Source organism: Phyllopteryx taeniolatus, chromosome 6 (genome assembly GCF_024500385.1).
Source record: "Phyllopteryx taeniolatus isolate TA_2022b chromosome 6, UOR_Ptae_1.2, whole genome shotgun sequence".
NCBI classification, from domain to species: Eukaryota; Metazoa; Chordata; class Actinopteri; order Syngnathiformes; family Syngnathidae; genus Phyllopteryx; species Phyllopteryx taeniolatus.
This window is the reverse complement of record NC_084507.1, coordinates 6,792,556-6,936,734: the sequence shown is the minus strand read 5'-3', so window position 1 is coordinate 6,936,734 and position 144,179 is coordinate 6,792,556. Positions and strand designations below refer to the sequence as shown.

At 40.6% G+C, this 144,179-nt stretch overlaps 1 protein-coding gene and 2 long non-coding RNA genes across 7 annotated transcripts in view; 1 reads left to right on the top strand and 2 right to left on the bottom strand.

Moving 5' to 3' along the window:
* Positions 1–5,735, bottom strand: part of LOC133480078 (uncharacterized) — a 25,200-nt gene extending 19,465 nt beyond the window's left edge. For all 3 annotated transcript variants that reach the window (XR_009789173.1, XR_009789175.1, XR_009789174.1), the window contains exon 1: positions 5,512–5,735. This is a non-coding gene — a long non-coding RNA (uncharacterized LOC133480078). The remainder of the gene's footprint in view (positions 1–5,511) is intronic.
* A 23,503-nt stretch (positions 5,736–29,238) lies between these two features.
* On the bottom strand, positions 29,239–136,632 carry LOC133479998 (uncharacterized). 3 transcript variants are annotated; one of them, XR_009789138.1, is made up of 13 exons: positions 136,537–136,632; positions 136,358–136,437; positions 122,170–122,311; positions 99,173–99,364; positions 96,072–96,157; positions 95,814–95,990; positions 62,385–62,434; positions 51,153–51,202; positions 49,784–49,857; positions 44,425–44,503; positions 35,984–36,083; positions 34,317–35,903; positions 29,239–33,091 (listed from the first exon to the last, which is right to left on the bottom strand). It is a non-coding gene; the product is annotated as an uncharacterized LOC133479998 (long non-coding RNA). The 3 variants fall into 3 exon arrangements; XR_009789136.1 differs by lacking the exon at positions 62,385–62,434 and having other exon boundaries at positions 136,358–136,560; XR_009789137.1 differs by lacking the exons at positions 44,425–44,503; positions 62,385–62,434 and having other exon boundaries at positions 136,358–136,560.
* Positions 136,633–139,235: 2,603 nt separating this feature from the next.
* Positions 139,236–144,179, top strand: part of sall3a (spalt-like transcription factor 3a) — a 12,524-nt gene continuing 7,580 nt past the window's right edge. The window contains exon 1 of the mRNA XM_061777543.1: positions 139,236–139,510. Within this exon, the coding sequence (XP_061633527.1) occupies positions 139,309–139,510 (202 nt within the window). The 5' untranslated portion in view covers positions 139,236–139,308. The remainder of the gene's footprint in view (positions 139,511–144,179) is intronic.

Genomic DNA, 144,179 nt, shown 5'->3' with positions numbered 1-144,179 from the left:
ACCTTTGTAGGACCCTATCAATTTGGCGTCAGGTTGTTGGGCCCCCTCTGACGTGCTCCACCTATTGCATCTGCAGTGCAATGCTATAATATCTCCCTCTTGCCTGTGGACCTATTTGTATGCATCTGTGTTTCCTCTCCACACAGAAGCATGGTCGGACGCTCTATTAATCTTTGTATATGAACAGTTACTGGCAGTGATGAAATTGGGCCCAATGAGGCGAGCCTCTAGTGGCCAGGATAGGCCCCATTCATCTTGATTTGATTCGCATGCTGACACAGGAGCACTCTGATGACAGAGGTTAAGTCAGTGAGTGGCCGTCGCCTTCTTGTTTGCTCTTTCAACTGGCCACCTTTAACCGCCCGCTGCCCTGTATCACTGAGAGGTGGGACAAACTGAACGTGTCTCATGTCAATTTTATGGGGGCACAAACTCGAACATCCGATAACTCCTACATGGCTAATTTCACCCCTTGTCACCAGCCCGCACATCTCCGACAAATATATAAACACAGCAGCAGATCTCCTTGAACGCGTGTGACTAGGACAGATCGCACAGAGACGGGAATAGAATCAATTGCCTGACAAGGGGCACCTTCTCCCATCCACAAATTTCACGTCATTTTGGGATTATTTCATTACTCGCCATGGTCCATGACAGAAACTCATTTTGGCCCTGAGTGCTTTGAGAAAGTGTGTGGCATGCAGCTGCGATGAACTGTGGGAAGGTAGCACGAAGCAGAAAAAGAAGGGTGGGAGGAAGAACCTATTTCTATTGAGCAATTTGAATAATTAAATCTAAACTTCTGGACGTATTCAAAGGAAAACTTTTAGCACTCACTATATACTCTGTGCCAGAGGCGGGTAGGAACGCACTACATTTACTCCGTTACATCACATTTTGGATAGATTGTACTTGTCAGAGTATTTTTAATGAAGCATACTTTTTTCTTTTACTCAAGTATTTATTTCAAGAAGAAATGGTACTTTTACTCTGTTACACTGATTAACACTATTTTCATTTATTAATAATTGCGTAATCTATTTTTGGACTTTCGTTCCGCATCGGGTGCCAATCAAACGACAAGAAAGTCACGTCCACACACCAAGTCTTCTGTTGGGCTTCGTGGGCCAATCAAAGTGAGTCGTGACAGCTGCACGCGACTTGTGTTACATTACAGACTATGAAAAACAACAGCTAGAACAGGCAGCGTAGTTTTGTCACTGTCCGAACTTGTATATCATGTACAATAAATTATGTTATTATACAATATACTGTATTATATATATTAAAATATATTATATATCAGCTCACTTCTAATTTGAGAAAACACCTTGTGGTAAAGTTGCAGATGTTTTTGCTGATGTTTTGGCTGTGCATATGGCAACATTAGCACAAGTAACTGTAAAACATGCATCTTGTTCTCCCTCTCTCTCTCTCTCTCTCTCTCCCTCTCACACACACACACACTTTATCAATAAGTCTAAAAAAAATGTTTCTGTAAGGCCCTATGCATGTGTTGTTGTTTTTTTCCCACCTAAAAATTGAAATGGTGACCGATGTGTGTGAACTCCCATTGAACATGAGTTTGAATGTGATCTGTTACTTCGAAACACATGCCAGTTATAAGAGGGAGTACATCCTTTTGCAACCAGATTTATTTGTATTTATTTTGTTTAAACTTTATTTACCAGGTAAAAGATTCAGTTAAAACAGAATATCTATTTTGCAATGGTGACCTGGCAGCAATTTAAACGTCATGTCCAAGTCAATCACATTCAAGTTTATTTCAGTTTTTTATTTTCACCTCCCCTCTCAAAAAGATAAAAAAATAAATCAGTCGAGCTGCACAAATTCAAGGTCATATTAATGGTGGACAAAAGGTTTAAAATGGTTTATCTTGGACAAAATTATTTTCCAACTACAAAACCTGCCATTTGCAAAGGGGTGTGTATACATTTTATATCCACAGCAGCCTTGTTCCTGTGTTTCTAATCTGCCTGGTGAGCCTACGGTATTGTGCTGTTGAACAAGTAGAAGCCATATACACTGTACAGTGCCGTGTATTGGCCCCCTTCTCAAATTCTTGAATTTTTGCATAGTTTCCCCACTTTAATGTTTAAGATCATCAAACAAATGTATATATCAGACAAATATAACCAAAGTGAACTTAAAATTATGTTTTTAATTTGTGATTTCATTTATTAAGGGGAAAAAAAGTTATCTGGCCCTGTGTGAAAAAGTAATTAACCCCTCTTGTTAAATCATGAATTAATTGTGGGTAATCATAATTTTTGGTTAATTCTCACTGATCACACCCAAGCCTGATTACATCCAGACCTGTTCAATCAAGAAATCACTTTAACAGAATCTGTCCTGACAATATCAATTTGGACAAAAGATCTAAAAAAGCTGCAACAAAGTGACACGATCCAAAAACATTCCAGAACAGTCGAGCAATAAAGTAATTGACATCTGTCAGTCTGGAACAGGTTACAAAAGCCATTTCTAAAGCTTTAGGATTCTTGCAAACCATAGGGAGAGCCATTATCCTCACATGGAGAAATTATGGAACAGCGATGAACCTTCCCAGGAGTGGCCAGCCTAAAAAGATTACCCCAGCAATGACTCATCCAGGAGGCCACAAAAGAACTCAGGACAACTTTTAAGGACTGCAGGCCTCCCTTGCCTCAGTTAAGGTCAGTGTTCATGACACAACAATAAGGAAGAGACTGGGCAAAAATGGGATCCATGGCTGTGTTTCAAGTTGAAAACCACTGTTGACCAAAAAGAACATTAAGGCTTGTCTTACTTTTACAAAAACACATCTGAATGATTCTCAAGACTTTTGAGAGAATATTATATAGACTGACAAGATGAAAGTTGAGCTTTTGGGAAGTTGTGTGTGTCTTTACATCTGGTGTAAATGTAGCACAGCATCTCAGAAAAAAAAATGTCATACCAAAAGTCAAACATGGTGGTGGTCATGGGCTGCTTAGCTTCTTCAGGACCTGGACATCTTGCTGTGATTGATGGAACTATGAATTCTGCTTTTTAACAGAAATCCCGGAAGGAGAATTTTCAGCCATCAATTTGTGACCTCAAGATGGGTTCTGCAGCAGGATAACGATGCAAAACACATCAGTAAGTCAACTTCTGAATGGCTTAAAAAAACAAAATGAAAGTTTTGGACTGGCCTAGTCAAAGACCAGACTTCAATTCGCTTTATTTCAGTTGTAGCTGCTGAGGATGGCCCAACCAATTTTTTTTCCTTAATAAATGAAATCACCATTTAAAAAACAGCATTTTAAGTTCATTTGGGTTATAGTTGTCTGATATTTACATTTGTTTGATGATCTTAAAAATTAAAGTGGAGAAACTATGCAAAAATATAAACATTTGAGAAAGGGGCCAATACTTTTTCACGGCATTGTAGTTTAAGACCGTTTCTTGGAGCTAAATTTGCCTCAATTTGTATTTTGCAAGTATTTGATAAAGATTTTATGAATTATGTGTTAGATTTAGTGATATTATTCAGCAATAGGCGGGAGATAGCTGGTATAGGCTCCATCACGCCCGTGACCCTAGTGAGGATAAGTGGTACAGAAAATGGACAGATGGATGAATTTTTATTTTATTTGACATTCATGCTCTTACTTGAGTTCAATATTTGGGTACTGTATCCTGCTCTTTGCACAAAGATGCTTGCTTAATACCTCCACCAAGGAAGTTATGTTTACACTGATATGGGTTTTTTGTTTTTGTTTCTGTATGCGTGCAGGAAGTGATGCTTTGCTGTTAGTACGCCAGTAAAATGATGCATAAGTCTGGATATTGGCTGCATCTCACTTTAAGGGTGTCCAGTACTCACAAGGCCGAGAGGCCATTGGCGCGTCCCATGCTCCAGCACGGTTACCCCTCCCTCAAATTACCCCCCGAAGCACATAATCATCCATGCCCAAGCACATTTACATATATTATCACGATGTCTTCAAACTGTTTCAGGAGAAGGGAAGTGCAAGTGCTGACACTAGTCAAACAATTCACATTTTAGGTGTCAAATGTGCTTGAGCAAGGTTAAAAAGCCTAGTGGGAGTTGGCTGTGATATTTTCCCTGAGCAGGCATATGTTATAGAAAATGTATGTAGGCTACATTTTTTAAATTTGCTCTGCACAAGCATTATTTCTTCTTAACGTAATAAATGGCAGACGTTTGTGCGCTTAGACTTCTCGCTTTTTTTAAACTGTAATGTATTTCTAAGTAATTCAAATTATATCTCAAGCCAGGTAATGTAAGCAAATTGTCGTAGTCCATGCTTGAACAGACCTAGACCGTCCACTCAGCCAGACCTATGATGTCAGAAAGATCAGTTCCAAAATCCTAAGGGTGTGTGTAACACTTTAGTTTGGCAGGTTCATCTCAGGTTACTGAAGGATTCCAGGCAGAGGATCCTAGACAGGAAGTGTTGCTACATTAGCCCCATTAGATTAATTAAGAATGTTTGATTTCTAAAATGGAGCATGAAATGGAGACATGACTCACAGTCCCGTTGCTGTGAGTGAGTGTTAATAAAAACACTTAATGGTTCGCATGTAGAGTGGGCACATTTGCTTCTCAATGCATTCTACTTAATGACACTTTATATGAAATTAGAAAGTAGCTGCTCATTTCGTGGAAAAAATAATAATACTGTATATGATGTGTTGTGATAGTAACACATTTAAAATGGGTTGTCCAGATGTTTTTTGGAAACAAAATCTTCAAGACCTGTTTGTCAGATTGTAAAATACTTCAACACTAAAACTATTTGATTGTTTGGAATTACCTGGATATCGGCATAAATTGGTAATAACATTTGATGTGAACGAGTATTGTATCGTCCGTGAACATTTTGTTCAAAAGGACAAATCTTTTTAGTGAACATATTGAACTGAATCAGTTTATGAAATGATTTGTTCTTTGAGCTTGGTCGCTGCTGTGAACGAGTCGGCTGGGAGCGGAAACAGAACTGCTGCGGCGTTTTGTCACTCACGTCTGAATCTTCGGCGAGGAGCCAGCGTGTAGGGAGCACCGTGCAGGCGGGGGAGGGACTGACCTGAACTGAAGTGAACTGAACTGAACTGAATGTACTGTCAGCCAAGTATAATTTGTTCGTTGAACTTCTTCGTCCATTAAAGAGCAACGTACTAGTGCATATGCAGTGAACTGTTCTGCAATGAGTGACTTATGCGGAGGTTTACTGCGAATTCGTACGGTGAGTGATAGGTTCGCGCAAAGAATGACGCACTATGCAGTTCTTATGAGTGATTGTAACTGTTCGCCCTGACGTCCTCGCGGGAATTGCTTTCACTGGCATCTGTTTCTTCAAGCTAACGGCGAATGTTGAGTCAGTCAAGCACATGAAAACAAGCACACACACGGGGGGTGAGTTGGACGGTGTCTCAATAATCTTAACAGACTACACATTATGTAATGAGAGGACAGGAGACCGACATGCGAATTAGACTCACCAGTGCAAGGCAAGCTGAAGTAGCAGCAGCTCCAGGGAGTTAAGGGGGAGACTTATTTGAATGGATTAATAAGAAATTTAAAATAACACGTCTATATTTACACGAATGTCACCGGGTCAATCTGCGTGTTTAATGAAGTTTATATATAATTGCACAAAATCTGTTACTGCCTGACAAGAAAATGCCTCCCGATCCAGTGTAAACTGTGCGTATGTAGCTCGGTGCTCCTCCTCCTGTAATTTCTTCTTCTGTGCTCCCCACTATATAGTTTTTCTGCGGCCCCGCCTCTGCCCTTTTGTAAAATCTTCCTGTGGGAGAACTTGGGTGACCATATTTCTTTCAGTTGGTAATCCTGAACCATCCTAATGTTTCGCTTGGTTTATTATGCACCTTTAGTCTCAATGTTATTGTTATGTCTTTTCTTGTCGCATAATGGGTACATCTCAGCGGGGTTACATGTAAAAATAGTATTTTTAACAGTTGAAGACCGCTGGTTTAACGCTGTGACAAACCGAACTGACTTCCGGGTTGCCGATGTCGTCATCTATATTTTCTTTGTGTAGGAGCTCGAGTGGACAGTCGAATTTATACGGAGGCTCTGCTGTTGTTTATTCTGTCAGGTATGTTTTGTTGAATTTGTGGTTTATTATGTATAAAGATTTTATCGCGTAGTCGCGGGCCCTTACAATCTTCCTGTGGGAGAGGAGCTCGAGTGGACAGTCGAATTTATACGGAGGTTCTGTTGTTGTTTATTCTGTCAGAATAAAAGGAGATTGTCTCCAAAAAGGTCCCGGTGTCACAGCATTGTACAAACCGACACAACGCAGAAGATCACCAGTCACACAAACATATTATCCTCTCTGTCAAGAGCACTTAGTATTGTTTAGTACTGTCAATCAATGTAATACTGATTTGCAATTAAATTAAATCAAAACATACACACACACACACACACATGCACACACACACCTACTTCTACTACAGTGTACTGTCACTCATTCTGAATTTCCAGGAAATGACCAATGAGCAGCCAGTGTCAGGCAGCGCCGTGCAGGTGGGTGAGGGACTGTAGTGAACTGAACTGAATGTACTCTCAGCCATGAGTGATTCATTCACTGAACTTCTTCATTCGCGATCTGCCAAGGAGAGACGTACTAGTATGTACGAAGGAACTGCCCTGCCATGAGGGACTCATGCAGAAGTTCACTGCGAACTAGTACGATGAGTTATTCGTTCGCGCAAGGAACGACGTACTACGCAGTCAGCATACTCATGAGTGATTTTAACCATTCGTCCTGACGTCCTTGTGGGAATAGATTTCACTGGCATCCGTTTCTCCAAGCAAACGGCTAATGTTGAGTCAGTCATGAAAACAAAATGTAAATTAATAATAAATGTATCTACAGTATGCGTGTAGTGCGATTATTCAATCTTTTTGCTTAATAATAATAATATTAATAATAATACATTAGACTTATGTAGCGCTTCTCAAAGACGCTCAAAGACACCCATCAGATGACAATAACAGTAAGGCGGGTGACCAGGAAGCATGGGTGCTGGTGTCAACTACGTTGTCCACCGCTGTTGAATGCAGACAAGTCTCACCGGCTGGCGGGAGCCTGGGTGCATGTAGAGGGGACGTGGAAAGATGTACGTTGGCTGAGCTTGCCACGCGGATGTTCAAAAGTCACAACTGAAGCCGAGTGTTCGGAGCTTGCTGCGAGAGAGAGAGATAAGTAGGTGAAAACTTAAATAGCTAAAGGTTTTTTTTATTTTTTTTAAATCTCCCTGCTTTTCCAGGTTTATTATACACGACAACAACAACGCATCGTCCTTTGGTGAATCTGTTGAGTGAACGTGAACCTCAGGGCTTGATCATGAACTGAATGAGGAAGCACTTGGATGATTCTGCGAAAAAGAAGTGAACGATTCGGTGAAGTAATCTTTTGAACAAATCTCTTCAACAAACTGATTCCATTGATTCAGTACAATCAAAAGAACTGCCGTGCCCATCAGTAATATTGTGAGCATCATTTAAGTAATAATAAACCAACACAGTCTACTTAATCTAAATGAACCACATAAATAATTATGTTTCCATTTATGTATTAGACATCCACCAAGTAAGACACAACTCCCAAATTGTTGTGTTGTTGTCAACTAACAAAGCCACGGGAGTAGGGGGGTGACAACAAACAATATATAAATATAAAAGTGGGTACATCTACTGTACAGAGAGGCAATGTATAGAATTGTAAGCAGTCAGATCAGGAGATTCTACCCGAGGTGCTAGATCATTATAACCCTGAACAGAGATCCGTCCACTACAATGAGCCATCAGGTTTGCAAGACTCTTAACAGATCATTTTGCCAGTGCCAATAAAAGTTTTGTGAATCAGAATTTGGTCCTTTATTCATATGTTTTTGTCCTCTTCTGTATTTGTTGAGATGTTTTTACCATCTGGTCACCATGTTTACAAGTAGAGCCAAAGCCAAAAAACAGAACACAATGCAGAGGGTGGTGCTTCTAGGAAGGCCAAGTGCAAATTGCACAGTGAGAGAGGTTATGATCATTGTGTAGCTCAGTCTGTCATCAGGGTCATGTAAAAAAAAAAAAAAAAAGCTATGACCCTTAACATAACACACTGTAGTTATGCTACTAAAATGTCAATGGTATCTTAAATTCAGAAAATAAGGCATTTGTCCTGCCAATATTTTACTCATTTTATTGCATTGCAATTCTATGGCCATCCTTCCTTTTTTAATAATTAGAAAAAATCTAATTTATGTTTCCAAACTATTTATCCCCAGACCTCTATTGTTGTTTAACTGGATTGACAAGGGAATTAGTCATAAAGTATTATTTTATAATGTGTCACCAAAGTGTTTGATTTGGGTTTAGGACACCACATGGCTTGTGTTAAATTAGTTGTGAAATGAGTGAACTTGAATACCCTGGCTCCCTTACCAAATTCACCCAGTTCATATGTTACTATTGTTTAAACAGGAGTTGTATGAGTCAATATTACAAGGGAGCCCAGTTGACTTTTCATTGGCATGAAGCAGCATAACGTAGTATATAGTGATGCAGATGAGCCAGAGAGTATAGTGTGTTTGGCAGCTCGGTACACATATAAATTGTGTTTTCACATAAAGTCCTTTTTTTAACTGTGGCATGTGGTCCAAAAAGATTCTCTGAAAAATGACTGTTCGTGTTCTATTTGGTGACATTAAAATAGACCAAGAAATTGCACATTGCTCATTCCAAAAAGAACCCAGTTATCTTGGTATCGACCATTGGGACATTCATTTCAGAATATGCTTTTTATTCATTCCTAAATGTTGTTTGATTATGCTAGTGGAGATTTATGCAAGGGCATGTTGGATCTGTGAGGCAATTATTTGTGTGTTGGTGAAATGCATGAGTGTTTTGTGATGTGACATCTGGGCCAGAAAAGGAGTGAATGCTGGCCCTTTGAGGTTTTGCTGTTCTGACTGCACTGGGCCAGATGGGGATAATGGAATGTCATTCTGTCAGCTCCTCGGCTGATTAGGGAGTGTTTGTTATTTATTGATTGTCTTTCATGGCAAATTATCTATGCACAGGTCAGCACTAGCGTTTTATTCTCACAGCTCTGATTCCCGTCCACACACAAAATCAATGAGTACAAATAAAATGGAATTTAAAAAAAAAATACAAGGGGAATTAGCAAACATCCCAGCATGGCTGCTGTCATGCATATGTTAGTGGTGATCCCATGCTGTCTGACACCAGGTCTTTGGTTTCCACCAAAGTATACGCTCTCATCAAGTATGTAATTATAACAGCAGTAATGTCTCATTCTTTTTGTTTTGCACATCCAGTTGTTGTGCAAACTTTTATCACACAACTTTATCATGTCGAAGATTAATTACAACAGTCAGACTTGGATCCTCTAGCATTACTTATTTTGCCCTGGTGTAAAAGCTCAAAAAGGACCCCATCAGAGTTCATAAACAGTTTGTTGACCTCAGTGAATGGCTTCTAGTTCTTATTTGATTCATTTCTCATTGACATAGTACAGTGACAGTACATTTTTGGTGCTGGAGTCAACAATTGTCACACCTATGTCCCCTATCCAAATACCCTCTTCTTTTTTTCTCTTCCGTCTTGTGTTGTTGCTAATGTTTGTGCACTTGACGTGGATTCAGTCCTTTTTATTAGATAGCATCAGTCTTTTGTCAGGCCACTCGAATCGCACATTGGTGGCTGTCTGCACCACTGCCGTGGATTTCTCTTCAGCCCCTGAGGCAGATTGCTCAGAGGCTTTTTGTTTAACCTGGCGGCCATGTGATGGACCCACTTGGCTTCGTCATCCCAAACATAAAAGATGTCGGTGCAGCCCCTTCTCCTCTAACCGAACGGCTGTCCGAGCCTCATTGACTTTCTGTCTGTGTCTCCATGTGTATTGTTTGTGAGTTTGATTAAAATAAAAAAAATAAAAAGGAAGGCAAGTTGGAGGAAACTGAATGCAGACCTCATAGAGATAATCACAGACTAATGTGACATTCCTCCAGCACCACAGCAACCAGAGAACAGCCTATAAGCAGCACAAAGGTAGTGCTGGGTGGCGGTGGCTGTGGTTTGTTGATGCACAAACTCACATTCTGGGTGAAGTGGTTTTGCATGTCCTTCGCTGTTGCAGAGGTGTAATGGCTTGTAATGAACAAATGGATCTTTATGAAGCATCACAGTTACATCTGTTTCATTTTGCATCTATTAAGTTGAAGCTACAACATTGTGCCGCCACATCTGGATGTTAAGAAGTGTTTCGACTTCATGACTGGAGATGCAGTAAAATCAGAATCATAAATTTTGCTTGTCAGCATGTGCATGAACTTGAACAGTAAAAATGGGTAGGGCAATTAAGGCAAAAAAAAAGAAACACGTGTCTCTTACTCATACACATACTCTCTCTTAATCTGGTGACTGTGTGTGGTATATCGGTGCATGGTGGATCTCTTAATTTCGGCAGAGTAAACGGCTTCCAGATGTAAGTTTCCTGCTGGCCCCGCCCCATCCAGATGCCCAGGCTGCCAGCAGATCTGCCTCAAATTGGGCACGTTTAAGCAATCATTTATTTCCTATCTTCCTGAAGGGCAACTTTTATTAATAAAGCCTTTTCATCTCTCCATGTTTGATTAGTGTGAAGGGTGCTGGGGTTTGGATAGAAATGGATAATGGTTCAACACTGCAGGAGGGAGGGGTCACTGAGGGGGGTGTGATTTTATAATGTGTGCTATACTGTAGTGGAAGGAAACTGATGATAAGAAAGAAACAGGACATCCTCTGTTGTAAGTGGTTCCAGGTTATCCAGCCCACATATTTACTCAAGCATGTTGCCCACAGCCACAAACTCAAGGAACTCCTATGACCACTGCCTCTTACCATAGGCTGAGGCTTTCAGATTTGCTGTCTTAAAAAAAAATGTCAATCAAAACTGAGCATTATAATCATCGTCCTTTGATACAGCTTTATTGGAGCTCAGTTCATTTCAGAAGTTAAAGCTGGATATATGAGCAGGTTGGCCACAGTTAGTGTTGTGGTCAATGATTCCGATTCCAACATTCCTGTCCTCCTCCAACTTTGCAATTAGCTATCACTTTCCATTTTGACCTTCATATGGAGTATGATAATGATTGTATTATTTTCCCACATTGCTACAGTATTTGTGCCACGCATGATTGAGGTTGTCACAGTGGAGCCCCTCCCCGAGTGTACCCACTCATTTCCTGTCAACTTGCTCGCTGTGCAACTGGGCAGCAGTAGCTCAACTGTAAATACCTGGGCTTTGGAGCCAGAGGGACACGGGTTCTACTTGCATTGTGGGCAAAAATGCAAACATGGTGACTAGTTGTTGGAGAGATGCTAATCTGTTTGTTGGCTACTGTCGAGGTATCTTTGAGAGAGGCACCCTCTTTATAGCTCAAGTGGTGCCGTACTGTTTTGATGCCTCTTTCACTCTAAATTTGTCCTTGCATGCCTGCATGTGTTTGGTCTGGTTCTCCTTGTGGTGTGCAACACAAAATCTCTGTCAGAGTGTAAAATGAATTTCCCTTCAGGAGTTAGAATGAGCATTAGCAGTGCTGGCCTAGATGGCGCCACCCCCAGGTCTATCGTCAACGGGGAAGGAGAGGGGGTGGTGCTGATGGAAAATGTTTGCCAATCAAAACCGTTACAAAAACAACAGGAGGGGGGCATCTTTATATTCAAAATCCATTCGTCATCGGGGGAAAGGGGTGGTGTGGCGCCACCCCTTGGAGAATTCCACTGATGGGTATATTGAATACAAAAATGATTCAAATGTGTCCCTGCAATTGGTGCAATTTGCTTTGAGCCTACTGTATGAACTTTTTATATTCAGCTAATGGAATATGTTGTGCAACTGCAGACTGCACTGCCTTTTGTAGAGCTGGTGAAAGCAATGCTGACTATAACGCTGCCACTGTAAATCAAACTGATTACATTTCAATTTCCTTTTGAGGGGTTATTAATAAATAATTAAAATGATATGTGTATGACTTACAAAGGTCATAATTACTCTGCTCCAGGGAAAGAGGCTTTACACAGATTACATCCATCATGTTTTGTTTTTCCCCTTGCAGGCCACAGCATGGCAGAGGGGGAACATTGATTAAGATGTGCTTAGTGGATTATAAGATGCTGTTCCTTAGGCAAGTCATAAAGAATAAAAACAATCTTTGACCTTTCTTCTAAAGCCTCCTACAATTTAGAAATCTTGAGATTCATAAACAGGGCAATGAATCTTGACTCAGATTTGGCATTAAATTAATTCAGCAAATATAAAATATGATTCAATACGGTTGCTATCATACCCTTTGAATTAATAGAGTCGATTCCTCCAATAATTCTCATTTAGTGAAACCTTAATAAACAGATGGCATTGTGCCACACAGCACATATTGCAACGTTATTTTTGACCAAAATGAGCTGCTTCCCTGTTTTATTTATTTATTTATTTATTTATTTCGCTTAACAGAAGGCAAATTTAAGAAGTACTGTGAACTTCTTTCATGGTAAGTTGACAAGGGGAAAGCAAATCAGGAGTTACCAGTCAAACAGAAAATGGGAAGTGTCAAGCAGTACACCAAATCAAGACAGATCCTGCAGCGAAATGTGTTTGGGCATTATACCGATTTCACTTTACCCGTCTCGCTTCTTTTCCTGCTCCCTGGGCCAGGAAGGGAGGAATTAGCCATTATGATGGCTCCAGTTTGCCATGTCCACTGATGGGCAGGGAAGTCTGGCCTTGTTTTCGTCACCTGTCTCAGCTTCTGGGATTTAACACGGCTTGGTGTCTGGCAGCAAACAAGGCAAGGCGGAGGACATGTTCAAGGGGGAGAAAAAACAAACAAACTAATAAAACAAATTCAACATGCTTGTGAACAAAAGAATGAGATGTATAGGTATGGTGAAATTGCTTTGCTCTCTGGGACACATTTTGACAAGCAGCATTTTGCTTTGTATATATTTATATATGTAAGCACAGGCTGCCTGTATAAGCAGTGGAACTTCTGTATGCTTGTTGTAGTGCAGCAGAATTAATGTTCAGAGGAATGAGAATTGACTCCCACCCCCATCACTATTCAGCATGTAACGGTCACTTTGATCAATTCTGCATAACTGGGACTGTATAAGGATCGTATTGAGTCATATTACAATCTAATGATGAAATATTAAATATTAGTGGGCTAAGACTGCAGTCATCAGTAAGCTCTTTCATGTAAAACTATTAAATTATTTGAACCTGACCCGTGGTCCAATACTTTGGAGTGTGCTAACTAAAAAGCACTCTCTGAAGAAACCGCAAGCTCTTAGCCAATTGGATCCACTTACTTAACAGACACCTTGCTTTGTTAATGGACAGGAGATAATACTATTTGCACATTAGTAAATAATATACCTCTAATAATAGGATACTGGTAACCCCAAAGGTAAATGTTGATTATGATGAATTCTATCCTGTGTTGTTGTTTTTGTCTTTAACACAGATTAAAGACAACAGGCATTAAAGGTATACATTAAGCAGAGTTATACATTTAGCTGTAGTTCTACAGTATCAGCCTTATTCACTTTTTTACACTGTCACCCATAAGGGATATGTTTGGTACTTCAGTGAGAAGCCAAACCAGTTCATCATAAAACCATAAAATGGCATACTTAAATCGAACCTGACTCCATATTTCCAACAGACTCTCATTTAGGCTATATCGTCTCTTCATTATTAGCCATGATGGGACATAAAGACAATACATGAGACTGAGAGTACTTCAGAGCAAAGGGAGGACAGTAGGACGACTAAAAGCACTTTAACGACATGGCTGGACTCGTGTTTCCTAATGATGCACACATGATTAATTAGGTTCTTCGTATGGGTCATAATTATACGAGCACTGATCCTCTCCACCGGCTATGGTCAAGCACTCTCCATTCATGCCTTGAGTTTCAGATAATCTAGCCGTGCATTAACATATTCCTTACATTATCTCTGTTATATATATATATATATCATGGTTATGCATTCATATATTTGACATAAAAGGAGAAAGGTGATATTAGATACTGTAGAGCATTACATTAACATCACTCACTGTGATGACTCAAGAAATTGAAACACTTTCGTTCGCTGGCGCTCAGATGTCATTATGTTTGCTTCCCCTAAATGTCAGTTAAGGTAACATTGAGTGCATAAAAGAGTTACAAACCAGCTACAAAATAATGTGGATTGTACCCTAGCTTGCAATGACGGAACTATATCTCTGTCATTACCATAGTAAACCTGGATTATCTTTAGAGGGTCTTATTTGAGAGGACCAACCTCAAATTTTACTTGCAAGCACTATACAGTATGCATGTCAATATATTATACTATAATGCAGACACATTGTGTTAGTGTTTAGCACGTTTATTGGCTTGGCATTCAGCTTGAATTTGTTGTTGGGTTGTCACAAACAGACCTCTGCAAAATAATGATTATTTCATGTTTTTTTAAGTAACAATTGTCTAGATGAGATTCTGGCGAGTGCCATGAGTGTCATGCAAAGCAATGTCATAAGACGGGCTTTTTTAGTTGCAAATATTAATTATCGAATGCAGAATGAAAACGTGTAATGATATACATTACACGTTTTCATTCAGGGATGGGCAACTGGCGGCCCGTGGGCCACAATCGGAGTGGTCCCTTGATTAGTTTTGGAACATTATAAAAAGGCTTCCTCCACCATACTTAATCAGTTTTAATTCGTAGTTATAGTTCACCATTTGATGACAGACAACACTTACTAGTGCTTCCAAAGGTTATTCTTCTTTAGAGAAGAAGAATATAGATACAGTGTCAGCCATGACTGATTTTTTGGGACTGGTGGGTTGCTCAAGGAAGCGGAGACCTGTCGGACATGGAAAGAAGGAGGCTTTGTCCCGTCATTACTAGGAAGAACATGGTAGCATATCCTGATGTGACGTCAAATCATGCTATCCTTTGCTTGAGAGTGGACAGAACTGACCGGGGGATGTTACGATATCACACAGAAGTCATGGTCATGGTTTCATGTTAGACACATACAAAAATTTAAGATGACATTTAATTAAGAGACACATTCAGTGAACTAAGGTTAATTGGAGACTCTAAATTGGCCATAGGTGTGAATGTGAGTGCGAATGGTTGTTTGTCTATATGTGCCCTGCGATTGGCTGGCGACCAGTTCAGGGTGTACCCCACCTCTCGCCAGATTCAACTGGGATAAGCCCTCGACCCTAGTGAGGAAAAGCGCTACAGAAAATGGATGGATGGATGGATTTAGTGAACAAAGGTTAACATAAACACACTTAAACGATAATGATTAACATCCTTATTACGGAAAAAAAAGTTCAGCATTGTATGCTGGGAACCGAAGAGTAGCCTATCCATTGGCTGATCTCAAAAGTACACAAGCAACTGCGATTTTTTTTTTCTTTTCTTTACATGAACAGTTGACAGTTTGTTTGAAGTGCATGAGGAGTTGTGGCCTTTGTCCAAGAACATGGACGTATTTAACACCGTTAGTAGCGTTGCAAACGCATATGGTGGATAAGCGGCTGTTGTGACAGATGGCGGACTCACCTATCACATATTTTGTCAATTTTTAAAGTGGCATTTTTGTCATACATCTGGTTAGGAAGGGTACAGTCCTACAGTGACCCTCTGGTAGTACTGACGAAAAATTGCGGCCGTCCTCCATCATTTAAGTTGCCCATCCCAGCTTACTGACTCCATACTGTATCATTTTTGTTTGCACCATATACATTAAGGCCATTATTCAATTATTTTTATAAAACCTAACATATGTTAACAGTGAAGTAATGGACATGATAAGCACATGAAAGCAGCAGAAAGTGTTAATAATTTAACATTTTCTACCATGCTCTCACACATTGTATTGCAACCTAAGAATGGCCTTGTGGATTGTATATGTTGCCTTACAATCATAAATGCAACGTGTACAATTATAGCAGATACATTTGGATTTCTTTATTAATTCTATCAGTCACATCCAATGTAAATTGTCTTGTAACAGTCATAACACTGATACAGAGTGCTTTTGATGAAGAAGTGATCTTTATATTTAAGCAGGGACTTAAGAGGATGTAGCGAGGACAGGAGGTAATTTTCTCTGAGGTAAGTAGAGACAGTACTTGATTTAATAAACCTCTATGAGATGCTCCCATCTAGGATCCTGTGATAACAGAGCAGGGGTTTTTGAGGATGCGGTTGATGAGTGTGTGTGTGTGTGTGTGGAAAAGGATGACGGTTTAACTGGGACGTCTTAATACCTTGACATCAACATACACACAGATTAATGAAGCCTTGGGAGATTGCGGGGAAAGGGATGAGATTGCTTATCGATCCATATCAAAATTTTCATGCTAATCCCTGCCAGGAGACAGCATGTCTTGTATCAGAGTTAATAATCTGATTTCTAGGCTGTCCAGGACAATTCCAGCCAACGTGAGGCCCTAATCACAGCGCCGTCTTCCCATTTGAAAGCGCCTGCCTTGGTCCTGCAGTACGCCCCCTTGCTTATACGTCCCACCATCCCACCCGCTTGGCCCTCTGGCCCCTGCCACCGACTCGGACAGTGATGGAGCATATGATAGAAACATGTTGACAAATTAAATTTTTGAAATTTCAGAGGAGATTTGCAGCTGTGAGAGTGGTTGGGGATGGCGGTTATTAGGGAGGTGCTGATATAGGCATTGCTGACCTTCGTCCGGGAGTTTTCTCTACGTTTCCGCCCTCTGGTATTTGAGCTTCAGAGCTGTTGTTCGTAGCAAACTGCAACGTATTTTCATGCATTACATCTCCTTTTACTTTGGAAAACAATTATCAACCTTTGTACCTATTTTCTGACATTAAGGACCAAACCATCATAATCAATCAAATCAGATCAATTTAAAACAATGTCGTGTTTTTGGAAAAAGTAATGGAAAGTTTTTTTTTTTAAAATCACATTATAAAAATGTTTAAATCACACGGTGAACGACTGGTTAGCACATCTGCCTCGCAGTTCTGAGGTACGGGGTTCAAATCCGGCTTTGCCTGTGTGGAGTTTGCATTTTCTCCCCGTGCCTGCGTGGGTTTTCTCTGGGTACTGCGGTTTCCTCCCACATCCCCAAAACATGCATGGTAGGACTCTAAATTGCCTGTAGATGTGAATGTGAGTGTGAATGTTTTTTTTGTTGAAATGTGCCCTGGGATTGGCTGGCGAACAGTTCAGGGTGTACTCCGCCTCTCGCCCAGAGTCAGCTCCAGCACGCCTGCGACCCAGGTGAGGATAAGCGGTACGGAAAATAATAAAATAATAATTACATGCTGCTCTAACTACCTTTGTATCCAAATGTGTGTGTGTATTTTTTCAGTCTCAGTAACATTGGAAACAAGAACAGTTCTGATTGAAAAAGCTAATTATCATAATAATTATAGACATGTTCGCCATTCACATGCAGATAAGTATTGAAAAGATGATATATGTGCAATCATACCTGCTTGATTAGCATTTCAGTTGTTTCGCATTGGTCTTAATTGTCTCCTGCTGCAATAGGGGATGTGAGGAGACAGGGTGGAGCACCCTGAGGAGCGCTCCCTGATGTATCTCAGTTAGGCTAATATCCTTGTCGCGCATTTTTCTCTATTAAATCTTAATCACAGACTCGTCGAGTGTCACTTGACATTTGCATTTTGCAGAGCAGAGTCGTGAGCACAGCTTCCTTCCACGAGGTGCTTTTTTTCAAGCACCAGCTCTCCTCCTCACAGGGTTGTGGTGAAACACTGGGAATCATAAAAATGTTTCTACTGTTTTTCATTAAAATTCAGCATAAACATGGCGAAACCTCTGTAAGGTGGTAAACTCCAGCAAATGAAAATGTGAGCTGTCATGGTCTGTGTTTTTGTGTTGTTTCATGTTTTCCTGTGTCCCATGTTTTTCCTGTCTTGTGTGCTCATTTAGTTATTGTGTCCACCTGTTCTCGTCAACCTTCTACCTTGTGTCGACCAATCAGCTCCCTCCAGCCACTCGTGTCTTGTCCAGGTGTTCCTCGTTGTCTCGTCAAACTTTGTATTTAGTTCGCTCGTTTCTTTCAGTCCTTGTCGGTTCATTGTCCTTGTCGTATGTCAGCAGTTGTCATAGCCTATGTTTCCTTATCCTGTCATGTTTCTTTGTTACTTTTTATTTAGATGTTTGGTCTTTTGTTGCTTTAGTGCACCATCCTTAGTCTTTGTTTGGAAAATGAAAACATTTTTTGATATTCCTGCACTCCTAGGTTGCCTCCCTGCTTCCCTGCACTTGGGTCCTCCACGTTTTGCCTTGCCTTCCTTGCCCTCAAAAACCCTGACCGTGACAGTGAGGACTATTAAGATAAGCAAGACAAAGATCTGTATAGAACCAGTCAACACTGTTTGAACTTTTCTCAATAATCAGTTTCCTTGTCTTGATGTTAACAACAAAAAAAGCGTTGATAAGTAACGCGAGCGAAGTGATTGGCTTTGATTTCTACCTACAGGCCAAATCAGACATGATTGTCTATTGAGGATGATCTCCTCTTCGATATGACATTGATGACAGGTAAAATTACAAGGGCTGTCCACACTGATCAAACAGTCAAAGGTATTGCTTTTGTGAAGTCAAACACTTTTGTACTGGAAACCCGCACACAAAAAAAACGGACAAAAGATTATAATTGTCGAGCATGCGTTTCAAAATATTTCTTTAGCATTTTACCTGATTAGAATCTCTACCCAACAAAATCTAAATGTATCAAGACATATTTGATGAAATAATTAATCAGAAGATGTGTTACAGCCCTTAGTTTAATCCTCTGCAAACACATTATGGGCCAATCCAAACTTTTTTTTTCTTTTTTTTGGCTGTCCCCTTGTGCAAAAATAAAAGTTCATAAAAGCATTTCTGGGTGAGTTTGGAGTGGAAGTGCTTCAGAGTTCTATTCTTCACTTCCTGTAGACCATTTACTGTAGTGTATGTCCATCAACTGCAATTTTGGTCAAAAGGCTGGATTAAAACCCTGCGACCATTAGAGGGAATATTACTGTGACTGCACTTTCTCACAGCCGACACAGAATCAGCAGTCAAGGCTTTCAGATACAGTAATAAGATTCATAACTACTGCAGCGCCAGTGTCTGACGTGACGTATGAACTACTTCAGGACAGGATGGGAGAAGTGAGTGTCAGGTGTAAAACTTCGCACCCCGAATCTGGGTTTCTCATTGTCCATTTTACATGGATGCTGCCTCTATTAAGCATCCACCTCCAAAGATGGAAAATTGACAGGTTGCTTTCGTACCCCCATTCCATGTCGGTACCTTTATCACAGACCAGTGAGATGTTCAAAAAGCTTTGGCGGGCAATGTGAAAGGGAAAATATGCTATATAATCAGCTACAATAAGTAAGACGACTAAATGTTGAAAACATTATTAGGCATACAAAAAGAATTATTATACTGGATAATATTAGTCTATCTTTAAATGGCTAATTTTGTACCAACAATGCTGTCAGTTGTGATGTTTCAAAAACCTAAAAGGTGAAATCAATAACACAATTTGTGGCACGGTTGTGGTGTTATTATGTAGATGAGCTTTTTGCATTGATGGGTTTCTCCAGATGTTTGTGTATTGTTCTGTGGGTGTTGAGCCCCATGAGTGCGTGTCTGCATATCTGTGTGACTATGCAATGTATTTGTGTGTAAATAGCTTCCCTGCAGTGGCTGCCAGTATGAGCAATAATTTGACAGTAATGTTGCCAATAAACAAACAAAACCCAGCCTCACTTATAATCTGTATCTGTTTGGGAAAGCATAATGATGTGTTAGCTTGGCCTGGTTTTTGTATTGTGCTACGGCCTTGTCATGGTGGCTCAGGGGAAGACTTATCCATATGAGGCTTAGTGAAGCCTGTTCAGATCCGCCAGGATTAGGCCCAGGCTAATACACTGGGTCAACAGCATGTTTCTCCTAATGAAACAGGTGTACAGTACTTATAACTGTCCCTCCACATAGAGGAGGCTCAAACAAAAGCTGATATCATCCCTCTCGGCTTACACCGACTCATATGATATCCCACAGTAGTAAATTCAGAGGCTGTATCAACCTTCGTGCAGACATTCATTACGCTCAGAGGTGTTCTGGGCTGCGCAGTAAAAAACGGGGATAGGACATAAAAGACAGGAAGAGAAGCATTTAGCCTTTGTCTCTTTCAAAGCCAGCTATGCATTAGCACACCATTACATCCTCAACAGGGTAGAACTATAGTGTCTGCTACCTAAGCCAAAATGAATGTATTTCACAACAAATCCACTTCCACCCATAAACGTATGTCCGCTTTAAGACGATTTTGACTTCTTAATGTGATGTGAATGACAATGTGAATGCCAATGGTTTAATATAATCTAAAATAATATAATATCATGTAATATATAATATAATGTAATATAGCCTTATAAACTATTTTTTCATATGGTGATGTTGGAAATTCAAAATGAGACGCTGCTGCTGTTGAGGGTCAAATTGAAGTGTTCACACAAAAGTAAACCAGATTATTTTAATTGAATATCAAACTTTATGGGGCAGCATAATCCACTTTTGACTGGTTGTGTTTTATTCTGGACTTTGGGACAACAATGAGTTTAAAAGCAAGAAACAAGAAATAAAGCACCGACCCCCTCTTCAGAAGTTTCTTGTCATCCTGGCATGAAGCGAGCGTTAGACAATCACATCTTCCCAAATCTGTAGTGGCATTCATTTTAAGAAGAAGAGATTCGATACCAGTGAGACGTGTCACCTACTTTTCATTTCCTCACCCTTTCTTCTTTAACCAATGCCACCCTCATCTCCACTCCTCTGTCTGCATGTCAAAACATTTGCAAAATCCTATTTTCCTTTAATAAAGTATTGTTGTGTCCTCCAGACAAATGTTTGGATAACATGTCATACTCTGTCCTTGTTGAGGATGGCGTTGCGCTGATGTTTTTAGGCAGTAGGAAAATTGCCTTATTGAAACATGTTGCTCGAAGTGAATATAATGCCATGCTGAGGGCCGGCATTATGCACATGACATATGCAGGACCTTGCAGTGGAAAAACTATGAATATAAAGTAATCACTGAAGGCACCTACATGTTCCCAGCCATGATAGGTTTGCTTTTCCTCTAACCCTTGTCAAAAATGATGATTTCATGATTTCAAACAAAGCAAGCTGTCTACCCTTATGCACACACACAAACCACACAAAACTGCTTCAAAGCAACATCATTGGATACGTTTAAATGAGTCTAATCCTAATTATTCTAAACAGACAATTTTCCAAAAATGATATTTTCTACATGTGTTTCTGCTGATAATGTCGCTATATCCCACTCAGTCCAAGCACTTTGAGTTTAATGGGCCAGGCAGTGTGTGTGCTTGTATGTGTTTCACCGCGCATGTGTGGAAGAGAGCAAATGTTCTGGGGAGCTGTGTAAACAGAAAGTACTAAGCTACCCCAAGAGCCTACTTTCTCTGCAAGTTAAGAGTGAGTGCACATGTTTATTACAATTTCAAACAAAATGCAAATGCCATAAAACAAATGGGCTTGTGGTAAATTACCCTGGAATTTAATATTCGCCAAGTCTATGATATAGGACATGTTACGAGACAGTGAGCTGAAGTATCCATCATGAGCTGAGCCTTTCATCCAGCCTGCTCTCTGGAGGATATTTGTAATTAGCATCATTTGCCTAATACTTCGGGTTAATTAGAATATTTAATTGAATAGCTCTAATCTTCGGAGATGACTATATTATAATCAAATTAGCACCACCACTAGGCTGGCTATTGAACGTGGCAGACTGCCTGGCTCCTGCTCTCTTATCTGCTCCATCTCCATAGAGCGTTCTCACATACTTAATGGTCCATTTGAACCATGCTATCAACATTTGATTATTCCTGAACAACAAAGCCAGCCACAACCAGTAGGCATAAAAGGAAGGATGATAAAGAAACGCGCTATGGCTCCCATATGGCAGGCTGGGGAGCGCTCGCTCTGTGTGAAGCAGCAGCCGAGCCAGGCGGCAAGGCCTGCGAGGCCATCAGGGAAGGGAGTCGAGTCAACTCTTACTTCCCTCCATCCGCCCCTCATCTACTGTGCCAAGTGTTTTCCAAGATAAGCAGATGAGGAGACATATGCTTGAGAGGCTTCTTGAGAACTATTGAGAGACTTTTAGTAGTTAAACCAGATGAAAGGCGATCTGGAAGCCTGTGCTTTTCATGCTACTGCGTACAGTAACTGTGCATTTCTGGCATAGATTGTGCTTGAATTCCAACCTATGGAACCAGAAATGACTTTTTTAATGTATCCAAAACAAACTGCACTAACAGCTGTTATAAGCTCAGTGCAAGTGATGATTGTAAATCAGTCATCCACATTTTTCTTCAAACTCAAAGCAGCCGGCTTGCACACAACGATCGCTCTCACTGAGTGAAAAACAAACTAATGAAAAGCTAAATATTACAGTGTGTTCAATTGCAATAAACAGATGGCAGCTAAATTAAAAGAAATTACATATACATTATCCTCTTTTTATTGCTTTGCTCTAATTGAGACGATTATAACTCCTACCTTTCTACTCTATAATGAAGTTAATTAATTCATTTCGGGTGGAACGTGTTGAAAATGTACTTGCCAGTGTTTTGTATCGAGTGTCTAAAGTGATCATTTTTGACAGTGCCATATGCTCCATTGGCAATATTTCTTATTGGTTGAGTTTTATTACATAATTTTATTTGTCCCTGTGCTGATTTCTTTATATATCTGCAAATGAAGTCTTGTTGCAAATAGGTTGCCATATGCCATGAAGATACAGAGAAGATGATAAAAAATATTCCTTAGGCCTACTGCTAATTTGTTTTTTTTTTGTTGTTGTTGTTTTTTTTTTTTTTTTGTCTCGCTGTATTACCTCTGAATCTGCATGTTGGCTATATAAAATGATAATGAATAGATTCATCATTAATTCACCCCACCTTCAGTAGAGTCACTGAACAATTGCCACAAGGAGGAATGAAAACATATCTGTGTACCAAGTCCTTTCACACACTGTTGGATTCAGGTGACAAAAAAAAAAAAATGTCACACCTTTTTATAGGGCATAAGTTTTTATTTATTTTCTACAATTACTTCTCGAGTTGTATCTCATTTTCACCCCTATTGTACAGCTCGCGTGTAGTCATCAGACATAACATTTGGAGCTCCGACTCTTTTCTTTTTAAACACAATTGCAACTCAAGTCATGCCATTCTGAACAATTAAGTGTGGCTAAGCATCTCATGGCTTTAGAAAACTATACTTTAAGATGTAATTAATTGAAGTTATATGAATTCATTTACATCAGATGAAAACAAAAGTTCACCATGGTATATAAGAGAAGGGCTAAGAAGAGCATGTCAGAATATGACTGAATGTATTTATAAAAAGATTTACCAACCTCTTTTATCAGGTTTTAAAAAATATGACTACAACTTAAGTCGTATAATTCTGCATTTGACTGAAAAAGGCAAAGTGTAAAGTCTGGAGTATTAAATGTTCGAACTGCTGTCATGCATGATGTCACACGAGGCTTCAGCCGATCTCATTGAGCAGCTGAATGATTCATGATCATACAACCATTAATTGAACTTAAGTTAATAAAGGTTTTTTAATAGTGGCAGTTTAACCCTGAAATGGATTAATTATATTTATATAATATTATATAAGACACTTGAATTCTAAATTTGAACAAAGATGAGATTGAACAGCATGTGTTTGTTCTCAGATGTTCCTCAAAATGTTGAGGTCGGCAAGTGCTTCTTTCTCCACCTCCCGCGTTTACGTCTATCGATGAAATGACCAACAATATGGCACACATATCCATCATGACAAATACTTTTTGCCTTTGAAACACTTTCCAATTTGTTTGCTGGATGTAGGCAATTAACTGGCTCATATTTGGAAGTGATTGTCCTGGCGACAAATGGGGAAAAGACAAACATTATATGGATATCGTGTTGCTGACACCACAACTGGTGGATCTTCTTGGAAATGGTTCATGTCATCATTTGCAGAGCACCGTCACTGCCACAGTTGTTAATGTGTTAATATTTTATCAGTTGCACTTATTCCATCCCATCCAATACTATTGTATTGTATCTATTGTTTTATTTCAGGTAACAATGGTACATAGACTGGCAAAACTACCCATCATGCAAAGGACAGTGGACCTGCTGCTTAGCTCTCCATTAAAGGACAAAGGTAACTGAGTTATTTATTTAAGTACTATTAAACATGGTTATGTAATATGATTTTTTATCATCTAAATTGGGTATATTTCTCTTCAAGAATGTTGATTAAAGGCGGCTGATGGCTGAAAGCACATCTTGACTGCAAAGTCTTCCTGACCATTTTTCCTGTTGACATTATAAACCCTCTCATTCTCACACCTTTTATATTCTTGCCTCCGGGTGGAAATGACTAAAACATACACATGAGCTTAGTGGGCTTCCTTAATTATTCTGCATAATTACAATGTTGCTTACAGACTGGTGATACTTTCCACAAAAATGCCATGTTCTCACATACATTTCAATTTTACAAGATGATTAAAGCCAGCACCAATATTTAACTACCTACAATTTTATATGGAAATATGGTATTTTAAGTTGAGAGGTTGAGATCAAAAGCTGATGAAGCCAAGCGAGCCTTGATGCCACATGTTTTTATATTAAACACTAAATGGCGTGGCAACCCACCTCCAGCTCCAAGACCGCCATTATGGAGACCTTGAACTATTACATAAAAATCAAGAAGAGCAAAGAAGAGTTGTTGGAAGTCAACGTTTCAAGTCTACTTTAAAGTGTGCATGGTTCAATGTGCATAATTTCAAACAAATAACGCAGGATGACTTTAAAAGTGAGTCGAGAACTGTTCTTCCAAGGAGAGCTGTGAAACAGAGCCCTTTGTCGTTCTTTCCTACTATTGTTTAAAAAAAAAAAACAACACAAAAATGCCAGCACTAGTCTCCTTTGTGATGTCCGAAACAGTCAAACCCCAGTGTATGGTCAGAGGCGCTTTGATGCTGGGTTTGATGGAGTATGTCAGTCCAATCAGCCCAGCTTCCAGAGTCTGATTGGGTCTGCCAACCACAGAGGGGGCCTTGATATTAGCTTTACAGCCAGCTGACAGCCAGCATAGAGCGCAGCGATACGGCGCACAACAAAAAAGCCGACACACTGAGGGAATGCGCTTTGTCTGGGCCAGTGTAAAAGATAGAAGATTTAAAAATAGGAGAAAGTGGTTTTCAGAAGCTGAATGTAAGCTGGAGTGAAATGGGGAAAAAAAACAACACAATTTGCCTCTTTGTCCATCCTCTGTACTTTCAATATGCTCTGCTACAGCTTCAATTTACTACCACAATAAAACACATTATACAGTTACATGCATATCATAAACTGTGTGGGGTTAATGTGTTGCAACACCATTACCAGTCTGCCTGTAGGACTGAAACAGAAGTTTTGTTTCAGTTTTTTTTTTTTTTTTTTTTTTTTTTTTTTTAGAGCCTCTCTCTTGTGGTAGGTGGAGATTTGGAGGCTTGGAAAAGTTCTGGGGGAAATTTTCTCCAAGGTTTATGAGCCATAGCTGATGAGTAGATGACCCAAGTTAATTATTATTGAATTTGTTTTCCCTGCTTCACTGATACTTACCTATACTTGAGTGCTCTCATTAAAGAAAAGAATGTGGCTTTTATTGGGAGAAAAGCTTTATTTATGTTCATGGAAACATTTTATTCAAAACAAATCTTCAGCTATTTTATCGTTTTATATTAAAACATGCCTATCCTGTATTGGTTAACATTTCATGGCCTTTGAAAACTACACTTAAAGATGTAATTAATTGAAGCTGTGTAGAAATCAACTGTCATGCTCTCAGACACCGTAGGAATGAATATGAAACTATACCATGATTTACTCCTTGGAAGCTCATGGCAGAATATGACAATATATTTGTTAAGTGTTTTACAATTATAAAAGACCACCGGTCAAAAACAAAAAGAGATCTGTCCAGCAACATAAAGTCTTTTAATGGCAACTCTTTCAATTTTAGTGAGCTCTTGACATTTTACTAATTGAACAGAAAAGCAGAATTTCAACCTGAATCTACCTTTGGATACCCACACTTTAGTTAATTTGGTTAAAAAGCTTCTACACACTCATTAATTAACCATTACATAAATATAGTGAAATAACAGTGATTTGGATAATTAAAATTAAAAACGCCGTGGCTGACTCACGGTCTAATACGTCTGTTACACATACACTGTATGAACTAATTAATATAATTTGGACATGACTGAACAAATTAGGCTCTGCACTCATGCACAGTTTTATGTAAGTATTGGAGGTCATTCGCTGCCATTATAAAGCAGTGTGTTTTTTAAGTCAGGAAACCTAAACAAATAAATGGAATGTTGTGGTTTCCTGCCAAAAATCATTTAATGTTTAATAAGTTTTATGTCATGAATATTCACTGTTGTTGCTTGTGAAGAAAACATACAGTAGAAATCCTGACATCGGTAGGCCGAAAATACAGACATCAAAGCAGTTGACGGAGAGATTCATTTTACTGTCACTGTACCTACGAGAAAGTTACTGAACCCTCACATGAATGATTGATTCAGTGAGTGACGTTACGACCAGTCAGCGGTGCTGCACATGATAATTGACGTGGACTGTAGGCCGCCCAACGAGTTGCACGAACAATGACTGAAAACCGTAAAGACTCTCCGCAGTCAGACCGTGTAACAAGCAGAATTTACAGAGTCAGAGTGCAATGTAAGAATCCCAACTGAGAAAATGAAATCCTGGATGATTTTTTAAAATTCCAGTCGTGTACTTTCTGTGGGTCTCAAAAGGTGGACTTGGACATGGTTGTCACGAACCGTCCATCCATTCATTTTCCGTACCGCTTACCCTCACAAGGGTCGCGGGCGTGCTGGAGCCTATCCCAGCTATCGTCGGGCGAGAGGCGGGGTACACCCTGAACTGGTCGCCAGCCAATCGCAGGGCAGATATAAAAAAACAACCATTCGCACTCACATTTAGAGTCTTCAATTAACCTACCATGCATGTTTTTGGGATGTGGGAGGAAACTGGAGTACCTGGAGAAAACCCACGCAGGTTCGGGGAGAACATGCAAAGTCCACACAGGCGAGGCCGGGATTTGAACCCCGGTCCTCAGAACTATGAGGCAGATGTGCTAACCAGTTGTTCACCGTGCCCATCAAAGCTTGATAATTGATGCGACCTTTTACCTGAGCTACCGTCAACATCTTGGGTCAGATATTTTACAAAGTCAACACTTGTCATCCATGAAGTTTTCGGTGATAGTCCCAACACAGGATTTATGTGGATTTTATTCATTTTGTTATATAGCCATCATAATTTTTTTCCCCTGAGAAATAAGATCAATACTCTCTGAACAGTCCCTGAAAGTTTGGCTAAGAACCACACACTGATGAGTGCGCAACAGAAACCTCCTGCAGACATAGGACGAATTATATGTATTCCCATAGTAGAACTCTATGGGGAATCTAGAAGAATATAAAAGTAAAAAAAAAAAAACAGTCAACTGTGGGGAACCAATCACAGTACATGATTTCATTAGTTATTTTTGCAAAAAAAAAAAAAAAACAACCCTCTAATGCCTCTGTATGATCTGCGAAGCAATAAGGAAAACTTTAATAGTTTTGTTGACAGACTGGTTTGGACTTCACACCCACCTGGCCATGCTCGTGTCATACTTATTGAACAGACCAATTGTAGGGCATTATTCTGTCTTCAAAAAAAGAGAAGTGGGTTTTCCACTCTTCTCTCCACCTGCTTCCATGTGTCTTCCAAACGTCTTGGCCCATGTTTTTCTCACATCGAAACATCATTCCTGTGTATTCCGCCTTTGCTCTGAGACAATATGTGGGTGCGTTTGTCACGGGTTATCAGGAGGATGATGTATAGTCTAGCCTGCAGAGAAACATGTGTTGCGCTTTAATCTCGAGTGCATAGGCCGGTATTCATGGCCAGCAGCTGGAGAAAATCACAGGAGACGAAGAGTCCGTCGTAGAGAGAAGAGACATACTGCCTGCCTGTCTGGCAGATGCTGGTCCTTGTTATCAGCCCTCCCGATGCCTTATTTATGTGGCACTTAGAACCATACACCCCCCCCCCCCCCCCCCCCCACCACCACCATCACCACCAGCCACACACACACACACACCACTCATTTCCCCACACAGACACATTTTCATATGAGTAGATACACAGTTTGTCGCTCAGGGTCAAATGTTACTTTAATAATACTTCATAAAATTATATGTGGTTGCAAACCCTGTTTACTTTAATTGAGGTTAAATATTCATAGCTATAGTTGCTCAAATCGTCCAAATCAGTTCCACTGCCCTTTGTTTGGTTTATGGACAGCAATACAATTAACAGAATACATTGTCAATCTATCTAAAGGGTTTGGACTGATACATAAATTGGAGGCCCACTAATTCTGATAGTGTCATTTCAAAAATATACATCACAATTAAAAAAATGTCTTAGCATTTTTGAGTCATGTAGTAATTGTGATATTATTGTTTACTTGATTAATTAACAGGCACCAACCTATTTCTACATATGGTATATTTGTGCCCAAGATAATCTGAATGACGCCAGGGGACAGCGATTTCTATTTGTTTATAAGCATGTAACTATGTTATATGTTAAATATAGTACGCACACAATGAAAATGTTTGATTAGCTTGTTTAAATCAAAAGCATGCAAACCATAATTAGCCTGAACTCTAACTTCTTGGTGAGTTGTTATTCAGTGGTATTTCTGTTACATACCAGGTGTTTAACAAAACAAATTACTTGATAACAGTACACCGTAAAAAGTCCAGAAATTTAACTGATTATTTTCATGAACGACATAAATAAAACAGAATCACCAGCTACAACACAAAACAAGGAAAATCATCATTCAAGCAAAGATATGAATGCTCAGTTATGATTGACAAACTCAGGGAGATATTCATTTACATGCGGTCGAGCTTTAATATCTACATAGTATGTTAAAAGATCATGGGGCTTACATGTATTGGCATTCAATCACATTACACTGATGTCACAACGCAACTCGCATGCGATTATATTCTGCAACATGGTGATCAGCAGTACTCAATTGTCCTTAACTTGTTTCTTCTGATCATTTCTCTTTAAGGGAATGGCATTTGTTTGACATTATGCTTATTATTGTGTTTTTAACACGGACAGTGGTGCACCATAATGAAAGGAGTTGGTAATGGTTTGCCTCTTTTACAGGCACGTGCACAGATGGACCCCTTGTGGTGCTCTAACCAGCCCCCTTTGCCCTGGATGAGAAAAGTTGCCTTGAACCCATTTTTTTCTTCTTCTTCAATATTTAAATAAATATATAAATACTCTCTCTGTCATCAATTCCCCCCCAAAGGTGTTTTGATATTAGATGGATATTTATTTTAGTTCTTGTAAGAATTGTGCCCCTCGCTAATCCGCAGTGCACACAAGCCGCCACCATTTGATCAGGGGTGTGTAGAGTTTTTATTTCCACTGTAGCTTCCCTTCATCTCGTTTGTAAGGTTTATTGACTGTGTTGATGGTGTTCACTGAAATTAATACATAAGTTAAATACATCTGCTTGTTTTTCTTAATTGTGTGAATAATTTTGGCAATGGGTGCCCCTTTTTTGGGCGGGTTTAAGCGCCCAAAAACACCCTTTTATGTGTTTTTGAATACAACTCTCTCATTGGATCTCATTATGCAGATAAGGAAGTGAATAGACTGTAAGAATATCTTTGGGATAGTTGTAAACTGTATTTTGGAGTTCAGGGAAGACATTTACCAATCTGTTTAACAATATTGTCCATCTATATTCTCCAGTGGCTCATTGTCACTGAAGGAGGAAAACATCTGCTCTCGTCTCAGCCTGACCCATACACACGTTTTACACCCTTGTTTTACGCAGGCGCTATCTTATTGACAAGCCCCTACTGTGATATTTATGTCACATATTTAATATGGACATGGGAATGATTATCAAATCCATACTTGCCAAGAGAGTCCAATCGTCCTTAAATAATGGATGAGCAAAGATGCGACTCAATTTGTGAGACTGCACAGAAAGACAGGGCAAGCACAGGCATCGACCCCCTCACCTACCCCATCACTTTCTGTCTCTCCGGAACGTCATTATCCTGGTCGATTTCTTTCGCCCCTCGCTTGACATTATTCAATGTAATCATCCTTCAATAAAAAAAATAAAAAAAAATGCTTGTAATAAAAGGAACAACCCAAGTCAATACACCAAATATGGAGAAGGATGACCCTGTGCTCGGAGACAGTGTATAAATGGACCTCTTCATCAAAGCGGATAGCCACCCTATGCTTTAACAGGAGTTCGACCATGGCTAGAGTTATCATTACTGTTACCTTTTGTATCATCGGTGTTTGTGCTGTGTGAATATGAGGAAGAATGATGGCTACATTAATGAATCAATGGGCTAATGAAGCAGCCATTGTGTTAGTTTATTGAAATACACTGACGTAAATTGAAGACTTCTGCAAGCATTTCTGTGATGCCTTGGGTGACTGCTCACATACCACCACAATCCCCAAGATAGTACAAAATAACATTCTTTGTAAACTAAGTAACTTGGATAAACAGTGCTATATTGTGGTTGACCAATTGGGGATTCAGTGCATTGTGGATTTAATTTTTTCATATTCATATCACGCATAATTCGCTGTATCATGGGATTTTGAGTGCATACTGTAATTTTACTTTGTGGTAAAATAAACACTTCCGAGCATAAAACATTACAACTGTAAAAATAAAAACAAAAAAATGAAAACATATTATAAGGACGAAGTACTACTGTACATTACTGTACGTTTAAGAGTTTAAAAGGTATTTAAGAGTATAGGAAGTGTTGATAGGGGAAAGATGAATAAGAGCCTGGGGAGGTTCATACAGCTTTCAAATGTCTGTAAATGTTCAGAAAAATATGTCAGCCACTTCGCGGATTTCACCTATTGCGGGTGAATCGATGTGATGAATGAGGGATTACTGTCCTGTATGACAGCTGAAAAAAGTTATAGTTATATTTTAGTATTATGTACAGTATGTGTATGCAGTGTGGGTGATAACAAGGAAGGATCAAAACACAGTGTCGCTTCTTGAGCGACATACAAACTCATCTAAAGTAGCTATGTGTGGACTAAGGGTGGGGCGAGGGTCAAATAAACTGTCAGGGTAATTTTGTAAGGACGACATGCTGAGCTGCTGATTATCCCTGAGCTGGCATCATTTTTGTTTATCAAAAAATGTTAATTGCCTGTTTTTACGAGTGGGAAGATTAAAAGTTAATAGAAGAGACTAAATAAACACAATGCAATTGCACAAGGCGGTAGAAGATGGTAATTAATTTGTGGCCACCCCTGAGCTAATTAGCTAATATAAAGCAGGAAAAAAGAAGTTAATGAGGCTTAATGTAACTGATACTCTGAAAAGTTTAGACTAATGGAATTATGAATGCATGAGAAATCAACTGCAGGCTCGTGCCAACTTTCATGTTGTGCGGCCCTGGTCTGTGATGGGAATCGTTGTTGGGGTTCTTCAACTTGATCACCTTGAATGTGCAAGTTTAAGAGCACTTTTTAAAATGTCATAGCTCTGTTTGATTCAGAAGCACTGCTTCCATGCCGAGTCAGAGATGGTGGACCATAGGAGGGCTCCTACGCTTCCAGCAGTGAGTTGTTTTTAAAAATCTTTAGGGTATAGCTGTTTTGAGGCTACAGCAGGAGTGTGTAGATTGGAAGGTCCAAGGAGGTCAGCCTGCCTCAGATATGAGGAGTATGGAAAATAATCTTCTGCTTGGCTCATGTGGGGGTACTTATGGTGAAGATGGTCCAGTGGGGCTGTCAGGAGCATAAATGAGCTTTATAGCTTTCACAGTCCATGTCGGCTCGGTGGCACGTGTCTTCTTACATGTTTCATCTCCATTACTTCATTCTATTCACATGTGAAGTTGGTTTTAAGAGACACTTTATTATTTCACTTATTACTGTGACAACATAGATGACATTACTTACACTCAATCGAATCACAATGACATTTACTGTTGACACTACGGGTTTAAGGTTCATGGGTAATTTGAATAAAATTATAGGGGTGTGATGAATCCTGTGGGAGCTGAAGTGCTGAGATAATCAGGTAATTGCAGCTTTCATAAATGTAATTTATCAGGAGGGCAAAGACTAGCGTCGGCACGCTCTCTGCCTCCTAAGACTGACCTGCAAAGCTTTCACCTTGTGACACATGACTTTTATGAGCTCTGGGGAGGAATGAGGGATGATAAGGCAGAAATGTTTCTGTCAAAATTAGTGTCATATTACATAAATCAGTACCAAATCATTATTCGAAATCATTTACTTTCTTGTTCATGGTATACAGATAATTTATCACCGTTGGTATTAATGACTATAAATTTACTTCTATGTCACAGGCTATATTGTGGTGTTGCAAATTGAGATCTGATGGATGATTGACTATGTTATGTAATCATGTTATGTTATGTAAAAGCACATTGTTGGCAGACAGTTAATGGTGCTTTACAGTGTTGGTATACTGAAATGTGACGAGCAACACAGAAGGTTTAGTCCAGGTTTTAAATACTGAAATTAATTTAAGCAAAAACATTTAATAAATACATTGGAATGATACATGTGATTGCATTACATTGTCTTAAATCCTGGTCAGCTGCCCACGTTGTCCATGTTTAAGTGTGCCTGGAGACAAGGAACAGGTGGGAGGGACTGGAGCCATGATCAGAAGCTGATTGGTGGGCAGTGTTTTTTTGTGAAAAGGGGAGTGTTCCAGGATTAATGGAAAACTAAAAGGACAAGATACATAGAAGGACAGATATGAATCATGAATGAAGAAAAATGAGATGAAAACTGAATGTCTGCACCTGGTCAGAAAAAAACTAGCAAGGTTTTTAGTTGATTTTGTTCTCTAAAAAATATTGTTTCTCAGCCAAATGAACTCAGTTTCACATTGCATTAAAAAGTAATTACTTGATTTGGAAGTTATAAAAAACAATATTGAAAGATCATCAATATAAACATACTTCGTCTTTCGACCTCACATTATTATTCTTGTAATGGTTAGAATTTCCATTTGGTTACGTTTATCCTCATTAGGGTCACGGGTGAGCTGGAGCTGACTTTGGTTGAAAGGCAGGTTACACCCTGGACTGGTCGGCACCCGTTTGCACATACGTATATAAACAAACAACACACTCACCTTCACACTTAAGGACAATTTAGAGTCTTCAATGAGCCAAACATGTTCTTTTTTTTGTGCATGCAAACTTCACACTCGAAGGACAAGGCCATGATTCGAACCCAAAACCTCTGAACTGTGAGACAGATGTGTTAACCACTTCATTACCGTGCCACAAAGCATATCCCTCCCCTATTTTCTGACCTAATCTTAGAAGCAGATCTTTAAACTGCAGCTTTGGTCTTCCTTTATAAATTAGATCTCATTTTCATAATTTTTCATTGTTAGATATGCCATCTTGTTACTGTTCTGTCTTGTTGAATCTTACCATGTTTGGCATTCATTTGGAGCAACATTTTAGAATGAACAGACAGCAGCTTCTCACATGATTTTGGTTATCACACATTTAACAACAAAGGTTATTTTTCAGTCAGATGGCATCCCAGTTGCTTGTAACATACTGTATTGCGGAACCTATCCCAGCTAACTACCTTTATTGACAAAAAATAAAAATAAAATAGTTACATTACAATAAAACTATTTTGAAATAAATGTGGCAGCATGGTGGACAACTGGTTAGCACATCTGCCTCACAGTTCTGAGGACCCGGGTTCAAATCCGGCCTTGCCTATGTGGAGTTTGGATGTTCCCCCGTGCCTTCGTGGGTTTTCTCCGTGTACTCCGATTTCCTTCCACATTCCACGCAACCCTAGTGGGCCGCGGTTATGCTGGAGCCTATCCCAGCTAACTGCGGGTGAGAGGCGGGCTGATTGGCTGAACTGATTGCCAGCCAATCACAGGGCATATGTAAACAAAAAAACATTCGCACTCACATTCATATTTACGGACGGTCCAGTCGATGGCGGGGTTGTGCTTCATGAGCCAGGGGATTCCGAGGACTAAATGAGTCTCAAGGGAGGGAATAACGAAAAGCTGGATGTCTTTACAATGATTGCCTGAGATGAGTAGAGTAAACGGTACTGTTTCGTGGATGACAGGGGAGATGAGTCGCCCATCCAGGGCTGTGACCTTTTTTGGTGACTGGAGGGGTTTGTGAGGGCGTTGGAGCTAACGTGCTAAATCCTCATGAATAAAACTGCACCGGTGTCAATGAGGGCATTTACAGGTGTGTTGCGAACAGGACAAGAATACGCATGGGAACGGTCATACGGGAGGGAGAGCTTGGGGAGATGTTGATTTGGCTCGCGGGTCTCTGGTCATTTTGGTGTCAGGGGCCATGTGAAAATGAAGTGGCTTGATTGTCCGCAATAGATACACAGTCGTTGGTTGAAACGGCACTGAGGGTCTAATCTTGTGTTGCCGAGTTGCATGGGCTCATCCGATGTAGTGGGGGGTGATGAGGAGGCGGTCGGGAGTTCAGAATGCGGCGGAGTTGGTAACGGTGCTGTACCCATGGAGGATACAAATCTACGAGCGCTTACCCCTCGCTCTCCTGCTCTTTCCCCCAAACGGTTGTCTACACGAATGGATAATGAAATTAGGTCCTCGAGTGAGGAGGGCTCGTCCCGGGCTGCAAGCTCGTCTTTGAGCTGCTCAGAAAGCCCGCTTAAAAATATACCCCTTAGTGCGGCGTCATCCCACCCGCACTCACCCACAGGAATTCTAAATTACAACGAATAGGATGCCACGGAGCTAGAGCCCTGAGTGAGCATAAGGATTCGTCAAGTGGTTTCCCTGCCCTGAACGGGGTAGTCGAAGACTTTTTTAAGTTCGGCGGAAAAGGAGTTCAATGACGCGAATACTGGGGAAGAATTGTGCCATAATGCGGTTGCCTACTTATCAGCTTTTCTGTGTAGGAGGTTGGTGACGAATGCTACCTTGGATTGTTTAGTTGGGTATCTCAACGGTTGCAGATTGAATACTAGGGAGCAATTTAAGAGGAATTGGCTGCATGAACCCTGGAGTAGGGCTTGGGCGGAAGAACATGAGGCTCTTTGTACAGGAGACGGAATGGATCGGCGGCTGCGGGCTCGGAAGGAATACTCATGGGAGGATGGCCGGACTGCACTTGGGAAGAAAGGAGGGATACTTGTTGAGAGAGGGTGTTTAATAAGTCCATGATCTCACAGAGAACTTTGTCCTGTCTTCCAATATGGGCGACTTGGTGGGTGAGTGGGTGTGAGTGGGTGTCTTAGCACCTCCGGGGTTGCTGGGTCCATGATGGCCGGAGTATTCTGTCACGATACAATTGTATCAGGTTTGACTGTACCCAGAAGCAGGCGGAGGCGGAAGAAGTTTGTGGAGAAGGGTTTATTAGGATTGCATTCAGAGTTGGATCTCCAAGGCGTGATGGCGGACTGTCGGGACATGGAACGTGCGGGAAGCGGTGGCGTGAGCAGGTGGAAGGGCTTAACGGCGTGGCTGGGGAGATCAGCAAAGCGAGCAGCATGAAAGGAGCACTGAGGACGAGGAAGAATATGGAGGTCAGAACAATTGTGAGAAGTAACATAGCTTACGTGCCAGTAGAGAGCCGGTGTACCACAGATGAACATTAATACTCTGGCAGTGGAGTCCTGGATCTGGCAGGCAATGATGAAGGCTGACTGACGACAGGTGCACGGCCGAGGTGGTGCTGATTACTGGGAAGAGTGAGAGAGGGCGAAAGAGAGAGATAGCGAGAGGGGCACAAAGTGCCACCCAAGCTCCAACAAAGGAACTGCAGGGCACAGCTCATGTACATTTACACTTGATTTGTAATTTTCATCAAATGTGTGTAGTTGGATGCTGTCCAGCTTAACATATCCACCCTGTCATGCTGAAATTTGAACTATATCTGTTAAACAGTACACAGTCAGCTTGCTAACAGAATCATGTTACAAAGGTCCACATTAAATACTAACATTACCCAAACATGTCACCCTGTCATTGTACACCCGTGTCAGCAAGCTCACATAGTGGATATACTGTGCATGTTTATTGTCTGCTTTCAGTCCATCCATCCATTCACCATACTGCTTATCCTCACTAGGGTCACGGGTGTGCTGGAGCCTCTCCCAGCTGACTCTGGGCGAGAGGCAGGGTACACCGTGAACTGGTTGCCAGACAATCGCAGGGCACATGTAAACAAACAACCATTCACACTCACATCTGTGTGAGGCAGACTTCGGACTGTGAGGCAGATGTGCTAACCAGTCATCCACGCTGCCCAGATAATTTATATAAAATTGGGCAAAAAAAAAAAAAAGTGTGGGAGTACGACCAATATGTATTTCTAACAGCATAACAGCCACCCAATACAATAAATATGAAATTTCAACGGTTTGGTGGGCAAGTAAACTGAAGATTCAGTAACAGTCTGTGGTGGACAGTGAGAGCATTGCAAAGGCTTTCATTATATGTCACATACTGATTTCATACAAGCCTCCTACACAAGACTGAAACATGATAGGTCAAATACAGGTCTAAATGCCTTTTCCAGTTTTCTTATTTTTCCATTTTAACGCATCCGCCTGGTGCCCACGCTCTCTCGCTTCTGTAATGGAACACTATTGCAGAGGCATTTCTCTGTCAGATGGTGTCAAGAGGTCATCACTGATGTCACTGTCAAAGTAACCAGTGGCAAATAGGTCCTGACATGCACTCTCCAATGAGTGAATGAGAGTGGACAGCTCCTCTGGCTCGGCAACTGATAAGCTATAGAAGCGAATATATGAGGCTTGGACCATTGTGGCCACTGCCCCTGACTCTTAAGAGGATAATATAAAATGTTGAATTAAGGTTTAAAAAGAAATTGAGTATCTTCTGGAGTACAGTCTGATTAATTTAAAGTGCATCTATATCTGTTTTTTTTTAAGGTTTTGATGAGTAAAAAAAACTGTATTAACGTTAGAATCTTTTGTAATTGAAGTAGCCCATTGTGCACAAGCATTTTCATGCCATATCACCTCTGTCACTCTCAGTCACTGTCATTACCCCCTCTTCATCTGAGGAGTGCAGTGTTAGAGCGAAACAAATTCCTCTTGTTTAATGTCACTTGCATGTCATGTAATGTGGAGTTTGCAATGCATGTCGAGTGCACATTTCCACGCCTTTTTGTTTTGCACAAACTTGCAGCCTGAAAGCGTCATGGTTATCTGTCTCCTGTCAAGGCAAAATTCAAATAAGGAGTGGCATAAGATAGAAGAGAGGAAAAAATAAAACATAAAAACCTTACCACTCATATTAGACCTGAGCTTTTACTGGGAGCCCCAATTCGTGTTCCGCCACTAACCCCATCCACGTCTCTACTTGACTTCCTGTCTCTTTTTCTTCCTCTCCACACCAGTAAGTTTGACAAAGGATGACTGAATGAGCAGGAGACTGGCATTTTCTGATAGAGTTACACCCCACAAATGGACTCAATCAAGGACCGGGTGGGGAAAAAAAAATTCATTTTCTGGCAGAGGTGTCAGTATGATTGTCAGGCCTCCATGACAACAAATCCATAGCACTAAAAAGAAAAAAATGTGTTGAGGATGGAAGGGGCTTCAGTATTTAAAAAAGCATGGAGGAGTTAAGAAGAACTGAGAGGCCAGACACAGTGTGAAACAGAAATCCTTGGAGTGTATTCACAGTCAATCAGAGCACTTACCTTTCAGCTGTACATAACACTATTTCATAGCAATTATTACCCCCAGTGAGCAGGTGACAGCACCGTGCAAATGTCTCGTAATCCTGAAATGATGGCTTGGGAGGGAAACCTTGCAGTGAATTGTGACAAAGTAACCGAACGTGGACTTCTGTACTTAGAAACGTGAGAGCAGTTTGTCTTCATGCTTATGGTAACGCTCTAAGTTGATTTGATGCAAGGGCTTTAGTCCACCAGTGCCAGCACTCTGACTTAGGCTCTTAGTAGCGTTCAAGTTCTTAATTGAAAAAGTGCTCTAGGGTGTGAATTGACTGTTTGCAGTATATTATTAAATACCTAGAGGTGCATCTCAATAAATTAGAATACTGTGGAAAACAATTTATTTCATTTGCTCATAATTGATATAGATTCACTACACACAGTGAAATATTTCATGGCTTTATGCTTTTATTATTTTGATGATGATAATGCAAATCTCAAACTTGATCATTTCAAGAATTACTTAATTAGTCCATACCGCCTCCAGTAGAAAGAGCCTCATGTTCCTCCGCCGGAGCCCTACTCCAGGGACTTAGGTGCATGCAGTCAATTCCTCCTTAATTGCTCCCTACTATTCACTCTACAACCGTTAAGCTACCACACCGAACAATCCAAGGTTGCATTCGTCACTAATCTCCTACTCGGGAAAAGCAGTGAAATGGGCAACCGTGTTATGGCACAACTCTTCCCCCGTACCCGTGTCATTGAACTCCTTTTCCGCTGAACTTAAAAAAGTTTTTGATCACCCTGTTCTGGGCAGGGAAGCCACTCGACGCCTCATTATGCTTAGTCAGGGCTCTAGTTGTGTGGCTTCTTACTCAGTGGAATTTAGAATTCTTGCAGGTGAATGCGGGTGGGATGACGTCGCGCTAAGGGGTATTTTTTTAAACTGGCTTTCAGAAGAGCTCAAGGATGAGCTAGCAGCCAGGGACGAGCCCTCCTCACTCGAGGACCTTATTTCTTTATCCATCCGCCTGGACAACCGATTACGGGAAATAGCATGAGAAAAGGGGATTAGACCGTGTAAAATTGCATCCTCCATGGCCATTGCGCCTTCTCAACCTCCGACCGCCTCCTCGTCACCCCCCACTGCACCAGATGAGCCAATGCAACTCGGCAAAACAAAATTAGACCCCAGGAACGTCAGCGCCGTGTCACCCAGCGAATGTGTATTTATTGCGGTAAATCAGGCCATTTCAACTCCACATGGCCACTGAGACCAAAAAGACCAGAGACCCGAGAGCCAAACCACCACCTCTCCAAGCTCTCCCTCCCGTATGACCGTTCCCGCATGCATTCTTGGTCCCGTTCACAACACACCTGTAATTGCCCTCATTTACTCCAGCGCAGATGATAATTTCATTAATGAGGGAGTGGCACGTCAGCTCAAACTCCCTCTCGATTCACTCCAGTCATCAAAAAAGTCACTGCCCTGGATGGGCAACTCATCTCCCCTGTCACCCACCAAACAGTTCCGTTTACCTTAATTATCTCAGGAAATCACCGTGAGGACATTCCATTATTCATTATCCCTTCCTCTGAGACCCCGTTAGTGGCTCAGAAAGCACAACCCCGCCATAGACTCGACCCACCTATCTATCACCGGGTGGAGTCCTCAGTGCCACTCGCGCTTTCTGCTTTCCGCCATGCCCCCCTCCAGCAAACCTCAACCACCTGCCACACCAGTCGACCTCTCCCAGGTGCCAGAAGAATATCATGACCTTTCCCCAGTTTCCAATATATAGATGTTAACTTGATAAACTTTCATTAATGACATCCTCCGTGACATGTGGAACCAGTTTGTTTTCATCTACTTAGACAACATTCTCATTTTCTCCCACTCCCCCGAAGAACACCACAGTCATGTACGCCAAGTCCTCCAGCCTCTCCTTGAGAACCACTTTAATGTCAAACCAGAAAAGTGTGAATTCCACCTCTCCTCCATACACTTCCTGGGCTATATCATTGCCAAATGACAATTACCACCAGACCCAGCCAAGTTCCAAGCTGTCGTCAACTGGTTCCCCCATTTCTATCGCCGCTTCATCCGCAATTACAGTCAAGTGGCGATTCCTCTCACCAGCCTCACCTCCACCAGCTCACCTTTCCAGGGAACCTCAGCTGCATCCCAAGCTTTCGACCAGCTAAAGACCCTGTTCACCAGTGCTCCCATCCTACGACACCCTGACCCCTCCCTCCAGTTCGTGGTGGAGGTTGACGCTTCGGACACTGGGGCGGGGGCCGTTCTCCCACTTTCCAGAAACTTCAACCCTGTGCCTTTTTCTCCCGTCATCTGTCCCCTGCCGTACAGAATTATGATGTTGGCAACCAAGAGCTGCTGGCTATCATCTGGGCATTGGAGGAGTGGAGGCATTGGCTGGAGGGGACTGTCACTTGGACCGATCACAAAAACCTTGCATACCTCTGTTCCGCCAAACGTCTAAACCCCAGACAATCTTGCTGGGCCCTCTTCCTGAGTCGATTCAACTTCAGCTTCTCCCTAGAATCGGCCCTTCGCTGCGTTGCCGCACGCAACCCTACCTCGTGGAACAAGTTCGTCCCCTGGATTGAATATGCCCACAACTCCCTCACCAACTCCGCCACTGGTATGTACCCTTTTATGGCCTGTTATGATTTCCAACCTCCATTGTTTTGTGAGGGATCACCTGCGCAGGGTCCAGTCCATTTGGAAGGATTTCAGGGTGGCATTAACTCGGTCCGTCGAGAGGAATAAACAGTTCGCAGACCTTTGTCGCTCCCCTACGCCTGAGTACAAGGTGGGTCAGAATCCCGTAAACTCACTCGCTTTATTGGTCCCTTCCCGATCACCAAAATCAACCCCACGTCAGTTCAACTAAAACTTCCACAATCTCTCAAGGTTCATCCGACGTCCGACGATGTGTCTCTACTCAAGCCTGTCTCCACCTGCGCTCTTAGCCCTCGACCGTACCCCCTCCGTCCCCCTGCGTTATCGACAACCCCCTGGCTTTCACTGTTTCACGCATCCTTGATGTGAGGCCCAGGTGCAGAGGTTATCGGTTCCTGGTGGACTGGGAGGGGTATGGCCACGAGGAATGCTCCTGGATCTCCCGCGAGCTTATACTTGATGACTCCCTGATTAGGGACTTTTACGCGGCTCACCCTGGGAAGCCAGGCAGGACACCAGGAGGCATCCGTTGAGAGGGGGGTACTATCATGAGCTATGCCCTGTAGTTCCTTTATTGGAGCTTGGGTGGCGCTTTGCGCCCCTCTCACCCCCACCCCCCCCTTTCTCTCTCTCCCTTCCCAGTAATCACCACCACCTTGGTCACGCACCTGTTGTCAATCAGCCTTGCTCATCATATGCATTTAAGCCTGCCAGATCCAGGACTCCTCTGCCAGAGTATTAACGTTCACCGTGGTACACCGGCTCTGTACTTGCACGTAGTTCGCAATTGTTCTGACCTCCATGTTCTTCCTCGTCCTCAATGCTCCTTCTGTGTTGCCCGCCTTGCTGACCTCTTCAACCACACCGCCAAGCCCATCCACCTGCTCACGCCACCGCCTCCCGCACGTTTCCTGTCTTGACAACCCACCAATATGCCTCAAAGGTTCAACTCCAAATTCCTTCTCAATAAAACATTCTCCACAAATTTCTTCAGCCTCAGCCTGCTTCTAGGTCGAGTTTAAATTGATACCATTTTGTATCGTGACACTGTCAAAACGGTGATTTCTTGAATCAATATGAGTTTCACTTTTACAATTGAATTACTGAAATAAACTTTTCTACGATATTCAAATTTACTGAAAATTGGGATGCACCTGTCTTGTGTTTTAATTTAAAGCAAAGTAACAATTTATCAGCCGCTATGACTTTAGTTGACATTGTGACATGCAGTTTGTGAAATATCAATACAATTTAAATTCCATATGCTGGTAGTGGGTATGTAGTTCATTTTCATATAATGTGATCAATAATTTGTAAAGACATTTTAAAAAGAAATAAATAAAAAGTCCAATTTAGCAATTTTTTTTCTATGCCTCCTTGATTTTATATGGGTAAATGTCTCCCATGCTGAAACACCCACGTTTAAAGTCTTATTTTCAAAGGTTTTGATGATTTAATGTTTAAGAAATTCATAGCTATTGACAAAGCAAATGGTGGTGGCCCATTGTAATACACTTTTTAACCACAGATAAAGACCAAAATGTATAATTGTTAAGACAAAAACAGTTTCATAAAAAAAATCATTTGAATTTTATAATTCACGTGTTTCCCTTCAAAATCTACAGCTAGTAGTACATAAATGGTCCTACTCATTACACCCATTCCACTCTTCTCTTTTTACAATCAGAATAACGGCAAAGGGCGGCACAGTGGATGACTCGTAAGCACATCTGCCTCACAGTTTTGAGGACCCGGGTTCAAATCCGGCCTCGCCTATGTGGAGTTTGCATGTTCTCCCCGTGCCTGCGTAGGTTTTCTCAGGGTAGGCCGGTTTCCTCCCACATCCCCAAAACATGCGTGGTAGGTTCCATCCATCCATCCATTTTCCGAGCCGCTTCTCCTCACTAGGGTCGCGGGCGTGCTGGAGCCTATCCCAGCTGTCATCGGGCAGGAGGCGGTGTACACCCTGAACTGGTTGCCAGCCAATCGCAGGGCACATAGAAACAAACAACCATTCGCACTCACAGTCATGCCTACGGGCAATTTAGAGTCTCCAATTAATGCATGTTTTTGGGATGTGGGAGGAAACCGGAGTGCCCGGAGAAAACCCACGCAGTCACGGGGAGAACATGCAAACTCCACACAGGCGGGGCCGGGGATTGAACCCGGGTCCTCAGAACTGTGAGGCTGACGCTCTACCCAGTCGGCAACCGTGCCGCCGCATGGTAGGTTGATTGAAAAATCTAAATTGCCCGTAGGTGTGAGTGTGAATAGTTGTTTATTTATATGTGCCCTGCAATTGGCTGGCGATCAGTTTAGCGTGTATCCCGCCTTTCGCCCACAGTTAGCTGGGATAGACTCCAGCAGCCCGTGACCCTAGTGAGGATAAGCGATGTAGAAAATGGATGGAAATGGATAACGGTAAAGACATGCACAAGGTCCGACACTCTCACACATGCATACATATTAATTCATATCCCAGAAATATTTTATTTTATTTTCTTTGCTATTGTGTGACTACAAAATAGCAGTCTCATCCTGGCACTTCCGTTCAAAGATCCCTCTGGTGTATTGGAACAACAGTCTCTCTGGGGCATTAATGGTAAAGACAGCTCGAGTGACAAAGAAGGACACTTTGTGAAAGAATGAAAAAGATGACACAAAGATGCATTTGTGTTAGTTTTCATGGAAAAGACATATCAATTCCAAAACGGAATAACCATCTTCAGCAAACATGTTTCAAATCATGAAACTTCAGATCGGAGACTTACCGAAAATAAATGTTGGCACTGTTTGAAAAATATTACTTTAGAATATTTTGTAATTTTTTTCAGTGGTCGACTGGTTAGCACATCTGCCTCGCATTTCTGAGGACTTGGATTCAAATCCAGCCTCACCTGTGTGGAGTTTGCGTGTTGTCCCCATGCCTGCGTGAGTTTTCTCCGGGTACTACGGTTTCCTCCCACATTGCAAAAACATGCATGGTAGGTTAATTGAAGACTCTAAATTGTCCGTAGATGCAAATGGTTGTTTGTCTATTGGCTGGTGACCAGTTCAGGGTACCCTGCCTCTTGCCGAGAATCAGCTGAGAGTCAGCATGCCCGCGACCCGAGTGAGAATAAGTGATATGCAAAATGGATGGATGGACAATAATGACCTTTTGATGGAAAACAACTGCCAATAATTTGAATACTGTCAAATTTGTAAAATTAATTGATTATCAAAGGAAATTCAGTGGGCCATGTCTTTAACATTATTGATGAAATTATATGAAAATGACCCATATCTATGGAGGCAGCCTCCGCCTGCTTCTGGGTCCAGTTTAAATTGATATGAAATCGAGGTCTGTGTACACCCGAGTGCTATTCTTGATTTCTTGTTGGAGTAAAATTCTTCTTATAGCGCTAAAGCAGAGTCAAATACATAAAATTGGACACTTTGCTTGACTGTTTACCTGCAAAACCTTCTCAGCTTGTTATTCTTTTCAAACAGACCCTTTAATCCTAAAGTTCCCCGCTTGTTACATTTCCTTTATGTCAATATGCCACCTAGTTCCGCTGCGGCAGGATGTCAACTTAATGCATCTCCAGGGTTAAGAAAACACAATCTTTGCTGCTGACTGATAGCCTGTCACCGCTCGCACAAAAAGTTTAGAAATTTGATCCACCTGTCATCTCGTTGTTGATTATGAATCCCTTCCTCTCGCGACGAGGCAGCCCATTCAAATGCAGTCGAGCCTTGCCTCCCTCAGCATTTGTTACATGGATGAGAAAGCAAACATTAAATCACTCCAAATGAGGGAGTGAAAGAAAGAAAGAATCCGGCTCATCTTAATGTAAACAACTGGCCCCAGCGGTGAGCCCACCAAAATTGTCTCATTTGTTTAAGAGTAGAGGAAAACGATTTTGTGCTCTGATTTCACTTACACCAGTCATACATGCAGCAGGAATTGAAGCATGGTGATGACCCTTAAGAATATTTTAGCATTTCTTTTATATAAAACATTTAAAAATAATTTAAAAAAATTAACAACAACAAAAACCCTGGCTTCCATGTTGTAGTTTTTTTGTTTGTTTTGCTCCTCTTTTAATCTGAAGATGAGAAGGCAAACAAAAGGACAGACTGTTTCTGTCTCTTTAACCACACAGTGAACTATAGATGACCTTCAGAGTCAAATGTATTCGCTTTGGGGTGGTCACTGGTCAGATTAAGGATCTTTGTGTGTGTGTATGTGTGTGCGTGTGTGTGTGTGTGTGTGCTGGGGGGGTGCAAGAAGCGAGCTAGAGAGAAGGGATTTTTCATGTTCTCCATTACAGTTGTTTGGGTTAGAGGGGTTAACTCAATGAGGCTAAGTAAGTTTGAACTGTGAATCACACCAACAGACTTGTGCATTCACTTATACAAATGTATGGTGTGACTGCATCATGACTTTCGAGAGTAAATGTGGTAAATGTTACCCATTGTACTTTCCCTCTACTTTTGTTCCCAAATAGGAGCTTGAAATGGATTTATTATACTGTTGATTTTCTGTGTTTTGATTGGGTTGTGGTGGCACGGTGACCGACTGGTTAGAGCGTCAGCCTCACAGTTCTGAGGACCCGGGTTCAATCCCCGGCCCCGCCTGTGTGGAGTTTGCATATTCTCCCCGTGCCTGCGTGGGTTTTCTCCGGGCACTCCGGTTTCCTCCCACATCCCAAAAACATGCAATAATTGGAGACTCTAAATTGCCCGTAGGCATGACTGTGAGTGCGAATGGTTGTTTGTTTCTATGTGCCCTGCGATTGGCTGGCAACCAGTTCAGGGTGTACCCCGCCTCCTGCCCGATGACAGCTGGGATAGGCTCCAGCACGCCCGCGACCCTAGTAAGGAGAAGCGGCTCAGAAGATGGATGGATGGATGGATGATTGGGTTGTGATGGAAAGATGGGACTTCAGCTGCTCAAGATGTTTGGGAGTTTTGGCACTTCTGGCCCAGTTGTCCTCGTGGATGGTTCAGCCAAGCGGGCATGCACTTTGAGGGCCACAGCGGGGAAATTGATGGGGCCAGAGAGGCCAGTTGCCTTCAGAGGCTTGTTTGGCTTGAAGGACAAGGGAAAGCATAATGTTTATATATATTTTTCCTCATTGTCATATAGTGTTGTTGTTTGTTACTTGAGGAAGACCATGTTCACACAAACACGGCTATTGTCTTTTTGTCTATTACATTTTGGCCTTTTTTCCCCCCCACACGCAAACTAAGGTATTTCTTGTTCAAAATTGAGCTCTTGAAAAACCTAGGGTGATTCTCCCTCTCTGTCTTAAGCCATTCTGTGTACATGAGGAAATGGCTTGTGTGTTGTTTGAAATGTGTGACATTATCACATCTACAAAAACTTTATTTTACAATAGAATATGTGGACGTCATTGTCTTAGGTATGCTAAATTAATTTCACACAATGACCCAATGCAAGTGTGACTTAAAACATCCATCCATCCTTAGTCTGTACCGCCTTAACCTCACAAGGGTTGCGGGCGTGCTGGAGCCAATCCCAGCTATCTTCAGTCGTCAGCCAATCGCAGGGCATAAACAAACAACCATTCGCGCACACATTCACAACTATGGACAATTTAGAGTATGTCAATCAACCAACCACGCATTTTTTTGGGATGTGGGAAGAAACTGGAGTGCCCAGAGAAAACCCACGCAGGCACGGGGAGAACATGCAAATGCCACACAGGCGGGGCCGGCATTAGAACCCCGGTCCTCAGAACTGTGAAGCAGATGTGCTAACCAGTCGTCCACCGTGCCGCGGTGACTTAAAACATCCATCCATCCATCCATTTTCTGAGCCACTTCTCCTCACTAGGGTTGCGGGCGTGCTGGAGCCTATCCCAGCTGTCATCGGGCAGGAGGCGGGGTACACCCTGAACTGGTTGCCAGCCAATCGCAGGGCACATAGAAACAAACAACCATTCGCACTCACAGTCATGCCTACTGGCAATTTAGAGTCTCCAATTAATGCATGTTTTTGGGATGTGGGAGGAAACCGGAGTGCCCGGAGAAAACCCACGCAGGCACGGGGAGAACATGCAAACTCCACACAGGCGGGGCCGGGGATTGAGCCCGGGTCCTCAGAACTGTGAGGCTGACGCTCTTACCAGTCGGTCACCGTGCCGCCACTTAAAACATGCAAGGGCAAATAAAACAATGTTCATTAGTGGTGGGAGGTAACCACGGGTCCTCAGAACTGAGGTAGATTTCCTAACCAGTTGTCCACCGTGCTGCCACGTTTATTGAAGTTTTAATTTTACTGTAAAATATTTTATTTGGATTTTTTTGTCAATAAAAGTAATATGGTAACAGCAATGTGTGGTAGGGTGGCACACTAGACCCTTTATTGTCCAGCCAGCACTGTAGGCAATGCACTTGAGACAATTGTATTTTCATGTAGAAAGAGAATGTTTAATTCTTTACATTCTGTTTAGTTATGTTATAATTATGTTTTCATATGGTATAACACTAGCGAGTGCTAGTTTTAGCAGTTAAGGACTTTGTTTTTGGCAGATTATTTCTTTGTTGTAACCATTTTTCTTGGCAATGAATCTTATACAGTTGGAAAGCGAATTCATTTCCCTTTTAAATTGTGCCAAATAGTCTAAGGAACATGCCTTTATTTGTTGGACGAGCAGCAGAGAAGGGGATGTGGGTTGCGCCCATGAAAGATTTTCCAAATCTTCTCTGCCAATGCCAAACAGCTTATTTTGCTGTTGCCATTGACTTCGTTTGGTGGCAAAGTCAATTAAAAAAGGGAGAATATTTGATACAGCTCTTGTATTGGTTATCGTTTGTACATACTGTGGAAGTATGTGAGCAAACATGACAAAAGACAGGGTTCCATCCTGCACTTGAATCAATCAAGCAGTTTAATATGTACCTCAGTTCATACTTTCAATTCCCATGTATTCCAAATGTCTTTAAATATATATATATATTCCAAATGTCTTTATATTGTGTGTATATACAACCCCAATTCCAATGAAGTTGGGACGTTGTGTTAAACATAAATAAAAACAGAATACAATGATTTGCAAATCATGTTCAACCTATATTTAATTAATTACACTACAAACACAAGATATTTAAAGTTCAAACATACAAATTTTATTGTTTTTAGGAAATAATCATTAACTTAGAATTTTATGGCTGCAACACATGCCAAAAAAGCTGGGACAGGTGGCAAAAAAGACTGAGAAAGTTGAGGAATGCTCATCAAACACCTGTTTGGAACATCCCACAGGTGAACAGGCTAATTGGGAACAGGTGGGGGCCATGAATGGGTAGAAAAGGAGCTTCCCTGAATTGCTCAGTCATTCACAAGCAAAGAAGGGGCTAGGTTCACCTCTTTGTGAACTAGTGCGCGAGAAAATAGTCGAACAGTTTAATGACAATGTTCCTCAACGTACAATTGCAAGGAATTTAGGGATTTCATCACGTACCGTCCATAATATCATCAAAAGGTTCAGAGACTCTGGAGAAATCACTGCATGGAAGCGGCAAGGCCGAAAACCAACATTGAATGCTCAGGCGGCACTGCATCAAAAACCGACATCAATGTGTAAAGGATATCACCATATGGGCTCAGGAACACTTCAGAAAACCAATGTCAGTAAATACAGTTTGGCGCTACATCCGTAACTGCGACTTGAAACTCTAGTGTGCAAAGCAAAAGCCATTTGTCAACAACACCCAGAAACGCCGCCGGTTTCTCTGGGCCCGAGCTCATCTAAGATGGACTGATGAAAAGTGGAAAAGTGTTCTGTGGTCCGACGAGTCCACATTTCAAATTGTTTTGGGAAATTGTGGACGTCGTTTCTTCCGGGCCAAAGAGGAAAAGAACCATCCGGACTGTTATGGACGCAAAGTTCAAAAGCTAGCATCTGTGATGGTATGAGGCTGTGTTAGTGCCAATGGCATGGGTAACTTACACATCTGTGAAGGCACCATTAATGCTGACAGGTCCATACAGGTTTTGGACAAACATATGTTGCCATCCAAGCAACGTCTTTTTCATGGAAGCCCCTACTTTTTTCAGCAAGACAATGCCAAACCACATTCTGCATGTGTTACAACAGGCTTCGTAGTAAAAGAGTGCGGGTCCGCGACTGGCCTGCCTGCAGTCTAGACCTGTCTCCCATTGTAAATGTGTGGCGCATTATGAAGCATAACATACGACAACGGGGACCCCGGACTGTTGAACAGCTGAAGCTGTACATCAAGCAAGAATGGGAAAGAATTCCACCTACAAAGTTTCAACAATTAGTGTCCTCAGTTCCCAAACGTTTATTGAATGTTGTTAAAAGAAAAGGTGATGTAACACAGTGGTAAACATGACCCTGTCCCAGCTTTTTTGGAACGTGTTGCAGCCATAAAATTCCAAGTTTGTGATTATTTGCTAAAAACAATAAGGTTTATCAGTTTGAACATTAAATATCTTGTCTTTGTAGTGTATTCAATTAAATATAGGTTGAACATGATTTGCAAATCATTGTATTCTGTTTTTATTTATGTTTAACACAACGTCCCAACTTCATTGGAATAGGGGTTTTGTATTATATTTTGTGTTTTCTTTCTTGACAAATTTAAGCCACCTGAAAAGGCACAATCACTCAAGGGAGAGAGAAATTTCAATTTAATTAAAATATCTATTAATTCATAATTAAATTCTACTTCAATATTACTGCTACTTCTACTGATAATCTACTGTTACTTGTAATAATAGACATTAGAGTATATTAGAGTATATTCTTATCCATAAAAAAGATGAAGGAGAATAGTTCCTTAGCAAACAGCAACACCGTCTGTTTCAACCCTCTTTTGAGATTCTGCATGCTCCACCATAATAGACAGTGCTCATGCACAGCAGCTCCCATTGGGAAAAAGGAAAATGTAAGAGATCAGGTAAGACCAGTAGAGAAGGTGGGGGAAAACGCCAAAGTAGTCCCTTTAACTTTTGAAAGACTTTTTCAGCATTTGTTCTGCACACTTACCTACGCAAACTCCAAGGGGCCTCAGTGACTGGGGTCCCATTTCAAACCCAGCGTGGCGCCGGAGAGCTCCTCAGCTGTAAAATGAGAGCGCCGGAGCGCAGTGTGAAAATGGATTAGCCTTGCTGAGATAAGGGGAGCCCTCAGCGAGCACTGCACACTTTCGGTGGGGAAAAAGAACTGCTGTACAAATTGTTTTTGGTACATTAAGTACCTGTTACTTTATTTCACAGATGGAAAACAATAACACAGGCTCTGGGGTTGGAACCACCACTGTATTGAGGAATTTGAAAGGTTCACACATCCCCACCCCTCCAGAGTTTGCCCCTTTTTCTTAATACGCAAAGTGATTTTTACTGAGGGCTTGCGACTGAGAGTATTCAACAGATTGACAAACATAACATATGATGATAAATGACTGACAGCCAGGTTGGCTGCCAACAGGCTACTGAGGGAAATCATCCCAAATATCCACGTTAATAGAAATAGAGCAAAAAAAGGTGAATTTTCCTACTCAGCAAACTGTGCAGGGATTTTTCATTAATAGCGTTGCTGCTGCGCCAAGCCCCCTAAATTAAATGAGTGTGTCAGATCCTAGATGATTTATACATTTGGACTGATCTAACAGCTCTGTGGAACAGCTATGACACCCTGACAAGTCAACAATGGATATGAAAAATGAGCCAATACCGCACCACTAAATTTGAGACTTTCAAAGCCAAATGCAGGCATAGTATCTGAAACACTAAGATAGCTGCAACATAATGAAAATAAAGTAGGAAAACGCACAGTTTTAGCTAAATCATTCAGTGTTTATATGAAAGGAGTGATGGAGATAAATTGTTCCAAGTGGACGCGACACTGTTTTGCTTTACTGATGTTTTTTTTTTTTTTTTTTTTTTTGTCACTGCATGAAGAGAACGCCACATTAGCGCTACATGAGAGACTCACGCCTTCGACTCAATAGAAAAGGTCATTTCAAGTCAATGGTTTAAATACCTAATTTATGTGTCAAACAAATTAGAAACGTGTATGGACGGTGTAACACACACACACAGACGTACTCGCACACACACACACACACACACACACACACATTTAGGTTATACTACAAAAAGAAGCTTGAGGAGACTGAAACTGAAGTCAGCATTTCTTCCTTGAAGATGTGACACAAGCTGTGTTTATAATAATGTTGTGTGGAAGGCAATCGGCCGCACTCACTTGTTTGGTGAAGTGATAAAAACCAACAATTGTGAACTAAAGCATTTTTTTGCTTTTCTTTGTATTGTCCTCTTAGCGTCTCATTCTCTGTCTGATGAAAAACTGCACTCAGTGTTCCTCAGAGCTCAGCAGATTTAGAGGAAACAATTACCAGTCCGGTGATCTCTGCTTCTCCAGCCCCACCGATAAACGCAGAGTGCCCTAAGGTATGGTCAGAAAATGATACAGTTTTAAACGGGTCAAATTTCATTGCTTTCCACTCCCCCCCCCCCCCCCCCCCCCCACACACACTCCTCATTCTCCCCATTCCCCTTCGCACCCTCTGAGGTTTTATTTCACAAAAGTGTGGACACATTTTTTTGTCGATGAAGGCAAAAAAAAAACAGAGAGAGACAATAAAGAATATGAAAAGCCCATTTTCACAGAACATTAGACATCACAAAACAACCCAAAGCTATGATTGGATATATCAAAACTGACAAGTAAAAGTTGATTGCTGGTGGCCACTGATTGAGCTATATTTCATTGGGAGAGCACAGCATCATTGTAGTCTTCACATTATAGGAAACCAACAGCAGAACAGCTGTTAATACAAACAAACTGAGAAGAAACAGTCCTATTGGCTTTAGTTTGTAACTTTTTTTTGTAAATACGTAACATTATGTTCAAGTTATAACATCTAGAATAGATGATGAATGGATTTCTGGTTGCATGAAGGCTGTTTGGTCAGGCTTTGAAGTATGACACAAATATTTTTTTAAATCACATTTTATTGTAAAAGAAAGAAATATGTGTATATATATATATATATATATATATATATATATATATATATATATATATATATATATATATATTCAACGTGCCTGTGTGAATAACCAACCCATTTACTAATATGATATACTGTACTGATATGATGTACAACCCCAATTCCAATGAAGTTGCGACGCTGTGTTAAACATAAATAAAAACAGAATACAATGATTTGCAAAACATGTTCAACCTATATTTAATTGAATACACTACAAAGACAAGATACTTAATGTTCAAACTGATAAACTTTCTTGTTTTTAGCAAATATTCATTAACTTTGAATTTTATGGCTGCAAGACGTTCCAAAAAGGCTGGGACAGGGTCATGTTTACAACTGTGAGACATCACCTTTTCTTTTAACAACATTCGATAAACGTTTGGGAACTGAGGACACTAATTGTTGAAGCTTTGTAGGTGGAATTTTTTCCCATTCTTGCTTGATGTACAGCTTCAGCTGTTCCACAGTCCGAGGTCTCCGTTGTCATATTTTACACTTCATAATGCGCCACACATTTTCAATGGGAGACAAGTCTGGACTGCAGGCAGGCCAGTCTAGTACCCGCACTCCTTTACTACGAAGCCACGCTGTTGTAACACGTGTGGTTTGCCATTGTCTTGCTAAAATAAGCAGGGGCGTCCATGAAAAAGACGTGTCTTCACAGAGGTGTAAGTTAGCCATGCCATTGGCACTAACACAGTCCCATGCCATCACAGATGCTGGCTTTTGAACTTTGCATCCATAACACTCCGGATGGTTCTTCTGCTCTTTGGCCAGGAGGACACGACGTCCACAATTTCCAAAAACAATTTTAGGAAATTCGTCGGACCACAGAACACTTTTCCACTTTGCATCAGTCCATTTTACATGAGCTCGGGCCCAGAGAAGCTGGCAGCGTTTCTGGGTGTTGTTGATAAATGGCTTTTGCTTTGCACACTAGAGTTTCAAGTTGCAGTTACGGATGTAGCGCCAAACTGTATTTACTGACATTGGTTTTCTGAAGTGTTCCTGATCCCATGTGGTGATATCCTTTACACATTGATGTCGGTTTTTGATGCAGTGCCGCCTGAGGGATCGAAGGTCACGGGCATTCAATGTTGGTTTTCGGCCTTGCCGCTTCCATGCAGTGATTTCTCCAGATTCTCTGAACCTTTAGATGATATTATGAACCGTAGAGGATGAAATCCCTAAATTCCTTGCAATTGTGCGTTGAGGAACATTGTCCTTAAACTGTTCGACTATTTTCTCACGCACTTGTTCACAAAGAGGTGAACCTCGCCCCATCTTTGCTTGTAAATGACTGAGCAATTCAGGGAAGCTCCTTTTATACCCAATCATGGCACCCACCTGTTACCAATTAGCCTGTTCACCTGTGGGATGTTCCAAACAGGTGTTTGATGAGCATTCCTCAACCTTCTCAGTCCTTTTTGACACCTGTCCCAGCTTTTTTGGAACGTGTTGCAGCCATAAAATTCTAAGTTAATAATTATTTGCTAAAAACTGAAAAGTTTATCAGTTTGAACATTAAATATCTTGTCTTTGTACTGTATTCAATTAAATATAAGTTGAACATGATTTGCAAATCATTGTATTCTGTTTTTATTTATGTTTAACGCAACGTCCCAACTTCATTGGAATTGGGGTTGTACATGAATAGGCGGGGGAGTACTAGACAGGGCAAAAGAAATTGAAGGAATTGAGGCAAAATAGCGTGCACTACTACAACAGTGTCGTTGATCCAATCTTAACTAGTTAGTAGCCTGAAAAAGAACAAGACATCTCCTAAGGCTTGCTTGGCAGACCTTCACTGGCACAACTTTTACAGGCAGCATGTTATAAAATATGTGCTATATTTGGTTTAAGTCTCGAAATTAACTTGGCTAGTCCAAAAACATACATATCCACTTCTTAATGATTATTTGCTAAAAACAATAAAGTTTATCAGTTTGAACATTAAATATCTTGTCTTTGCAGTGTATTCAATTAAATATAGGTTGAACATGATTTGCAAATCATTGTATTCTGTTTCTATTTATGTTTAACACGTCCCAACTCCATTGCAATTGGGGTTGTATGATATTTGTTTTTTCTTAATGTATGTTGAAATATGAAGTTTTCATTTTACATTGTAGATACGAAAGACCGGTTATAGGTATTGTACTGAACAGTTAAAGGTAAAGCAGTGATGTCATGAAGCAAAAAAAGTGAATCTAATGGCTAGAAAGGTGCCCTCTGCAGGTTTTCTGGATTCTATTTGTAAATGTCACATTTAGTTATGATGGACACCCAGTGATATGATCATTTGTTATTTGTGTCTTTATCCCCCACAAGTGAGCGGGAGAGACGGTGAAAACAAAGGGGATGAAAAATATGAGAGATGCTGACAAGGAATGAAACGCTTGAGCTGTAGAGAAGGCCAAGTGGAGCAAAAGCAGCGCAGGCCGCGAGTGATTGAATGATCCCATTCTGGGTTCTTTGTTAGACACTAGGCAGCGATGTATGAAGATTGATACACAAGTGCTCCACTCGCTTTGTTGGATCATCAAACGGATTGATATTATACTCCAGCCAAGGATGAAGACAAAGTAAGTGTTATCATACTCAATACTGGGGCTTGTCAGAGGCGGGAAATCATCCAGTGTCACTGGTTATGGGAGCATTTCGCAGACTGTCATGTGAATTTATCTGCGAGATGAGGAGCTCTGGTGGCAGCGTGCAACTGATGGCGGAAGCCCTGGCTGGCCTGTAACGATCTTAGCTAAAGATTGAATTACAACATCATGCTATGAACTACATTTATTTCACCACTATCGTGTTTGTCCCTCGTAGACAGTAAACCCCCAATCTTCTTATCAAGTTTCCATGTATTGTCCCTCTAATAATAGTATTCACATTGATATCATTATTTCGATAAGAGAGATTACAGAAAATGATATGCACCCCCTAATGTTGCTTTAGGCTGTGCATCATTCATGAGTCCTGGCAGCAGCAAGTGCAAAGTGATTGGATTAATGAACAGGTCTTTCAGGTGTTTGGTTCTTTCTTCAGAGCTGTTTAACAAGCGAAAATTAAAAAAAAATTACTTATGCCTGGATCACACTCAGGGATGTCAAACAGGAGGGTAAAAGGGGACAACTGTCCCAGGACCCTGAGGAATTTGGGGACCCCAGCCTGACTGGCCGGAGGTCACAATTCAATGGTGGGAGGTGTCATCTGCAGTGAGAGTTTACAGAACAGTTCTGGCAGCCAATTGTGATATTCACCAAAAAAGCAGTGTTATTAAAAAAAAAAAAATCAATTGGTCCAAATCATCATGAGGTGAACAAGGATGTCATGGGAATTTTGTATGTAACTTTGCCACTTGAAAAAAAAAGAAAAAAAGAAAAACTATGAATATATTTTTTTAATTTTACTGCTGCATTAATACAAAACACTAGTAATTTGAATTTTACATGTCAGGAAATTGACGAGTCTTTGTGTACAAAGCCAGGGTAAGTACTGTATCTTTATCATTCATTCGAGAGCAAGACAGTCTTCTCTGTATGGCATGTCATTGTGGCTTGTATTATATCATTTGTTTTACTATCTATATGCACAAAAGCTAACACAGACACCCACGCTCCAACAACACTTCAACAACAAGGATACTTGAGCCACAAGGTGTTTGCTGTGATTTGGCCTTGTTAAGCTGTTAACCCAGAACAGAGAGGATTGCTTCTGTTGGGAAGTGTCTGCGTGTGCGTGCGTGTGTGTGTGTGTGTGTATACTATGTGTATACTATCTATGTACTATGTGTGTACTATTGTTCATGTGTTTGTGTAGGCGATGGAAGAAGGAGGAGGGGGTGTCCTAGCTTTGAGTTAAGGGGTCTATCAAGGGACAAACTTATTTGGCACCACAAAGCCACATGATCCATCTCCCTTTTTAGCTGGTGTCAAGACCAGTTTATGTGATGATGATTTGATGCTTGGACACCGGGTCTACTACTTCTCGCCTCAGATTGAGCTATGATAGAAGCGTTGGGACCACTGTGCTGTCCCTCCGCTCATTGTCACACAATGACAAATCCCATTCAAAAAATAACATGCTCACTTTCTAATAACTAAAATTTTTATGTCATAATATTATTATGATTTAAAGGTTGCGATTGGCTTGATTAGTGGTTTGGATGATTGATATGTTCTCAGTAACAAGAAAGTAACGAGTCATATTGGCAATTTTAAATTGTATTATTTTTTTTTTAGAAATGGCCAAGAGCCTCATTGGCTTAGGGAAGAACTATACACAGACACAACACGGACCTCCACCTCATGCTGGTCACCACCCGAGTTGCTCACTGCTGTGAGATGGCATTCGACTCCTCAACCAGGAGAGTTGATGTGAATCTGCCAAGTTCCAACATGATTGTGTTGCTCACAGCACATTCAACAACCACAGACATAAATGACATCCTGATTCGTTGGAGCTAAAACCAAATGATCATTTTAACAGGGCTCGTGGTATCATGGAAACAGAGAAGGAAGGAAAAAGGAGGTTGCAAATAAATAATTGATACTTGGCCCGTTGATGTTGACTTCCCAGTATCCTTAGTGGCAATTGTAAATCGTCTTATCTAATTACACGTTCTATGATTAATGTTAGCTGTTGTTTGTTTGCCCGTAATGTAATAATAGTTGTGTGTGTGTGTGTGTTTACTTACTTGTGTATCTTTTTTTTAATGTATTTTTTTTTGGTGTAGTGATTGCAAGTGGCTACTGGTTGTTGGTTGCGCAAATATAAATCCTTTTCCTTGACTTTTTGCGAGGCAACATTGCCGTAATGCAGTTGAAAGTAACGAGTGCACTGAACCCTGTGTAACGGAGTAAGAGTAGCGTTCATTCTTAGGAAAAAATACTTCTGTATTAGTAAAACGTATGTTGCATTGGAACTACGCTGAGAAGTAAAATTTTTCAAAAAGGTTACTCAAATAGATTTAATGGAGTAAATGTAGCGTGCTGTCTTGTAAATAATGCCACTGCCTTAATCATTTAATGGAGAGGTGCTTGGCTGACGACTAAAATGCCAATATATAAAATATAAAGTAATGAACGGTATTATATTCTTCATCTGATGCAAGGGCTAATGCTGACAGCCTCTGGCTAACATGCTGTTGAAAAATAAAGCACACTCAGTCATCATAGTTATAGTATTGTGCAATTACATGTGGCTTTTAAACAGTCTATGCTGTGTTTGTGATAGGCCATTCAATTGTGTAATAACTCTGTCCCCTGGACAATGGGCAGGGAGGCTGTGTGTGTTTAAATGAGAGGGTTCTGCTACATTAGCTTCATAACACCATAATCCTCTCTCCATAAAACATTACATGCACTGCAACATTTCTGATTTATGGGGGTTAGAGAATCAATGAGGAAAAAATTATGCTCGCAAAAATGTCCCTGGGACAATATTGAGCAGATTATAATTGTGATTTCTTTCAAGTGGCTGTTAGCCAGATGATGAATGAGAGCCAACCTTCCACTCAGCCTAGCACTGCAGAGAGTCTTTAATATGACAATTAAGTCATATCTCATATATTTCATTGCATCATCCTCTCAATAGCTTATATTTTATTTCCTCTCTCTATTCTTTTAGAATTCTGCTTTTATCTTTGGCTATCTTTTTTTCATATCTTTCCATCTCCATGCAGTTTTTGCACAGATTAAATGGGACTCCACTTTACTTCATCTCACAGCACTTACTTATGTTTTATGACACACAGTAAATCAGTTTTATGCTGTTATTGATTCCCACTTCTTGATATTACTCTCTTGTTTAAATCGACACAACCCATTTTGCCTTTTGTCCTCAAATTCTCACCACTCTTGTCTTGCCGTGACCTTGCGTGGATGACTAAGAAAGAGAAAGTACTAAAGAAGGGGGGTGTATCTATATATATGTGCATTTTCTTTTATTTGTATTTGCGTCTGCGTTTGTGTGTGTTTGGGTGTGTGCATGCGTGTGTCTGTTGTATGACGAACACATCAGACACAGTTTAAATATGATAATTCCATAAATATTTTGTGGATATAGACACAAACAAGAACCTCATAGGTGCAGCATTTAGCATACACATTTTCAGGTCACTGGTAGTGCAGTGGTACACACTGCTGACTTATGTGCAGCCAGTGTGGGATCACTACTCGCACAGTGACTTTAGGTATGAAGGGTTGTTTGTACACTAAGAGGGGTGTCAAACCCATTTTTGTTGCGGGCCATATCCTAGTTATGGTTACCCTTGAAGGGCCGTTATGACTGTGAATCCATATAAATGTATGATCGCCTCATATTCTACACAACAAATTGATGATTAACTAATTTTGAAATCACAAGCCACTAAAAAATTGTCCAACTATTATTCAGTTGCTTTTGAAAGGGGGATTGGTCACAAAATATATATATTTTTAAATAACTCAATGTTATTATAAGTGAAGACAATTTGCAATTTTAGTATTTTCGGAAGAAAGATGAAGTTGGACTACAGTATATGTGCCCTGTGATTGACAGCAATCCAGGGTCTAGTTTGCCTCACCTCACAGTCTTGTGGGATGGGTTCGCTATACAACCCTGTACAGAATGGTAGGAAATGGATGAATATATTTTGTCTCAAAATTTGACCCTTCTTTAAGGGTTTTTATTTAATTTTTGGTTTTGAATGATTTTCTTTTCCTCTGGAGAATCTCTGTTGTGTCTATTATGCTTGGAATAATTGTTATTTTGAGTTGCTTTCATTAAGTTGTTGAAATAAAAGAAAACATGCTTTGCAGAGATTTATCATTCACCTTCGTTATAAGTGGCAATACTCCTGGCATTTGTATTTATTCACAAGAGTGTCTGTAAACTGTGCCAACATGATTGAAGGCCAAAATGGTCTTTTATTGTGTCACAGGATGCGACTGCAATAGACTAAAACGCAAGTGCAAATAATCAGTAAATAACAAAATAATGAACAAAAACAGTATGGAAATGTTTGCTGTGCGTCCAACAAAACCAATGCTAATTAGAGAAAGAAAAAAAAAAAGATGAACATCAATGAACATGAATCCTAGGCCTGCTTCACAGATGACTAATATATTGCTTTAAGGAAAAATACGTAACTGGTAAGCGCAGGGGGTTCAATGGAAATAGAGCTGGCTTGATCGCAATCAATTTGTCCCCCCGTCTGTTGGCAGGAGCCCAGGCTTTGAGTCCCATTGCCCAGAGTTGGCTCCAACAGGGCTGCCAGCAAGGAGCAGCATCAATGTGACCATTTAGAGAGAGATGTGTGCAGATGCAGTAGGAAGGTCAGGCCATTGTGTGGCCCTCTTCCCTCTTGCCTCTCTCTTCAAGCCTCTAAGACGCTGTCCACATCAAAGTTGTTATTGAGGCCCCCCTAATCGGAAATCCCGGTTTGGCAAGGAGGTAAAGTCCTGAAGAAAAGAATGAGGTCCTTGACCCATCAGGGGGACTTGTGAGGAGTTAAGAAGATTAATTATTGCAGGGCTTTAACCCCCCCAAAAATATACAAATATTACAGGAGAACAATGACAAGGCCAATTCACTTTGTATAGTTATTTACATGTCATTGTTGCTATTTGTTGTAATATTTCGTTATATTATTTTACAATCCATTGAAAAGCTTTCAATATTACCAGAAGTGGCCTATCGCGCGGTCGGTCAGCTGTGGACGTTCATTTATACAAAACAAATTACAGGAAAGTAAAAGACAACTTAAAAGCATTTTAAAACAAAGAAATGTATAATGTAAATATTAGTAACAAAATTAAAAAATCGATATATATATTGATTGCCTGACACTCAAACATAAATTCCCGGATTGTTATTTTGTTATTAATATTTACATTATATTTACTTTTAAAATGCTTTTAAGCCTTCTTTTACTTGTTTTTATCGTTGTTTTAAAATGCATTTAATCATGTAAAGTACATTGAGTTACCTTGTGCACTCTACGAATAATATATGTATAATATATAAATATCTGAGAAAGCATGATAAATAAAGCCAGCAAATGAACAAATCATTGATAACTGGAGGTCTTCAGAGTGTGGTATCAGTACCCTCTTTTTTTTCAGAACAGTTTACTAAATGATTAGGATTTGTTTCTTCACATTTGAGAGAAGAAAAAATATATATATGTTGCAGAGCCAAAAAATGGGCCTCATTTTTCAAACAACATGTCCACGTTTTTCCAACAAGCATTACAAAGCAAATGCAATTGAAAGGGTGGCTGCAGAGATGAGTACACATAGTTCAGTTCCTCCTCTATTTAGCTTTTTATTTGCTCATGTGGAAAAGCATTTGAAATTATGATGTAGATTGACGTGCAGCAGCTGTCCCTCTCTTGGGTCCTGTCAGTCACCTCACCGGTCACCGTTGACAGGACTATGATGGATTAGGAATTGTCATCCAGGACGTTTGTCACTTGTTTACAAGTCGGCCATCCCTCATCTCTCACCACAGGCCAACACTCCTCCAACCCCACCCCCTTCGCCAGCACTGCTGCCAGACACGCTACACAAGACAACACCAGACATTACAACAGCTTTTCCCCTCACTCTAACCTCTCATACTCTCTCTCTCTCTCTCTCTCTCTCTCTCTCTCTCTCTCTGACTCTCTCTCTCTCTCTCTCTCTCTCTCTCTCTCTCTCTCTCTCTCCCCCCACCCCCTACGTCCCAGGGCTGAACACAGTCAACACATTTAATGCATTAATATATGTGTTGTGTTCACCAATCTCCTGGGGACTGGGGCAATGTCTTCTCCTGTCAACCTCTACCCCTGAGACCTGACTGGGTTTTATACAAACATCCCAGAGGGAGTAGGAGCGAGGCTCAGATCTTACCTGCATTCTGCTATTTGAACAATGGCTTTTAAATCTGTTACCCAAAACTATGTGAGATACCAGTACAACTCAGATTTTTGTTGGTAAATGTAGTACTCATAAAATATAAACGACAAATAAACAGCTACAGAATCACATACACGTCTGTGTGTGTGTGTGAGTGTGTAAGTGTGTGTGCGTGTGTGTATGTGTGTGCGTGTGTGTGGCGGCACAGTGGCCGACTGATTAGCGCTGATTATACTGCCTCACAGTATATATACTGTGTATGTATATATATATATATATATATATATATATATATTCATATATATATATATATATATATATATATATATATATATATATATATATATATATATATATATATATATATACACACACATTATATACAGTGGAACCTCAATAGAACGGGGTAGGGGCGGTGAGGGGGTCGTTTGATTTTCTGTTACATTGAAGCACTTTTTTTTAGCCTATATGCACCCATATTACTGTACAGTAATAAAAATAAAAAACAAGTAACAAAATTACTGAATCGCTTATCCTCACAAGGGTCGCGGGCGTGCTGGAGCCTATCCCAGCTATCATTGGGCGAGCGGTGGGGTACACCCTAAAGTGGTCACCAGCCAATCGCAGGGCACATAGAAACAAAGAACCATTCGCACTCACATTCACACCTATGGGCGATTTAGAGTCTTCAATTAACCTAACATGCATGTTTTTGGGATGTGGGAGGAAACTGGTCTGTGTGACCAAGCAAACAGCTCTGCGGATGATGCAGTCAACATGGGTCTGCACTTCATCCGAGAACACCTCGACAGCGCGGTGACCTACACAAGGATCCTGTTTGTGGACTTCAGCTCTGCGTTCAACACCATCATCCCTCCGGAGTGCCCGGAGAACCCCGGTCCTCAGAACTGTAAGGCAGACGCTCTAACCAGTCGTCCACCGTGCCGGCATATATATATATATATATATATATATATATATATATATATATATATATATATATATGTATATATATATGATATGAAACCATAGACTAGGGAAACATTGATTTGGTAGAAGATATACAATATCAACAGATCAAAATGTTGGAGCTTTCCTGCAGCTTGTCTCGGTCATATCCTGCTGTGGAATTGGGATAGTTCATTTCCCAATGCAGGCATAGTACAAGCTGGAAAATGTACTAATCAACCTGTCTTTGCTTGGAGTCAACGATGCCAGCTGTGATCATGCAGAGAGGATGAAGGGATGCCATCTCCCTTGTACTGCTGGGACGCTCCACACATTCCCACTGTGGCTCTTGAGAAGGACCATAATATTGTTTTATCTGCATTAATGGCTCCCTCTGTGGATGCTGAGATAGCAGACGTTGTGAGAGGGAGGTGGGGGGACGGTAAGTATTTTCCATGCTGAATCCAATAAAGAGCATATTGTAATTAAATTGAAAATTTGTGAAGACTCCCTTGCTGGTAGCATAACTGCTGCTGTGAGAGCAATCATAATTGGCTCTCAAAACATGCATAATTGCCTTCAGATGGCATTCTTTTACAGTTGACACTGTTGATGCAGTGAGGGGGTGAGAGGGGAGCAATTGGCAAGATGAATACCAGGCTCATTTCACAATAGTTTTATAACTGAAATATTTTAAATATGAGTGGAATATTACATGAATGTTTTAAGATACTCATCTGACCTGGGAGTTGTTGAATGGGCCATCTGCATTTGTGACTCTTGTAGCCGAAGCTGAGGGGGGAGACTGGCATTAGTAGAATAAAAAGAACAACATAATGGTTGGCATTTTCAGGGAACGCCAGGATTGGTGCATTGATTTTATATTATGAACGTCCATCCATCCATCCATTTTCTGAGCCGCTTATCCTCACTAGGGTCGCGGGCGTGCTGGAGCCTATCCCAGCTGTCATCGGGCAGGAGGCGGGGTACACCCTGAACTGGTTGCCAGCCAATCACAGGGCACATACAAACAGACAACCATTCGCACTCACAGTCACACCTACGGGCAATTTAGAGTCTCCAATTTATGCATGTTTTTGGGATGTGGGAGGAAACCGGAGTGCCCGGAGAAAACCCACGCAGGCACGGGGAGAACATGCAAACTCCACACAGTCGGGGCCGGGGATTGAACCCGGGTCTGTGAGGCTGACGCTCTAACCAGTCGGCCACCGTGCCGCCTATTATGAACGTATGTTTCATTATTTTATTATCCCTTTCCAAGGAACTTTTGTGCGTGTTTATTGGGGTAACTTCGTGGGTGTGTGTCTATTTGTTGTTGTTTTTCGTCAAATTCCACTAAAAACATTGATTTTCACACAACTTTCTGATGTCACTAGCACAAACCATTGCCATGGTCTGGCTCGAGGAAAACTTGCAAAAAATTAAATAAATAAAATAAATAAATAAAAACACACTCGGATATCTTTTTTTTTAATTCATACATTTCTCTTGGTGGAAGAGCACATCTGGCTCACAGTTCTAACAACCCGGGTTCAAATCCGGCCTCCCCTGTGTGGAGTTTGCATGCTCTCCCCGTGCCTGCGTCGGTTTTCTCTGGGTACTCTGCTTTCCTCCCACATCCTAAAAACATGCATGGTAGGTTAATTGAAGACTCTAAATTGCCCGTAGGTGTGAATGTGAGTGTGAATGGTTGTTCGTTTATATGTGCCCTGTGATTGGCTGGCGACCAGTTCAGGGTGTACCCCCCTTCTCGCCCGAAGATAGCTGGGATAGGCACCAGCACACCCGCAACCCGAGTGAGGATAGGCAGTACAGAAAATGGATGGATGGATGGATGGACATTTCTCTTCGAAAGATGCCTTTCAACTGCATAGCAACTTTATAAAGACTGGTTCTAACATCCCCAAATTTTGTACAGTACGTTCACTTCCCTTTCTGAAGTAAAAAATGATGTTACAAAAAAATATTACCTAAACACCATGGGTGGCACGGTGAGCGACGGGTTAGAGCGTCTGCCTCACAGTTCTGAGGACCGGGGTTCAATCCCCGGACCCGCCTGTGTGGAGTTTGCATGTTCTCCCCGTGCCTGGGTGGGTTTTCGCCAGGCACTCCGGTTTCCTCCCACATCCCAAAAACATGCATGGTAGGTTAATTGAAGACTCTAAATTGCCCGTAGGTTGAATGTGAGTGCGAATGGTTGTTTGTTTATATGTGCCCTGCGATTGGCTGACAACCGTTTCAGGGTGTACCCTGCCTCCTGCCCGAAGATAGCTGGAATTGGCTCCAGCACTCCCGCAACCCTTGTGAGGATAAGCGGCTCGGAAAATGGATGGATGGATGGATGGATGGATAAACACCATGGGCCACTGTTGGGCACAATCTTTACCTCCTTTGCCAAATATAGACTATCATTGGTTTCATAATTGCTGAGGTAAAACCCTGGCACTTTCCCTGTGTCTCTAATCTACTACTCCCTTTAACATTATCTTATAGTTAGGTATAAACAGACACACAGTGTAGCTGATAATATGCAATTAAAAACAAAGATCATTAAAAAAGTTATTGGTGTCTGCCTAATTACTATAACTTTACCTCCTTTATAATGAGCGTATATGGGTATTGATTTGAAGCAAATCTCCCTTTCCTCCTGGAACATGCAGGTAGTTACTCTGTGTTAAATCATTAATATTGTAATGATTTTCCCAGAACACTCTCAATTAAGAGCAGAACAGAAAATGACCCTGGGGATTTGAAGCTCACACTCTTGTGTGATGTTATAAATATATTCTCCCTTCTCTCACAGGAGAATATGGAAATGGTCATTATGCATTTCTGTGGACCTTGTTCATTAGGATGGGGATACATCTGGTTAGGTCACCTTTTTATAATAAGTACTGTATATATCAATATTTGGTCATGAATAACATCATGTAATCTGTAATGGTGATATTTGAGCTTCACACAGAAAACTTCTCCAAAGGCATATTACACTTTTTATGTAGCCTTCACCATGTTTTTCCTGGTAAATTGACTCCCTGTATTCTACTTTAAAGTCAACACTTTTGGTGAGAAACTGCAAATCTCCCACCACATTATTCATCTTATTTGTATGATTTCAGTTGAAGTAATGTGTTTTGCGCTATCTTAGGTAGCTTTCATACAGGACTTGCATCCTTCACTCATTTTGTTGGAACTCTGTACCAGACAAATTCTCCAGGTCATCCCACAACCTAAAACCATGTATATTTAATTGTGACGCTACAAAAACATTTACATGGCAACAATTTTGTAGCATTTGTTTTATTCTGGGGTTCCATATGCAGATGATGGCATTGTCAAAATTATCCAAGTCTGCCAGGCTGAAACGATAGTTTTATCCATTTGCAAATAAAACTTCCATAAAAGTGACCCCATTTGGACATAATTGTGAATGTTTGTGTCTTGGTGTCAACCCTGTGATTGACTGGTCATCAGTCTAGGGTGCACCCCGCCTCTCACCCTAAGTCAGATGGGATAGTCTCAAGCCCATCTGTGAACCTACAAAGCATAACCAGTATAGAAAATGGATGGGAGGATGGATTGATGAACATTTTTAGTCTTTGTAATCTAAATCTAACTACTGTGTGACCTCTGGTCTGCTAGCCAAACCCATCCAAAGCCCTCCTCGATTGTCCCCACTCTCCAAAAAAAAAAACTCCACAATTGGATAATTTGCTTTCTAAACCAACACCCGCAAGAAAAGCTGTCTTAATTTCCCCCCCAGCTACAGATCAAATCTTCCTCTGTGGCTCCACCAAGGTACTTGTTCACAAACACCATGTGTTTCTTCCAGGGGAATTCTGGGCACAGCCATCCCACAATGCATTGTGTCCATGCCAAGAGCCTGAATATTTGTCCTGACCCCTTTTTTATTCATTTCCTTGAGTCTTTCTGGGGCCCCTGTGCAAAACACATAGCATATAGGGTTCAAGTGGTGATATACAAAACCCATGTCTCTCATTTTCCTTTCACTCAGACCCACAACATTCAGGAGAACTAGGAGGGGCTTGAACAAAGACCTTTGGAGATGGGCGTAGATTCACTATACTCTGTTACCACAGTTTACAAGGGCTTCCTTTTGAAATGCTTGACATTTTACTCCCTTTTTGTAGATATAGTTGTCTCGTACAGTGCGTCATCTTTGTTTGACTTCATCACATGCAAAGAGCCATTTAATGTCATTACCTAGGAAACCAGTGAGTTTTTGGTAGCAATGCACCAAACGGCCAGTTTGTCAATGGAATGTGCAAAGTGTCAATATAAATCTATCAAAGCCCGCTGGTTCCCATTCAGAAGATTATTTTTCATATGTATATGAGAAGTTTCATTGTATTACTTTCTCACACAATTTGGACAGCCAGTGACAAACTGGAATAGATCTCAGGAGACCAGAGGGTGAAGGGATGTTTTATATGGGGAATGTGTTTTAGAATCTGGTTAAAAGGGCACAGGAAGCTTTTACAGTAAAGGGTTCTGTTGTGGGTGCTTCTGCATTTGGCTTTGGGATTAGGGTTGTTGGCATATAAATAAATACTTTATCCCAAAATACACAAAAGTACCAAATGTCTGGTCAAAAATCAGGGGTCTATGACCTGTAATGATTTTTAACTTGAGTGTCTGTGACATGAATGTGAGATTCCTTTGTGTACTTAGATCTGATACCTGCAGATAACTGTCACAGCATGGCATTTATGCTCATGTGACATTATCAAAATGCTCATATGACAGCACACCAATTATGAATCTCGACCAGAACACATTCTTTCTGACTTGACCTTTAACTGAAATCCTACATTCTTACGCTATATGTCCCGTCGTTTTTGCTCATTTTGAGATTCATTGTTCTTTCCTCCCTGTTTCCATCCCAAGGTAAAGCCCATTCGGTAGATGTTTTGTCATAGAGGCTTGTGAACGTTTGCTCTGCACTTGTGTTATTTATTGTCTGCTGACAGGGTCATGAATTCAGAGTCAAAGCGAAACTCACATTGTTATCAAAAGCATAAAACTCCTATCACTTTAGGTGTCACTGTGGATACAAGAAAATGAAACAGGTACTCATAAAGGCAGGCGCATCATAAATCAGCAGAAGGGCTCGTGCAAGGAGATGCTTGATTAAAAAAAGGAGAATTAGGTATTTTTGTAAAAGTGGCAAATAACATTGATCTATGCCCCTGTCAGTGGTGGGGCTTGACATTGTTGTTTATTCTTTATGTGTATTGATGGTATATCACTCTCTCTTTGTAGCTGACAGAACAATATGAGCAGGCACAGAGCCTTTCCTCCGTGGCCTCCTATGGTTGTGTTGATGGGAAAAGGACATACACATGATCCCAGTTTGCCTTCTATCACATTCTCTGCAACTGAAACACAGCTCATAAGTGTATCATTTTCTTGGGTGAACCCAGATAATCAGACTGCTGTTTTTCGTCACTGCCATGGGGCATTATGTAGTAATTTGAGGTCAGTCAGAGGTGAGGCACCTCACGATATTTGATGTGTGACTGTAAGCTAGTTTTAACCCAATTTTGAGTCAGAACCCCTTCCACAAAATCATTTCTAGATTTCTACCACGTGGAAGGAATGAGCTATGCTGTAATTAAGTTGATGTCACCTTTTATTTGAAATATTATTTCATGGTCAACCTTGCACTGCTGCACTTTTAAATTGGGATTCACTTGTATCTACATGGAAAGGTATTGTGCAAAGAAACATATTCTGTAAATTATGCTTTATTTGAACAGCTCTCCTACATTGTATCGTTGAAAAACTGTATGGCAATTTTTTAGGCATAACATCTAGAAAAAAAGGGCATCCCTCTCTAAATGTATGATTTTAGTCATGCTCCCCACTATTATTTCGAGGTGTCTGCATGGCTGATGGGATCAGTGAACTCTGGAGAGTGGGGTGACGACCTTCCACCTCATCCATCACCCAGTGATGGACATGGGAAGCGGGTCCCTGACAGGTTGGTGGGTGGAGGTAGTCGGGTTGGAGGGTAGAAATGGGGTTAAGGATAAGGTCGGAGAGGGACCCTGGTCAGTGTAGCATGATTAAAGAAGGGAGGGTAGTATGTCCAGAAGTGAAATCAGTCATATGTGACTGAGCTATCTTAGTAAAGCTATCTTAGTAAAAGATTCTTTTACCATCATTGTGTGACCACAGCAACAAATCCACTTTCACACTTCCTGTTCAGATTTGTATTCCCTATGAAAATGTTTACATTGCAACACATTATTACTTATGGTTCTTCAGCTGACAATCACTTCACCCATTTCAAACGGTCAAGGAGAGAGACCACAAATCGGTCTTAGTGAGGTCTAATGACTGTCCATAGGCCACTTGTTTCTTTTACACCAACTAAAATGAGGATGCCTGTCATCAATCATTGTAGTACCTTCAGATGGTCTTCCTGACATTGCTCCCTTCTGCAGATTTCTTTTCAGGAATTTGTTCCCTTGTGTTCTTGTTACACATGGGGCATGAGTAAGTAACCAAACCGCTCCTCCTAAATCTGACATTCGACTTCCCGATGGACCCTTCTCTCCAGCACCCCTGAATAGACCTTACCAGGGAGGCTAATGAGTGTGATCCCCCTGTAGTTGGAACACACCCTCCGGTCCCCCTTTTTAAAAAAGGGGACCACCACCCCAGTCTGCCAATGCAGAGGCACTGTCCCCAATGTCCACGCAATGTTGCAAAGGCGTGTCAACCAGGACAGCCCCACAACATCCAGAGCCTTTCGGAACTCCAGGCGATCTCATCCACACCCGGGGCTTTCCCACGGAGTAGCCCAGACTCTGCTTGGAAAGGCGTGTCGGTGGAATTGAGGAGGTCTTCGAAGTATTCTGCCCACCGCCTCACAACGTCCCAAGTCGAGGTCAGCAGTACCCCATCCTCACTATACATGGTGTTGAGACACCAGATGATGGACCAGAAATTCCTCGAAGCAGTTCGGAAATCGTTCTCAAAGGCCTCACCGAACTCCTCCCACCTCCGAATTTTTGCCTCAGCGACCACCAAAGCTGCCTTCTGCTTGGCCAGCCGGTACCCATCAGCTGCTTCAGGGGTCCCACAGGCACAAAGGCCCACTAGGACTCCTTCTTCAGCTTGACGGCATCCCACACAGCTGGTGTCCACCAACGGGTTCGGAGATTGCCGCGACGACAGGCACCGACTACCTTATGGCCACAGCTCCGATTGGCCTCCTCAGCAATGGAGGCGTGGAACATGGTCCAAAAGGACTCAATGTCCCCCGCCTCCCCAGAGACGTGGATGAATTTCTGCCGGAGGTGGGAGTTGAAACTCCTTATAACAGGGGATTCTGCCAGACGTTCCCAGCAGACCCTCACAATACGTTTGGGCCTGCCAGGCCGGACTGGCATCTTCCCCCACCAAGCAAACTCACCACCAAGTTGTGATCAGTTGACAGCTCCACCCCTCTCTTCACCCGAGTGCCCAAGACATTCGGCTGCAAGTCCGATGACACGACCACAAAGTCGATCATCGAACTAATGGACACCCTAATGCTTGAACATGGTGTTCGCTATGGACAATCTGTGGTGAGCACAGAAGTCCAATAACAGAACACCACTCAGATTCTGATTGGGGAGGGGGCGTTCCTCACAATCACACCCTTCCAGTTCTCATTGTCATTGTCCACATGAGCATTGAAGTCCCCCAGCAGAACAATGGAGTCCCCAGCAGAAGCGCTCTCCAGCACCCCCTCCAAGGACTCCAAAAAGGGTGTGTACGCTGAACTGCTGTTTGGTGCACAAGCACAAACAACAGTCACCTTTGTCGGGTCCCTCACCTAGGATCGGTTAGCCATGGGTGACCCTACCAGGACGTGAAGCCCCAAACAACTTAGCTCCTAGGATCATTGGGACACACAAACCCATCCACCATGAGAAGGTGATGGCTCAAGGAGGGGCCCTGCCAAGTCAGTGCCGACACGTAACATAGCAATTCAAGAGGAGGCACTGAAGCATAGTCGTGTGGTCAACTGTCATTTCATAGATTGTGTAAGGGTTGGAAATCAAGCATTACCGGATGATTAGCGTTAACACAGCTGGAAATGTGTGAAGTGGTCCTGACCATAGATATGAAGATATGCTGTAGCAACCCGGCTAAACGACGTACGGATGGACATTGAAATTAAGTCATAACTTTCTAATTTCTCAAACGATTTTCACGAGGTTTACTTTTTTGTCAATGCCAACGTGTGTGCTATCGCCATAGAATATTGTTTTTCTAAAAAAAACAAAAAATTAAACTAAAAAAAAAATACATTTAAAAAAATGAAAATATATGTTTTTTTCAATTAATTTTAGGACAAGCGGCACGGTGGACAACTGCTGAGCGCGTCCGACAACTGCTGAGCATGTCCGCCTCACAGTTCTGAGGACATGCGCGGTAGGTTGATTGAGGACTCTAAATTGCCCGTAAATGTGAATGTGAGTCCAAATGGTTGTTTGTTTATGTGTACACTGCAATTGGCTGGCGACCAGTTCAGTGTGTACCCCGCCTCTCGTCCAAAGATACCTGGGATAGGCTCCAGCATGCCCGCAACCCTAGTGAGGATAAGCGGTACAGAAAATGGATGGATGTATTTGAGGACAAATTCATAGGGTGGGCTATGGCAAGTTCTGGGTGGGCTTGCCCACCCAAAATAGGGCTGGCCTCACTACTGCACCACACCATGAACCAACAATGTTTTTACTCAGGCCCACGCTCATGAATTTGTGACATAGGTTCAATGATGTTTGACCCAGGCCATCCAAGTGCCTTTCCATCAAGAAATATTTTGCACATGACTTTGTAATCAGATCTTCCTGTGTCTAGCCTCAATGCAATCATGTCTAGACACCTCTGTCTTCCTGCTGCATACTTATGTTGCACACATTATGTCAAAATATTTTTAGGAAGTTCTGACATCTCTCCTTCCTCTCTGCTGACAGACACCAGCTCCAGTATAGTGAAACCAGGAACTAAAGATGGGTGAGCTGACCGGTTCACTCTCACTCATACTGTAGATCTGAGATTTTCTTTTTTTTGCCACAGTGGATTTAAATACCAGTAATTCCAAGAAGGAGGGCATGGCTTGATCTCTGTTAAACGTCCTTTCTGCAATAGTAATCAAAACCTTTATGATGAATATCATGGATGGCCAATGGTAATGTAGTGGTTTAGTGGACTTTTGTGCATCTGGTATTAAATCAGTTCACGTCCAATGCCAATTTACAGTAGGCCAGAGTAATACGCCTTTCTAGTCATATGGGTTATGCTCCAGCCCTTGCATTGACTTGACTTGGAATATAAGAGCTTGTATAGAAAATGGATACAGAGATGGCTAATGGTGAAATGGGTGTTGCCCAGAACCATGAGTAAACTTGTCGATGTATTGAAGGGCCATGATAGTTCTTCCAGTGGAAGTGCAGTGAAATAAGTCAGCGTATGCGTATTTCTGTTAAGGCTGTGTCATCCATCCATCCATCCATCCATTTTCTGAGCCGCTTCTCCTCACTAGGGTCGCGGGCGTGCTGGAGCCTATCACAGCTGTCATCGGGCAGGAGGCGGGGTACACCCTGAACTGGTTGCCAGCCAATCGCAGCGCACATTCAAACAAACAACCATTCGCACTCACAGTCACACCTACGGGAAATTCAGAGTCTCCAATTAATGTATGTTTTTGGGATGTGGGAGGAAACCGGAGTGCCCGGAGAAAACCCACGCAGGCACGGGGAGAACATGCAAACTCCACACAGGCGGGCCGGGGATTGAACCCGGGTCCTCAGAACTGTGAGGCTGACGCTCTAACCAGTCGTCCACCGTGCCGCCCAAGGCTGTGTCAAACGCATATATTTGGACACTAAAGCAACACAACAGAAGGAGCAGGTTTCCAGATTGTATTCAACAAAAGAAGCACACTAACATGAAAAAAAAAAAAAACAACTACAAACAGAAACTGACGTGACAGAAGGTCAACGTGAAAAAATCGTCAGGGGTATGGGGTACTGGACCCCCAGATATGGTCCCTGTAGGACTGGTGTCAGAGTTTGGTCCGCATTGCCGGCAGTTAGTCGGATTTCTTTTCAGTGAAAGTCACATATTCTCTTCATTACCTTTATGGACAGAATTTCAAGGCACAGCCAGGGTGTTGAGGGGGTTCGGTTTGGTGACATCAGTATCACGTTGCTGCTTTTTGAAGATGATGTGGTTCTGATAGCTTGATCAAGTCGCAATGTTTAGTTCACCTCAGGACTCCTTCAACTCTGCATCTTTTTGCACAATTGTCAAAAAAAAAAAAAAAAGTACTGGCATTACCTGATAACTAGCAACCCTTTATTGCTCAGTGACTGTTTTTTTTGTCAATGTCTTTATGTCTCAAAAGTCTTCTCTGTCAATTGACTGTCTGTTGTCATACTAGAGCAGCTCCAATTACCCGAGACAAATTCCTTGTTTGTTGTTTGGACATACTTGGCAAATAAAGATGATTCTTATTCTGATGTCCAACTCTCGCTGGAACGGTTCGCAGCTGAGTGTGAAGCGGCTGGGATGAAAATCAGCACCTTGAAATTTGATGCCATGGAGCTCATTTGGAAATGGGAGGAGTGCCCTCTCTGGGTCAGGAAGGAGATCTTACCCCAAGTGGGGGAGTTCAAGTATCTTGGGGTCTTGTTCACGACTGAGACAAGAATGGAGTGGGAGATTGACAGGAAGATCTGCAGTGATGCGGATTCTGTATCCATCTGTTGTGGTGAAGAAGGAACTGAGACGAAAAGCAAAGCTCTTGATTTACCGGTCGATCTACATTCCTTCCCTCATCTATTGTCACGAGCTGTGTGTCGTGATGAAAAAAATAAGATCGAGGATACAAGCGGCTGAAATGAGCCAGATGACGTGACTTGGGCATCTGGTTAGGATGCCTCCTGGACGCCTCCCTGGTGAGGTGTTCCGAGCATGTCCCACCAGGAGGAGGCCCCGGGGGATGACCCAGGACACGCTGGAGAGACTACTCGGGGTCAGTAACCCCCAAACTAGGAGGATGGCTCCAGCAGATACCAGGAACAACATCCGACATCTCCGTCCAGAAGAGCACAATACTGGAAACAGCAAGATCCAGTGCCGTAACCACTACTCTTCTCCTATTACTATTAAATTATTTCATTATTTCAAAATGATCAAATCAGATTAGCTTCCATCGCTATTTGATATATATGTTTAGCATTTGACATTAATGTAAAGAATATATGTTCATAAACTACTCATGCATATAACTCTGATTAGGTCAGGATTTTCTTCTTCCACTGTCGTGTCATGATGTATTCTTTAAAATAAAAGCGATTACCAGCCAGTCAAACAATAGGGAAGCTATAATCTATCTAAATTCACACCAGATGATCCATCTTATTCTGTAAATAAGGATAAACAGTTGTTAACATAGCAAACAAAACAACACAGATTGACACAGATACATTATAATCTTCGGAAAGATTTACTCTGATTTTTCTGTTGTTGCACACTCCTTCAAAAATATTTGCACACATACTGTAGCTGCATATGCTTCCTCCATTGCATACGGCAGGTGCTTGTGATCAGTTACACACTGATAAGTCACACATTACATTACATTGGCCTTGCTTGTCATTTGCTGGCCAGGACCTCAGTGGGATGGGTATTTTGCAAAATGACAGGACATGCCAACAAATTGCGTCACTTCTGCTTCTGCGGCCGAGGACAATAGGCCACCATATGCCGAACTGGGCAAATGAATGGAGCTCATTTGTACTGGCACCCAGAGTCCCTACTCAGCTCAACCCTTTTGGAGCCACCATGGCACTGAGGGTGACAAAGACAGAGGAGCCCACCCTCTGCTATGATGGCAAGTTTACCGTTTGTTATTTGGTTTAGAGAATCAGATTTTTAAAAAAGAGACAAAGACGTGAGCATGTGATGATGTACTGTATGTGTCTAGAGTGTTGCATGAAAAGTGATGGTAGATGTATCTTACAGTAAAATCAACCTTTCTTTGTAAGTTTGTGTCATTCTCTTACTGTGTTTCTGGTGTGTTTGTGTGTGTGTGTAGGCCTGGGATGATAGCAGATGATTAAGGAGTGGCTGCTCTGTTGACATGAGATACTAATGAGGATGAAATGAGAAGGTCAGGGCTCGTCTCCAGGAGGGAGACACTGCAACCCCCCACCCCATTACCCATCCAACCACCGCACCCACAGCACCACCTCTCACTCCCTTCTCTTAGCCCCTATTTTCCTCCCTCCTCAGGATAGACAGCTAATCCTCCTCTTCATCATCACAGACCGATCCACATAAACACACCCAAGTAGACACTCTTGCAGAGACAAACACACACACACGTACAGTATACACTGAGGCGGCTCTGATCTTGAACTCTGTAGCTTCATAATTGTAGTAATTAGCAGCTCAACAAGTCTAGCTCAGCAGTATGATTAGTGTCACTTTATGAGTACATCAATATGGACTCTTTTGCCAGTCTTTTTTTTTTTTAAATCTGATGAAATTAGCGAATTACTGGAGTGTTTCTATGTGTGCCTAGTGGTGCCAAAGCTGACGTCATTGCTGATTCATTTAATCAATGGGCATTGCTTCATATTGGTTGCAAAATATTTCACTTATTTTACAACCAACCTTAAGGTTGTATCACTCGTGGCGAAGAGAGTCAGTGATGCTCCTTGAACCCAATTCACAGATAAGCCTGAATATTACCCCAAAATACAGAGAATGATTTTGGAGCCTCACCCAGACGATGAGCGGCAGGGTACACCCTAAACGGTTCCCCAGTCAATGACAACACACGTAGACAAGCGACCATCGACACTTTTTTTGTTGGACTGCAGGAGGTAACCAGATTATTCAAAGAGAACCCAAGCAAACACAGCAAGAACATTCAGTCGCTACATAGGAAGATTCAAACTGAGATATTTATATAGATATGAATTTGCTACCAGCACAGAGAGCTAGTCTGAAGACCGGTTAAAATGAAGACAAATGTGACGGTTGTCCAAAAATGCAGCAAAGCGACCTGTGTGAGTTCAGGGGAGCCCTTATTAATGGAGGTGTGTGTGGGTCTCTATCAGCATAATGAACTGCTGACCCTGACAAGAGGAAGGAAGTGCTGGGCCAGCTGCATGCCATTTTTCATCTCTTGGGTAGACCTCAAAAGAAAAAGGCATGGGGTGGGGGGAGGTGGAGGGAGAGATGGGGAAAATGGGGCTGGGGGTGCAAATAAAAAAAGTTAGTCCAATCAAGTGTGCTGAAGTGTTGGATAGAGGCCTCCTAACCCAGGGTCCTTGTGCGTCTGCCTCATCTTCTTAATAGAAGGTTGGTGTGTATCATACAAAGACACACACACACACACACGCACACCTACACGCACACATAAAATAGATACATAAAATACAATGTAGTGATCCATCCATTTTCTTTACCGCTTATCCTCACTAGAGTTGCGGGCTGCTGGAGCCTATCCCAGCTATCTTCGGGCAGGAGGTGGGGTACACCCTGAACCGGTCGCCAGCCAATCGCAGGGCACATAGAAACAAACAACCATTCGTTCTCACATTCACACCGACGGGCGATTTAGAGTCTTCAATCAACCTACCACGCATGTTTTTGGGAAGTGGGAGGAAACCGGAGTGCCCGGAGAAAACCCACCCAGGCACGGGGAGAACATGCAAACTCCACAAAGACGGGGCCGGGATTTGAACCCCAGTCCCCAGAACTGTGAGGCAGATGTGCTAACCAGTCATCCACCATGCCGGCCCCATGTAGTAATCTCATTTTAATTTGGTGTGATTGTGCTGGCCTTCTCTGTCTGATCCCCAGCAAGTGAGCCAGAGGAAAAATGAGCCTGCCAGTGGTTAATTGAGCATACAGATTCCTAATGTGTCAAGTGGTGGCCTTGCAGATGAGCAATGGCACTTTTTCTCAATGCATCTTCCTTTGTTTCCTCTTTAAGGCTAATGAAGTCGGCCTTCCAGTTACCACCTGGACGAGAGTCTCTGCCACTATCGAGACACTTCCGTGTTACCATTCACAAAGTCCACAATGAGGGATAATCTTGCACCCACCCACCCTCAATGCGCATGTGTAATGTCTCATAGATAGACACTGATTGCACTGCACACATTGTAAAAAGCAATGCATGTGCATGAATTGTATTAGGTGGACGCTTGTGAAAGACACTTTATCTGGGCCAATGTTTACAGCATATTAATTACTACAGCCACATACCTGTTTATTTTTACTGTCCTAAAACAGCAGGTATCCATTATTCAAAGATTTTTTTTGTGTGTGTCTCAGTTGTCTTTTTTTTTTTCTTCATGCCTTTAGGTAGCACACTAATGAGCTTAGCACTGAGGAAACATGGAAGTGATTAGATGAGTTTGGTTGTTTAAAAACTGAGTGATGACATTGTAACATGTATTTATTAAAACAGAAAGACGGATCTGAAAAGAAATGAGACTAACTGGATTACACAGGTTTTATTATGAACTACCTTCTGATCGACTCCCAGGAATAAAAAAGGTTCTGTGTTCAAGGTGCTCTATTACCATATGTTTGCTCATTGGGGACTGAAGCAGTCAAGAGCTGGACTCTATGACCTTCACCCAGGTAGAGCAATGAATACTCCAGGCTCTGCTCACTTGGGTTCATGCCAGGTGAACACAGTAGTGGGCCATCTCAGCAAAGCACTAAGATCCCAGTGCACATTTTGTTGGAGCCAAAAAGGGAACACCCTACATGAGCGTTAGAAATAAAACAACTTTTGGGAATCTAAAGAGGTTGAATCCTTCACATTGTGGGGACAATTCACCACACCGCAGAGGACCATGGTGACTGGTATACTAGCCTAATAGTACAACCCAGTTCCAATGAAGTTGGGACGTTGTGTTAAACATAAATAAAAACAGAATAGAATGATTTGCAAATCATGTTCAACCTATGTTAATGTTCAAACTGAGAAACTTTATTGTTTTTAGCAAATCATCATTAACTTAATTAATTAATTTAATTAATTTTATGGCTGCAACACATTCCAAAAAAGCTGGGACAGGTCGCAAAAAAGACTGAGAAAGTTGAGGAATGCTCATCAAACACCTGTTTGGAACATCCCACAGGTGAACAGGTTAATTGGGAACAGGTGGGTGACATGATTGGGTATAAAAGGAACTTCCCTGAATTGCTCAGTCATTCACAAGCAAAGATGGGGCGAGGTTCACTTCTTTGTGAACAAGTGCGTGAGAAAACACTCAAACAGTTTAAGGACAACGTTCCTCAACGTTCCTCAATGTACAATTGCAAGACATTTAGGGATTTTATCATCTACGGTCCATAATATCATCAAAAGGTTCTGAGAATCTGGAGAAATTACTGCATGTAAGCGGCAAGGCTGAAAACCAACATTGAATGCCCGTGACCTTTGATCCCTCAGGCGGCACTGCATCAAAAACCGACATCAATGTGGAAAGGATATCACCACATGGGCTCAGGAACACTTCAGAAAACAAATGTCAGTAAATACAGTTTGGCGAAACATCCGTAAGTGCAACTTGAAACTCTACTATGCAAACCAAAAGCCATTTATCAACAACACCCAGAAACGCCGCCGGCTTCTCTGGGCCCAAGCTCATCTAAGACGGACTGATGCAAAGTGGAAAAGTGTTCTGTGGTCCGACGAGTCCACATTTCAAATTGTTTTTGGAAATTGTGGACGTCGTGTCCTCCGGGCCAAAGAGGAAAAGAACCATCCAGACTGTTATGGACGCAAAGTTCAAAAGAAGAAGAAGAAGAAGAAGAAGAAGAATCACCTTTTGTTGTCATGAACATTCATGCATGCACACGAAATTTGTTCTCTGCATTTTACCCATCACAGTGAACACATACACATGTTAGTGGAACACACTGGAGCAGGGGGCAGCTGAAGAGCCCGGGGAGCATTTCTGGGTATCAGTGTCTTGCTCGAGGACACAAAAATCAGCATCTGTGATGGTATGGGGCTGTGTTAGTGCCAATGGCATGGGTAACTTACACATCTGTGATTAATGCTGAAAGGTACATACAGGTTTTGGAGAAACATATGCTGCCATCCAAGCAACGTCTTTTTTCATGGACGCCCCTGCTTATTATGCCAAACCACATTCTGCACGTGTTACAACAGCGTGGCTTCGTAGTAAACGAGTGCGGTTACTGGACTGGCCTGCCTGCAGTCCAGACCTGTCTCCCATTGAAAATGTGTGGCGCATTATGAAGCGTAAAATACGACAACGGAGACCCCGGACTGTTGAACAGCTGAAGCTGTACATCAAGCAAGAATGGGAAAGAATTCCACCTACAAAGCTTCAACAATGAGTGTCCTCAGTTCCCAAACGTTTATTGAATGATGTTTAAAGCAAAGGTGATGTAACACAGTGGTAAACATGAACCTGTCCCAGCTTTTTTGGAACGTGTTGCAGCCATAAAATTCTACATTAATGATTATTTGCTAAAAACAATAAAGGTTATCAGTTTATACATTAAATAGCTTGTCTTTGTAGTGTACTCAATTAAATATAGGTTGAACATGATTTGCAAATCATTGTATTCTGTTTTTGTTTATGTTTAACACAACGTCCCAACTTCATTGGAATTGGGGTTGTAGTAGCAATACATTCCACCTTTCATATACATAAAAAGTATACAGTATGCCTCCCTGCTTTGACTTTCTAAGGCATTCAATATACCATGAAACACATTAAAAACAGTCATCATCAAGTGGAGAAAATGTGCCACCCTCCAAAGTTAATGAAAAGATGAGGCGTAAACTGATCAGGGAGGCTGCCAAGAGGCAGCATTGTTGAAAGAATTTTGAAAGAACACACTTGAAATCTCCCAAAAGCACGTGGGAAAATGTTTCATGGTGTGATGAAGTCGAACTTTTTGGCGGTAAATCCAAAAGGTATGTTTGGCGCAAACACAACACTGCTCATTACCAAAAGAACATCAGACCTACAGTGTAGGGAATTATGAACAATTGCAAATACCAGTCAGTTTTAGCACAAAGCCTTCACGCTTCAGCTAGAAAGCAAAACAATATCGGGAAAGGCCTCCTAGAACATCTGAACTTTGGAGTTAATCAGAGGCACGTTAAATGGTGGCAAGTTTGTTCTGACTTCAATTTTACATGAATTTGAATGTAATTGGTTAATTCTTAACAAAGCCAAATCCCCAATGGTAAGTAGGTGTGTACACTTTTGCAACCACATTATGTCAGCTGTTAATTTTTACGTACCGTCTCGAAAATATTTTAACTTTAGTGGGACACGATACAGGTCACATTAATGGTGGAAAACGTTTTGTAAATATTTCTCTTGGTCTATTTTTTTTTACATCACAAAAACATAACATTTTTTGTTTGTTTTTTAACACGGATGTGTAGACTTTTTCATATCCACGATATTTGGCAAGATTAGATGTTCCTGTGTTGGAATTTCTCTTCCCCCTATGTACTCATTTCATTTTGTGGGAAGATTAAATTTTTCTCCTTGTGAAAGGTCATGAAATAACCGCTGTTGCTGACACAAAGACCCCTCCTCCCACATGTACACACACTCCACGGTCCAAGATTTTGGAAGGATAGCTGGTTGGTAAAAGAAGGGGGCTGAAATACATAATCTCCTGAAAAGAATGAGGCCCTCTGGGATTTTCTCAAAAGTGGCCCCACTCTGCACTGTGGCTGAGGAGGGAGGGTACTGCTTTATGTGGGAGGGGCCCAAAACTACTTCACACTGTAACCTGAGCTTGAACGGGACCAATCTGTCAAATAATTAGCTGTTGCCAAGCACAAAGGTTTTATTTGCAGGAATTTCATGGGGCCAGGATTGAATAATATGCCTGTGTATTGTGTGGGGTCATGGGAACGTCATCTCTAACTGGTGGGACATAAAAGATGGCTAAATGATAATGAGAAAAGGCTCGAGTGACTCTTGTATTGGTTTCTAGCTTCCTCTCCCTCCCTCGTTTACCCTCAGTCGCTCTGATCTTTTCTCCCTGCTCATCTTATTGCACAACATCACATTAATGGAAAGTAAGGTAGCTGTATTAATTCACACTGCGAAGCGAAAACAAATGGGTTATGGTATCAGCCAACATTTTTTTCCACATTATATATTTTTACTATTTTGATGCTGGATTTATGATTAAATAGTCTATTGGAGTATTGATAAAATATGCAATATAAATTAATTTCATAGATTAATGTAAAGTCTATTTCTCATAAACAAACTAAAAATAAATAATATACTAAATTAATAAATGAGCTAGTAATTAAGTCAACTGCTACCTCTGCCGAAGAAAAAAAAGGTCACCATATGCTGCTGTCTGAAACCCACTTGCTCAGTTGTCTTTTTTGTACCTTGACCCCTAACCTCTGAGAGCAACCAACCAGGAAGTGTATAGTGTTAAAAGGGATTGATTAGTCTGTGGTCTATAGATGATTGTTTATATCATTCCATACTGAAGGTTTGACCCCCAGTGACCTCTCTGTGGACCAATCTGCTGAAAACCATGACCTGCATCCATTTGCAACAGCACTAATTAGCTTTGACAGGGTCTCCGTTTGCATCTGGGTTGTAAAATGAAGCCCTGCAGTTCCCTGATTGAGGGAAGACGTGGCCCAGAGACTCCACCATTTCCCTAGCATTTCCTCCTGACGAATGTCAAACACATTAAACTTAATGTACCAGAAAATCTTACTCAAATATTTGTATGTTGTTGAGGGATGTGTGAGTATATGTCTATGTATGCGTATGGTGGTGGTAAATGGTGGTCATATGTCAGCGCATGTTCAGTTGTCTGAGCACACTGATGCATGTTGGTGTTTACATGTGAGAGTTTGCAGTTTTTACCGGTAGATCCATGTGGGGTACAGGCATTCATCCAGCAACACACTGCATAGAGATGAGGAAAGTTGCTTTTAAGTAGAATAATTGGATTATTGCTTCCTGTGATCTCGCTAATTATAATGAAAGCAAGCTTACAATTTCCCAATTATTATTCTATGCCGACTCCGCTCCTCCTTTAATAAAGAAAAGCACTGATGCAAAACAAAATGCCACAACTCCATTTCCTGCCTATGCCTTAGAGCCATTTAGAGATCAGGGGACTATACACCCTGCAAATATCCCTGTCCCACACCCCTGCAACACACATGAGACACCCATAACATTACATACAGTTGTGTGAGTGAATCCTCAATATCAATTTTATTTCCATAGATGCAGCATTGGGAACATGGCGTAGTCCATTCAAAATCAGAACAAGGAGGGAAAATAAAATCTAAAATCAATTTGTTATTCCATTATTGAAAGAGAAAAAATGTGTACAGTAGAAGGCTTTCGCAGTGACCCCAAAATGACACTCCACTAATTTTTTGGATATTTCTCTTAGGCCAGGCAGTGGGCATGGCAAATTGTAACCTCTTCAGCACATTGTTTTTTTTTTGGAGGGTTTTCAACCGGCCTCTTGTTGACGGCTTGGCTTCACATAGTCATGTAGAAGTATTGTTGCGTGTCTTCCAATCGTCCTGGGCTGAAATACCAGGTGCCAGAAGTTTGAAGACACCATGCAACACAGATGTGAAACACTTATCAAAAACAATGGTTAAACTCCTCAATGTTAACTCAGTGATTCAAAGGAAGGCAAAATCTTCAATTCATCACTTCATTTATAAGTGTATCCAATAAATGTTTGAGTTTCTAAAGTAAAATGTAGATACTGCAATGTTGTTTATTGTTTGCCCCTTCTTTCCTTCACTTCATGTAAAGAAATTTGACAGTTTTTTCATGTTTTGATTTAGAATTTGTATTCTCAATGCATTTTTGTGTAAGGATATTGAACTTTAACATACTGCTATTATTTTCAAAACAGCTGTACACACCCCAATTTAGATTATTATCCCTCTCTCAATCCAATACAGAGACATTTTCACTGTTAGAATTTACTCAAACATGATAAAACTCAGTATAAGGTATAGTGGATATAAGTGCTTTGCTCATTACTGCATCAAATAAACGTGAGTCACATATTGTGCTAACAAATCATTTCAAATACCCTTTCCACTCAGCTCCTCCTCCATCAGAGACACACTTGTGACTCTGCATCAGTCACTCATTCAGCTCTCATGCCTGGACTGCCAGTCTTTCAACAAATTCCCTGGATCACAGTACATGTGACAGTATTTCATCTTGGATTCAAGGATAAGTGAGAGGATTTCAGTTCAAGCTCAGAGCTTAGCATGAAAATGCCACTCAGAGTGAAAAGATGAGGATTTACACAATGTCGGAACCCCCCCCACCTCGCCCAGATATTTTTTTTCCCCTTCCAAATGGTACTCCCTCGCTGCTTCTTTCTCTCTTTCCCTCTTTGCGGCGTTTTGTTGATTTAGCTGTGAGTAGCTGCCTAACACAACATTGGCCGACTCCTCAAGGAGCTAAATACAGCTAACCCCATTGCAGAGTTATTCTATCTCTGGACTCCAAGGAGAGCACAAAAAGGATGTATTATAATTAAGCAAAACTCGGGGGCTTCAGCATTACTATAGCCTTATTTAGGTCAGGATGTCTAGATGTAGAAAAAAATAAGAATTGGACTCAATGTAGATACAGAGAAATTGCAATGTCAGAAATCATGCCGCATCGTGTATACAGTGCACTCAAATTCAAGAAACAATTGATTCTGATCTCTGCCTTGATTTGACAAAGTGTATTTCGCCTCACTTAACTTTATTTTGTATTGAAGATGCAGCTGTAGCTGAGCCATTGACATAGTGTATGAATATGACATCTTTGTCCAGCACTGTTCAAAGTAAAATGAAAGTTTCAAGAGCTCTTTTAAAGGGGAGACAGTATGGAATCAGATTTGTGCCCAAAAGATTCACACAAAACTTTTTAAATCGCAAACGCGATGACAATGTTTGCGTTTCTGTTTTTTTTTTCGCTTACGTTTCAGTTTTTTGTTTTTTTTTGTTTTTTGCTTACGTCTTTGTTTTTTTCGCTTACGTTTAAAAAAAATTCATTTACGGTCATATGTTTATTTTCAAAACAAAATTATTATTAACGCTTATTATTTTATTATTATTTTTTATTAACATTTGATATAAATACAAACTTAATATTGAAATAATAATAAAGATTATAGAAAGTCTAACTTTATAAGTAGGTATTGTATACAATCAAGCTCTTGCAGGAAATACTACAAGTTATATATATATTTTTATATATATATATGTATATATATATATATATATATTATATATTATATATATATATATATATATATATATATTTACAGGTACAACACAATCTAATAATATTATCATCATGCATTGTTGTTCTTGATGATAGATTGATCAATTAATTGATTTATTGATTGAACATTTATTTTAAACAGGCAGAACAAACACCCCAAAGAAATGCAAAAATGTAAATATAATCCCACACGATAAAATTTATTTAAATCCTACCCCTATACCAATACCTAAGGTAAATTATCCATCAAGAAGTGCAAACTAAAATACATACATACATACAGTACTATATATGTACTATCTCCACATATATAAATACGCACATTCATAACTATACACATATACTGTACATTAAACACACATACGTACATCCCCATCTTTATGTATTACATGACTTTAAATTGTAAATTTAATGAATTCAAGATAGAATATAACTATACCTTTTATTGATTGTTTCTTGAGCATACTATTACTGCCATAGTTGACCCTCTACTTATCTATTTTTTTTCTTTTATTATTAACACAATACATACATGTACTGTATTCTAATAAATGATCTGCATGCCTTTGCCATCTCATCACATCTTATAACTTCATGGTCATTATTTTTGATAATGATTTTTTTGCATATTATTAGTATGATGGTATGATAAACAGTATTTTTTACGGTGAAGTGGCTGTTTTACTGAAATAGAATGCTGCAGCAAACATGTCTAATAAACTCTAATAGCAAGTGAAGGGCTTGCACTGACTAGCCCACCATAACACATACTCAATGCTCTCTCTCTCTCTCTCTCTCTCTCTCTCTCTCTCTCTCTCTCTCTCTCTCTCTGTCACTCACTCATTCCCACACACAAACACACACACGCACACACACACATTCACTCACACTTTCTAGAGCTTGGGTTAACCCTGTAAATAAAAAATAAAAGCAATACATTGCGAACATGAGGGGAATCCAGAATGCCAGTTGCTGGTAGGAAAGATGGATTGCCTGAATTCTCGACCAATCACCAAACAACACATCGACTACAGCATTGATTGATGAAGTATTTAAGTCGTCAATCTCCCATCACCTTTTCTTCTCTCTCTTTCACACAAATGGCTGGAGAAAAGCTATGCTGTGTCTGCAGATTGGAAGAACTGACCCATCGGACACTTGAGAGATGTCCATCTGCTCTGTTTTGAAGACCTAAATCAGAAGGGTTGCTGTCCAATTGAGTCATGTAAATAAGACAACTTAGTAAAAACAGACTTACTCTACTATGAATTTTCACCTGTTGGCCACATATGAGGTCATATGACACACCTTTGTGGTTGGTGGTAGATAGATTTGAGTATATTATATACAGTATATGTATCCACTTCAACCTACACAGTCCCACATAACAGGCCTCTGTGTATATAACTCATCCCAATAATATTGATTAGAAATCATGATTAACAATAATGATATTGATAAAAATAGAACATTAGCCCTCACCTCTGACCTTATTTGTAGACCTTTTTGTACTCGATGATGTATTCAATATCATAATCATGCTTGAGTACACTTTGCTTGAAAATATTGATTTGAGTGTGCAAATAAGCAGAGAGAAAAAAATAATCACACCTGCATTGTATTGTGGTGACAGTGCAATGGAGAGCAAACACATCACCAGGCTATTCGGGAGTTATGGAGATACCATTGATCCAGCAGTTAACCTATTTCCCCGCACTGGTACAGCACAAAGCCCCAACCCCCGCCCACCTCATCCATTGTGTCCTTCTACTAATATGATACCCCCCGAAGGTTCTCCAAAGACCTCATTTCTAATCAATGCATGTGGTTGGTGGGATCATCCTGTCTCTGCAAATTAATGACTTCACTTTTTTTCCCGTGGTTTCATTCCATCGATCGGTTTTATTAGCCCATTGATCTCCATGCACCCACCATAACCCTGCAGCTCTCAAGCCAACCCTCTGTTTCCTTTTTGTTAACCTGTACAGAGAAAGTATGCATTTTCCTTCGTAAACTGAAAGGTGTCGCATGGAGTTATGGTTACGCCGATGTCTTTTATTATGTTTATTTTGATCATATTCACAGCATGACCATTGCATTAAACTAATGAGTAAGTAAAGGACTTATAATCAAATATCTTGATCATTTTTACTATAATTGTCATGGTTTTATCCAGGCTGACATTCTGGCCAGCCCTCGGTGGTCTTATTAACAGCCATATCTAACTCTCTCCCCTTTAATTCCCTTTGAGATGTGAACAAAAGGATAGGAAGTGCTTTACTCTGACAAGTCAGACTTCACTTCACAAGAGGAATTACTGCTTTTCATTTTCTGTCACTGGAGCGTTTTAGTGAGGTGCCCCACTAGCGTAACGATGAACTTTCTCACTTGTTTATGACTTGAACCATGCACAAAGACACGATTCACTGTGGTTGAATATGGAAGAAAAAGCTGACATGTGTGCAAGCAATTTATATTATTTGGGCAGAAACAAGCACAAATAATTACTGCTGCAGCCTTATGAAACAACATGTACAGCTGCAAGTACAATAAAAATAGATACCTAAAGTAAACAACCATTCAAAACTCTGACTACGTAGGTTATCGCTACCTCCATTACCATAAAAGTCCACATGCATATGGAACGGACATACAGTACTATATACAGTATTTGGATCATCAGGTATGCATTTTCCTTTCTTAGGCTGCAGTTACTTCTATCCTGACACAAACTGTTGGTGACCTTTTGTTAAAAAAAGAGAAACCCACAATAGTCACTGAAATAACTTTGCTATTTGCAATTTTCCATAATGCATATAGACAAGCCACAATGCTTCTGGGAAAATATTGTTTGAACAGATGAGACAAAAATGAACTTTTCGGCATGTCACATCAGCTTTGTTTACAGACACAAAATTGCAGCATACAGTACAAAAGAAAAATAAACTGTACCTACTGTGAAACATAGAGTTTTGAGTATGGGTACAATGCTATCTCAAGGATATCAAGGCATTCTGGAGCAAAATGTGCTGCAAGAAAGCTTGGTCTTGGCCACAGGTACTGGATCCTCCAAAAAGGATAAAAACCTAAAACTAAACTAAACTGAAACACACAGCTAAAAACAACAAAGAATGACTAAGAAGAAAACATCATATTCTTCTGTGGCCTCCTCTGAGACCCGATTTCCATCCGATTAAACATTTGTGGAAGAAGCTGAAACATGCAGTCTGGAGAAGCACACTTCAAATTTGACACAGCTAGAGCAGTTTGCTCACGAGGAGTTGACCAAAATACCCGTCGACAGGTGTAAGATTATCAGTAGGAGTTACATAAATCAATGTAGTTTTTTGCCTCAAAAGGTTGTGCAACAAACATTACAAACAAAAACTTTTTCTACTCTGAGCCTCTCTTGTTCTTTTGGTCACGACCCACAGCTCGTGACCATAGGTGAGGGTAGGAACATAGATCGATCATAAATTGAAAGCTTCGCCTTTCGGCTTAGCTCCTTCTTCACCACAACCTACCGATACAAAGTCCGCATCACTGCAGATGCTGCACCGATTCGCCTGTGGATCTCTCGAGCCATTCTTTCCTCACTCGTGAACACTACCCCAAGATACTTGAAATCCTCCACTTGGGGCAGCATCTCATCCCGACCTGGAGAGGGCACGTCATCATTTTCTGACTGAGGACCATGGTATCATCCCAGCCGCTTCACTCTCGACTGCGAGCTGCTTCAGTGAGAGTTGTAGATCACGGCTTAATGAAGCCAACAGAACCACATCATCAGCAAAAAGCAGAGATGCAATACTGAGGCCACCAAACCGGATCCATCTACGCCTTGGCTGCGCTTAGAAATTCTGTCCATAAAAGTTATGAACAGAATCGGTGACAAAGGGCAGCCTTGGCAGAGTCCAACTCTCACCGGAAACGAGTCTGACTTACTGCCGGCAATGCGGACCAAACTCTGACACTGGTCATACAGGGACCTCTACTACACCCGAAGCACCCCCCACAGGACTCCCCGAGAGACATGGTCGAACGCCTTCTCCAAGTCCACAAAACACATGTAGACTGGTTGGGTGAACTCCCATGCACCCTAGAGGACCCTGCCGAGGGTGTAGAGCTGGTCCACTGTTCCACGGCCAGGACAAAAACCATACTGTTCCTCCTGAATCTGAGATTCGACTTCCAGATGGACCTTCCGCTCCAGCACCCCCAGCAGAATGATAGAGTCCCTAGCGGGAGCGCTCTCCAGCATCCCCTCCAAGGACTCCAAAAAGGGTGGGTCCTCTGAACTGCTGTTTGCACAAACAACAGTCTGGACCCGTCCACCCACCCGAAGGCAGAGGGAGGCTACCCTCTTGTCGACCGGAGTTAACCCCAATGTACAGGTGCCGAGCCGGGGGGCAATAATTATACTCACGCCTACTCAGCGCTTCTCACCGTGGGCAACTCCAGAGTGGAAGAGAGTCCAACCCCTCTCAAGAGGACTGATACCAGAGCCCAAGCCATGTGTGGAGACGAGCCTGACTATATACAGTCGGAACTTCTCAACCTCACACACCAGCTCGGGCTCCTTCCCTGCCAGAGAGGTGACATTCCATGTCCCTATACTCAGCTTCTGTAGCCGGGGTCCGGATCGTGAACGTTCCTGTCTTCGGCCACTGCCAAGCTCACACTGCACCCGACCCCTATGGCCCCTCCCTGACGTGGTGAGCCCATGGGAAGGGGGACCCACGTTACCCCATGGGTGCAGGCCCGCCCACTAGGCGCTCACCTTCAAGCCCCAGCTCCAGGCCTGGCTCAGAGGGGGGCCCGGTGACCCGCGTCCGGGCAAAGGAAACCAAAATCCATTTATAATATTTATCATAGGGGTCTTTTGCCATGCTTTGTCTGGTCCCTCACCTCGGACCTGTTTGCCATGGGTAACCCTACCAGGGGCGTGAAGCCCCAGACAACTTAGCTCCTAGAATCATTGGGACACACAAACCCTCCACCACGAGAAGGTGACGGCTCCAGGAGGGGCCTTTTTTACATCTTTAATATTAATTAGAAATCCATCAGTTTCTAATGCCAGGCGTAAAAGGACCAACTACAATAGCTTGAAAAAGGACATTTTGGGTATTTTCAACCCAAATTATCTTATCAGAACTGATGAAAGGATATCAAAGATTATATTTTAAAAATGATGACGTAGGACCTTTAAGACCTCAAATGGAAGACATTGACATTTTATACATTTTGCCCAAAAATAGTACATTTCGTAACTTAATTCTGTAATTCTGACGATTCATTCATGATTTTAGTTGCCTGAACAACAGAACGATACGTAAGCGCTAAACAACAAGCGAGAATAGATGAAGTACAGATGAAGTGCTTCGTACAGATGAAGTGCTTAGTGCAGATAAATCACTAAATTGTAGATTGTGATTGAGTGCACAAAAATCAAATGTGCACAATTACTCGATTGTACATGATGCTCAAATTGCACAACATTAATTTCTGATTCGTGATTTTACGTTTGACCATAAGAAAACAATGGAGGGGGTGGCACAGTGGCCGACTGGTTAGTACATCCGCCTAACATTTCTGAGTTTCCTGCCTTCCTGTGTGTAGTTTCCATGTGCTTCCTGTGCTTGCTGGGCTTTTCTCCGGGTGCTCCGGTTTCCTCCCACATCCCAAAAACATGCGAGGTAGGTTGATCGAAGACTCTAAATTGCCCGTAGGTGTGAATGTGAGTGTGAATGGTTGTTTGTTTATATGTGCCCTGCAATTGACTGGCGACCAGTTCAGGGTGTACACTGCCTCTCGCCCAAAGATAGCTGGTATAGGCTCCAGCAAACTTGTGACCCTAGTGAGGATAAGCAGTCCAGAAAATGGATAGATAGATGTGCCGTGTGATTGACTAGCGACCAATACAAGATGTTCTCTCTCGCCCGAAGTCAGGGAGGATAGGCTCCAGGTCTCCCATGACTCTAATGAAGTTAAACAATTCAGAAAATGGATGAATGGAAACAAGGAAGGCTGCTCTCCTACATAATATAATAATAATATATAATAACATACTCCATAACAGTTTATTATATATTGGGTTAGGGTTAACAAATATAATTCTAAAAGAGAAGAAGGGTCTAAAATAAATAAATAATAATAATACAAATTCAGATAGGAATTTGTTGAGCTTTGTCAATCAATCTAACTAGTGGTGAGGGGAGTTTAAAGTTGCAAAAGGTATGAAGCTGACAACAAATACGACAATGTCTCAGTGGAGAGAAGACTTAAAAAGGCAACTGAGAAAAATGCAATAAAAATGTAAATGTCTTCACAAACAGTCACAATCAGACTGGCAAACAAATGGAAAATAGGTTAGGTATTAAAGACTGAAACACACAGCATGAGCATGGATGTAATACCAGAAAAGACCAAGCAAAGGAAAGGATACCACAACAATATCATAAGGTATACAGCCAAACAGGGACGAGGGAGCATACGCTGGCTAACTAAAACTCAAAATAAATAGACAAGGGTGTGGTAATGCTCATACTATACTATGATTTTACTACACATTGGGGTGAGGCAGAAAACCCCTGTAGTTGGAAGCAGGAATTGCACACCTGCAAGAGTGTATGATGATGTTGCTCTCGCAGGTGATGGCAATAGCAGACCTTTGCCCCAAAAGTGTAAAGATTGGTATTGGATTTGTCAAGGAACACATATCAAGCAGTCTGACCCACAATAACAGATAAACGACATTTTTGATCAGAAAACTATAGGCTTAGTTGAAGAAGAAAAAGAAGCTTGAAGAACAATACATTTTACTCGCAACAAGAGGAGTAGTTGAAGGAGTGCTCAAAAAGGAAAAAAAAGCGTCAACTATTGTTCGACTTTAAAGGTGAAACATCTGATGGGGGATCAATCCAGGGTGACTACCACTTTCACCAAAAGTCAGTTGGGATAGGCTCTATCTCACCCGTGGGCCCCTACAGGATATGCGGTAGAAAATGAATGAATGAGTGATTTAACCTCCTAGAAATGGATGTGGCGGTGGACAAATCCTACATACTGTAGTCCTGTTGCTTTGTGAAAACTACAGTTGGACAACACAGCTTATCAGAAAGGTGAAACACTCTTTTCACAACAGTGAATCCTTTTGGGGCTGCTGGCACCATTTCCCTGTCCTTTCATCTGGCTCCCTGATGGTCCAGCTATTACTGTACTACCCCAGTGTTTGAGAGGATACTTCATGTCTGTATAGCCCTAGAGGCTGCTGGGATCTGGGAACACTGGCACCATCAAATAAGATTGGGCAATTAGATGTACTCTCAAGAAGAAATGTGGCAAACATTAGACATGAGGCTCTTCTGGTATGAATAAGTTAGTGTTTAGAAAGCAACAAAACTTAGTTGAGATGTAAGTAAGTTTAAATGTACTGTAGTCGCAAGGCATTTACTGTACTTTCTGAGTTCGAAGTTGTTATCTTAAATTGCTTGATTAGTATCTGCAAAAAAATATATAAATTAATAAAGCTATCTCAGCATATTATTAGATTTTCTTTGTATTCAACAAACATTTCTGTTACCTTTTTTCAAAATATTAAACAAAACAAGAAGTCAAAGTTGCATTTAGTAGCATATGTTTTTTAAAAGAAAACTTGTAGGAAAAATAAACACAAAGAATAACACAGCCTACATTTACAGGGGGAAAGTTCTATTTAGGAACATGTGCATGATTAGAACTGAAATGAACCTATTTGAGTGATTTTACTGTAACATGTGTCACTTACAATTTTCTCAGTTGTGAGAAACATGACAGAGGTGGTTTCTCATGTAAGGGGAACACAACGAGAGGCCCCATTCTACTTTTGTGGTGAAAGGTGACATAACCCATAATTCCACTCCAACCACAATGTTCTTTGATCAGATGTTCCCCTGTGAAACTGGGAACGGGTTTCACATGACACGAAGGAGTCCAATGATGGAGGATAGATTTCTAGAGCTTTAATTTTGTAATTTAAAAAGCAAGAAACTTTGATTTATATATCAGATTAAATAATACAACAAAAATAAAAGCATGCAAATAATAAATAAATACATAAGAAATAAGTTACGCAAATATTCTGTTTTAGTCCCTTATGAATTGTAGTTAAAAAGACTGCATAAGAGCAGTGAGTTTGTGAGAGATTTAAAGGGCTCCCTCGACTCTCAGGCAACTGAATAATGATATTTGTAGAGAGGAAATTTTGCAGAAATGCCTGAACGATCCCATTGCAACATTTTTTCATTTCCTTTTTTTTTTTTTTTTTTAAATAATCTTCCTGGATAATTTTGGATGAAAATAGCCAGGATGCCGTTTTTTTAAGATATTCTAGTTAGCCTTTTCCCGCTGGCATTTAAGATTTTTCATTAATATTCAATACGTAAATAAGCTTTGCTCTGATTGGATTGCTGTTATTCTCATTCTTAAATACGGAAAACAGCTTGGCTTTGATTGGTCCTTGGTGATATCAAAGCTTCTTGGGGTGGCCAAGCGTTCATTACAATGTACCAGATCCTTCGATGTGGAGTCTTGCTATCATTCAGTCATTCATCTTCTGTACCACTTACCCTCACTAGGGTCGCGGGCGTGCTGGAGCCCATCCCAGCTGACTTTGGGCAGGAGGCGGGGTACACCCTGAACTCGTCGCCAGCCAATCGCAGGGCACATTTAAACAAACAACCATTTGCACTCACATTTAGAATCTACATTTAACCTACCATGCATGTTTTTGGGATGTAGGAGGAAACCGGAGTACCTGGAGAAAACCCACGCAGGCACGGGGAGAACATGCAAACTCCACAAAGGTGAGGCCGGATTTGAACCTGGGTCCTCAGAACTGTGAGGCAGACATGCTAACCAGGTGTCCACCGTGCCGTTGTCTTACTGTCATCCATCCATCCATCCATTTTCTGAGCCGCTTCTCCTCACTCGGGTCGCAGGCGTGCTGGAGCCTATCCCAGCTATCATCGGGCAGGAGGTGGGGTACACCCTGAACTGGTTGCCAGCCAATCGCAGGGCACATACAAACAAACAACCATTCGCACTCACATTCACACCTACGGACAATGTAGAGTTGTCAATTAACTTACAATGCATGTTTTTGGGATGTGGGAGGAAACCGGAGTGCCCGGAGAAAACCCACGCAGGCATGGGGAGAACATGCAAACTCCACACAGGCTTTTAATATAGAGCTACAATGCAGACAAAACTGAAAACAGTTCAACGCAGTAATGTGCACGACAGATAAGTGATCGTATGGAAAGGGGAGCAGTGAAGAAAAAAAGTAAGGAGTGCTTTCAGCATTCAGGACAAAAAAAAAAAGAACAGAGTCCACATTAGCATAAATAGGAACACAAAAGAGGGGAAAAAGGCGAAGAGGAACAAGACACAAAATAACATTGTCAACAGGACCCCCAGTGAGGAATTCCTATTTCATATATTTAATTATCCCTGTCAGATGGAAAAGAAGTGAGACAAAGCTGTCTTTGTTCTCCCTCTTCATCCCCCGCATGTCTGCCAATTAATTTCAGCATGCGAATATGACTAATTGTCTCTTTGCAGCCACATAAATAATAATTTTGGCCCTTGCTGGAAGGGGGGTGGTATGTTCATGTGCCAATTTATGATATTTTAGCACAATGGAACGTTCACAATTCAGGTGATCGTGTTAGCAGAGTGATGCAACCTCTTTGTAGACCTTGCCCTCTGCCCAACAGTCTTGCAGCGAGGATAATGCCGCTGTACTTTTCCGCTTTTGTAAACAAGATGATTTGCAAATGTTCTTTGTTTGGAGTGGTGATATTAGCATCATAATTAGACTGAGAAATTTCAGTGATGACATGCAATGCATATTCATGTTTTTTTTTTTTAATGGCGATTAATAGAAAAACATCTATAAAACCCAAAGTGTCCATAAAGCATAACACATCTTTGCAGATTGCTTCTTCTGATCATGTTGAAATGTACTTAGTTTCAAACAAGGGCTTTTGCACCACTTAAATGAAAATGGTTGTGGCAAATAAACACTTACTTTCCTTCCAAACTTGAGTGTTTTTATCCTTTCAACAAACATGTTTACAACATAAGAGAATTGCACTGACGTTTGATTGATTGATTGTATGTGAAAGTAGTGATTGCATACTTAATTGGTGTCCTAGTCACATCACATTGCGTTCTTCTTTGTCTTGAGGAAGGTCAAACATATGCATGCTTACTGAAAAGATACTGGAGTACCATTACTTAATGACATGGGGATAACAACTCCTTAAAATAGGATAGTGCTGAAATGATGTCAGTTGTTTGTTTGAACAATATCTGCAGAATTTCAACCAAACCTTAACATAATGAGTGAAACATCTAAATAAATAGCAGATTAGCCTCACTGGAATATAAAGTACTCGGATTTGAATTTTATCACTTTGTGGAAACAAGTACTGTATGTTCTTTCCCCCATAGTTTCCATATCTATTTTTCATTTGTTTCCGTATTTGATTTATGCTAAATATTATAATCATCACTTAAAAAATGTTGGTTCTTCAATGTTATAAGTACTCTGGATTTAAAATGAGTTTCAGTATGTATATCTATTCATCTTTGTGTGTAGAGTGTGTTTTAATAGTTAAGGCGTAATTTGGGGATTAAATGATAGAAGAAATATATTATTAGGGGTAATGTCTATTTTTTGCAAATCTTCACATTTTTCTGCGGTTTTAAGAACATAAGCTATGTGAAAGAATTTTTTGGTCTGTATTTTCATATAATTGTTGGCAAACTTTTTGTTTTAACATCTACTATCAAAACAGTAACATTACACATGTCATATCATATTGCACTCGAGATGTCCCAGGTAACTGGGGTGAGCACCAGCAGGAACAGCACTAAATTTTAAATTGTACCTTTGATCTTTAAGTGATTTTGAAAGTGTTAAAAATCCCAGACGATCAGGGGAGTTCTAAAAAATATACATTTTGACACATTTTCTGGCAGGGAAAGACAATTTAAACATGCTATTTTTCGATTATCTCTTAGATTAGTCAGTTTTGAGGGGTTGGCCCTGTTTTATGCAAATGTCTCACTCAGCCCTCATACAGAGGGGCCAATGCCGAGGACGGTGGAGCGTCGCTAAAGTGTTGTCGTAAGGCGAGTCGCTACTTGTTCTCGAGCAGCCAGTCTGAAGAGAAAAGTGAGCCCCCATAAAAAGCATAATTTTGAGTCAAGGAATCAATACTTGACCATCACAAAGCGAAACAGAATCTCCCTTGGTGATCTTGGTGTGCAGATCTATCCATGTGGAGCAGGCTGCGGACTCATCGCCAAACACATATAGCCTACCTCCTGGCTCGACTGATTAGAGCGTCTGCCTCACAGTTTTGAGGAGCGGGGTTCGATCCCCGGCCCCACCTGTGTGGAATTTGCATGTTCTCCCCGTGCCTGTGTGGGTTTTCTCCGGGCACTCCGGTTTCCTCCCAATCCCCAAAACATGCATGGTAGGTTAATTGACAACTCTAAATTGCCCGTAGGTGTGAATGTGAGTGCGAATGGTTGTTTGTTTGTATGTGCCCTGCGATTGGCTGGCAACCAGTTCAGGGTGTACCCCGCCTCCTACCCGATGATAGCTGGGATAGGCTCCAGCACGCCCGCGACCCTAGTGAGGAGAAGCGGCTCAGAAAATGGATGGATGGATGGATGGAGGGACTACACACTGTCATGGACAGTGTTCTTTTTGTATTTTCACAAGAACAGCTTATTTTTAAAAATGCATTGTCTTCTCCCAATAATACAAAAATATAATTTCTATTACCAAAGAAACTCTCCTTGTGAAAATTTTGAGACTTCAGAAAAGTTGCTGTGTGGGGGCCTGAAATTGACACCTGCTAAAACAAACTGGAAAATCTGCTGTTCTCCGTACTACAGACTCGATGCACAAAATATGTGCACCCATCCACTTAAATCCAAGAATTCTCCCAACTTTCCATCCATGTGCATTTGCATTTTTTCTCAACAGTCAAGTGTCCAGAAAACGCCATAACAAAAGGAGGGAAAAAAATCAATTTGCATTTGGTGTATAAATAGTTCTAGGACAAGGGCTGTTAAGTTTGAAATTAACATGTAAACAGTTGGAAAGTCTGCCCTGCTACCCCCTACCCCCCCACCCCTGCTAAATCCCTTTTAGTGCCTTAATAAATATACATAAAGGCCTCACACAAAGACTGTCTTGTTCCTTTAAATGGGATACTTTTTAATGGAGACATATATTTCCAGGATTATATCAGCATTCACTTGCAAATTTCTAGTTTTAATACTCCAGTGGAAGCAGTCTATGAATAAGCGTATCTTCTGAATGCAGGGAACACCTGGTCCCGAGGGCTGGGCTATGAGAGGGCTTCAAGCTGACCTGGTGACAGTGCCAAGACTTCACTTGTTCCCAGCCATTCACATTCTTCCTGACATACTCCGATGCTGCAGACTGTGCACATGTAACTATGCTGCCATTTGGCACAGCCAAACAGGAAGATGACTAAATGCACAAAAAGGACACTCTACACGTATTGATTAAAAAGGGAACTTTATACTTTTCACACATTTCCCAACTAAGAACAGGTTGGTGTCATATGGAAAGTAATGTTTTCATAAAAGATTACTTTTATCTGCATTTGTTTCTGGCTTACTGGTGGAAACGATGCAAGATCGGACTTCAGAACTGTAACAAGGAAAACAATTAAGCTGCACAGAGTTATTTTTTTACTTACTTGGCTGCATCGGAAGACGGGAGAAGGGGAGAAAGAGTTGTACTATTTGGAGGCAGAGGAGGAGAGAGGAAGGGGCACATGGTCTATTCGTATGCACCCCACATCCACTCGACGCACAATCAGGCCTGTATTGCGTTTTGCAAATTTATACCCAGGATGTTGCTTTAGAGTGTTTCCCTGAAAAAAAAAAAAGAAAAGGACTTTTTTTTTCAAGTGTCTGCTTTCATGAGCAAGAGTGATTGAGGCACACAAACAAACCTTTGTTTCGAAGCTCACAGATGCAAAGCATGAGCTTGGACTTTTTGTGTTCCACCCCAACTCACAGTTGCACTTTGTATAATGCTCTAAAATCAAAAGGGGAGAAATCAGAAAATAAAAATGATTACGTATTTACATATAAACTTGGATGATTAAAAAGCTTGGGCCCCAGGCTTCCCAGGAAGTTACCTTACAAGAGTACCTTCAAAATTATGTACGCCACCCATTTGCTGTAGTTAGTTACCGTTTTGCATGGGCCAGTTCATGCATGGGTGGGCAGTGGTGAAGTCAAACGTGAGGTTTGCAGTAAGTTACTGTCCAAATCTGGCACCAGGTTAATTCAAGCAAGAGGGACCATAAAATCAGTTGTTTCCCTGCCAAAAAACTTATTTGTGGTAAAGTTCAAAAACCTTTTAAACAATTGCAATAAGAGCGTTGGAATACGTAATTTTTTAATATTGCACCAGTTCAACGAATCAAAATTTTGTAATGAACTGTATAAAGATGAACTCACTGGACTTTTAATTAAATACCAGTCCTGCTGTATAATGTTCAACAACTTGTTTAAGTGAGTTCTACTTTATAATTACTTCAATAATTAGAGCACTTGACATTGAGAAGGAAAAATGCACATGCAATGTTCTTTCCATAAATCTTCCACTTCAACCTATAGGTCGCGGGGGCGAACGGTGAGTGAGAAAAGGAGGTGGAGGAATTATAGGACTCATATGCGTGTGATTGGCAGTTCCCTCGGCTCCCGAGGTTATAGAGTTCAGAGAAAAGCCGATTATTCCTCTCCCTCAGGTCAAACCTTCATAAATAAACAAGGGGACCGCCTGAGGCACAGTGTTTTAGTATGATTAGCATATCATACAAGCTATCGACAAGACACTTATCATATTACAGCACGTCAAGTCGCAGAGCACACAGAGGTTACATGTACAGGGCAGCTGAGCATACATCTCTGTTCATTAGAAAGGTCCTCCGGGAGAGAATAAATCATATCAGCATGTGGTGATGCCCGTGCAAGTGTTTGAGTCCAACTCCATAATGGATGTTAACCAGGGCTTTCATAAACTGCAGAGGCAAACAATTTTCCGGTTTCCAAAGCATACGATTTTTTTCTGAATATTTGACCAGTCTTGGTTGTTGCCAAAGATCGTAATTGATGAAAATACATATCGTTAGACATTTAATGTCTTAACGTCTGTTTGAATTTTGGGTTTATCCCACAACTGAAACATGCTACCAACAAGGGATTGTACTAAACAGTGAAATGAAATAAAAGTAAGAGAGTTTGGCATAGGCAGTAGACAGTAGATGATGAAATGAGTCAAAAGTTACAATTTCTTTCCATAATGTGTGGTGTAACTGCTTGATGAAGCGGCAGTTATCCCAAATTTCTGCCACGCTGCTCAGATTTCAATTTGGGCAAACATCTCCCCATGGCTCATCTCACCAAGAACCACAATTAGTAGCTAACCACTCTGACCAAGGGGAAGGAGCAAATGACATCCACACCTAAGCCCTCCTAAGCCAGAAGAGCCAGAGTACCGAGCAGCCTCAATGATCCCGCTTGCAGTCAAGCATGGCCTCTTTAGGTGAGTCATATGCTGGAGAGGGGTGGTATTTACTAACTGGTTTAAGCAGTTTATTACTCTCTGAGAGCCAGACCTGTAAGGGGTGACCGAATGGGGAAAAATACAGTAGCTGAGATCACTTTAGAGTGCAAGACCTGGATATTTGCATTCATATTTTTCTTACCTTGGTCAGAGTGGTAGCCCAAAGCTGGGACCAGACTGGAGGCAATGTCTCCTCAATAATCGTATCCACCATTAACATTGATCGTATGACAAAAGGTGAGACATCATAAAAAGTGGGAAAAGTGTTAAAGTGAATGTGAATGGAATTTGCATGTACCACAGAGCCCCATCATTCCTATTCTCTCACCACTCCACTGCTTATCCACGTACGTTTCCAAATGTTGGTTTCTCATTGTCCCATTTGATGCCATTCACCAAGCCCCCACCCCCATATTTCCTCCTACTGTCGATGCAAATTAGAACTTCACACGTAGTGACAATCTGCTGGGTACTCTGTGATTTTACACGACCAATTAAGGCCCACTTGGCAGTTGTGTGAACAGTTTCATTAGAGGAGATAATATTGCAAAGTGAAATGATAAGCAATCATTATGATTAATGCAGAGACATTACATTGCCCGTTAATGAGGTGTAAATGATCTCATTATTTTTGAAAGACTACAGATTAGATTAAAGTGGAGTGGACAGCACTCCTCTGCGTTCAGACAAGTTAGTGTTAATTAGGCCCAATCTCCAGGAACAAATGAGGCGCAACCCTTTGGTAAACAATTAGGCTTCCATTGCCCCTGGCAAGATGGCCAAGGATAGGCAAGCTAATAGATAAATGACTGGAGAGAAGGATGTTAAGGGAGTCTAAGTCTACGTCATTGTTACAAATTCTCATCGAGAGTTACACAAGTGATATGGGTGATGATCTTGGGAATTCAATAATTATCGAGAAGATCATGCTGTTCAAAAACTGGGTAAGAGTATCTACAGTAGGTACATAGTTAGGTACTATTTATATAAATAGTTTTCTTATCTGAGTAGTCCATTTGAACAAAACAACAAATGCCTTTATGGTCAAATTATCTTAATAATCAGCACATTCAACTAAAAATTCTAAGAATTGAAGTGTCACTTATTAAAAACATTTACTTTCATTCCTATTGATATATTTTAGAAGAGGCCTTCTGGCCACATGTTAATTATATCTATGCATTTGGCCCTAAGGATAATTCTAGAAAGAAATATATTTCCATCAGGCACTATGCATGTACAACAGTAAACTGGCCAACAAGAGCCAAGATAAAAACACATGTGATTTGTGTAGTTATTCACATGATCGATGTCTGATGAAGACATTTACACAGTCAGCCAATCTGTGGATTGACTAGCATGTTTTGGATGACACTTCTCTCTCCCGAAAAGTTTTTCCTTTCAGTTTAAAATGGTTCACTTTAACTTGGATCCATTGCCGTACCGTGGCCAAAAGTAGAACACAGGTTAGTTTTGCACCTGTCACAGAGCTGTAAATCCCCGCTGGCTGGTACCAGATGCCTCTTTTTTAGCTAGCTGGCTACCCTAGCTCTCGTCATCTGCCACGGTGTGTTGGATCCTGAACAACTTTCTCCCATTCATTCTCCACGGTCGCCATACACCTCCAGCGATGGCTCCTTTCCGGTTTCGATTGTGGCATTGCCCGTGACCCTAGTGAGGATAAGCGGTACAGAAAATGGATGAATAGACTTTTCAATTGAGGATCCCTGCCCTAGTTTCTTTTAGCAACAAAAAGGGCAATACATTGCTGATTTATTTTAAAAACAGCTGGTCAGTCATTTCATTTGCATGTCTTTCTAGCAAGGCTTTTTTTTTTTTAGCATACAAAATTGTGAGGTCTTCTAGCTTTGAATAGTTTTCCTATATCTAATCTAAAGACACATTGAACTAACATCTGTGGGAAATGTTTGCCTGTGACAACATTGATTTTCCCTTGCTCTTGCTTTGTCTGAAAAGATATGTTAAGGTTATTCAAGAAAAAGTGATGCTGTAATCCTTCTGCCATAGGAGTTATGCTTTAGAAGCATAAGGCTCTTATCAGTGATTGATAACGCTTAACTCAAAAACATATAGAAGCATTAGGAATGTCAATATTTTGCTGGCGACTGAAGGTGACCCCTGGTTCCTCTGTTTGCTGTGTGTGCACGGAGGGCTTTGATGGTAAATTTGTAAGGGTGGTTATGTGGGGAGGCTATTATGGATTTGCTATCTGGCCTCAAGTGTTTGCGGCTGATTATGTGATTAAATCAATAATAATTTCTGTTTGGACTCCTTTGCTCATCTGCTTCATCTTCCTTTTCCTGTGTAGTTGAGCAGAACGGTGGGTGGGAACACATGCACTCATTCACTCACATGCACCAAAATACATGCACAACAGATTGCATTATAATTTTCTTTATTAGAAAAACTTTGCTAAAGGTATTTACGTGGAAATCCAGGCTAAAAGGACTTATTAAAACAATTGATTTAACTCAAACAGCAGAATTAAACTGGACAGAACATCCGTCACTGATGGTGTAGTTGAACATTTGCCTGACTTTGGTGGAGGCAGCGTGGGTTCAGTTCCCACTCAGTGACAGTATGAATGTGAATGGTTGTCTCTCTCTATATGTGACCTGTGACTGGTGAAGGGTGGAGTCCACCTTTTTCCCAAAGTCAGCTGCAATAGGTGGTACAGAAATCCAACGGATATTCCAAGATTCCCATACAATTGATATTCCAAGATTCCCATACATTATCGTGTTATCGTAATGTCTTTCTTTATTTATTCCAGTGTCTTTTTGTTCACCTCATACTTGGTTTGGTGCCAAAGTATGCTAGCCATTGAACTGCACATTTTTGCCAGGTTGGATGTTATGTCTAGACTGCAGGAAATGCAACATTACATTTGTTTACAACCAACAGGAACTACAACCAGAAGCTGTTACGAGATTAAAGGGTGCTACCCAGAGAGAAAATGTGTGTGGCTCAACCCCCTGGCTTTGTCAACAGTCAAGCCAATAAAGGAGAGGTAAAATGGAGAAAGGGTACAGAACTGCTGTTGCTATCTGTAGATGAACAGTTTACGATCAGCACAACAATCTCAACCGAGATTGCAGGTACTGAATGAAAGTTGTGTGTCCGTCCGTGTCTGAACTGGATTCACGGTGCCTCCTATTTCAGCATGTGACTATAACGTGAACATAGTTTGTCTGTGCCCATGTGTGTGTTGTTTGATTGTGTGTGGCTGCGTTAACTCAGAATCCCTCTGCAGCCTCTTAAATCTATACCCAATAAAAATCAGCGCGGGCTTGAAAAACAAAACTCAGGGAAACATCTGTAAAACATTGATTTCACAGATTGCAAACCAGCTGCATAGCTAATGAGAAAGAAATCATTTTTGATTAATTAACCCAAAAATTGGAAAATCTAAACTGTCGCAAGGGAGATGACAAGTGCAGCAGGCTTGATCACACAGGAGGAGGAGGACATGCTGCAGGAGCAGAGGAGCTGCTGCTTGCCAGCTTGCTCCAGAAGGGAAGGAGTGGTAAGGGGAATACTGCTCGAAGAAACATGGCTCCTAATATGGAGATCAAAAGGGGTTAAATATTTTCCACACAGTGACAGAACCCTGTTCACCCATTGAATGTGTGTGTAACATTGAAGATAAAAATCATTACATGAGTAGTCGGATGGTCTAATACAAAAGGGCAGCCTGGTTAGTGTGACCAGACAGCAACATTACAACATTAAAAGCATTAAAGGTATAATATGTATGTTTTTATGTATAATTCTAATAAATAGCAGCTTCAAAATAATTTTGCAAGTAAACTGTCTTTGAATAAAGAGCAATGCTTCTCTATCAACCAGTCAACAATGCTCTAGTGTTTTTAGGTTTTTCATAAGGTTGACTAGTGATACACTACAGAACAGTGACTTTGGTACCCTTCACAATTTCTGTTAATGGACATGTAAAAAGTACTTACCATATGAAACTGGACTGCTTTGTGGAAAAACAGCTTTGACCAACCAGCCTTGACACATCTTATGTGTTGTTCGCTCTCATGTCTATGTTAATGTACTTTTATATCTTGACTTCATGAACTTATGATCATGTTACCTCTATTGATTTGTACAAACCCCAATTCCAATGAAAATGGGACATTGTGTAAAACGTACATAAAACATAATACAATGATTTACAAATCCTTTTCAACCTACTATATTTTATCGACGGATATTTAATGTTCCAACTGATGAACGTTATTGTTTTTTTGCAAATATTCTGTAATTTTGAATTTGATGCCTGCAACGCATTCCAAAAAAAGCTAGGACAGGGACAACAAAAGACTGGAAAAGTTGAGGAATGCACACAAAAAAAACACCAGTTTGGAACATTCCCCAGGTGAACAGGTTAAGTGGAGAAAACAGGTGAGTGTCATGATTGGGTATAAAAGAAAACCATTGTCAGTTAACACAGTTGGGCGCTACATCTACAAATGCAACTCTAATATGCAAAGCAAAAGACAAACCAAGAACAGCCAGAATCGCCGCCCACTTGTCTGGGCCCGAGCTCATCTGTGATTGACTGACGCAAAGTGGAAAAGTGTGCTGTGGTCTGACGAGTCCACATTTCAAATTGTTTTTGGAAATCATGGATGTCTTGTCCTCTGATCCAAAAAGGAAAAGGACCATCCGGATTGTTATTAGCGCAAAGTCCAAAAACCAGCATCTGTGATGGTATGGGGGTGTGTTAGTGTCCATGGCATGGGTAACTTGCACGTCTGTGAAGACATCAATAAAGCTGAAAGGTACATACAGGTTTTGGAGCAACATATGCATGCCGTCTTTTTCAGGGACGTCCCTGCTTATTTCAGGACAATGCCAAGCCACATTCTGCACATTACAACAGTATTGCTTCGTAGTAAAAGAGTATGAATACTAGACTAACCTGTGAGCAGTTCAGACCTGTCTCCCATTGAAAAAGTGTGGCACATTATGAAGTGCAAAATACAACCACGGAGATCCCGGACTGTTAAGCAACTGAAGTTGTACATCAAGCAAGAAAGGAAAATAATTTCACTTACAAAGCTTCAACAATTAGTGTCTTCAGTTCCAAAATGCTTATTGAGTGTTGTTAAAAGGAAAAGTGATGTAACACAGTGTTAAAAATGTTCCTGTCCCAGCTTTTGGGGAATTTATTGCAGGCATCAAATTAAAAATGACAGAATATCCATCCATCCATCCATGCATTTTCTATGCCACTTATCGTCACAAGGGTTGCGGGCGTGCTGGAGCCTATCCCAGCTATCTTCGGGCAGGAGGCGGGGTACACCCTGCACTGGTTGCCAACAAATCGCAAGGCACACATAACCAAACAACCATTCACACTCACATTCACACCTTAGGGCAATTTAGAGTCTTCAATCAACCTGCCATGCATGTTTTTGGGATGCGGGAGTAAACCGGAGTTCCCGGAGAAAACCCACGCAGGCACGGGGAGAACATGCAAACTCCACATAGGCGGGGCCGGGATTTGAACCCCGGTCAGGCAGACGCTCTAACCAGTCGGCCACTGTGCCGTAATGACAGAATATTACAGTATATTTTGTCTTCGTAGTATATTCAATTGAATATAGGTTGAGAAGGATTTGCAAATTATTGCACAGGTATTCTGTTTTTAATCACTTTTACACAATGTGCTCACTTCATTGGAATTGAGGTTTGTAAAAGTACATTGAACTGATGTTAGTGAGAAGGGAGTCCTTGACTGAACAACCTGGTGGTTGGGAACTGTAGCTTTTTTCCTGACTTCCTTGAAAGAGTTCCTTATGAAAACAAAGCACATGATTATCATAAATATTTTTTCGTTGTAGGTGAAAATCGAAATGTGGATTGCGATCACAAGTTCTAATAGCCAACCACCATGCTCAAACACATACAGAAGCCACAAGTGCATGCAGACACACCCACACACCTACACACACACACACTCACAGTAGAAGGAGCTGAAGTGCACTCATGACTGCTGTCTCTGCAAGGCTATTAATTTTTTGTTTTTCCATGTGTTTTATTTGTTTTCAAATGTAGTGGAGGTCATTATTAGAATTGAATGATAGTTTTTATACATCAAAAGTCTATGGGAAATGTGTACTTATTCTCTGAACACTATTTTTATCATCATGTATTGCCATCTTGACTCCTCTCGGGTAGAAACAACCCACCAACTGATGGCTAAACAGCAGCTTATTGTTGAATAAAGCGAAATTGCCACTGATTTACTACCACCAACCTGTTTCCCAGGATGCAATGTCACTCTGTCACACCATTATCAATCTACTGTGACTGATCAATACCAAAAGGAAAACAATTGCGTCTTGATTAAATTTTTATCAGCAGTTATTTACAGTAGGTATGTTCAGTTAGTTGTAGCCGCATCCTCTATGAAATTGGGACGTTACAATTAAAATAAATAAATAAATAAAAAAAACATTCTTGTCAGGTGCTAAATGTAACCTCTGTAACAAATAAACACACACTTAAATGCAAACTATTTACAGTAAAATGTATTTATTCTTCAGCTCGTCAGTAATTTATTCAATAAACATCGATTTATGACAACAGACTTTTCAAATGGGCAACAAATACCACCAGTGTGCAAGAATTTGTTACATATAAGTGAGACATTTCATTGCCATTGTGCCACATGTTAAATTCCTCTTTACACAGACAGACTTTGGTGTTTTCTTCCTTAAGCATCCACTGGAGACAAACACATAAAGTCTGCTGACAGAGACTGCAACATGCGCTCTTGCCTTCCTCATAAACTGTTACCTCTCAGAGGAACTGCCCGTGATCTACACACAAATATATTAAACATCATAAATCAGCTTCATAAAGGATGTCTGGGAGATCCAGTGTCTTTTTGAAAAATAAAAGAGCAGAGAGAAACCTAAATCCTTGTGATTAATGTGTGCCTAAACCCTCACATAGCCATGGTAACCGGAGCGGTTTGCCATGCTATTTAGAGGATCCAAGCACTGACATAAATGTATTTAAGTCTAGAACCTTCCTCTTTTCTAGTGTTAAAAAAGCATACAAATGCAAAAAGGAAGACATAATCATGATTCAGAAGAACGTAACAGTATGAGAAAATGTTTTATGCATGACTAAAATTAAGTCATATCAGTTACCACGAATAACTCATCATAGTTTAATTCAAAATGCTATTTTGACACATAGAAAGTACAAATTAGTTTAATTCGTTCTGCGACCGCACTCGTAACTCAAAGCACTTGCATCTCTAATCATCTTTCCCCATTGAAATGAATGGAAATGCCATTAATCTGTTCCAGCCACCCCAAAGAAAAAAAAATTTCATAATGTATTTTTTTATAAATCCGAAAAATATCACTCCATAATATTTTACTTTAGAAAAACATAGTTATAACATAACTGAATAGAATCTAAAGAATGAAAAAATTTTTGCATCATTGATCATTCATTTCAGTGTGCAGGGTTTGGCCATCGGGAGCAGTATAATACAGTCATGCAGACACAAATGAAAAAGAGTTTCACAATTTAAGTTACGCAAGGCCAATTCATATTTTCCGCATTGCGCATCCACAGGCTGCTTTGGACTGCACACGGATTGCAGATGCCCTTGCGGTTCCAGTCATCGTAAATTTTAGGGTTCAGTCATTACACGTTCAGCGCATGCGCATTTAATAAAAAGGGCGGCCGCGAAAAAACTAAAAGAAATAGAGGTCCTGTAAAACGAAGATACAATGTACGACCATGGAACCTGAATAGGAGAAGGGACAGGGAATTCAGCACACTGGTGGAAGAAATGAGAGGCACAGGCGAGGAGAAGCATCATCAATACTTTTGGATGCCAGCCTCAAAGTCTGACGTAGTTGTACGTCGCATTGCCCCTGATGTCTAACACCAACACGAAGGGCTCCGGTTGGTGTGGCTGATAAGCTGCTCTCAGTCCATGCGGTCACAAAAACTGGCCGCAGAGGGATCAGCAGGGACCCTCGTGCAGAGCAGGGGGGATAACAAATATGCGTACCCTGTGGACGCATAGATGTGCAAAGTATGAATTGGCCTTGCCAGCTTCAGGTTTCTACAGTATATGTGGACACTGTTATCTCAGGGCATGCTATGGAAAGTGTTCAATTGACACGCCCTGTCCTGCCGGGAGGGGAGACAGGTGAGGCCTTATTCCTGTTTGTTTGAACGAGGTAGCAAAGAAATCATGAACATAATGACCACCAAATGTCATATTGTTGTTGTTTAAAGCAGGGTGCAGTGTTCCCCTGCCTGGTTAGTATTAAGCTAGTGGGGCATTCTTAAGGCAACATTGTTCGGTTGTTTTAAATATACAATATGTAATTCTCTTTGTTTCATCTGAGTTTGACAGTAAACTTCAACTTTCAGTGGCAATAAAAAGCTTGAAGCCTCTTTTTTGAATAATTTTTCTCCAGTTCTATTTGCCAAATTGCTGCTTGTTGTGAAGTAGGTGAGTTCATTGCCACCATTCAGTGCTCATATCTCAAGGTTTTGCTTGTATGTCAAAGCAAAAAAAAAAAAAAAAAAAAGGCCAAATGATGGCTTGAATCTCAAGGCACCACTGTATAATACTGACAGGCAGAGGTATGGGATTTTTGCAGGTTTAGTTCTATAAAGATATATTTCCAATAGATTATACTCATAAATGTTACATCATTTATTGAACAATCTTTTAGTCTACATATAGACCACTGGCTCCAACAATAGATACACTTGCACAATGTATTAAGAGACCCCCCCCCCCCCCCCCCCCCCAAAAAAAAAGTTTTTTTTTTTTTTTTTATTTAATTAGTTATGAGAGTGGTAAAATATTACAAGTGCAACGAGTATATTAATGTAATAATATTTTGCAGTTTGTTAGTTTTTGTTTTGTTTTTTAATAACTAAGTTGTATATTTTACGATGTGCTTAAAAGGAAAAAAGGCTGATGTTGTTTCAGGGGCTTCGTAGATTCTCTCATCAACTCAAGCCGGTCATTTACACACCTTCATGCTTTTGGGTGGAGCAATCCTTAAATGTGGGCATTCCCTGTCAAGTCTTGTATTCTCTGGAGTTTTTTCAAAGAAAAAGGACAACACCTCGATGTGAAATTGGACCATGGTGCAAAAAAAAAGAAGAGGTTGGGGACCGCTGATCTATACTATAGTAGGCACACATTGTTTTAGCGTGCATGCTACCTTATGTTTTAAGCTAGAGTATGTTTTACCATGCCTGCGCCCAATAATACGGTGCACCTTATGTATGTGTTAAATACATAAATAGACCCCGTAACTGAGACTGTGCCTTTTAATACGGCCTTATGGTCGTGAAAATACGGTACTTAACCGTTTCTTCAAAAGACAAAGGTCTTGACTGTATGCCACTAAGCTCAGTTAAAGGAACAGTGGAGAGGTGAGCATTGATTTAAAAGACGGTATTTCAAACAGCACCCAAGAGTACAGAGTCTAGATCTCACACTGATGACACTAATTCTTCAGGGAATTTCATGTTGGTTCGTGTCTAGACATTTTATTACTTAGCTAAAGTGCCAAAGAATGTCTTCTCTTTCAAAGACTGTACAGAATGTTAAAGGCAGCCAATGCCCATATGTCATCTGCCAGTCACAGAATTGAATAACAGATCAAGTGTATTAAATTGATTAATTAGTCTTTCATTAAAACATTCATAGTTATTCATTTGCTATCATGTTTGCTGCTATTGTACCACTAGAGCTAAAAAATAAGATCTGTTCTTGGCTTGGTCCAATCGACTGCTTCGCATTTATTTATTCGCATTTTGTTTTGTCTGCTATAACCGCAAGTTGTGACTAGCTTACTGTAAGGACAAAATATACAAAAATAACTTTATACTAAACAATAGAATGCCTCAAACACTCCCACCAAATCCATCCAGCCATCCATTTTCTATACCACTTGTCCACATCAGGGTCACAGGTGAGCTGGAGGCTATGCCAGCTGATGTAAGGCGAAAGACAAGGTGTACCCTGGCCTGATCGCAGTGCACATATAAACACAACCATTCACACTTACTGTACATCCACACAAATGGACAAGTTTAGAATGTTCAATTAATCTAACATGCTTGTATTTATAACGTAGCGCTTATCCTCATTAGGGTGCCGGGTCAAACGTGACATATTTTTTTCTAAATATTGCCTTGAAGCTTGACCTTGTGGTAAAGAAATATTTTATTTTTTTTTCTGAGATTTTGAAAAGGTTAGACTCATAGTTACACTTTTGAACACAGAACATTAATTGACTTTTGAACAGTTACATCTTATAATGTTGGACTATTTTTATGAAACACTCACTTGTCTGGGTTATGATATGAAGTGATATTGTCTAAATTGTGCACATTTGTCATTAGGTCAACATAGTATTGTATGGTGGTTTTCCACATGCTATATACATTTAATGCCATTTTTATTGTGTTTACATTTCATCATGTTTTGTTATCAATTTATATTTCTGTAAAGAACAAATATGTGGTTGATTCCAAAATAATGATCTGTTTTTATTGACTTTTTTTAGAGGAAACATCCAAGGGTCCTGTTGTTAAAAATTGAGAAAGTGATCAAAATATAATCAAATGTAATTAGTTATATTACTTTGAGAGAGTAATTGAAATAGCTACACAACTAAAACATTTTCAACGGGGTAATTTATAATTGTCACCAACTACAATTCCAAAGTAATCTTCCAAACACAAGCCATCAGTAACGAGATACCATCACCCAAAACTAAATACGGTATACTCAATACTTACATTTACAAATGACTTTCAATTTTCTCCCAGAAAGGTTATTAGTCACCCACTTGGACAATATGACATTGAATTACGGTATTTTCGCGACCATAAGGCGCACCGTATTATTGGGCACAGGCATGGTAAAACATACGCTAGCTTAAAACATACATACGATAGCATGCATGCACGCTAAAACATACGGTTGCATGCATGCTAGCGTATGTTTTTAAAAAGGCAGCGGGAGCAAAACTGAGTTCGGTTGTACTTTATTGAAGTATTGAACAATGTAAACAGTGAGTTCGGTTGTACTTTATTCAAGTATTGAACAATGTACTCACGTTATTTTTAGATCAATCCTCATCCACAAATCTATCAAAGTCCTCATCTTCTGTATCCGAAATGAACAGCTGGGCAAGTTCTTCATCAAACACGCCGGGTTCCCTCTCGTCATTGTCGGAGTCAGTCTCATTGCCGTGGGGCTGTTCAGCAATGATGCCGGCGTTTTCCTGCTTCCTCCAATTGCGAACCATGGATTCGTTGATCTTTAATTCTCTCGCGGCTGCTCGATTCCCATGTTCCTCCGCGTAACTGATAGCTTGCAGTTTAAACTGTGCTTCGTAAGCGTGTCTCTTCGTAGGTGCCATTTTCAGGGGTCCTTAGCCAATATATACCTACTGGGGTTTGCCTTTCGCATTCTCTTTCACACGCACCCTTCCCCGTTTAACGTCCGCATGCTGTCCTCAGTCACGTCCGCCTTCCTAAGCAGCGTGTCGGCAGGAAATGCTTCCAGTCAGTCAAGCGGAGCGCTTATCAAAGTCACACAACAACATTTACAGATTTTGGCCACATAAGCATTATAAGGCGCCCCGTCCATTTTGGAGAAAATTTAAGACTTTTAAGTGCGCCTTATGGTCGTGAAAATACGGTACTACGAAAAAAGCTTTGTCAACAAAGTGACTCACTGAATGCATTTGCAATTATTTATCTTAGACATCAGAATAGATGCACACACATTTGAGTTGATTAGTAATGGCCCTTGTGAGTGTGTCATGTTTTAGCAGAAAATTATAGCTTTTTCAACAATTCCTCAGTCGGAATCCCTTTAGAAAGTGGATTTGTCTGAAAATGACAATTATTGTGTTCATTCTCTGTTTTAATGGGCACCCCTGCTGGTCTGATGAAGCCACTTGTCTATTCATAAATGTATTACTGCTGGGGAATCATCAACTTTTCGTTAGCGGTGCAAATGATGGCTTATTGACATGACAACATTCTACACTTTTGTTTTTAAGGCATATACATCCATGTCATGGAAACAATATAATTTAAACCTTTTTCACTGCTGTCTTTTCATGTTGATCTTAGTGGAAGGCTTTCGGTGACATATTTCAGACAAGATCAAGATAAATGCATGGCTGGATTCATGAAAAGAATGATAATGAATAAGAAAAGCTAAAAGACTTGATGCCATAATGAATGGTGGTTATAATAATTTTAGACAGTTTAATAAAAATATATAGTTGTAGTTTGTCAATTTAATAACATAAAAGCCTAAAGAAAAAAAAAGCAGGCGTGATCATTTGTATGAGGTGATATGTCAGACAATGATGCTTACACTGATGGCTGGAGAAGCAGGACAATTAGTTTGCACAGATGGTGGCCATCCTCGGTCAACATAAAAAAAAAAACCGAAATGAGCGTCTCACTCTGTGTCAAGTGATTCCTCGGCCTAAGAATGCAGAAGCAGATAAAGAGGCACATGTAAAAGTGTTTAAGTAGGCAGAAGTTGTAAAGGAGGAGAAAGCAGAGTCACTATTCACCGCTCTTGCAATCCTTTCTGCCTTGTTGAACTTTATTAAATTCTGTCGTTTCTCTCCTTTCTGTTTGCCTCCTTTTGTCAGCCTGTTCTCATGCGTAACATGCACTTTTTTTCTTTCTTTTAAAGAGGTGTGGTTGAAGGCGCTCAAGCGGAAAGAATGTGTGGGTAATAATCATACAACAGTAAACCAATTAGAGTACATCTGAAAATCACTGTTGGAAATTTTACGGAGGGCATGGTTATCTACAGAAGGGCTTTAGCGCTATATTTTGAAAAACAATAAAGGTGATCATATTACTGCAAGTCTAAACCACACGTTGCACATCTGCTCAGTACAATATTGACATCAATTTCCCCAAAACGCAGGCATTCACAAAGGATCCAACCAACTCCTACCAATTAATGCTATTATTTTTTTTATTTGTCTGTTTTTCAGTCATTTCTTTTTATTTCTTTTTTGCTTAAACAGTGGTCACCAACCTTTTCCAAGTCAAGCTGTACTATCATGTCAGATCTTTTTTATTATGTTATTTAAATATAAAAGGGATAAAGAAATCCATAAAAACAATGAAATGTTAATTGACATGCATAATATTGAAAGAAAAGCGAAAACCAAAGCACATTTACAAATGTGAATGAATATGTATCTCTCCATCAGTTTAGTGTGATAGCTGTCTAGAGCCAGAAGTTGTAGCATTTTAATAAGGAAGTGATCACACTAGTCAATAGGTTCCATGCTTGACATGTCATACAATTACTGTAATGCAATAGCTGATCCTGCTGTGTAATGATATCCACCACTTGGATAATAATATACTGTTATTCAACAGAAAGAAAATAAATAAATAGGAAATAATCCACAAAAGTACAAAGTCCATACTATAGCTGTACGTATCACAGCATTTTGGTCGCTCCTCTAGGCAGTTGACCTTGTAAAGTAAATTTAGAGATTTGTTTCTAAAAACATTTTACACGTTTGAAGATAATTCCTGAAAACATGTTCAAAGACTGAGAAGTGTGTAGTACTCAAATGTGGAGATATACAGTAGCATTAAACTGCTTTTCAGTTTTTCTGATTTTTGGGGCGTGGCTAAAAACAGCGACCCGTGACGCACTTGGATGTCCAGCATGAGTTGCCCCTGCGCCATTAAATAACAACTGTGCGCCTTTGTTCCATCAGTGTCTGTCTGGGTTCAATTGCAAGTTACTTCGGAAATTCAAATTGACGCCCTAACGACTCTGAAAGCAGAGTGTGCTGCCTTTCTTTGAATTTACCAGCGACTGAGTGAATAAGGTTTTTCAAGGCGCCTGTCAGCCCACAACCCTCGCATGTTGCTTGTACAGCTTCCATGTTCATCTTGCCTGCCGCTCTGCCGCTCCGTCTCTCCAGTCGGCCAGAGTACGCCACTCCCACAGTGTGGCGCTCTGAATAACCAAACAGCACAATCGAACAATGATCTGAATTTCTCAACGTTCTGGAGTGTAGCATAGTGTTCTGGGAGTGCATTTCCGCACGCTCCCTTACTTATAATTATTTGAGCTACTTCTATCAAGAGTGCAGTTTGCTACTTAGCTATGCCTATAAACCGAAAAATGCATCTTCCTCGGATGCCACACTTTACAGAACAGCTGAGTGTCATTATAAACAGTAAATTACCAAGTGTTTTGTATTTTGTGTTATTCAGGCTACTGTATTAAGCTGACACATAAAGCATTGTGGGGTTTATAACTAGCAGGAAGCATCTGCTCAAGTGTCTGTCATGTAGCCTTAGTTACAGACTGAATACCGCTTTGTTTAGTAAAGGGTTAACTAAAGTGTTTCTGTTTGTGAACCCACACATCGACGCAACACTAAGCGAGGAGGCGGCGTAATGAATGACCACGCCACGGCGTCTGGAACCCTGTTGGCCCACCAGCTAGCTGTTGGCTAGCACCTCTCTTAGCGTCATGGGAAAGCCCCGCCATGACTCAGTGGGATATATTCCACCCACCAGAGGCTTTAAGTGGATATATATTTTCACGGCTCAAACATATAGCGATGTATAAGCATATGCTATACATATAAACACATTTGATGGACAGTTTACATTTTAGTGGCGCATGTTTTCAGTGCGTTCAGCAGACACACCCACAGTCTCTGAGAGCTCAGAGAACATCTTGATTTTTCCACCTTTTTCAAGCTTGATTTCATTTACTTGTCAATTTTTGTACTCATTCAAATTTGGCAGGCTTGTTAACAACACTATTCTTTGTGGTGTGTCAAATTTATAAGACGTTTCTATTTCCACGTTACAGGGATGTTAAGGACTTCGCAAAATTGAACAAAATAGAACAACTAGAAAAAAAAAACATCAAATTCAGGAAACTTACTTATACAGACCACTTTTACAGAGCAGTGAGTTCTGGCCATCAGGTTGCAAAAGAGGGAAGGGGAATTGCGCCCCAAGTCCAGCACTGTTCCAACGGACTATTGTGACTATGCCCTTAACATCACACAGGAGCAGGTTGTCAGGCAGGCTGTTCCTGTACTTCAATTGCGTTATCATTTTTTTTAAACAATGTTTGACCTTTACAGCGTAGAAAAAAAAGAAGGGGAAAATTCTACTGACAAGTGCTGCATGCTAACCCCATATTTGTTGCACAGTGCAATAAATCCACTGTCATAAAAGTAATCAAATTGCAGACACAAACTGTTTGGTCGCCAACACTTGTACGGTAGATAAAGTTTCTGTGTGTTGTTTGTTAGTTCTGTTTTTTGTTTGATTGTTTGTATGTTTTTGTCTGAGCTGTAAACCGTCCTTTGCTGTCCTGAAAGGCTCTATATAAATATATTAATTATTAGACCTGACTTCTTGTCATTGCTCTTATCATCTTGTCTCCTTAGAAAATTTTCCACTGGCAAAGACTTTTTTTTTCCCTCGAAAGTTAACTCACATGAAATTACACCTTGCTCGCTACCTCATTTGAAAATTGGTACCCTGGTTTGGTTGAAAAAAATAATAATTAAATGTTACTTTTTTGCTGACACTGAACTGCTGTATTTACAGCTAGCCAAGCCAGATTTTTCTGGTAAATGTAACAGTATGTACACTGCCTGCCCAGCAGATTTGAGCGAGGGAATTGATTGAATCAATCACAGACTCGTGAAGAGTAAACACATTTGTGTCAAAAGCCTCATTGGTGGAAAGTAGTGAAATAGTGCAGATCCATTGGGCTTGACTTCTGACCCCAGATAAAGACTGACTGGTTGGTGTTTGTGAACACTGGTGTAAAAGAACAATAAAAGTGATATTTTCTGAACAAATTAATATTGTCATTATCTCATTCTCATTTGAATACCAAAATCCCCATTAGATAATAATGCTAGATAATAATTTTGTTACATCCATATAAACATTGGTAGGCTATTGCTGTGGCTTTACACACTGTAATGATACTGAAATGACATTGCAGTGTTTACATGCTTGTTGTAATATGAAACTATCATGTGGAAATTGTCAATCCATCCATCCATTTTCTGAGCCGCTTCTCCTCACTAGGGTCGCGGGGGTGCTGGAGCCTATCCCAGCTGTCATCGGGCAGGAGGCGGGGTACACCCTGAACTGGTTGCCAGCCAATCGCAGGGCACACAGAAACAAACAACCATTCGCGCTCACAGTCATGCCTACGGGCAATTTAGAGTCTCCAATTAATGCATGTTTTTGGGATGTGGGAGGAAACCGGAGTGCCCGGAGAAAACCCACGCAGGCACGGGGAGAACATGCAAACTCCACACAGGCGGGGCCGGGGATTGAACCCGGGTCCTCAGAACTGTGAGGCTGACGCTCTAACCAGTCGGCCACCGTGCCGCGGAAATTGTCAAATATCAGCAAAATCCAATAAGAAGGTAGGATAAGAAGTTAATTAATAGAGGACAGATTTAACTTCAACTCGGTTCAACTTAACTTGAGAAGCACATCGGAAGTTCATATTCAATTGTATAAAAACGACAATGCTTTTTTCTTTGAAAATAACTACATATAATTAGTTTGACCTAATTTACGATTTATTGTATGGCAATAAATATTTAAATTTGGTTTTAGAATGATCAAACTAGTCAAATTTCATTTCAGAGATGATGGGTATACGTTACTGTATATCTATTTTATCTTATTTTTGTCCACTTTGGCCTTGAAGAAGCATGGCTGCAATCGGCCATTCATCACAGCAGCTCCAAAGCCAGCCTAATGGATATGAAAGTGCGATCAATTGGCCAGGAAAGGGAGATTAGAGAGGGATGAGTCACCTTATTCCTCCTTCTTGACAACCATGGCATGCCTTGCAGCCTCTCGAGAAAGGTCGCTGATTGATCCCTATCGTTCAGCAGTTCAGCTTTACATTGCATGTTGTTTGTTATAATAGCAAAAATCTGAATAGCGCCACTGTCACGCATTCTCTTTCTCACCTGTGCAGCAGAGTAGGTGAAAAAGAAGCAAAAAAAGCAGAAATTTGCAAAGGTGCATCAATTATCTATTGATCACATTGTGAAAAATGAAACCAAAATGAAATCAAGACTAAGGGTAAGAAAAGACTTCTGCATAAAGCAAACACGGAGTGTGAAGTGCCATTAAGAGATGAAGAGGTTGCCTCTCTGTTGGTGCCGTTCAACCGAACAAACGAACAAACAAACAAACAAACAAACAAAGGTGTCGAGAAAGAGTGCCATCACTGACCTTTGTTCTAAGAAGCTGTCTAATCTATTTTCACTTTACTTAATTAGCAAAAGCAGACAGATTTTAACAGTTCTAATGGAAAACAGCTCACAGGTGCTAATTAAAAAGAAATTTTAAAAAACAATTGTTACTTTTAGTCTATTATTATGTGTACAGCATTCATCATAAGAACCTTCAGCACCTTTAGAGACATGTTGTAGATATTTACGTTATTGTACTGTACAATGCATGCTATGAATTACAGGTTCTGGCATTTTGTAAAGTGTAAGAGCTTGGTAGCATAAATATTTTCCTCTGGCTGATGGCTTTTCCCTACTCAAGGCTACAAGGTTTATGCAGACAGTGATTAACCACTGCTTTACAGGATACACAAACCTGCCATGTGTGCCCTTGAGGTGGCAAATACATTCATTTCCTCTTTCACTCTGACTTTTAAAAGCACCAAGCTGCTCTCCAAAACAATGTTTCATGTCATATAATCTAGTGAGTGTGTGATAGATAGCAGGTGGTTGTCTTTGCAATATCAGTGAAAAACAAGTCACCGTTATCACCAATCTCTTGAAATTCCATAATCGTTTATAATTAACAAATGGTGGCGAGCGGCAGTTTCTGCAATCAGCAACATTCGCTATGACAAGAATGAGGCAGCAGATGACAACAAATGACCTTTATTGTGAACCGCAAAATATCATCTCTGTCCTCCTGAGAGCCTGTTAACTACTTGTGCACAAATGAATCTTTTAATAAAAACCACAACATAAGTCAAAATAAACAGAAAGCCACACTCAAAATTCAATAATTCAATTCAACTCAAACTCTGGCAAGCAAAAGATAACATAAGATGAAATAAAACATGGATTCCTCTATCCACATTTGTATCAAGATTTGCACCAAGCATTAATAGGTTTTAATTAGGCACACTCCTCTACATATTTTGTATGTACTTGTTCCTGCTGACAAACAAACAGACAAAACAACAAATGACCTCCTGCTTTCATGCATGAGAGGATGTGTTGAATTATGCAATGCGTAGTTTTGTCATCCAATTAAAAATCAAAATGTCACATTGAGGTAAGGTAGGGGGGAATGGGACTAAAAGTATATGTATAATGATAGTTAAAGAGAATACTTTTTTTGCAATATATCATGCAAAAATTATTTGAAAACAAAAAGGGATATGTATAGATTTGTCTTTGCAGTGTTAGGTAGATTTATCATTATAAATGGGATATATTTAAAGTTAAAGGCCCCTGTCGCCATTGACATACTCATTAAATCAAACAACATGAATACACTCTAGAATATATACTGTCCAAAAAAGAGACATGTCTGGCCAAGTTGTGTGGAAGGATAACAATTGAATTTACCTCAATCCAAAATACTCACCTTTTGTTTTACACAATCTGTTTGTTTTTTTGGGGGGGGGGTTTGGTCCTTGGACGGATTCATTCTATTTCAATTTCATTGTGAATTTTGTTTTTAAAGATCTGAATAAAATCAGAGGTCGGCAAATGTTCCAGAACAGACTGTGTTCACCGTTAGAGATTCCATTTTACTTTATGGGCCCACCGGGACATGTTGACTGGGAATGTGGTCTGTTAAAACATGCATAAACATTGTGCAATTATTTTTGTCTAGTCACAGCAAAAAGAACAAATGAAACCATAACAAACAGACTTTTCTTCCTGTATGATGCATTGAACCCAGTGGCTGATGAACTCGGCTCCAGGTTATGCCCCCTAAACAACATCAAAGTCCCTCTTGTGTAGCCAGTGTGTGGTCTGCCCCTGCAGGAAACAAATTAGCTTTCTTGACCTTGGCCCAAGTCCTCCTTCCAACCCCCAGCCCCCTTCTCCTCTGGCCTTCATTCGGCCACTTTAAGGGTCAGTTGAATGACAAGTCACCTCTGTTCTCCTCCGCACTGGGGATATATTCAAACGAGAGCGCATATATAGGGCTGATGTGCATTGTGGGAATAAAGCTTTATGAGATCTATTTAGATGTGACGTCAACTGGAAGTGCTGAGAATGAATGCCAGTCATATAATTGTCTTATAATAGTAAGGGGGGGGGGGGGGCGCAGTAATTGTGGGAACTGAAAATACAACAAGTAGGAAGTGATGTTTATCATTTTAGAGGAAAACAGGCTGAGGAGAAATCTCTAAACTCCTGAAAGAAGACAGCTAGATTAGACAGGAAGTCTTTTGCAACCTCAGTCCTAAAATAAAGATTGCTGTCACACACGCTCATGTGCACACACACACATACACACTTCTAACCAACTACATGTTGAGGAGTTATGTCTCTAGTTCCATATCACACAGATTACTACTGCCTTGAATGAAGCGGGGACATATTCCCTCACAGTAACAGCTATAGATTTCAGAAATAATGCTATTTTTGTTGTTGTAGAGGTCTCTGTCTGAGCGGTCTCTGTCTGAGTCCAAAACCAATGATCCTCGGTTACTGTGGTGCACAGAATGCCTTCAGTGATTTATTTTCGTTTCTATAGTCAACAGAAAAATCTAATTCTCCCAGAAGACGTGAAAGCACGTTTGTTTGCAACAATGTTAGACCTGCTGGGAGCTAAACAAAGATGGTGTGTTCTCGAGTGGGAAGTACCTGCACTTTATTAACGCCCATACTCTGCACTGATCTCTGAGGGCGCCTTAATCTTGCGGTGAGCTTCCTCCAACGTATACATCATAATGTGAGCCATACACCGTCAATAATGCTGGTAAGGGCCTTTATGTCTTCATCCTGGCTCACGGCACTTATTGAGTCCAAAGTGAAGTAAACATGCCTTCAACACACTTGCCTTTCAGTCAAATCAAAATGTACAACCAAGACTCTGCCAAAATATGGTAAAAATAATGACAAGCTGTTGATAACTGACTCCGACCACATGAGAGGTTTAAAATTCTTTGTGGTAACACAAGTAACACAAACTTGGGGCTCTTGCTGTTTCCTGTAAACCTACGCCAAGGATTATTTATTTTACGCTATGATGCAACTGCTGTTCTGGGAATGGTTGACAAAACATACATACAGTAAAATGACTCAGGGGGGTGGCTTTGGTTGTGTACCAAATTGACCATATCCTTATGACTAAATGCTACCTTAAGCCAAGGCTATTTCCTCTTCTTTTCCTGCAGGCAACCATGTAAAAATGATTATAGTGTGCGCTTTGAGTAAGGTTCAACAAATATGCCTTTCTGACTTACAACACTACTTCATAATATCTTAGTTTTGTCAATTGCACTTGTAGTTTTATTTTTACTATTTTTAATTCATGCCAATATATACTGTATGTCCAAGTCAATGACATAGATTCCATAGAATTAGACCTACAGTACAGTGTATCACTTCTATCCCTGTGGATTTAATTCATTTTGATAACGTTTTATATTGTTTTGCATCCATCTGTCAATCCATTTTGTATTTTGTGCATACATGTTCACAGAGGGCCAGGAGCTTATCCCAGCTGATTTATGGTCTCCAGTCAATCACAGTGAGATAGATTAACAAAAGTTCACACTCACATTCATACCTATGAACAAATTAGGAGTCTTTAATCACCCTAGCATGCATGGTTTTACATGTGCCCAGAGAAAACACACAAGCAAAGGCCACATACAGTACAACACAAAGGTCTACTCAGAGATTCAAACCCACAACATTTCACTATGATGGAGACTTGCCACAAGCCACTTTCCAAATCCTCCATTCAGTTTTCATAAATGTTATCTTATTTCCATGATAATTAGAAGAGCTGATGCAGCCAGTGGCTTTTTTTGTCAAATGTATGCCTTTTTTAAAACTGATTTTTCAGTGCATTTCTTTTATTGGTTAATAAAATAAAATGATTAAACATAAATAGAAGTTTATTCACCACACATGTATATTACACATTTAAATTTAAACCTAAAATTTTACTTTTAGTGTAGAACGCTATCAATGTGTGGACCTTTTCAAATCCAAAACCTAGAATAAATATTGACAATTAAAAATCAGGCTTGTATGGCAACAAAAAGAAAAATAAAACTTTTGGTTATAGCACGAAGTGTGTGTGTTTGTTTGTTTGTAAGCATGCAGACCTCACAAAACTGAGGTCACATTGTCAAGCAGACTCCAAAGTCCAGACAGTAGGAAGTGAAAGTGCGACCCTAGTTTTGGCACCGTTCAGATCTGCAGTTTTCTACATTACAGAGAAATCGTTCTTCTCACTTCCATCCATCCATTTTCTGAGCCGCTTCTCCTCACTAGGGTCGCGGGCGTGCTGGAGCCTATCCCAGCTGTCATCGGGCAGGAGGCGGGGTACACCCTGAACTGGTTGCCAGCCAATCGCAGGGCACATAGAAACAAACAACCATTCACACTCACAGTCATGCCTACGGGCAATTTAGAGTCTCCAATTAATGCATGTTTTTGGGATGTGGGAGGAAACCGGAGTGCCCGGAGAAAACCCACGCAGGCACGGGGAGAACATGCAAACTCCACACAGGCAGGACCGGGGATTGAACCCAGGTCCTCAGAACTGTGAGGCTGACGCTCTAACCAGTCGGCCACCGTGCCGCCATCTTCTCACTTTCATCATGAAATAATCCAGAAATATATACATACAATTTAAAAAAGTATACTGTATAATATAAATCATTCATGCCCTTACTTAAAGTGTATGGCTGGAAAAGTCACAAAATGGCATTAGACTGTAAGAACCCATTTGCAACATTCTAGACCATTGTGGTAATGCAGCATAATCTTGAGAATTCTAATCAGATATAGATTAAGGACATTGGCAATGTCTGTATTGTACCCCAATTCCAATGAAGTTGGGACGTTGTGTTAAACATAAATAAAAACAGAATACAATGATTTGCAAATCATGTTCAACCTATATTTAATTGAATACACTGCAAAGACAAGATATTTAATGTTCAAACTGATAAACTTTATTGTTTTGAGCAAATAATCATTAACTTAGAATTTTATGGCTGCAACACATTCCAAAAAAGCTGGGACAGGGTCATGTTTACCACTGTGTTACATCACCTTTGCTTTTAACAACATTCAATAAACGTTTGGGAACTGAGGACACTAATTGTTGAAGCTTTTTAGGTGGAATTCTTTCCCATTCTTGCTTGATGTACAGCTTCAGCTGTTCAACAGTCCGGGGTCTCCGTTGTCGTATTTTACGCTTCATAATGTGTCACACATTTTCAATGGGAGACAGGTCTTGACTGCAGGCAGGCCACTCTAGTACTAGTGATTAATATTTCATTTGTGGAATAAGAATTAAACAGATTAATTCATCAATTTTCATCCATCTCAGGGGCCAGCCATGTTTGGCAATAATAATGCTGTCGATTGAAATTAATGGCACAACTGCTCTCCTGCTTGCGTTGTGAACGTCACATGACCAAACCCGGAAAACAGGTAGCTGACCCCCGGTATATGCTGCAATAATTAGCATAACTATGGGTGGATGGTGTGATGGTCTGAACAAAATTTTAGTAAGTTTCGTTTCAAACAACCTGTAGTTATGCTAGTTAAGACAGAATACACGGAGAGTCTGTGGTTGACTAGGCGGGGGTGGGGGGTACTTGTGTTGGCGATGTAATGTGCCACACAGGGACACAATCCAGGCCAAATCCAGCCCACTGGTTGTCATTCTAACGAAAGGCAGTCTCGCCACTGGCCCAACACTATGTGGGGCGAGATGAGGGCTGGCCCATCGCATGAGACAGAGCTCCCCCTAAAACGAGGCGAAATACACCATGGCAAGAAATATGCTGAAAAATAGGTTGAGATTTCTTGATGATTTTAATTAAAGCATGCCAAAGACGTCGATATATTATGTTATTAAGACACCTGGGAACTGTTCTCAGTTTTAAATTATTAACAAAATGCATAATGTCTCCTTTATACAATGAGTAATCTTTGTTCAAGGGTTCAAAGTTTGTATGCTGATGCCAATGTATACAAGGTCATTTTAAGGTCCAAAATTGGGAAAGTATGTTGGATAATTTGAAGAGTTCCTTCACTTTTTTTGTTACATTTTTCTGGAAACTGACAATTATTCAAATTGACAGCTTTGTTTGAATGTCTTAGATGGATTTATAGGAAAAAAAGAAGCACCTTGGGTGAGGTGCTTTTGAGTACCTGGTATTCTCTTTATTTCTCTAATCAAAAGAGATAACAGAAAAAAATACAAATAAACAAAAGGGAACTAGCTATTGAAGAAAAGTATAAAAACAGCCTCACCCTGAAATGGTTGCTCTGACTAAAATATGTTTTTTTTTTTCTTTTATCAGTGTGGCTTTTCAATTTTAATTAGTGGTTGGTAGAGATCTTTTATCAAATTGTCACTCATCTCGCTTTCCTAGTCTACACACTAAAACAGACGTTCCAGCAATAACCTAGAATCTAAATCTATCACACCAAAAAAGAAGCACAAAAAACTCTTATGGAATACAACAACAATTTGTCTTTAACACAGATTATCAAAAAGCAATGAGACAAAACCATTGTCCCATTTCATTACATTTTTGATTGCATTTCCTGGGGGTAAAGGTATTAATTAATTTGGCTCAGCGTAATCCATATACAATGGGGGACCGGATCTCATCCTCAACAAGCACATCCCAAAATGTTAAAATAGTACTTTTGCCTTCAATCCTGAAAAAGCTGTTTAATTTATACCAAGGTAACTCTTGTAAAATATATGGTGCATGGGACAGAAAACGTGACAAATAATTAATCACAAACTGGAAGCAAGCCAGATTGCAACAATTATTTTATTTCAAAAATTATTCAAATACAAAATGTATCTCAGTGTCTGATTTCATAGGTTAATTCATGCCTTAGTCTTCCTCCCACAAACTAAAATGTAAAATTAGTTGGCATTCTTAGAGCATTTTGAATACATGAATGTGTTGATGAAATAACGATTATAAAATAAAACTACTGGTGTGTGGTTAAACAATTAAATATATTTCTACGTACTCCTGCTGCTGCATAACAAAAGCAACTTGTAATATGTCTCCCCTTTAGTTTTGTGTGTGTGCTGTGGTGGTTATCCTGTCTCACCCTCTTCAGCCCTTCCTCCCTTCCATTGTTAGTCACCTTGTTTATTGGCTCCAGCAGCTGCGGCATACTGGACATCATCTGAAACTGCAAACGACAGGATGCAATAAGCTGGAGAATAGCAGCAATCTGAGGGAAGTTCTCCATTCACCAGAGCTCCCTAACTCTCTGTCTTCTTATCCTGAGAAGAAAATAAAAAAAATCAATACGGGCTCACAGGGCTTGATAAAAGTGTAGCGCCGAGAGAGCTACAATTCTGAATATAGTAAATTTAAGCAATAAAAAAAAAATTCAGTCGCCTATACAGTATAAACTAACAAGCCTGTCTCCACTACTGTCGGTCATCCTCCAGCAAATAACTGCATTCTTTATTTTTAAATAATTTTCCTTAACGCTCCTTTGTTCAAAATGTCACACTTTTGCATTTCTAAATTCAGAAAAACAAAACAAAACAAGACAAGACCTGATAGCTTTGTGGCGTCCTCAGAAAGCTTATGGCCTTTGATCCCAGCTACCATAAGTATCGTGGATAAGGTATTATTCAGGTTTCCTCGCCAAGGTATCAAGTCTCTTGGTTGACTTTTGACCCAGGCTACCTTAATATAGTGAAAATGATTGAAAATGAAAAGGGTTCTTGCTTGCTTACCAACCAACCAATATAATATGTAAAAATAAACAAAACAAAACAAAAACAAAAAAAATACTACCTTAATTTTGCTGGGGTCTCACTGCTGGAATCCCGCAAGAAGTCACACTCAATTGCTCAACGCGGAAATTTCGTACCACTTTAAAGGCATACTTTTATATAGTTGATGTTGAGTTTGACTTCAGCGGTATCACAATAAATATCTGACATTTTACATTAGCCTTCCACCATATTTAACAAACTAATAATTTCACTCCTGTGAGTAATTCCTTGTAACTGTTTTACACAAATGTTATAAATGTTCTTCCCTTAAGTTTCTTGTGAACTGTATTCTTGATGAGGTCTTCACCTATTGCGTGCCCAGCCTCACACACACTAATTCAATTACAGTAATGCCAGCAGCAGCTGACCCACTCAGCTAACGCAGACCATGCCAGCCCCACATCGGGCCTCTTGGCACCTCGTGGAATTTAGGGATTAATCGGGATTGGCAGTTGAAGACCAGAGTGGCCGTGTGTGAGCGGAATCAATGAGCTCAAGTAATACATTGATTCAACACACACAAAAATGCATTTTGGAGATGGCAATGAAAAATTGTTTTAATTAATAAGAAGTTTTTTCAAGGTTTGGGACTCAAATGTATTTTTTTTTTTGTAAGAAAACAAAAGCAATTAATCAAACTTTGCTATTTCCTGCCCTAATTCTTGGCACAGCGATAATACAAATGCATAAAATGTATTGGATGATGTCAGCGCATCAGAAACGCAGGATGAAAGCAGCAGGACTATATTTTTTTGGCCAGCTTGATGGAAAGTTAATTCTTTTAAACTGCCTGATGGAAGCATGAAGAAAAGCATTGTTGTGTGCAAACTGTGCAACAAAAGCTTTGCTTATACCAAAGTAATGTGTCACCTTAATGCAAAACATGTTACAGTAAGCAAAAACACCAGCGCTAACGTTGAGAGTCAACAGTTATAGTACGAGCAAGGCTAGCCTGTCCAACTATTTGGTTGAAATAGGTGAAGAACTAGATTTAAAGGGACAGTAAAGCCAATGAATTTGTTAGTACAATAAAATGTTTCTTAAACTCTTGTAGTTTATATTGCAGTGGTGGTTATTATTGAATTCTATTTCATTTTTTCACCATTGTAGACTGTAGAAATGGCAATTTGTGTTGTTCTGTTACTTTTGTGCAAGCATATTTGCAGGCATATTTGCAGGTTTCCACTGGTATGGACTATACTCAAAAGTAAAAAACAAAACAAAACAAAAAACAAGTAAATACATTGCAAGTTCTTGACGATATGAAAGTAATTTTAAATGTTGGTTTTTAAGCCTAGTGAACATTTTCAGCTCTGCTTGGTCCTTGGCAACATCTCGCACCTTGGTCCTTTACAGCGGGTCTTGGCGTGCTCACGTCCAACAATGGTGCGTTGTGAGCGGCCACGGAAAGCAGTCGTACGGCTGGTTCCTTTGATTTTTTTATTCACTATGAACTTCCTCGTGCGAGAAGCTCATCACTCGTGCACATTTTGATAAAAATGACTAAGCTTCGGTAAGCTTCGGTAACCAGCCTCTGAGCATGACCATAAGCCATGCCACTAGGACAATTTTCGCTCCTTTGAAATTCAGTGGGACAACACGTTTCTGTGGCCACCGAAGGTTATGCCATAAGCGGCCATAGCCACGCGATGGGCACCAATTCTCCTGGATGAATTTTTTTCTCCTGTCCCCGGTGAGGCCGGCAACTGTAAGGCAGATGGCCTAATGCTGGTCTGCCAGACCTCTGGCGGCTTCTCTAACCACTGTTGGGCTGGCAATGAGCCACGGAGCGGCAAATCCCTTCCGGTTTGCCGCTGCCTCACAATGTAACACACATGGTGCCAGACTGCAGGACACTGTAGCCCAAATAACACGAAACACATTGCACTTTAGGGTAAGTTTTTTTCAAGTTGTGGGCATAGTTTGATGGCCAATTTCATACTATACTGGTCATAATGGGTTCACTTTAAAAGGAATCAGGAAGTGGCAATTCCTTTGAATGGCCACTGCACAGAATAAGGGCGCTTGGTGTCTGTATAGTGGTGGAGGGCCTCAATGTTAGAAAGTATACACCCCAGCCCCGTGACATCAGGGGGCTAGTTTTTAGCCCTGCCCAAAAAATTCAGCCAACGGGGAAGATGAAAAAGAATTTTAAGCTATATCGCAACAATTCAGTGGTATAGTCTTTTCAGTCTTTGCAAGTTTTCACCACTTCAAACATTTAATATATTTAGAAAAAAACAAGGGTATGAGTTTGGTTGCACTTCAAAGTATTGTAAACCACAACACATCCTTTCATATACTCTACTTGTATGGCTTGTCGGCGGCTGCCCAGCCGGTCGCTCACTCAAAGTCCAGAAATGTACTTCGAGCTTATGTTTACGAAGTCATCCTTCACGAAATGGGCCCAAACACAGCACAATTCTGGTTCTGAAATGCTTAGGAATTTCTCCCAAAATAAATTGGAGCCATTTATTCCTCAACTTCTCTAAATTTGGGAGGTGATACAAAGCCTTGCACAAGACGAAGCCGCATTGTCGCTCAACCATTTTTCCTCTGATGAGTAGAAGTATACCAACCACGGAGTGGGCAGGTACTTCAACAAATGAGTCTCGTTTCTACGTCACAATGACAGCGAATTCAAATCCACCCATTTTGGAGTGGAAAAATTTGGATTTTGATGGAAAGAGAGCTTTAACAGTAACGTTTGAAGAGTCAATGCTAGTCAGTGGCGATCCAAGAGATGTCAAAGCCGGTCCACCAATATTATGAACCAGGACCACGAAAGTAGGTGATCCAGGCTGGCAATGACAGAGACAATGTGCTATTTATAGTAAGACAGTCAAACATCAACATGAGTTTCATGCAGTTCGTGTTTGCATCAATATAACCTGCACCAAATATACAGTGTGTTGCTCTATTATATGAAAAATACAAAATAATGACAACAATGAGGTAAAAAAAATTAAATAGAGGAAAATCAACCAGCACCCACCATGTGTGTGTGTGTGTGTGTGTCTGAGTGTGTGTGTGTGTGTGTGTGTGTGTAGGTGTGTGTGCGAGTGCGTGCATGCTAGTGTGCGTGTCTGCACGTGTGTGCGTGCGTGTGTGTGCGCCAAGGATCAGCTTAAAAGAAACTCACCACCTGGGCAGGCCCTCGTTGTGCCTTAATATCCTGTTGACCTGGGTAAGACACCCAGACAGCCTTGAGACATTTAAAATCATGGGCAGTGTGCTCCATTATGTTCCAGCCTGTGAGCAAGTCTAATCAGTTTTAGTAGATAGATAGATAGATAGATAGATAGATAGATAGATAGATAGATAGATAGATAGATAGATAGATAGATAGATAGATAGATAGATAGACAGATAGACAGACAGACAGACAGACAGATAGATAGATAGATAGATAGATAGATAGATAGATAGATAGATAGATAGATAGATAGATAGAAATCATATTGAACATCTTCAATCATATCAGACAAAGACTAAACTCTGCCTGTATGTTCCAATATGTACAGTATATTTTTTAATCTCTTTCAAAACCAAAAGGATTCCAATTACAAAGGGCAAGAGTCAATCCAATTGGAAAACAGTTGGCAGTCTCGTGTTTAAAACCTTAAGAAAAGATTACAGATGGGCCATCGCGTGCATATTCGGAATGCGTTGACTTAAAAGCATCACTCTGGAACTATTTGCCTAAGTGTTTCTGTCAGAGTTGCACAGCGGCCAATTAATTGCAGGTCTTTACAATATGGTGCAGAGCAGTTCAGGGAATCAGCCATAAAGACCCTAAAGACGAACAACAGTGCAGGCGAGCACCCTTTAAACACAAGTGTAAAGATTAGGATTACTCTACTTAAAGTTGAGATAAACAACCAGCTGAGTGGCAAAATAAACAAGACAACGTTAGGTGTATGCTGGTTTGAAATTGATCGTGCTTCATTTGTTATAATTCTTCTAATTTATAACCACCTGGCACTTGACTTTTACATGGCCAAGTGCGCACAGTTTACAATAGTTGCTGCTGAAAAGTTGCAAATCTCTATCACACATGATTGATGAGCGCGTTGCCATGTAAACACACATGCACACCACCTCCTCTCCACAAACAAACATACACACACACACACACATGCACATGAGTGAGCTTCATTTTGAAAGGGTCCTTAATCACACCTAAGATATTGACTGATCAATGACAGATATGAGGAACAGCCGTGGAATTCTAACAGAACAACATTGCCTTTATTTTGGTCCATTTTTATCACGGATTATATTTCACTCAATGTTAACAGGCTCAAAGCCCCACTGTGGTATTAATTAAAATACTAAATATTGATCGATACGTTATCAAGGCATAGCAGTCGGTCAACAGCATAGCAGTCGGTCCACAGGCTATTGATCCACCCTGTGATTTATTATCATATTTAAGAAAAATCATTTCGTGTGATTATACCGAGTAATTGATTTTTAGCAAGGGGTGTAATTCTCTCTGTTTGTTTTTTGTGTTTTCTTTTTGGAATTGTGCTTGTTATGTTTGGATGCAGTAGATTGCATTGGGAGATCACTGATATCCTTGGTCTTGCTCACCTTTGAGCCTCTTTCAGCCCTGCCCTGGCCAACGAGGGGGCCGGGTCTTGTGTAAGCGAACGATACTGCTCTTGTCACTGGGAATAATGGGTTCTGGGATTACCTCTTTAATCACAACAAAGATTAACAGATGGCATGAGAACAGTTATTGGCAAACATCTTGCACTCATCAAATCAATAAGATGATTTGTAATCAGGATGTCGGTGCAAGTGAAAAAGGAGTCGGGCTGCTCAAAGTGACAGATACTGGCAATCAGAGGCTTCTGTGTCACAATTACCTCCCCTCAAAATACTTGTAGGTGCTCTTTCGTCACTATTTGGCAGTGCTCCAAAACACACAAGAGACTTGAAGCGACATAAGACAGTAATAAGGCAAAACACATCATGTGTAGCATTGATCAAGCGTTAGATTGGTGTAATTTATTAGAGGGTTGCCAAAAATAAGTTACTGTAGTAACAATAAAGAAGAAGCAAATATTTCTGCTTGGTCGGTGGCATGAGAAGCGTGTGTATTACCATATTACTGTAATTCCAATACTGTAAACTGAACAGTCACTTTTATTGATAACAACCTTAATTATTCCTATAGCTGTTACCTTCATTCTCTTCAGTATTTTTCAACAATGTCATGTCATGATGCCCAGGCACCTGTCCTTTTGCCCTTCATGCTCAAGGTGCCCTTTGTCATTTAAAAAAAAAATTTTTTAAACGTATGAGTACCGTAATTTCTCGTGTATAATGGGCACCCCCAAAGTTGACCTCAAAATTCTGGAAAACCCTTCAACCTATGTATAATGCATTTTTACAATCCATGATTTTGCTTCTACCCATATGATAAAAACATGAAGTATTATTTGTATTTTGTTATTTTTTTTCAAAGAATTATTCTGAAGTTAAGCACTTTTTAGAACACATAATACTTTATTTTTATTTACTTGCTGTTATTTTGAAATTCACAGCCCTACTTTTATTTAGTAAATGAGAAAACACACAGTTGTGCTCATATGTTTGAATACCCCGGCAGAATTTGTAAGATGTGTACAATTCTTTTAAGAAAACATGAAGGACCAGTTGAAACATCCATCCATCCATCCATCCATTTTCTGAGCCGCTTCTCCTCACTAGGGTCGCGGGCGTGCTGGAGCCTATCCCAGCTGTCATCGGGCAGGAGGCGGGGTACACCCTGAACTGGTTGCCAGCCAATCGCAGGGCACATAGAAACTAACAACCATTCGCACACACAGTCATGCCTACGGGCAATTTAGAGTCTCCAATGAATGCATGTTTTTGGGATGTGGGAGGAAACCGGAGTGCCCGGAGAAAACCCACGCAGGCACGGGGAGAACATGCAAACTCCACACAGGCGGGGACGGGGATTGAACCCCGCACCTCAGAACTGTGAGGCTAACGCTCTAACCAGTCGGCCACCGTGCCGCCGTCAGTTGAAACATATTTAATTTTATTTTAATGGGATTCACAATAAACTGTCAAGCATTTCAGAAAAAAAAACATTATCATAAAACAAACCATAAAGAAATTAATGATGTTTGTTGTTTAGTCATCATTCGCCAATTGATCCATTTTCTGAGCCGCTTCTCCTCACTAGGGACGCGGGCGCGCTGGAGCCTTTCCCAGCTATCATCGGGTAGGAGGCGAAGTACACCCTGAACTGGTTACCAGCCAATCGCAGGGCACATACAAACAAATAACCATTCACAGTCACACCTATGGGCAATTTAGAGTTTTCAATTAACCTACCATGCATGTTTTGGGGATTTGGGAGGAAACCGGAGTGCCCGGAGAAAACCCACGCAGGCATGGGGAGAACATACAAACTCCACACAGGCGGGGCCGGGGATTGAACCCCGGTCCTCAGAACTGTGAGGCAGATGCTCCAACCAGTTGATCACCATGCCGCCGTCATCATTTATATTTAAAAAAAATAAATAAATAAAAATATTTCACAAATTCTGCCTGGGTTTGTAAACTTATGAGCACAATTCTACATATATGCAGTCATATGTACCCCTGTCATATTGGAATGAAAGTGTAGTCTACACCTTTTTCATAACCTCTAGGTGGCATATTAGAATGAAAGTGTACAACTTTTTCATAACCTCTAGATGGCGGCATACATTTATAAAATGTGAAAGTGTTTCATTTTTTTCCTATACCTATGTATAATACACACTATTGACTTTTGACAATTTTGGGGAGTAAAAAATGAGCATTATACACGAGAAATTACGGTAAGTGTGTAAGCCTGTCTGGGGCCTTTCATCAATAAAATCTAATGTAACTGTGTTGGAAAAAAGTGTTAATTTATAATTTATTAATGAATTAATAAAGTTACATTCATTTGAATTTAATAGAGAGTGCATATGTGAGCAGAGGCTATGGTGAGTCTCTCCACGTGCCCGCGTGAGCTGCTCATCCACAAGTGAAATAAATTTTTATCAGACAAAAAAGTTACACAAGTTTCACCAGAATCAGGGGTGCCGTAACAGAGCAAGAAAAAAAGGCACCACTGACTATTTCCCCTGCTACCCCTCAATCACACACACAAAAACAGTTTTACAGACATTGAAACTATTAAAAGCCTTTTTAACATGTTATAGCACGCATTTCAGATCTACGCTTAAATGCACCATATGCCATGGCTCACACATGAACAATCAGACCGACCAAATGTTGGACGGATAAGCCATGTAAGTTGAGTAACTCTTTTACACGTTAATGTAGACCATGTATGACAAATTAATAGGTCATGTTAACGTGAGGAGGAATAATTTGGAGTTAGTCGGTGATTGTGAAAAGTCGACCGGCAAGAAGATGTCTGTGCGACTCAGTGGTCCATGCCACTCCAGTCCAGACCTTCTAAATCAAAAGTTAGCATTTTGATACACTATGTGTCATAAAGTCAAATTGGAGCCCTGATGAAAGACTGATATTGTTACCGACAGTATATTAGCTTGCTTGCTAGCTATTTGAATGTAATAAACTAAGTCACTGCTTTGCACATACTGTATTTGTGGAACATTGTTTGGAAAATTATTGATCCTATACTCAGATCTTGATCAGAGTTTTAATTTAAGATTTTGGTGGGCCTTAGGATTTCAATTTGGGCAAATTGGGCATATTCGTTGGGAATGACTGGGATCGTGCTTGATTCCAAATAATGTCAATCACTTTTCCAAAAGCTGAAGTCCAAGAATGTCTTGTTTTGCATAAAAAATACAAAATCACTTCGCTTCCTTTCCATCTTGTGTCATCAGTTAATTATCTAGCCAGTTGTGATTTAACTTAATTGTATTTTAACTCGATAGAAGTTGTGCAAATTTCCTTTTATGATAATGGTTTGGTAAATTCAGTGGAGCTCCGGAGTGTTGTGAATGTATTTTTGATATATTATATTTACTGTCCTGCAGAAGGTGCTAAATTAATGTGTCTAACTGAACTGTAAAAAAACCAAAATCTATATTATTACAAAGCAGTGCTATGCCGTGGATGAACAATGTGAGGTGGACCAACTTCTAAAATCAATTTCCCAATTGTGTTTCATTGAAAACAAAGAGTTCTCGAGAATAAATCCACTAACATTTACAGAGCTCCAGGGAATTTTATTTTGGCCACAATATAGTTGTGACATACATACAAAATGCCAATATATGACCACAAAATCGATGTAATTAGGGCACAAAATACTAATTTGTGGGTATATTATCATTCAGATTCACAACTAAGCAAATGGTGCGCACTTTTGCTAGTAACTCCAATTCCCGGTGTCCTTCAGGCAAGTGTATTTTCTTATTCTGTTTTCATGAACAGCCTGCAATGCTATGCTAAGGGGTTACAAACTCTTGTTCCATTTTTAACTATTTAACCCTCAATTAGTTTGTTTCTTTAGCACTTTCAGCTTGGTCATAGCATTTCTTAGCATCCACGCAAATTTCAATTTCCAAGGGAATTGTAATTTCTATTTTAATTATTTTTACTTATTTCAGATGAATAATGTAGCATTTTTTTTTATTTATTTCAAGACACAGGGCTCAATTTTTGTAAAGCACAATTTCCAGATCCTGATTTTTGTGCAAGCGCAAGACTTGCATTGCGTGTCTGCCAATTTGGCAGACCAGTCTGCGCCAAGCTGACTGTTCTGGCGCAGCAGAGAGTGTGTCCTTGGACATGAGCCCGTGACAATTTCATGGTAGAAAGACAATCTAAATTTACTCCTGCTAAGACTACTGTATGTCTAACTGCTGGAGCAGACTAGACCACTGGTCGACGGCGATTTTGGTGAATTTGATGGGGTCACAGGCAGACAGATACTGAGATACATATTTAAAACACTAGTAATAATAACATGCTCATTCTCTATTTAATAAGGGTACCTGTGCACATTGTCTGTTGCCGTACTGGGCAAGAGTCGTGACAATGCTCCACTCAAGCACGGATTACATATCGTCCTCTTACGCACAGACGTTTCTCCATTGTGACTGTCATTGCGCCACATTTAAACGAAATGAGAGGACCCGCTTTGATTGCCAGAAAATGAAGTCTGCTTTAGACACACTCACAGTGGTGCAGCCTGCCCCCTATTGGATCCAGTGTGGTGCGCTGGTATACGAAATTACCAACACTGGTCTAACCCGCCCCTTGTGCACATTTGTGCTCCCTGCCACTTCGGATTTATGTCGGTCACAAACCTAAGGCCCTAAATATTAATTTGAACCAAGGTATTAGCCTTTGTGAGGGTTTACCTTCATCTAGTTCATGTCATTCTTTGTCAAAATCTAACTGAAAAGTCAAAAAGGGTTCATTTTAGCAGCGCAGAAGCGCAAACACATATTGTATACTCGCACCAAAACTAGATGATGCAAATATAAAACTACATTGCTTTTGCACTGACTCTCATTAGATTGTACAGGTGTCTAATGATCAAGCTGGGGAGTTGATATCTGACCCCAAATATTTAGCTCTGAGAATACAGTATGTGTAAAGCATCATTACAAATTAAGTTATTCAGTATCATCATAGCCCCCAAATACATCATACAGCACTCACACAAACATGCATCTTGTGAGCAACTGCTCCCCATCTTGCCCATACTGTTACACACAGAAACAATTAAAACAAATACGGCAGCCTTTGCAGTAACAGCAAATGATTAAATATTAGATTTCCAAGATTCAGCATACAGATCATATATTGCATGCCTGACATCCTCACAATTACAAAAATAAAGTTCAACACTGTCACTGAGCTATGCACTTACTGGGATTAAGAAAGGAAAAGAGGGCCAAAAACAATGACAGTATAAAGTAACTGATGCTGTTTAAAAATGCAAAGGCTTCTATTGAACAGACAGTGTGGTACACATATCAGAGGGCCACAAAACCCAGCAGTCCATTTTTGTCACTGCTTTCAAGAACATGCACAAAGCACACGTAGGTTTCTATCCATGTATACATATGACATATAGTATAAACCCAAAGTTTCAACTGTGTTTTTGCAACACACACATATATTAATCCCATCACATAATGGCTGGGAGACACAGGTAGACATCCCTCTCCTGACACACACAACTAGACACACACATGCAGTTCCTTGTCTAGTGGCTAATACAGTATCTTTCCAAGGTCAAACCTGACAAGGAATTCCAATGAGATTGTCATCAGTGCGGCTTTAGTCTTTTTCTTCTCATTGCTCTTGGAAATGGCATTAAAAGTGCAGACGACCGAGACCTTGGAGTAGTAAAACGCTTTCCTTTCCTATACGGGTCAAGTTGCAGATTTATTTAATACACAACGTCCCATTCAAACATTGAACTTAAATGAAAAGCACATTTATTGTATTATTTAGAAAACAAAATGTGTTAATCATATATTGAACAGATAGGTCGTTTCCATATAATTTGATCAATAACAGTAAAGACGTGACCCACTGAATAACGTTTTGAAAATGAATTAATTTGGCTGATTTGAGAATATCGATTATTGGCAGTTCATATCCATCAAAAGGTAATAATTGTTTTTAAGAAATAAATATTCAAAGTAATATTTTTCAAACTTTGAATGCCAAAATGTGTTTACAATCGACATTTAGGTGTCCGAAATGAAGTTTCATGATTAGCAACATGTTTTCTGAAGATGCTAATTAAATTTTGGGACATTTTTCTTCTTTTGCTTATTATGCCTTTTCCATGAAAACTAACACAAATACATCTTAGTGTCTTCAGTTCTTTTTTTTGGTTCTTTTGCAAACAGTCCTTCTTTGTCACTCAAGCTGTCTTAACCATTAATGCCACTGGAAAGAGACTCACCATGTTGTTGCAATACACCAGCGGGATCTGTGAGCTGATGTGCCAGGATGAGGCAGCCATTTTGCATTCACACAATAGCGGACAGCAAATTAAATGGTGTTATTTCTGAGATATGAACGAATGTGTATGAAAGTGTCGGAACTATTGCACGTCTTAAACATTGTTACGACTGTATAATGACAAAAGTGCAATGGGTTTAATGAGGAGTTAGGAATATTTATGCACTTGTACTTGTAGAGTTTGAAGGGAAACACATGTAAGTTGTGCAACTCACACGAATTCTATGAAGCTGCTTATGTCTTTACTGTTAGGCACTTTTGTCGTTACCTTTATAAAAGAAGTGTATTTAAATGGGCCACCACCATTTGCTCTATCAATACAGATTGCCTTTACTATGAATGCCGAAAATTTTAAATCATATGTTTTTGAAAACAGGACCTCAGTGTGGCTGTCTTCAGCATGGGAGACAGTTACTCATATAAAACCAAGGTGGTATAAAAAAAAAGGTAAATTTATCTTATATTTACAAGTGTCTTTAATGTTTATTGATCAAAATATATGAAAATGACCCAAATGATTGTTTTTAGTGTTGTTACGATATAACTTTTACAAGGTCAGCCAACTGGTTGAGTCCCTGACTGTTTCCTCTCAAAGTTTCTTTCTTTTAATGTCCAGTTTTGCCTCTTCATTGAGAACTCACGGAGGATTTATTGTTTTTTTTTTCACTAAATATACAAGTACACAAAAAGATACATGTTACTGTGAGATAGCACTCCCTGAAGGATTTGAATTCAGTGCCTGAAGCTGACAGCTTATTTAGAGATCATCACAGAATTTGAGATGGTATTTCAGTCCAGATGATCACCTTAGTACCAGGCTTGTCAGTGTGTCAGGCAGCATTTTGTTCTATTGCATTTCACTAAATTTTACAATTGGGCCTTTGGTGGCAACAATGAGGATTTTGTCATCGCCTCTCAGGTGCCAACTCGATGTCCAATTACGCTCCAGCTTCTGATTTAATTACAGTAGGAGAAGAAATAGGTTGATTCAATTCATTTCAATTAGTTCTGATTGAACCAGTCAGATCAAATTTTGCTCATCTCAAGGTGGGCACTATCTGTCACATTTTATTTCCACTGAAATAATGAATGTGTCCGAAATCCATTGTTCACAGCGGAGACACAAGCAGATATTACACCTCCTGATCTTTGACACATCTTTTGCATCTTTAAAGACCACAACCCTAAGGACATTCTCACAGGCAATTGACACAACTCTTTAAGTAGTACTAATTCATCATGTCCACTATACGCAATGCGAAGGTATACTGGTGTCTGTGTTTTCTGTTCCTATATGTCACAAACAACCCAGCCCACCACAATCTTTGTAAAGACAAGGACCCCATGGTGTTGTATGTTTTGTAAATGGAAAAGGGTGGAACACCAACCACTGAGGAAGGTTTGATAAAACTCTTACTGTCTATGCTTGTTTTCCTTCCAATTTCTCTTACCGCCGCATTGCTATAAATCCCACATGTATAATAATAATAATAATAATAATAATTATTATTATTATTATTGTTATTTTCCAACCATCCATTTTATATACTGCTTGTCTTACACTTTGGACTGGTCGCAAGCCAATCACAGCGCATTCATTTAACTCGATTAATTTAAATGTATTCCATTTATATTGAATTCATTTACAGTCCTTTAAATGTTAAAACAACATTATAACACAATTAAGCTAGTTGTAACATTAATGTTGAACAACAGAATTGTAACTTTGTTGAGTTCATGAAGCTCAATCTTTGTTGCCCCACTGAGCAAAGAGAAAATGGCATTTTGAAGTCAAGCTCAGGCAGCTTTTTGAAAGGCCCTGAGACAGACACATATTAAAGATATTACTCCAAAAAGATGCGTCCCCGATCTGCATGCCCAACAGATGATTGACACCTCCCAAGTCATGCCTTTTGTCTCTGGTTGATTTGGGTTGTTTTTCCTCAGGTGCGGTGGTTTCTTGTATATCAAGTTCGAGGCACAAGATAGGGCCAGGGCTGGCTGTTCTTTTTCAAAGATCATATTTATCATGTCCTATGCTGTCAAGTCATAATCAGTGTTTTATTAAAAATGGACTTTTTTTTCTTTTCTTTTTTTAATGCAGTTGCCACTAGATTAATGTACAGCAATGAGACTCACACTATTGAATTAAGTTGTATCATCATTTTAAGTAAAATGTGCTTCAAACATTTTTTTTTCAATTTAGCAAATGCTTTTCAAATGACTGGTGACATAAAAAACATATAGATTCATTCAGATTTCAAGAATATCCAGTGGCAACACTGATTATTCAAAGCTCTGTTATGGTAAATCCAAAGCAGACTCTGCTCTCTGATTGGTGCAGGTTGACTCAGCACTGTCTGGAGCTGCCATAGGCTGATGCAGCTGGTGTGCGCGCGCGTGCTTCCATGCGCGTGTGTGCATGCGTCATGGCACGAGTTGCGCAAATACATGTAGCCGTCAAACTTTTATGTTCACTGCCTTACCTATTGTCTGACAATGGTATTTTTTTTTCTTAAATGTAGAAAAAAAAAACAAAGACAATCTATTATTTTTTACCTTTGGTGTCTTCTTCACTGTGCTGGCCTCCCACCTCGGTCTGTATCCTCAGTGGAGGAGAGACAAGCTGACGCACACTGCTGCACCGGAGAGAGAGCAGGCAGTCAACAGAAGTGTGCCGGTGCATATTGAGGTGCAGAGAGAAGCCCTGTACAACCAAAGTAGACCGTTTTACCAACCTCTACGCTTCCAAAGGGGGTGAAAATGGGTAAAATGTTTGTTTGGGTGATTACACGTTTTCCTCTGCTCCCTCTCTCTCTCTCTCTCTCTCTCTCTCTCTCTCTCTCTTTCCACTCTTCCATCCTACTTCCAACCCCCACCTCACCGGAGTGCAGCCTCCGTGATGAGGCTCCGATTATGCTGCAGTCTGCTTAAAGGTTTGGAGTTTGGAATGCAAATGATCCGCTGTGTGCGTGTGAGTGTTGTGGTTTTGTTTGTTTGTTTGTTTGTTTGTTGCTTTCAGTGCAACATGCACAAATACATCTATATTTAGGATTATGTGAAATAAAATCAGTGATATACGGCAGTATGTCTATACTCAAACATTTTGTGCATCCCCAGCGCATCTTGCCCTGCAACCCCCCCCCCCCCCCCCCCTCCCTCCTCTCACGCTCCTTCTACGCTGGTGCACGTGTACATGCGCACGGCCCACCCCGCGATGAAATGGCACCTCGTCTTGAATGGCAACGTACACGTTTCCCCTCTCCTTTCATCATCAGCAGACTCACGGTGAGTGCCACGAAGAAGATTGTAAAAGGCGCAAGGAGGAGAAAAAAAAAGAAAACAAAAGAGAGGAAAAGATCTTCATTCCTCCCGCCTTTGTGATGATATTGATGATGATGATGGCCAAGTGGACAGTTTGATTTTTGTGTGGCGAGCTAGTTATAAAGAATCAATATTATATCAAGGGGGTAACTTTGGTGATAAAGGACTTCAGCCACTCCGGCTATTCATCATAAGTCTGTGGCAAGCAGATAGGTCAAAAGAAATTATATTGCTCTAAAGAGTGTGTCTCCTTATCTCTCGGTAGCAGAGTAGAGGAGGACAAGCCGATCGATACAGTAGCCGCCGTGGACTCTTTGCAATTATCAATAGCTGATTTTGTCTTCCTGGGGCTGCATCTATTAATACCAGATAATAACGGGCTTTTGGACATAACTTCCACAGGGATGATTGAATGAGTGGGGAAGGAAAAGTTTGCTCCGGACGACCTTGTTGCCAGCAGATTTGTCTCTTGTATGAGGTGGAGACAGACAGGGGAAGTAAAAAAAACAAAACAAATCAAAACAAAAAACGAGGGGGGTGCAACTCAGCCCCTCTGAATGAAAACGCTCCGGTTGTGTGAGTTTTTTGAGAAGGCTCTAATAATATACTGTCTGATATCAATGACAATAATAATTTGATGGTTATGGTAACAGCATATTAAATTACAATTAAGCTTTTTATCCATGGTAAATACATTAAAATAGCACGTATTTCTTGTCAATTGCATCCATTTTGGCTTCCAAATTATGTTATACGTGCAGTCATTTAGATTGGATAATTCGAATTCATATTTTGTACAAATGCGTCATTCATGTTATCCTTTTGCAAGAAATAACAACTTTAAAAAACGCACATAATGTAATTCAAATGTGAAAATGGTTTGCCTCTATTAATAATGCGATATACGATATAAAAACGTATAAGCAAGCCAACAAAATCATCAGAAAATCTCCTTAAAAAAATTCAAATACAATGTCGTATTGATCTGCCATCCTGGCAGGCGCTGACTGGTAGGGGGATGCGTGGGATGGGAGGTCAGATCAAATGTGGGTGTTGACGCGGACGCGAGTGTGAGGACGGTCCATTCAGCAGCAACGTGGTGGTACATCCTAGCGGCGGCGAGAAGCAATGGGCTGAGCCTGCTTGCTGCGTTGCACGGTGGGGGTTAAACACTCACTGTCGCCGCTGGAGTCCCCGCTCACTCGCAAGCAGCCCGCGCGACCCTCGCCAAGACCGCCGGGCCGCTCCGAGACAACTTTGAAGAGCGGGCCTCCACGCGGAAGTCTCCCATCACCACGCGTTGATTGATTTTGTATTATTATTATCATTTTTTTTATTTTTTTTTTTTTGTGGGTTGGGGAGCAGAAATTAAAGAGACGACTTTAATTTTTGACAAGCGAAAAAAGGGAGCAAAACACTTGGAGAGGAGAAGGAGGAGGGGGAGCTGTTCAGATGGAACTTCCTCCTCTTTTTTTTTGCTGGGACGACAGCGTTTGCTCACTCACCGGAGCATCGTGGGACCTTTTATCGGAAACTTTGGAGAACTCTGCTAACAACTTCACTCGCCTCTAAGCATGTGTCCCGATATTAACTCGCCTGAAACGACAAAGTCCCGGCGCGCAAGAAAAAAAAAACTACTTAAGAGAAAAAGCACGCCAAAAACAAGTGTGAAGAACCCAACGATGTCAAAGTGATGAAGATGAGGAAAACATCTCGAAGTAGCACTAAGTAAGTCTGTGCGCTTCGAGGAAAGAAGCCGAAGAAGACTGAAGACTCCCCTCCCTCAATTCCAAAGTGCTTGGCATAACAAGAGATGTGTGTTGTGTTTAGTTGTGTTCTGTTGTGTTGCTGAGGGGAGACGGATAAAGTCCGCGAATGAGGCGGCTAATTGCTCAGTCGCTCCCTCATTAGTATATCCAATGCGCGTCTGCTGGACTCCAGCCAATCCTCCCCACCTTCACACGGTGCCACTCATCTCCAAGCATTAGTCACTATCATAATTATTATACCGACATGCGCAATCCCACGCACAGCCGCCACAGCGAGAGCGGCTAATTCTTCTCTGCTCGCCACTCTTGTATTTTTTTTATTTTTTATTTTTTATTTTATTTTTTGGGGGAGCGGGGGGTGAGGGGGGGGGGGGGCGCAGAAGAACTTTGGTGAGTCGACCCGTGCGCACTGCGCTGATGTGCCTGCGCCGTCTGCGCGCACACGCACAGCCCCCGGAGCCCCAGAGCAGCAGCAGCGGCGCAACCGACGCCGGTACGGACACCGGTGCCAGCAGCGCAAGCAGAACCAGCACCAGCATGTCCCGGCGCAAGCAAGCCAAGCCGCAGCACCTCAAGTCGGAAGAGGACGCGCCAATGAGCGGGATAATTTCTCAACATGGTGAGTCCAAACTGAACCTCCAATCCAAGTGTTTTTTATTTTTATTTTTTTCTGGTACTTTAATTTTGTTTCAGAGCATTTTTTTTTTTTGAGGTATTGATTGAAGCCATTCGGGAAACGTCCATTATTATAATGTTGTTAAGTTGCTTATAAGTTGAAAGCCTTTCTCCAAGGTGACGTGACAACGGTCGCGTCGGTGCTTCGTACTTTATTCAATTTGAAATAGTGTTATTAAGACTCATTTTCCTGATGTTTTGCGTTTGTCAAATAAAACAGGTTCCACGCAGCGTGCATTTCCTACACGGGCCTTTTTAAAGGCCTGTTTGGGAAATACAGTAGTACTCGAACAATTTTCTGTGATTTCACCAAACCATTGTATGTTAGTATTGTCATATTATTTCAGTCAACAATTGTAATATTTTTTAAAGTGTTGACTCAACGATGGGCAAGTGCACATTAAAACAAACGTGCACATGACTAATGGATGGCAACATATCTATCACACTCTTTTGCACTTCAATTTGACTAAGATCTGATAAAACTGACATTTAATATTGTAATTCTTTGAAAATTGTACTGTGTTGCATGAGAGAGTGTGTTGTCCCTCTGCGCCTCTCTAAGGACCAAAAAAAAAAAAAAAGCTAATTCCGGTGCAGGTCAGAGCCTGGTTTTGTCATGTAAATCTTCTTTGTTTACCCCCTCACACAAATTTAGCACACTTGATTTGTTGCCTTTTCTCTCACTATGTCGGCATTACAGCTTGACACCGCTTGCCATGTGGGGAACATTGACAATCATGTTTTAAATGAACTGTTAAAACTTCTGTAAATGATAAAAATAAAAATTAAAAAATCCACTTTTTAAAATATTGCTGTGTAAGAATCATCTACATTTGCATTTCAAGTCGTTAAATTGATGCATATGATAAATGTAGAACATCTAATATTATATAACTACATAGAGTTTTTATATCATATAACTACCAGAATATTCATTTATCTAATGAAGCTAAAACATTTAAAAAAAAAATCCTCTTAATACTGATTTCAATTCTAAATTCCAATAGATAATCAAGTTTTCAAATTATAATTAAAATATTTCTTGGTAAAGTCTCACAATTTTAAAGTGTTGTACCCCCTCACACTCAATCTGCAGGCTTTTTTTGTACAAATGTGTGATGTAGTATTTAAGGAGCTGCTCTCTTTTGCATGTGTGTGTGTGCGTGTGTGTGAGTGTACGTGTGTGTGCATGTTACCATGTGTATACGTGCGTGTGCGTGTGTTAGTGTGTTTTCGACTTTTGATTTCAGAATATTTCGTAAATTGAAACATTGCATCCTCTTTGGATATTGCAACAATGCCCCTTGGAAGTCTTGGAGGCTCAAGGACTGAAAAGTTAACATAAAGTCAGGTCGTTTTATATAATGCATGAATATTTTTTTTGCAGATGTTAGAAAGCAATTGCATCTCGCTAATGGTAAAAATAACCCTGCCCTGAAAAAATGTGTCTGTCACTGAACTGTTCTCCGCCTAAACACTGGTGCAACATTGAAGTGTATCTGCAGTTGTAAAAGGACACACACACAAACATGGACACACGTGCGCGCGCACACGCACACACACTTATAGTTTCCTCCATTGTTTTTAAGATTGGAAGTGGCAGTGGAATGTCCCTGACTCTCATGATTTGAGTACTAAACTGGCCCTCTTGTTTAATGCAGGACATACATTTTAGAGAAGCAATCCCAAACTTTTTTTCCAAATGCAAAGCGGGGTTATGCACACACAGCTTAGAACAATATCCAAAGCTACCTTACGTGCAACACGTCACTGTTCGATGGCGTGATCACACTCAAGCGGCCTGTTCATGCAGCACCATTGATCCGGAGTTTGGCAAATCTGTGAATATAACGTTGAGGTAATTTTAATCGTATGAGTTAAAGAAATGAGTGAAGCATCTGATTTGGTGTTTTTTATTTTTATTTTTTTGCCAACAGAAACAAACAATGACTCAAAGTCGTTTTTCAAGTTAGAGAATGCAGCTACACTCCTTCTTTATTTGCTCTGTTTAATTTGAAATTTTCAGTCATATCTCACCTTAATTATGTATGACTGGGGCAAAAATAACCATCAAGTGTCATCTAGCCCATGTAAGGCATATCATCTGCCCCTCGGGCTTTCTGGACGTTTGCCCCGCCCCAGGGGTTTTGGGGGTTGTGTGTCTGTTAGGATTGGTGGGGGCAGGGGGCCTTGGGTGCTTAGGAGTGCTTTTAAAAAGCTTGCTGACTTAACCTTTGGCCAGCCCAGCCGAGCAGGTCCTGCAGCTTGGTGTCAAGATCCTTAAACAATTAGAACATGGATGCCGTTGACCTTGGCTGCGCAGCCTGCTGGCGTCCGAGAAAGTGTGAACAGTGACAGGCTCTTCATCTTGCCGCCACTTCCTGTGCAGACAGCGGATTTGAAAATGTGCATGCTATGCGTGAGGGCCGGGGACACGCACGTTGCGTGCAAGCATACTTTTGATCCCTCTTGTTCTAAAACTTCTGAAAGTGATCTCTCCTCCATTACGCTAAAACTGTGAATGCTATTGCACTTCAACGCCGATCGAAAACCATATTGTACTCGTCATTGTGTGAGCATCTGTGCATTGCAACACATTCCATTGCATGCTTTCCACATTCAGTGTCAAAAATGTCCCAAATAATTCATTTAAAAAATGGAAAATCTTTTTGTAATGTGTGAAATATTTAAGAAGTGCTCTTATGCAATCAGTATAAGGTAGTGAGAAGACCCCTGCCGACAGTGTTAAGATGCATGTTGCCCCCTACCCCTGTAGTGAGGCTTTGTTTGGCTTTTGTTTTAATCCCCTCTCACCGATGGGTGCAGGCTGGTGGACCACCCACACTGAGTGCCATAGTATCTTCAAGAAGGCACTTAAATATGACTCACTTTAATACAGCTCTGTTTTGATTACTTTGCTGTACTGAGAACGCATCCAGTAGTAACACATAAAAAATCGAGCAGGAGAACATTCTCTCATTTGCACTTGTTTCTTTCCTCCTTTTATTTAGATTTTGCTTGTTCATGACAGTGGCACTTGGATATGAAGCGATAACATCATAAAAGGCCTCGCCAAAATCATCTTCGATGTTTTTGGGCCTGCAGAGGAGGATCATCCATGATCATTGCTTCTACCATATTCTCAACCCTTTTTTGAGAGACAGAAGAGAGTCATTGGGTGCTGTATTGCAAATGCCTCCACAAACAAATTGTTAATGTTTTGGCTGCTCTGCATCTGCAGGCTATGACAAAGGCCTCTCTGTTAGTGTAGATATGACTGTACCACTCTGCAGTACAGCTAACCAGGCGAATGACACACACACTTGAGCCTCTGCACGTCTGCGGATGCATCAGCTCACTTGACGAGATGCTTTGTGTGCATCGATATTGCCAAAGATATCACTGGATTAGATGCGTGTAAGAACATAAATTCTAAAGTAAATTAGTAGAAGGAAATTTCTAGTGATACCTTTTGCAAAAAAAAAAGGAAAACAAATCACAAAAACAGTGTATGTTAAATAAAAACAGTATATGTTAAATATGAATATAGCTGTATGAAATGAGTCAAGTATCCTACTATTATTTATTTAAGTAATTATCAGGAAAATAATTCCTTTCTATTATATATATAATGAATCTATCCTTAGGTGCCTGAGAGAAATAAATTTCAAATGGTAGAAGGGATGGGCACGCACTTTTACGAATAATTAAAAAGTACAATTATTTCTGTGTGCCTTTCGTAAATTAAATTCTAAGACCTTAGTAAAGACGTTGAGGTGCAATTAGTTTCATAAAATACATTAAGAATACATGTTTAATGAGATAAGAGTTTTACTTCAATAAAGAAGCAAATATTACCAGGATAGCTTTGTCTTTCTATATTCATTAAGGGAATCTGGGAACGGTTAAGAATGGCAGCATTTGTAATTGTTCAATGCGCCAATGCTCCATTCAGTGCACAGCGCTGTGGTTTTCACAAAATCAGTGGAAAGCATGAATACCTCATCTGATATGTCAGATTAGTGGTTTCAGTTAGCATGCCAAAGATTGTTGGGCATGATAGCAGACACACATATTCAATGTCCACAATCACCCTATTGACCATGTTCAGCTTAATATTTGCATCGGAGTAAATGAAGACTCCTAAAGCGCAAATGGTAAACGTATTCCAGCCTTTTTTCCCCAGCTCTTCCTTTTTCATGCTATAGGAAAATCAATACCTTAACACACAAATGTGCTCACGCAGTCTTATACGCTCAGCCACAAAATGTCGCCTTCACACTGTGAGCCAAGATGGCAATTTTAAACTTATTTTTCAGAGAGCTTTAACATTTCCAGTTGAAGCACAAAGCTGGTGTCTTGGGTGATATACAAGAAGTTGTAAACCACAGTGAAATGCAAAATGCATACACATAATACAGCACAGAGCACACTTACATTAAACATTGCACGCCTAGTTTTTGGTTTGTTTTTTTTCCTTTATTTTTATTTTCTACAGCGCTGGTGTAACCTTGGTAATTTGCATGATTGTGATCTGTGTGATACAAATACAAGGATTGCGTATGTGAAGGTGTGTACAAGTGTGGGCGTGTGTGTGTGTGAAAGAGAGG